Source organism: Arvicola amphibius, chromosome 4, assembly GCF_903992535.2.
Source record: "Arvicola amphibius chromosome 4, mArvAmp1.2, whole genome shotgun sequence".
NCBI lineage: Eukaryota > Metazoa > Chordata > Mammalia > Rodentia > Cricetidae > Arvicola > Arvicola amphibius.
In genome coordinates this window covers 146,605,028-146,749,206 of record NC_052050.1, presented here as the reverse complement: position 1 = coordinate 146,749,206, position 144,179 = coordinate 146,605,028, and the positions used below count along the sequence as shown (strand labels likewise).

General features: G+C 43.8%; 1 long non-coding RNA gene across 6 annotated transcripts; it reads right to left on the bottom strand.

Annotated features, from left to right (window-relative positions):
• Nucleotides 1-77,512: 77,512 nt before the first annotated feature.
• On the bottom strand, nucleotides 77,513-132,800 carry LOC119811660. 6 transcript variants are annotated; one of them, XR_005284995.1, is made up of 8 exons: nucleotides 132,174-132,800; nucleotides 103,698-103,796; nucleotides 101,711-101,772; nucleotides 86,141-86,488; nucleotides 82,121-84,886; nucleotides 80,140-80,310; nucleotides 78,696-78,898; nucleotides 77,513-77,964 (listed from the first exon to the last, which is right to left on the bottom strand). It is a non-coding gene; the product is annotated as an uncharacterized LOC119811660 (long non-coding RNA). The 6 variants fall into 6 exon arrangements; XR_005284993.1 differs by lacking the exon at nucleotides 77,513-77,964 and having other exon boundaries at nucleotides 78,671-78,898; XR_005284994.1 differs by lacking the exons at nucleotides 77,513-77,964; nucleotides 78,696-78,898; nucleotides 80,140-80,310; ... (2 more) ...; nucleotides 101,711-101,772; nucleotides 103,698-103,796 and adding exons at nucleotides 115,944-116,415; nucleotides 125,843-125,972; nucleotides 128,813-129,791 and having other exon boundaries at nucleotides 132,174-132,761.
• Nucleotides 132,801-144,179: the final 11,379 nt, after the last annotated feature.

The following is a 144,179-nucleotide window of genomic DNA, read 5'->3' as shown; positions in this document are numbered from 1 at the left end:
ACCCATATCCCCACTCCCTCCCTCTCCAAGCCAAAGAGCCATCAGGGTTCCCTTCACTATGTTAAGTCCAAGGTCCTCCCAACTCCCCCTAAGTCCAGGAAGGTGAGCAACCAAACTGACAAGGCTCACAGTGAGCCCATCCATGCTGTAGAGTTCAAGCTCATCGCTGTTGTCCTTGGTTTCTAAGTACTCCTCCACCATCAGCCACATTCAGAGAATCCGGTTTGGTCCCCTGTTCCATCAGTCCCATTGCAACTGGACTTGGTGGTCTCCCATTAGATCTGTCCCACCTTCTCAATGGGTGAACGCACCCCTCACGGTCCTGACTTCCTCCCTCCTTTTGCTCCTCATCAGGACCTTGGGAGCTCAGTCCAGTGCTCCTATGTGGGGCTCTGTCATTTTCTCCATCCAACGCCAGGTGAAGGTTCTATGGTGATATGCAAGATATTCATGAGTATGGCAATAGGATCTGGATATTTCTGGCACCCTCTACTCAGCTGCCCAAGGCAAAGATTGTGCCAGGGCTGGGGATGTGGCAGAGTTGGTAGAGTGCCTTGTTTACAAATGCCTTCAGCACCTGGCAGGTGAAGAGACCATCTGACTTCAGTATTTGGATTTAGGAAGAAATACTGCCCTTCTCCTAAGGACTTTCCAGGAGTGTATGACTTCCCAGGCAATGAATTGGAAGGCAGCTTTGGAGGGTAGCACCTTCCTCACACCAAGATGTTCTCGCTGTGCATGCTCAGTTCTTACCGGACAAAGCCCATACATTCTCTGGGGCACAGCAGAAGGCAGGCAGGCCCACCTCGTTTCCATCCCTAATGGTCCTCGTGCACACTGGGTGCTGTTATGGCATGGCTCACTCGCACTGCTGAGCATTGCTCTACTTGGTGTGTGCGCCTTCAGGGTAAAAATTGATTTACCTCCTCACCCACTGTTCACTTGGCTCTTCCTTCATGCCTGCCACTCTTTTCTTAGGGCTCCAACCACAGACCAACGCAAGCTCCATAGGATAAGGTTTACAGTGCATCTGATGTCCTGAGACCACTTCCTCATCAGGCCAACTTCCCCATGCTGAGAAAGACGTGGCTGCATCTGTGGCACACCAGCCTTCCTGTCCCAGGAGAGGGTTTTGTTGTGGTGTCACACCCAGTTAGCCTCCTGGTGGCCTGGTTTGGCAGCTCCTCGCATTCATGGGTTTTCTCTTTTTCAGCAAGCTTAGGCAATAGCGCTGGACAGCTTCATCCATTGCAGACACGGGATATGCTTAGAACACGGCATCTTTGCTATATAATAAGAGTCTTGGAACACTCCAAGGGTTTAATCAGAGATGGGTTTAAGGAAGGGAGCCTACACTGGTGCAACATAGAGAAGGGACTTATGAGGGACCCCAGAATGGCCTAGATAGAGCTGTATAAGCATTACTACACCTAAGCAGAGGGAGAAGAGGGGGAAGCATTCCCAGGACCCAGCAAGCACTGTGACAAGGGAATTGGTGGTCGGTTCTGCCTTCCTCCAGACAGGAGTGCACTCTGACAGAGGCGGAGGCACGATTCCAGGAAGTGTGGGTTTGGGGGATTTCTTGGACTCTCTTCCTCAGGGCTAATGGAGAAAAGGGTGAAGCAGAGCTGTGGACAGATGAGCAGTGACATCTTAGCCCGTGAGAGTTGCCGGACAGGATGCTTATAGGCTCCCTGAGAACCGTGAGTAGGAGACTGACGCTGGAGCTGAACAGATGATTCGAGCGTAAGAATGGGGACAAGGGCCGGAGAAGCCGGAAAGCAGCTTACAGCCGTGGCTCGGTTGTAGCCTTCTACCACCTGTCCTCTGGACCTGAGGAACGGCAGAAGGCTAGAGAACCAGCGAGAGCCCAAAGCAGACAAGGCACGGATGCTGACACAAAGTGGTGGGTGATAACCTGAGCTGGGCATCTGGGCGCGGAAGGACACATTTATTTCTCCACCATTTCAAAAAGTGCGGGCTTCCAGAACCTCTCCAGAAATGTTGTTCTTTTTTTCAAATAGAGAGAAAATGACTTAATCCCTAAGGCACAGCTGTGAGAAGGACCAGTGTACAGCACAGCTCTCTGGCCTGGAAGGTGCTCTTAACACCTGATTTTGGAGAGGACCTAAAGGATCAGCTGGTATAGAATTCTCCAGGTTTGCCAATGATGCTCGACACTTTAGTTCTTGGGTAGTCAAACACTAGGCAGACAGACACATCGGAAATTGTTTCTTAAGCCACGCTACCTTTGAGAGCTGAGGACTTTCTCGGGTGAGGCTGGGTGACTCTTTACCATTGCATCTCATCAGCAGGTCTTTAGCTTGAATCCATTGCCCCAAGAGTCCCAAACTCTATTGTCCTGGGGCAAAAGTGAGTCAGGGACCCTGACTCACAGGAACCAAATTGAAAGCACAGCATTTCAGGAGAGCAGTGTCGCTAGAATGCAAGGGAAAGTCTTTTTAGCCAATGAGAAGGCCTACCATGTCTCTGGCTGAGAACAGTGTCTTCTTGGAGAGGTCAAAGTCATTACTCTAAGCTAGGTGGCAAGTCCAGAATCAGATCAAAGGGAAATGGGGATAGGAGAGGATCCATCCCCACCCTGCATCCCCGCCCTGATGTGTGGTGTGCTGAATCATTCCCTGTCCTTGGTAAGGACACCTTCCTGGTAATTAAATTAAGACTGTCTTGCAGAATCAGTGTCTCCAGGCTTGGGCTGGAAGAGTGAAAAAAAAAAAAAAAAAACGAGCTGCCGTACTTTTGTGATTCAGCTTCTTTGTTTATGCCTCCCCCTCTCGGTACAGTTTTCCAGGGCAGGATGCTTAAACAGTATGCATTCCCCGCCCTGTCTGTCTGAGACGGGTCACCTTGTGCAGAATCGGAAGATGGTTTAGACCCTCTGTTCACTTGCTCAGCTCGTCACTAAACCCTACTAGCTGCATACTGGGGACCAAATTTGACTGTATCATCTCCAACTCTCTCACCCTCTTTTGCCACATGGATAACTGTGTATGTGTGCAAAGAGAGGTGCATTTTAGGGATGTGTGTGTGTGTGTGTGTGTGTGTGTGTGTGAGACCTATAATTTAACTGGGCTACAAGGCATAAATTTCGACCTAACAGAACAAAATGGTCTCCTTAAAGTTTGAAAGGGGCTTCATTTACAGAAACTTGTTAAATAAACTTGTTAAGGGGTTGGGCAAAGTAAGACAATAGCAGACATGCAAAAGCTTAAATAAATTCCCGCCATACCTTCCTGGGTTGCTGCAAAGAGCAAAGATGCCTGGAAGCCATCCTCCAGTGCACCTGTACCTGCGTCAGCACACCTGATGGCCAGTGGCTCCTGATGCACATCAGCCCAGGTGCCTTCTTTAAAGAGACGTCACCGAGTCATGCGGACCGTGACCTGAGAAGGACAACTCTTGTTTCATAGGCAGTTTGGTCTGGCTGTGATTTGTGGGCTGAAGAGTCGCCAGAGTGTCTGGCAGAGAAAAGGGGAGACTGTCCACCCCAGAGAAATGCTGGGTTGGGATGGAATTTCAAATGAGATCCAAGAGAGCCCTCCAAGCTAATCCAGAGCTGCGGGGTTCTTAAGGGTTGGGGATTCATTAAACATCAAACACTCTCTGAGAGACACATTCCTCCGAGCAGGCCTATATACGCTCACAATGCAGCATTCTTTGAATGAGGGCAACTTCTAGAGGGAAACTCTGGAGAGCACATTTAGCAATTCTCTCCCAGAAGCTGGGGACATATAAGTTCCTGCTCTGGACATTGCACTAGACTACATGACTAACCTTTGACAATGCCTCAAGTCATCACCTACAAAGGTCACATTTGAGAACCTTACAGTTAACTTACAACATGGCCCATATAAGTCAGTTTTAAATGAGCTCAGATTGTATAGCTGCGTTCAGAGCTAGCCAGAGTATACAGGATACACACATCTTGAAGGACTCACTCATGGGTGCTCACACACCAGGCCCTGTTACAGCATCCCAGCGTGCAGGCTGGACTCAAGGCTGTTGTTGCACCAGAAGTATTCCTGGTCTGGCATATTGATGCTCAGAGGTCCTGGCTTTATGAAGAGGACTAACTATAGAAGCAGAACAATCATTTCACCATGAAGACAGTAGGCTTCCTACTTCCTAGACAAAGCCACCTCTACCCACAAATGCAAAAATTAGTCAACCATGGCATTTCTCAGCCCAGTCCCAGAACAACCCAATTCTCAGTTCGTAGACGTAAACTGGAGCCAAAGCAACCTGGGCAGCTTCTCTGCCATGACTGACCTGCCAGAAAGCATCCTTCTTGCTGTGACCTTACAGAGTTTGCATCTGTGTCAAGCAGAAGCTAATCACCTACCATAACCCAGGCAGAAGTCCCAGACAAACCAGTGGAACTGTCTGCGGCCCTATTCTATTTACCTTATCTGATATCCTTGTGTAAACTCTCCTTTACCTCTGTCTCCAAATCCATTGTCAGGAAGTGACAAGATGTGTTGGCACTGAGGTGTCAGTGACTCATGACATTTCTTCCCTCCACCTTGCTTGGAACACTTAATCAAGTCCGCTGGGATCAGTTCCAGTGCATCTGGGGCACTGGTCTTGTTCTTGGGTGCACAGCTTGGGGCCAAAATGGAGAGAGAACAGAATTTCTGCTCCATTAGAAAAGATGGATAGTGGCCTCTTCTGTATTACTTTTCCTCTTCCTCTTTGCTAGCAGAAACCCAATCTTATTTTGTGAGGCCATGTGCTGATCTAAAAGACAGACTCAGACTTCTTTGCATTTAGATGTGCCCAAACTGACTTAAGTACTGGGGGAAGGAAGCCCAAAGAAAGGGCTGCAGCTCCAGCTGACTCAGCCAGCAGGCTCCGGGCCCCACCCCCACCCCCACTTTCTTCCTCCTCTTGGGATGTGAACAGGATAGCTGGAGAGTCAGCCAACATTTTGGACAGTGAGTCTGCCTTACAGGTGATGAAACAGAAGAGAAGGAGCATAGTCTCCCCTTGTCAATCCTAAATCCCCCGTTTCCCTCATGGGAGGAAGAAATGAACCCCCGTCATGGTTTTACTTCTCTATTATCTACAGCTAGAACGAAGCGGAGCACGACTAACATGGAATCCAGCCCCTGGAAATGGGTGCCAGAGACAACAGAGCCCCAGATACGGAACAGGTAGAAGGGAGGTGGTAGGACACGGGGGCCAGAGATGGCTGAGGGTCTAAAGACTCTGCTGTCCTTGAAAGGGCAGTAGGAAAACCCTGTGTCGGTCTGTAACTTCCAAAGCAGGCAGCATACTGACTACAGTTGAGGAATCAGGACAATGTGATCATACAGCATGCGCTGGCCTCCTTCTGCTGCACTCTGTAGAGTTTCCAAGACGAGAGATCATTACAGCAAAGCTAGCAATGCTGTTTCTCACCATTGGAGATAAATACCAGTTCCTCGAGGGAGAGGTGCCCACAGCTGACTGTAGAAAGGAGCTGTGGGGCTGCGTCCCGCCACCCGGCCGCCGGCTAGCTTTACACCCGAAATAATTACATGGAAACTGTATTCATTTAAATACTGCCTGGCCCCTGGCCCGTTATCTGTAGCTTCTTATTGGTTGATTCTCATATCTTGCTTTAACCCATATTTAGTAATTTATATAGCACCACGAGGGGTGGCTTACCAGGAGAGATCTTAACCTGCGTCCATCTCGGAGAGGAGAAGCATGGCGACTGCATATGGCGACTGCCTGAAGCGTCTCCCCACTCCTGCTACCCAGCATTCTGTTCTGTCTACTCCGCCTACCTAATTTTCTGTTTTCTTAAAGGGCCAAGGCAGTTTTTTTTATTAATAAAAGTAACACATAGACACTCCTCCATCAGCTGACCATCCATATGGAAGAGTTTCAGCATGAAACCTCTCACATCAGAGGTCAAATGGGTTTGCATTGCAGAGAAGCAGCGGTGAACTGTGCTCAGCACACTGCTGTTTTTCTTGGAGGTAAGACTGGTCCCTGAAAGGAAAGCTGGGACTTGGTCAAAAATGTGAGATTAAAGTTCTTCTGCTCCATCCAGGCATATTAATTCCTATGAGACAGGGAAGCGGACATTAATTTGAGAAGCAGTCCACAATTGAGTAAAGGCCAGTAGGTAAAAGATGAAGATCCTACTGCTTGAAAGTTCGTTCAAGCTTTAGTCAGTGAGTTCTCTCGATATGGCTGAATAGAAACAAGAAGACCAAGTGCTTCCAGCATAATGACTGACAACGAACTTGAACATGACCACTGGAGACTTGAGGCTTTCTACCTCAAAATAGTCCCCAAGCCCCCACACCCCACCGCAAATAGTATCAACCGAAAGTGGGGATATGGGGGTTGTACAAACCCCAGGCAGAGCCTCTGCACACTGACTTTAGTTTAGCTAGAGAGAGCGGTGAGCACAACAGCCTGCGAGCACGGCAGCACAGGGCCTGGTGTGATGAGGAGCAGAGACCTGAGTCCTCCCCATGCAAACCCAGGTGGCCAGGGACAGCAGAGACTCTGCTGGAAGCCTGCACAGATCAGGTAGGGATTTTTTTTCTGCTTTCTAGTTTTACCCAGCTGGATTTGTTCATTTCTGCGGACTCCCTTTCCAACGTTTTGAATTCCCAGAAAGAGGACTTTTAGTGGCTTCTGTTGTTATGATGAGAAGACTGCTTCTCCATCCTGTGACTCTGTTTGGAGACTTGCTGATGTGTTGCGGAAAGTTATTTTAAGATGTGTTGCTTTTGTTTGTGCTGCATTTGTCCAACTCTGTGAAGCTGTGATTCTCTGCCTGTCTAAAACACCTGATGTTTTAGAGCTGAATGGCCAATAGCAAGGCAGAAGAAAGGATAGGTGAGGCTGGCAGGCAGGCAGAGTATAAATAAGAGGAGAAATCTGGAGGAGAGAGGGAGGAGAAAGAACAAGGAGAGGAGGACAGTAGAGACCAGCCACCCAGCCACCCAGCTACTCAGCCACCAAGCCATCCAGCCATCCAGCCATCCAGCCACCCAGCCACCCAGCTACTCAGCCACCCAGCCATCCAGCCACCCAGCCACCCAGCCACCCAGCCACCCAGCCCAGCCCCAGCCACCCAGCCACCCAGCCATCCAGCCACCCAGCCACCCAGCCATCCAGCCACCCAGCCATCCAGCCACCCAGCCATCCAGCCACCCAGCCACCCAGCCACCCAGCCATCCAGCCACCCAGCCACCCAGCCACCCAGCCACCCAGCCATCCAGCCACCCAGCCACCCAGCCATCCAGCCACCCAGCCATCCAGCCACCCAGCCATCCAACCACCCAGCCATCCAGCCACCCAGCCATCCAGCCATCCACGAAGTAAGAGTGAAAGTAAGATAAACAGAAACAAGAAAAGAAAAAGCCCAGAGGCAAAAGGTGGATGGGATAATTTAAAATTAGGAAGAGCTGTCTAGAAATAAACCAAGGTAAGACAGGGCAATAATAAGTAAGAATAAGCGTCCATATGTATATTTATTTGGTTTCTGGGTGGTGGGCCCCCAAAAGAATCAAAAGAGAAAAGAACAAAACAACCGACAACATTTTGGTATTCCACATGGGACTAGAGTAAAAGACAATCCAGCTACATGGTTGAGCGGCCGCTAGACCCCCAGAGTGAGTGCTCAGATGTGGTAGGGAAGACTGTGAAGGGACAAGTTAACTTAGGTTTAGTCTACTCTCTTCTCCTTCTAACAGAAAGCCTGGCCTTCTTCAACAAATTGAGAAAGGACTAGTTTTCATACTCCCCAAGACAAGTATGGCTAGGGAGCAGTAAGCATCTGTGGGGTCCTCGGGAAAGGACCCTCAAAGCATGCGTAAGATGTGTGTGTTGGGGGCATGTATTCCTCCTTGGCATTACCCGTTCTTTTCTTGTCCTGCTGAAAATATGGACACAATGACTGGAGCTCTGCCAGTAACCCTGGAATAAAAGGCCACCTCCAGCCTGCAGCTTCCGCAAGATGGTGGACGAGAAGGGGCAGAGGCTAGCTCCCTCTCCCTCCCTGTCTCTGCGCGTTCCTTGCCACCCGGTGTTGGTCATTTTGTTTCTCTCACTTAAGAAGCCCTTTTGTCACATAATGTGACTGATTTAGAGACAAGGATGTGGAACCCTTCGGGTTGTTTTTGTTCACCCCACACTTACTAAAGTCAGATGACTGCCCCCCACCATGCTCATCGTTTTGTATTTCCCAGGCTCCTAAATAACTCTCCAGGGCTTGATGCATTTGTGTCACTAAAGCTCTTGTTAGAGGCCTCAGTCACAAGAAGTCTACCACTCAGTGTGTTGCTGGCAAGGCTTTTAGCTGTTCCTAGAGTCTCTGTCCCCCTGCAACTGTCCTAGAGAGGTGAGAGGAGGAGACATGGCTGTGGGCCCATTAAATATTGTTAAAGGAGTTGATTGTTTTCAGTGTGATCTCATACTGTAGAGGCTCTCAGCTGGGTGGGGGCATTAGCCATCCATCACATCTGCTCCCTAGCCAGGAATTTGGGGATAATGCCTTTTGCAATCTGATCATGTTATGTTGTCGTTGTATGCTACAATGCTATAGGTCCTGATAATTCCCACTCAAGTCCTTGAAGGTGGCCCCATGATATTGCCATGCCTCGCAAAGGGACAGAGTTTGTTTCCTTGGTCCCTGAACGTGTCTTTTTTGGCTTACCTTAAGTCACAGCATGAGAAAGAGTTTGTCTTCTTTGATGTCTGTTGTTTAATGTCAACTTGATCCAAGCTAAAGTCATTTGAAATGAGGAAGCCCCAGTTGAGAAAAGGCCTTCAGAAGATGCAGCTCTGGGGCATTTTCTTAATTAGTGATGGAGAGAGGAAAGCCCAGGCCATGGTGGGTGGTGCTATCTCTGGGCTGGTGGTCCTGGGTTCTATAAGAAAGCAGGCTGAGCAAGCCATGAAGAGCAAGCCAGTAAGTAGCACTCCTCCATGGTCTCCGCATCAGCACTTGCCTCTGGTTCTTGCCCTATTGGAGTTCCTGTCCTGACTTTTTTTTAATGACGGACTATGATGTGGAAGTGTAAGCCAAATAAACCTTTTCCTCCCCAACTTGCTTTTGGTCATGGTATTTTACTGTAGCACTGAAACCCTAACTAAGACAAGTTGGCACCAGGACACTGGGGTGTTGCTGTGATAGACCTGTCTATTTTGTCTTGGGAAGGATTATGGAAGGACTTTGGAACTTCGGGCTAGAAAAGCCATTGAATATTCAAAGGTTAGTGTTTCTGTAGGAGACTAAAAGATAAGAATGTAGAGGAGACTGGAGAAGATGGAGGCCTGGCTTGTTTCAGAGGGAAATTTAGAGACTCTGTCGGGGCCATTTGTTATTTTGAATTAGATTCTTTGGTTATGGTTACCTGGGGCTGAAGAATTATCTGTGAATAACAAGACTCCAGGACTACTAAAGCTTTGCTTTGCAGAGATACTGGATGCTAGGACTGAGACCTTAGCAGTAATTAAAAAGAGACCAACATCACTGAAGTGAAATCTTCTGGGAAGTGTTTTCTGAGAGCACAGAAAAGTTATGTTCCAGAGGTAATCAATGTTATGCCTCATGCTGGCAGCTGAAATTGGGAATGAGTAAGAGTCACCCAGAAGTACTGGTTTTGAAGGCATGAAGAGGTCATAGAAAGCAGCAAAGGCTTGGAACTCTGAGAGGTCAAGGGAGACTATAGGTGAAGTGTCAGCCTCACTGGCAGTTGAAGGCCCAGTATTGAAGGGGTCATGCAATGTGGGTTTTTCCCTCTGTATGCTGTGAATATGTTTTACTACCATTGATTAACAAAGAATCTGCTGTGGCCTATGGCAGGGCAGAATATAGCTAGGTGGGAAAACTAAACTGAATGCAGGGAGAAAGAAGGTGGAATTAGGTAGTTACCACCCAGACACAGAGAAAGCAAAGTGAAACTATTGCAATAATAAAAGGTACTAAGCCGGGTGGCTAAACACAGACAAAAATTATAGGTTAATTTAAGTTGTAAGAGCTAGTCAATAATCAGCATGAGCTAATAGGCCAACAAGTTTATAGTTAATGTAGGCCTCTGTATGTTTCTTTGGGACTGAACAGCTGTGGGACAAGGCTGGAAAAAACTTCTTCTTACAGTCATAAGGAGATTTTGAGACTTGGCATTATGAAGAGTTAGGATAGAGCAATAAGGTAAAGATTACTGTATCTACTTGTAAATTAAAATAGCAACTATCAGTTTTAGATAATTTGCAATAATATGGATTCTTGTATATTGATACAAATGTAAAATTATTTTCCTATTTCTATTTAAGATAGATTGTATATTATTACAAATTCAAAATATATTTGTCATATTGTATATATGTTTTACTTCTATCTAAAGTATTTTTGTAAGATTATTTTTGCCATATTTTATGTATATGCATACATATATATTTCTGCTTCTGTTTAAGATATTTATATATTGAAGCAAATTAAGGATATTTTTGTTATATTGCACTATATATTTCTACCTCTAATTAAGATATTCTTATATGTTGTCACAGTTCCAAGGTCATTGTCCTTATATCGTATATTGGTTTATAGACTATTTTTATAATGTGAAGCTTTAGTCTTTAAACTGTGTAGGTTATTAAGAATTACAGGTTAATAGTCACCCTGGTCTGGAATACTTATGTTAGTTATGTTCTCTAGATACTCAGAGATACATACTGTAAAGCTACATAATCTTTAAACACTTCAAAGACCTGTCAAATATGGCATTTAAATGTTTTAGCAACTTAGAATACTGTTGATATGAGACATTCCTGCTCCTGACAGCACTGATCTACTCTGAGAGAGTGATGGGCACTGAAGACACTCTATATGGAACTTTTTTCTTCTTGGTAAAACTGGCCTATTGGGCAAAGAATTGTCCTTGCCTTCACTTCTGACGATAAGCATGCTGTCCAATCCAGACAAGCAGGATACAAGGAAAAGCAACTGCTGAACATTGTCAAGACAGGGTAGGGCAGTCTTTCAAAATTTCTTGCTTCTGAAAATGGTCTTGTCAGATATTCTAGGCCTATAACCAAGGTTGGTTGCCCCAATGTTACAGAGAAAGATTGAGTGATCATCCAGGCAGCCAGCTGTTTCTGTCATTTCTTGCATCTTTTGGAGGTTGTTTGCTTGCACTTCCTGCTTACTCAGGTAATATTATTTTCATTCTCAGGTCATTGATGGGTTGAATATTAGATAGTTATAGATACCATCCTCTCATATCTTAGCTAAGGCATATTAGGTACAAGATGTAGACTTTCCAGGATAGGACAGCTATTGGAATAATCTCTGTAATTTGCCTATTACCTATGGCCTGGACATTTAGTATGTATTTCTTGCTTGATGTTGTCCTTATTGTTTGTAGTTTCATTTTTGTTTATGTTATTATCTTTTCTTTCTTCTGTACATACTTAATAGTTTTTCTTATAGATAATTTTATGTTAGGATTACAACCTTCTTATTTAGAAAAATAAAGGAGAAATGTTGTGGAATTTCGATCCATTTAGCCAATGACTTTTAGAGTAGTAAGCTCTAGGGTGTGATCTTGTCTGCATATGTGACTGCTTAAGAGCTGAGGAAGAGGGGCCACATGCTTTTGCTCTCACACTCTCTCTGGAGTGATTGGAGTCAGTGATTGGTTGGTTGGTCTCTGGGCAGAACAGCAAGACAAAGCAGTACAAAGGATCACAGTGGCATCTAATCTATTCTGTATGGATGAATGTTTATCCCTATCTTCTACCCATATAAATTTTTGAGACCGTTTAACAGACTCTCATGGGTTTACATAACAGGACTTGGCAATGAGTAAGAGTCACCCAGAGGTGCGAGTTTTGAAGGCATGCAGGGGCCATGGAAAACAGCTGAGGCTTGATGTTGTGAGAGGTCAGGAGAGGCTATTGATAAAGTGGCAGCCTCACTGGCAGCTGAAGGCCCAGGATTGAAGGGTCATGCAGAGATTTCAAGACTTGGCACCATGAAGAGAGTGTAGGGAAAGTTATTGGTGCAGCCCAATTGCAGTAGAAGACCCTGGAATTTTGGAGATGGTAGTACCATGGGATGACCTCCAAGAATAGCAGCAGCAGTAGAGTGGAGCCATCATAGAAGAAGCTTGGGGGGGGGGAGAGCAGAGGAAGATCTGGAGAAGTGATCCAAGCCCTTTGGAGGAGCCCTGAGAATTATGAATAAGTCCAAGATGTTAGACGTTGAGTTATTTACACTGTTGCAGCTTGATTTTGCTTTGTGAAGAGTGTGACTGTGCCCTGGTTCTTCCCTCTTGAAATAAGAAAATATTTAGTTTATTTCTGATTTATCGAGGCAGAGCTTCTCTGTGTATTATGGACTGACCTGGAACTCTCTCTGTAGACCAGCTGACCTCAAACTTATAGATGTCTACCTGCCTCTGCCTCCCTAGTGCTGGGATTAAAAGTATGCACCAACACTGCTTGCCTGAGACTGGATATTTTTAAAGAGACAATTTTTTAAAGTGTTTGTAAGGCTGTGGGGTTTTTTAAGTTTGTGAATTTTTTATATTGTTTTGTCTTTATTAATGTGTAATATTGGGGACAAACAAGAAATGAAAAGTTGTGGCTTAGCAACATGTGATTGTGTGCCAAGTAGACAAGGGGTCAACGATCCTGGCTAGTTTTATGTCAACTTGACACAAGCTAAAGTTGTCTGAAAGGAGAGAAGCTCAATTGAGAAAATGCCTTCATAATCCAGCTGTAAGGCATTTTCTTAGTGATTGGTGGAGGAGGGCCCAGTCCTTTATGGGTGGGTCATCCCTGGGCTGGTAGTCTTGGGTGCTGTAAGAATCCAGGCTGTGCAAGCCATGATGAGCAAGCCAGTAAGCACCATTCTTCCATGGCTCCTGTATCAGCCCCTGCCTCCAGGTTCCTGCCCTACCTGAGTTCCTGTCCTGACTTCCTTCAATGATGGACAGTGGTATGGAACTGTAAGCAAAAGAAACCCTTTCCTCCCCAGCTTGCTATTGGTCATGGTATTTCATTGCAGCAATAGAAACCATAGCAGGTAGGAATAGAGGGACACTGTCCTCTATCCCAGTGTCCAGAGGAGAGTGAGAAGACTGGCACTTGTGCCATGTCCATGCCAACTGAATATAGGGTACCCTCAGTTGATTAGCAAACCTGAAGAATAAACCCTTCTTATTTCACACAAAAAAAAGATTCCTGGAAATATTCGCATGATGTTTTGCTTGTTTGTGGGCCACTCAGGATGGACCAAATGTTTCCTGTGCTTTAATCTAAACCATACCTTTATCCTATCAAGTGTGTATAATTCACTCTTTTTTGCAGATAAAGAAAATGAGGTGCTGAGCTATTGAGAAAAAGCTGTAGGCCGTGCGATCCAAGAAGCTGGAGCCACCGTGGAATCAGGTCGTGTGTCTGCTTACCTCCCAACTTCTGCTGGCCTAAGGCCACAGCTAAAGGTATGAGTTTCCTTTCTCTCCTCTCCTTGTGACTCATTTCAGCCTGTCCTAAAGACTGGAGGTTACGTCTTTGTTTTAAGTGTGTAAGATCAGGAGCCCAGGACCCTTTGGATCATCTATAAACTATGAGATTGTCTGAATAGATGCAACTATTCAGCAGTCAAAATATATGTTGTTGAACCTTTACTTGGGGCTTACCTGTGTGTCTTGTTTAGCAAATAATATGGCACAAAAACAAAGACACTTGTCTAGAAGCCAACCAGCATAGAGCTCAGCTGATAACATGGGAAAACCATTAGACAATTATCCACAGTTATGATTTTTTTTAATGAATAACATTTCTTTCTTTGCTTCAAAATCCTGAAGAATGTAGGTGTGGTTCTTTCTAGAAACTTTAGAAAGCTGAATTTATAGGAAAATGATATACCTGAGAGGTAAAACACCCAGTTGTTAATAGGTGAGACTTAAGGAACCCAAAAAAACAAAACTGAACACAACACAGGTCTTGGGGATAGGGGACACATAAGATAGAGACATGATGGGGGCAAGAGAGTCAAAGCTGTTTGATGCTTCCAGATGAAAGAGTGGTGGTGACACAATCTACTCACACCCAAATGAAATAAAAGATTTAAGAATGGCTAAGGATAAAGGTGGAGGACGATGGGGACCAGAGGCTATATGACAAGTGACACCTGCTTATAGGCAGACTTTTTTTCCTGCCTACAAGTCAACACAGAGACTCATATTAATTATAAATTCTCGGCCAATAGCTCAGGCCTATTACCAGCTAACTCTTACATTTTTAAATTAACCTTTATTTCCTATATACCCTCTGCCATACATTGGGACCTTCCTTCAACATGGCACATTCATCTTCCTTCTCTGTATGTACCTGCTTGTGACTTCCCTGACTTTGTCCTTCTTCTTCTAAGTGTGCTTGGTCTAGTTCTCCCACATAACCTTAACCTTATTCTGTTCAGCTATTGACCAGTCAGCTTCTTTATTAAACCAATCACAGCGACATATATTTGCACAGTGTAAAAGTATATTCCACACCTGTTATTCTTTGTCTAGAAGGAAGTGGGCATAAAAATCTTTGAAACAAACTGATAATGCTGCTATAGGAAGTTTGAAGTGGGAAGGAAGGTAGGAAGATGATTTCTGATGCCCATCTTGGAAGACACTGATGATGGTAAACTGATGGTGGCCATCAGGATCCCCTAAGCACTGACTGTCTCAAGCTCTTCCTGGAACTGCCCCTTTTCATTGCAACCTTGTGTAGAAAGTGTCAAGCTCATGCCTTTAAACATAGACACAGAGTTTGGGACTTAGGGAAGATAGTTGTCTGAAGCCATGAGAATAGCTGATGATGAAATAATTAGTATCTGGGTAGGGGAAGTTTAACAAACTACTAAAGAAACATTTGAAACAGGGGACCTGGGCATGGATTGGGAAAAGGGTGGGATGGGGTGCCAGCTTCTCCTGATACTTCTAAACTGGATAAAGGCTTGCGTGCTGGAGACCAATGAGGAATCCTCCATACATGTGAATTGGATGGCATGTTAAGCCATTGACAGCTTTGTCACCTCACTGGACCCAAGAAAGATATATTAGGCTCCTCATATATCCCCACTCATGCAACTAGCCACCCAGCAAATCCTCTCTTTTCCTTCTGACATCCCTGCTTCTGTGCTTCTTGGATGTTCCTCCATGCGGGACTGGAGCCAGTGCAAGCCAGAGGAACTTTTTCCAAACCCAGAAGGAGCTGAGAACTTCTCTAAGTGGGGGGCACCAGGGCAGTGGTGGAAGCAGTACACAAACCCCAAAGCTGCTCAGAGCAGCAAGCCAGGTGAGCCAGAGGCAGAGATCAAAGCAGAGTCTTTGGAATCAGAAAAGCAAGGCAGAGCAAATGAGGATGGCAGCAACACAGGCAGGCAGCGTGTGTAGTTGTGCTTACACAGCCTGCTGGGTGGGATCGTCTCTGCCAGCCTTAGATGCCGTGATGCTTGAACATGTGGATTCTGTATAAAGGGCCAGATGTGGGCTGGCATTTCTGCTCTGTGATGGCAAGCTAGTTGTTGGGTTTACAGATTTCTAGACCTTTCTTTAGAAGGCCTTCCCCAGAAGGTGCTATCTGTTCATTTGGATCATTGTTTCATCTGGTACAAGAAAGAGCCAGCCAGCTGCAGATGTGGAGCAATCATTGTTTCTGATTCCAAGCATCTCCTGTGACTTACATTTTGGATGTAGCATCTTTCAACCAATGACCTAGATATCAGCACAGCCCATGTGGCCCTGGCTCTGTGCTCCACCCCACCACCCCTTGCTTAGACCAGTTGCTTCTTAGCTTCTTAAAGCTGTGACATTTAATACAGTTCCTCATGGTGTGGTGACTCCCAACCTCAAAATTATTTCATTGCTACTTCATAACTGTAATTTTGCTACTATTATGAATTGTATTGTAAATAACTGATATGCAGGACATCTGGGATGTGACCCTTGTGAAAGCGATTGAGGACTTCTGGCTTGGACCCGGTTTTATCTTCTCTTCACTGGGCTCCATTTTTATCATCTGTGGAGGTTGCTGCACTTGTAGGAGGTTATCCTCTCAGGGCAATGGATGCTGGATTTAGCATCAGTTTGAGAGAAGGGACTGTTACTCAAAGTTAGCTTTATTTGTTTGAGTATTCATCATTTATCTTTCCTTTGGGTTCGGGTTGGGCTTTGCCTGTTGTCTCTTAAATTCAGATGTACCCTTTCTACTCTGTCTGTGTTTCATGATGGCCCATAAAAGCCAAGCCTTCTAGTTTCTTGGTTGTTTGCTGAGTCAAGCTATTGGGAGTCATTGATTAGAGAATGGACCAGAGAAGGAGGGAATGGGGATGAAGGGACCTCTCTTCGCTCATCTAGGGGAGTCTATGGAAATGTCAGCATTGGCCCACTCCAAGCAACCCTGCTTCTGATGCATTGCCTACAGGAAGTCTTAGCATGAACCAGCTTCCACTGGTAAAACCATCTGCAGTCCTAGGGCTGGGGGCCACTTCCTGCTCTTGCTGTCTCTGGATTGCTAAACAACCCCCTCTCAGAGTTTCAGTTCCCCCAATTAATTTTATCACTATATATCTAGTATGCACACGTGAGACAAAAGACCACAGAGAAACTGGGTCAGACATTCTGGTTGCAAGCTTCTCCTGACAGTTATGCCAGTGTAGCTGGTTGGCTTGATTTGAGTGGACACCTCTAGGCTCCATGTGTGACAGCCACTAGCCTCACTGCCATGGAGACCAGACCTAGTATAGACCAAGTTACTGGATAAGAGGTTGTTCCGGGTCACCTTCCTTTTATGCAAGTCATCTAGAAATGCCTTGTTTTCGGGCATTTTTGTTATAATTCAAATGCTGTCATAAAATATCTTCATCACAATAAAAATGCAAAGTATAGAGCTATGGTTCTGCACCATGTCACAAAGGGATGCAGAGACATCATTCAAAATACGTTTGGGCCAGTTACTGCACATGTGCTCACAGGCTGATGGGAAGTTAAAAATAGCACATTCTATTAGCAGGGAGAAAAAGAAAAGTCTTCCCTAACCAAATAAGTGCATTCTCCTTGTCCTTATTTTATAGACAGGAGCCCCCTCACCAAACTCGGGGCAAACTTGCATTTCCCCAGCAAGTGCAGGACCTAGCAGTAACTAGCTGCAATGTGAGGGGACCCAGCAACCTGCAAAGACCCAAAGCTAGGGACAGCATGCCACAGCCTTCCCTCCCCTACAGCCTGCTGTCTCCATATGACCCCTGCACACTTGCATGTCTTTAAGTGGGCATAGTACAGGGCTTTGTGAGTCACAGAGGACTTCTAATACAAGGAAATATGGCAGTATTGGAAGCTTTGGTCACTGAGACACTTTGTAGAAAGTTCAAGTTTTTCATGACTTGGATCCTGTTTTCTTTTAAATGAAAAACAGCTTGTTTTTTTTTTTTTTTTCGTATTACAAATGGGGAGCTCAGATGCTCCAGAAGCAAGAGACTTGCCTCAGCTGGAGGTCTTTAACGTGGGCTTGGGGCAGTACTAGAGTGGCAGAGGCAAGTTGTCTACCTTGCACTGAAATGGAAAGGCAAGTGCTGGGGAAATCGTGTTCCAGCCCATCCTGGACTGATCCAGGTGATGGAAAGGCTCAGTGATATATGTATGAAACTCTACAAAGCAGTTTCCCTCATTGGACAACTGGGCATGAGATATAAACTACATCATAGGATGTTAAAATGAGTCAATGCACACACACACACACACACACACACACACACACACACACACAAACACATCAGGAAAAGGCAAAGAGAGATAAACAGACTCAATAGGTTGGGTTATACAGTAAAACTTCAGAATTTTAGGTCAAATACAGCATGGCCCTGCAGCCATGCCTGCTACCCAAAGCCACCTCAGAGGCTCGGCAAATGACACGCATGGCTGTACTATGACAGAACTGTGGGGAAGGCGGGATCCAGCCTGCAGCGCCCAGCTGCCATGCCTGGGTCAAGCACCCCACTGTGTTTAGCTTCTCCCCACCTCCCACCTCCCAACTTCTCAGCCACCTCTTTTCTGGGCCCAGGACTTGTGACTCAGCCCAAGCCTTAATTTTGGAACACCAGCTTTTTAAGGCCAAAAATAGCTTGCTGGAGGGGTTTAAAATACATAGTCATCTGCACAGTAAGCGGGGATGGGGGGGAGGGGCTCACAGAACATTTGTAAGCAGAGTCACAGTCATTTTCTTGGTGAGTGCATGTGTGCATGCGTTGCTGTGTGTGTGTGTGTGTGTGTGTGTGTGTGTGTGTGGTGTATGTGGATTTAGATTCACAACCCCATATAGAAAATGACACAGAAAAGAGAACATAGCTGTGGATTTCACTGAGCCGGGATAGAAGCATAAACCACATGTTTGCATCCCACCCCTAACTTCTTCCAAACACTCATATTTCTTTGCTCTCCTCACGCTAAGTTTCTGAGGGAGTTTTGAGGGATCATGGTGGAAACAGCTCCTGCCCATCCCTTATAAACCTGGCTGGTTGCAGACTTCAGCTTTGCCCTAGTTTAGATCTTACATGTCTCCCCAAACCCTACATGTTTAAGGCTTAGTCCCTATGCGGGTAGGGTTGGACTGTGATGGACTTATTAAGATTTAGTGACAGGTGAAATGTCCTTGGACGTGTGACCTTGAGGGGAATAGTGGACCCTGACACTCTCTTCATGGTTTCTTTTTTTTTTTTTCTGGCCGTGAGATGAGAGGTTTTACTCCAGTGTGTGCCCCTCCCCTGATCAACCACCCCTCCACAGTCCCAAAGTGTGGGCTACTCATAGGGTGAACCTGACAGCAAGTTATTTTGATCATTCCTTATAGTAGAAGCTAACTCACACTGGCCCATGTAAGCTTACCTGTTCTGTTTTACAAAATCAACTGATGTCCTCAGCCTGAGGAAAGGTAGCACCCAGAATACCTGGGCTTGGCCTCAGAGTATACCATGGCTGTGCCTATTGCTTCACCAGGTCCCTGCAGAGTGTCATATAGTCAGGCTGCTCTGAGGATAGTAGCTGCTAGATGTCTCTGTCAGTTTGAGCTGAGGATCAAGTTGAATGCTCTGGGATGGGGGACACATCAAACATCTTCTTTGTGGTCTGAAGTTGGATGGTGGAGAATGGATCATCTTTCAGGCCATTGTGAGGTTAATCCATGAGGAAGATAGAATTAGTTTTCCTCGGGGAAAAAAAAATCATATGATTTTGTATGTTCTCCAATGTAGTCTGCAGAGGGGTCACCTTGAGACAGATGAGTCAAAGTCTGTAACGGGTCTGTGCAGAGTAGGGCACATGGCCAGATGGCAGCTTCATCTCGGAATTGTGAAGATAGTTGCACCCTGAGATTAGAGCAACTGAGTTGAAATGCTGAAAATCGTGGATCACAGAATAAAAGGCAAAAATGTAGACTGCACTCTCCTATGGGTCACACGATCTTTCTAGATGAAAGTCAGCAGCTATAGGATGGTCTTGACCCCTGGAGAAAAGTTCAGGGCCGCTGAAGAAAATGCTTTCCTTTGCCAAAGAGTCAAGCAGTGAGAGTCATCCTGGGTATCAAACCGAAGACTGCAAAGGTTGCTGAGGAGCCAGAAAGTCATCTGCACTCTTTGGATCAAAGGCTTTACTCTTCCAAAAGTGGTTAACAACACCATGGCAACAGTAAGAAACAGATCCTGATTCAAAGTGTCTGCAGACAGCCCACAACCAAGGCCACTGGCACCGAGAACAGCTTCTTACAAAGTAGTTCAGTCTCTTTGCTCTCTGCTCTGCCCCTCTGTCAAGAGTGGACATGATAAGATGTAGAACCAGTCCCTAGGAGAAAGCTCATTCTTAGACTAGCTGGTCTCCAGAGCTGTGCACCAAGTCAACTTTTATTCTCCCTAAGTTACCAAAGTCTGTGGCAGTCTGTCAATGGCAACTGGAAACGAACTAAGGTCCGCGTGGCTAGCATAAAACCTGTAATTGCATTAGGCTATAGCCTGATACCTGTTTCTGGCACCCAGCTGCACCCAGCCTGAGTAGAAGTGTAAGCCATGAGTCATGGAGAGGCAGGAATAGCCTGAACTCAATTATATAAATATTTGGTCAACAGCGTTTGTTGAAACAAGCAGTTGAAGCACAAACCCTGCGAAGCACCACTTATGTTAAAATGTCTAATGACTATGCCATTATCAGCCCTTTAGCCCATAATGTGCAACAGATGCTAATTCATTTCTCTCATCTAACTGTGATTTTTGTGCCCATTAACCAACCTTCCTCCAGCCCCCTCATTCCAGCTGTGCCATTCTTCAGGAATGACTATTACACTCTCGACATCTAAGATCCATTTTTCATAAGCTTCTGTCCCTGAGTGAGAGCATGAGGTGTCTTAGGTAGGTTACTGATGCTGTGATAAACCCCCATGTCCAAAAGCAACTTGGGAAAGAAATGGTTTATTTTCATTTATTACTCTTGGGTCACACTCTGTCACCGAGGGAAGTCAGGGAAGGAACTCAAGGCTGGAAGTGAAGCAGAAGAGGCCATGGAGGAGTGTGCTGTTTAGTGCTGTAGTCCTCGTGGCCTGCTCAGCCTGCTTTCTTACACACCGGGGATCACCTATCCAAGCCTGGCATCAACCTCAAGTGAGTTGAGCCCTCCATGGGCTTGCTTACGGGCCAATCATAGGGAGTTGTTTTCCCAATTAAGATACCCTCTTCCCAGAGGACTCTTGGTTCATGTCAAGTTAACAAAAAACAATCAGCCCATGTGGTGACTGTGTCTCGCTCATAATAACGCCCCCCAAGGCATTTCTACACCCTCACAAAGGACAAAATTTTATCGTATTTGGAGACGACTATTGTTGCACACATACCTAATGGTCTTTATATATCATACTCTCATGGCCTCATAAGCTGAGTCTATATTCTGGCTATTGTAAGATAATAATGTGATGTGATAGAAACGCTTACCAAAGGGTAGCTATTGCTGACTCATGTGGTATTCTGAGGTTCCTCCACACTGTATGGAGGCCCATCACCAATGAGTAAGATTTTCTCATTTTCTACATTCCGACTTTCAGTTAGAAGGCTGAGGCTCTTGGTCTATTCACAGAGGTGTGTATGGTGTGTGGTGTGCTTTGTATACACGTGTTCATGCAATGCCTCCCAACACCCTCCTCGTCCCACAGAACACTCTTTGGGAAGTTTGAGCCACAAATATTTGCAATTGTTTTGCTTTAAAACCGCTCATATGAATATATTCACAGATTCCCCTGGCTCACCTTCCCTGTCAAATTTAAAATCGTTTGCCAGAAACAAATGCTTCCAGCAGCACCTTCTCCTTTTGGCCGGTTATGCTCCATGCAGATCTACAGTGCCTTCCCTGGGGCTGATCTCTACTGTGAGGAGTACATAAAGTCAGTAGAGCTATATTTGTTTTCTATTTTAAGCCGCAGCAAAAAGAAGTGGGAGAGAGGAGGGCCCTAGCCATTTCTTATCCAGATTACACTCCTGATGGGATCATAGAGCCCTCCACAGTGAGGTGAGGGAGGGAGGAAGTTCAATGTGGGTTCATACACACCCTCTGGATCTGAGAGGCAGAACTGGCCTTAGCAGGCCTGAGGAAGGTCTGACCTGCAGGATCCCCATTCCTCATCTCTGCATCTTTGTTTCTCATGCAAGGGGAAGTAGGGGAGGGTCTTAGAAAATGTTTCTCAACAGCATACCCAAACCCTAAAATACACATTAAATAAAGAAAAGACTTAGAGAAGAGAGTTACCCTCTCTTCTGATTATGTGTTTCTTTAGGAAATAAAGGTCATGATGAAAGTGATATTTGCTGCCCAGTTTGGATGTGTCAAGTCCCTTGGGTTCTTGCTCCTCTCTTTAGGACAAGCAGGGATGGTGCTCATTCCAGGACCTGGGCTAAGCTGCTTTCCCACACAAGACCCTTTAGAATACAGAATGCACCATGCCAGATGCTAGGAGCTTCTCGCCCATCGGTGGGGATGCAATTTGTACAGGCATCCCAGCTGTAACAAGGCACGGGTGATGGAGGGAATCTCTCCCTGGAGCAAAATGAGCTGGAGCCTTGGGCAGACTGCTAAGAGGGAGAAAGGCTGCCTGCCTGGGATGCTATGGCTGGGCGGGGTGGCCAACAGTCAATGCTTCCCTTCCACCAACTCCACAGCACCCTGGGGGAGGGGGTGACAGAAGAGGGACCTTGGGAAATCCAAATGTGTGCCCAGCTGTACCACTAGCAAATGATAGTTCTGCTACTTGAGAGCCTTCCCATGCGTTATTCACTCTCTCCACTCACGCACGCACCGTGGATAATGGTGCCGAGGTAGACTCGTATTTTAGGATAATCAAGTGAGAAAAGTACGCTAAAACACACAGCGAAAACTGCAATGTGTAATGCACATAAAAAGCTCATATACATTTTAATGCCATTTACAAGGGGCTTAAGCAAGCTAGGTACTACTATCAGAGCACCAATTTCCAGTCTTTCCGAGAACGAATTCTGAATAAGATTATTATTAAGACTTCACTAATATATAGGTAGCTGCGTTTTTCCACACAACCGGCCATTATTGTGGCCCATTTCTGTTCATTAGTTACATTGTGCAGCGTAGCTATTTGGATACTTAGCATCCGAACTGACAAATGAACCATTGTTTTAATTTAATTAGATTTGGAACAATATTTTTAGCACATAATGGCTTTCTAATTGGTGAATTTACATTTGGGGTTTTTGAACCGCTATGGGTACATACTAAAAATCCTTCATAGTTCTCCAGCGTTCCATAGTTTACTGAGCACGACTACATATTTTAACTCATTCTCTAGAAAAAAGAAAGAAAGAAAACACGTGGAGCAGAGATTATTACAGCAATATTTCAGGTAATAAAGCCAAGCTCAAGAGTGTATGACTTCCCCAGCATCACCCAGCAACTGACCAGAGTTGCACCCCATCAGATCCAAGTAAAAATGTCTTATTCTATGACCTTAATGTCACAACACTGACCTTACACACCTAAGCTCCATCTATGCTCCTAGCCAGTACTCTGCTTAAGGGCTTCCTGGGCTCCTGCATTTGCCGTATGACAGTTGTTCAAAATGGCAGTCACCATCTCTCTTCTTTATAAAGTATGCGGACTTCAAAATGGCAGACAGCAACCTGAACTCCCTCTAAGTCAGCCAACATCAGTGTTTGTTCCTCAAAGGGATTGTCTCAGTATCTGATTCCCATGAACGAGAAGATATTTTTCTTTAAAAAATAGTTTCTTTTGTTTTCTGAAACAAGGTCTTACTATGTAGCACAGGCAGATTTGGATTTTTGTAAAAAGGTTTTATTTAAAAATTATAATATTACATTATTTTTCTCCTTCCCTTTATTTCTTCCAACCCTGTTCATGCACCTATCACATCTCTCTCAAATTCATGGTTGCTTTTTCCTTAATTGTTTATATAACATACTTTTATATATACACACATTTATTACTAAGTACATAAATACAGCATCCCTAGTCTATATAATCTGTATGTGTATGACCTCAAGAATGATAATTTGATATTAGATAACCAAATAGGGATCTCTTCTTCTGTTCACTGCATCTATTGAGATGATCACATAATTTTCACCATTAAGTCCTTTTTATATGATTTATTATATCAATTTACTTGTGTTTATAGAACCATCCCTGCCTTTCCATAATAAAGAAACATAATTGTGGTTGGATGATGTTTTGATATATGTTTGTATGCTGTTTGCAGGTATGTTATTGAGCATGTTAAAATCTATGTTCATCAGGCACACTGGCCTGTAGGTTTATTTTGTTGTTGTTGTTTTGTTTTGTTTTATCTTTACCTGGTTTAGATATTAGCACAATACTGACTTCATAGAATGAATTTGGGAGTGATCTATATCTATCTACAGCCAATCCTTATATATGTAAATCTTTATATATAGTGAAACATTTAAAAAAGCTTGACTGTAGATCTTTGGGTCTCGTAGAATTCTCTGATAATTCATCCAGACCTAGTTTTTTTAAAGCTGGGAAGCTTCTTTTATTATAATTTCAATATTCTCATTTATTATGTGTCTATTTAAGATGTTGGTTCTTCTTGGTTTAATTTTAGTGGTTTGATTGAATAAAGAAATTTGTCTATTTTTTATCCTTTCCAACTTAATGAAGTACAGGTTTTTTTTTTTTTGAGCATTCCTTTATAATATTCCCAATTTCTCTCACGTCTGCCATAATGCTTCCCTGGTCACCTGTGATTCTGTTAATGTGGACCCTCTCTTTCTTTTACTTGGTTGGGTCAAGGGTCTGTTGACCCTGTTTATCTTCTAAAAAAACACCTCTTAGGTTTGTTGATTTTTTGTTTTTTGATTCTATTTCACTAATTTCATCTCTAGTTTTTATTTTTACCTTGCTATCTACTGGGTTGGGATTTGCTTTGTTCTTGGTTTTCTAAATTTTTGAATTGAGTTATTAAATCATTTATTTGCGCTCTTATTTTTCTCAGTGTAGACATGTAGTGTTATAAATTTCCCTCCTCTGACTGCTTTTAATGAGTCCCAGAAGCTTTGTTATGTTATTCTTTCATTTTAATTTATTTATGGAATATTAGTTATTTCTTTCATGATTTCTTTTTTTTTTTCGTTCCTCATCATACAGTAATAAGTATTGCAATCAGCACAAGAATGTGTACTTCCTAGAGATTTACTGCCAATTTTAAGTTTCATTGCATCATGGTCAGATAGGATATGTGAAATTATGTCAATCTTTCTGAATTTGTTAGGATTAATTTTGTATCTTAGGATATTGTCTATTTTAGAAAAATTTCCATGAGCTCCTAAGTAGAGTGTATGTACTCTGGTGTTTGGGTGGAATCGTCTATAGATATCTGCCAAGATCACTTGATACATAATTTCATTCAGCTCTGACGTCTCTCTATGCTTAGATTTTGTCCAGATTACCTGTCTGTTGAAGTAGTAAGGTATTGAATTAACCTACTATTAATGGGTATAAATCACTCTATGTTTTTAATTCCAATAAGTGCACTTTCTATGAAATTTGGTGCACGAAAGTTTGGTGCATATATATTCAGGATTGGAACATCTTCTTGGTTAATTGTTCCTCTTTAGAGGATTAGAATGAAGTGGGCCCTCTTTGTCTCTTCTGATTAGTTTTAGTTTGAAGCCTATTTTGCTAGATGTTAGGAGAGAAATGTATCTTACTTCCTGGTTCTACTTGATTGGAGTACCCTTGCCTGCCCTTTCTCTCTAACATGGTACCTATCTTTAAAGTTGTGTTTCTTGTAGATAACAAAGAGATGGATTTTGTTTTTCTATACAGTCTTCCAGGCTGTACTTTTCTATTGGCAAATTTAACCCATTAATATTTAAAGTCATTATCAAAAGGTGTTTGTTGATTGTCATCATTGTGTTGTTAAATTTTGGTATTGTTCATGTTCACAGCGGCACTTGATGTTTTAGTAACTATGGATGTGTAGTTTTTTCTGTGGTCTCTTGGAAAGAGTCACTATGCTAACTCTTCTTGTTAGCCTAGAATATTGTTTCCTGTGTTTTCCTTATGAATGGTCTGCTGCATATAGATTTTTAAGGATGTTTAGATCATGAAAAATTATTCTTCCTCCTTCAAATATGGCAGACAGTTTTTCTGGGTACGTTAGTTAAGATTGGCCTTCCTGGACCTTTAGAACTTAGAATGCATTGTTCCAGGTTTGTCAGGTTTTCAAAATGTCTGCTGGGACACTAGCTATTGTTCTGATGGGTTTTCTTTATTATGTGACCTGTGGATTTTTTTTCCTTACAGCTTCTGATTCACTTTCCTTGTTCTGTATGCTTAGTGTTTTATCTATAATATGCTATGGGATTTCCTTTCTTGTCTTGTCTAGTTCCCTGTGTGCATGTATCTACATGTATATCTTTCCATAGTTTGGGAAAGATTTCTTCTATGATATTGATGAAGATCTCATCTGTGCCATTGACCAGGAATTTTATTTCTTAATACAGAATTCTTCTCCCTCATCTATTTATGTATATCAAAAGTTGGGTCTTTTCATCTTGTCCAATATTTCCTATATGTTTCTTTCTTATATTTTTCCACATTCCTTGCTTATTTTGTTAGACTCTCTATCTCCTGTTCCTGATATTCTGTCTTCTGCTTGATTTGTTCCACTTATAAGGCTTCCCCTTGAGTTTTCTAGCTGGGTTATTGGATTTTTCAATTCCATCTTCATTTTGGTTTGGGTCTTCCTTAATGTTTCTATCTCTTTATTGAATTCTGTTTCCAAATCCTGGATTGTCTTCCCCATTTCATTCAGTCTTGCTTTCTTGGGCATGACTCAGGTATTTATTTCCTGGAGCACTGGACTGAGCTCCCAAGGTCCAAATGAGGAGCAGAAGGGAGGAGAACATGAGCAAGGAAGTCAGGACCACTAGGGGTGTGCCCATTCACCGAGACAATGGGACTGATCTAATGGGAGCTCACCAAGGCCAACTGGACTGGGACGGATGGAGCATGTGATCAAATCGGACTCTCTGAATGTGGCTGACGAGGAGGGCTGACTGAGAAGCCAAGGACAATGGCACTGGGTTTTGATTCTACTGCATGTACTGGCTTTGTGGGAACCTAGTCTGTTTGGATCCTCACCTTCCTAGACCTGGATGGATGGGGGAGGAACTTGGACTTCCCACAGGGCAGGGAACCCTGACTGCTCCTTGGACTGGAGAGGGAGTGGGAGGGAAGATGGGGGAAGAGGAAGGGAAATGGGAGGAGGGGAGAAGGTGAAAATTTGTAAAATTATATAATTTAATAAAAAAATTAAATTAATAAAAAAAATCATCAATAGTGCTGCAGTTTTGCTACAAGGTTATGATCATGAGAAGTCTCATATGTAGCTCCCCATATTCAGGCATTAATAAACAAACATTAGTTGACAAATCAACATAGAATAGTCCATGTATCTTCTGCTGTGAGGTGACGGGTTCCAGCCTTCTGCCTTATTTAAAGACCCTCACCTAGTTCTGCACAGAATCAGCCTGAGACTGGGAGGCAATGTTCTATGATTGCTAATCCAGAGTAGAAACTTTAGCCTCTGTTTGATAGGATGTGAAGAGCAGCTGGCCACTCCAGGATCAACCCTCAAGTGCTGTCTCTGGAGAGAAGGTTAAACACGATCAGATGTTCAACCAGAAGTGAGATCACCCCCCCCCCCCAACGTGGTAATATAGTCATGCCTCACGTTTTAATATCAGTCATTTTATCTAATGAAAATGCATATTTAATATTCATCACGCTAATTTCTAAAGCCTCTGATGTTGTGGGGGATAAAGACAGCTGAATCGCTTGTATTATTCATGTATTAATATGACTGTGTACTTTCAAGGCAGTTAGCCCCGTGCCTGGCAGAAAGTAAACAACACATGTTTGTTCAACTTAAACCGAAAGTGCAGCTGCCTCTGAAGCCAGCCAGACCAGGAGTGACTTCCAGAGCAACAGAACAGAAAGCCCTAGAATATATGTTCGCTCGCTCACAGGTGATATCACACTGCGTAGCCTGGCACGATTTCAGATGAATCACACGCAGTCCATGGAGGTCCAAACAGTGTTGACAAGGTGCCAAAGACCAGAGAAGGTGAGATGCATTTCAGCAAAGGCCAGCAGAGAGAGGGCGGGTGCAGCCCTCCTTCACCACGTGAACTGTCCTGGGGGGGGGGGGGGCAGGACACATGAGGAAGACTGGAGGAAAGTAACGAATGGAAGTTCTCTTATGCTCTGGATTCAGGGGGAAATGCAGTCATTTCTCATGACGTAAATGTTATTCTCCAGATCACAAAGTGTTAGCAGCATTGTCTGAGTGGCATGCTTAACTCCATCCTCTGAATGCCACAGTCTAAAGCCCCTATTCCAAGGCTATGTGCTTTATCATATTTATTTATCATATTTATTCCCATGCCCCAATTCCCAAACTTACACTATCATCTGTTTATGAAGCTTAAACTGAAAGGTGACAGGTTACCTTCCTCCATGCCCTTAAACCGTGTTCCCTGACAAATGTCCATTGATTGCCCCATCGCTATGATGTCTGGCATGTCTCCTCCACCCAGCGACAGCAGCTGTGTCTAAACCACCCATCTGCTGGCTTCCTGGGGCGCTGCCATATTCTGCTTCGTGCCCGCTTGCAAGTGTGTGGTGCTTCTATTTAGAAACATTATTCTGCCTACGCTGGTTTTCCTTGGCTACTTATCAGCACGAACTCCATGGGCTTTCGGGGGAACTGAAGAACTGGCCTGCTCTGAGCAAGCCGTAGTCCGTGCTGTGCAAGAGTGGAGGCCCTGACATGTGCTGCAGTCTCCAGTTGGGGTGGGCTATTGAGCTTGTGGGGGGATCAGGATAGAGGGGGGAAGCAGCCAGCAGAACGAGACTATAAGCACATTCAGACAACTACTAAATTAAGGTAAGATTCACACAACATAGAAGCTACAATTTCAGTGCATTTTCTTCTAGATGAGCAGTGTGCTTGCAGGGCTGGGCTACTCTCTCTAGGTGTGGACTCTTCCAAAGGCTCTAAATAAAGCCCCACACTCCAGCGGCCTTTCTCAGAGTTTGCCTCTTCCCAGGACCTAGCAGCTACTACCCTGCCATGTGTCTATGAATTTGTCTAATGTGGATATTTGATGTAAGTGCAGCTATCTGGTTTGTGGCTTCTGCATCTGATGTCCTTTAGTGAACATTACATCTTAAAAATTCATTCCTATTGCAGTACACATGAAAGGGCCATTTCTTTTTAATTGACTTTGTATTTGCATTTTCCTCGGTGCTGTATTAGGATCCAATACATGTACGAAACATATAATGATTAAATTGAAGTAATTGGCATTTATATAGCTCCTTACTGCGAACCTTCAAACTATTCCCCATGAAGTTATCTTGAAACAAATAATAAGTTTTTGCAGGTGAGAGTTACCCCTTCCTGTGCCATGAACAGTACAGCTAAGCCCCTATCCAATTGTATTTTGCTACCTGCTACGCAAATTCTAGTATCCTTTTGGTATAATGTCTGTGTTTCTTTGGAATGTATAATCAGTGCCTGGTTACTGAATAATCCAGTAGCTTTATTCTTACTCTCTAAGGAACCTCTACATGGTTCTTGATAATGGCCATGCTAATTACATTTCACAACAGTGTGCAAAGGTCCCCTTTCCCTCCTTTTCCTTTTGTCTTCTTAGTAACCATCATCCTAACTGGGGTGAAGTAATATTTCACTACAGCTTTGATCTGCATTTCCTGATAATTAGTGATGTTAATTTTTCCATGCACTTGCTGGCCAGCAGCACGCCTTCTTTTAAGAAATGGTGAGCCAGGGAGCCAGCTCAGCAGGTTAATGTGCTTGCCACCAAGGCTGATGAGCTGAGTTCTACCATAGGACTCTCCGGATGGAAGGAGAGAACCCACTCCTACAAGCTGTCTGCTGATGTCCACGCATGCATTCGTGCACATTTGCTCACACATGCATGCCTTTGCATTTGCAACAAATAAATCATGTAAAAAGAATCATCTTCTACAACTTCCACGCAGTTTTAATTAGACTTTAAATTTGTTGAGCTGCTTGACTTGTTTCGTTTACCAACCCTTTGTCATGGGTATATTCTGCAAATGTTTTCTCCTGTTCTGTAGGCTGCCTCTCATCATTCTGTCTGGGCCTAGTTCCTTCTTCTGTAAGTGAATATCCAGTTTATGGCATCATTTGTTGAAGAGATTACCTTTTCTGCAATATAAATTTTTGATAGCTTTCTAGAAAATCAATTGCTTGCAAACACATTGATGAATTTATGTTAGCCACACGCTGCTTTATCACTTTCTTCATAATGTATTTGGGAAGTCAGATGTCATGATAACTATAGCTTTGTTATTTTTTTCTCTGAATTGTTTTGGGTTTTCCAAATCATTTGTGATTCAAAATAAATAACCCATTTCCCTCACCCCAAACACACACGCACATACACACACGCACACACACACGTTTTTGTTTCTTTCAGAAGAGTGTCATTGTCAGGATTTGTACTGAATCTACAGATCACTTCAGGTGGTATAGACATTTTAAAAATACTAAATCTTCCCATGCATGAGCACAGCATATACACTGTCATTCGTGTGTGTGTGTGTGTGTGTGTGTGTGTGTGTGTGTGTGCAAATGACTGAATGTAAGTACATGTATCCTCCATAGTTCCCTTCATCCTTGTGTGCTGTGTGAGAGACTTTTCCTGAGGAGAAGCAACATCACAACTACTCACCCCACAACAGAACAAAATAAAAATTGCACCAAAGTCCAAGTTGGTAAACCAATGAGTTATCAGGGTTTCTAGCAGGAGTGAGGATGAGCGGTACCTACAGGAGCAGGACAATTCCAAATAAACTGTATCACCCTAGGCCACTCCAACACAGGTGGCAACTCCTGAAATATCCAAACCAGAGCCCTCTACAGTTTGTGGGGGAGTCCTGCAGCTCTGAGAATCCCTTCTCACAGCCAGGCAGGTCGGTCTCCTCACCCAGCAGACATTTCCTCTTTTTATATACCCAAGGAGGGACTTCAGAGATACAAAATACAAGCTTCTGCTTTTGCAGATTTTGTTTGCGCCCTGAGTCCCATGCACATCCCCTCCTCCTGGGGGCAGCATTTCAATACAAAGGAGGCTCAATACAATAGTGTTTTACTGTTTCCTTTGCTGCAATCTTTTACTATAGTTAAGTCTCTTCCTCGCGTCTTACTTTTTCTGTTGCTATTATGAACGGCATTGATTTTATTTCCCTTTCAACTAGTTCATTGTTGGAATACAAATATATAGAAAGGTTATGGGTTTCCACATTGATCGTGCAAGCCTGCACCTTTACTGACATATGATAAACCTATAACCAGCGTTGCACTAAGCATGAAGAAACAGAGCATTTCTTCTATACTCTGGAATCAGACAAGGGTGGCCATGTGCTCAACTCTTACCCAATATAGTGCTTGATGTCTTGGCTATATAAATAAAAAATAAAAAGATACAAAATGAATATTGTTAAGATGAAGAAGTTACATTCTCCCTGTTTTTAGATGGCGTGATTCGAAATTCTATTTATCCCATGAAGTCCACCAAAAAAAAAAAAAGTTTGCATCTGATTACCACTTTCAGTAAAGTTTCAAGGCACACAAATAAATCAGCTCACCAAAATGAGTCATACACGTGTCTGTGTGCATAATAAACTTACTAAGAAAGAAATTAGAAATTTAAGAAATCTGTGAAATATGAAATATCTAATATAAATCTAATCAAGGAAGTGGAAGATCTCTACAAGGACACACACACACACACACACACACACATGCACACAGAGCTCTTGCAACTCAATAATAGAAGTAACAAATGGCCCAAATCTGGAAGAGTAGGAGACTTGCCATTGAAGTCGTCTGTCTGCCTTAGTGATGGGTAGGAAAGGGTTCTAATACGTGAGAATCAGGGATGCTGCTGCTGAGTCTTTCACGGTGCAGTGTTGTGAAAGCTGGGAAAGCTTTTAGGAAAAAAGTGAAAGGGGGTGACCAACAAAGACAAATCCTTCAATGAGACGGCAGACGCAGAGCCGGGCGGTGGTGGCGCACGCCTTTAATCCCAGCACTCGGGAGGCAGAGGCAGGAGGATCTCTGTGAGTTCGAGGCCAGCCTGGTCTACAAGAGCTAGTTCCAGGACAGGCTCTAAAAAAAAGCTGCAGAGAAACCCTGTCTCGAAAAACCAAAAAAAAAAAAAAAAAAAAAAAAAAAAAAAAAAAAAAAAAAAAAGAAGGCAGACGCAGTCAGCAAAGACCTAGGTCAGCAATGCGGCAAGCTTTGGTGGATTTTAGGTGGAAGAGTCTATGTCAATAATAATGAGGACAGGGATGATCTCTGAAACGTGACTTTAGCTGATATACTAACACAGGGACATCCACCCTCCCAGACCCTGCGTGTTTATGTATTTGGTCTCTGGCTGGATGATTTTGTCTCTGCTCTGGGGGAAACACACCTAGTAGGTGTGCCTGATTGGCCTCTGCCTGGCTTGCTTCTTGGCTCTTCTGAGTTATATTAACAGAGCACTGGCTCTTTTAGGGGTGGAGAGAGAAGTACAGCGATGTGGTTCAGCACTCTCGACATTTCTCGTGCTCTGGAAGAGGAGGTCTGGTATTTTGGTGGGCTTAGTAAGCTCTGGGCTCAGCTGAAGTTCTACTTCTTTCCAATGATAGCCCCAGAATAGCAGGATTCCAAGTTTCTTATTAGAACCAGGATGGCTGGAAAGGGTTGTTATTAGCGTTTCTTGTGTCTTGGGTTTGGAAGAAAAAAAAAAAAAACCAGAAGCGTAGAGAGAATGTCCCAGCAGTTGTCCCTAAACAACTCTCCCAAGGGATCCCATCTTCTTAAATCTGAGGTCTCTAGATAGGGGTTGCGTAAGACAACCACCCTGTCCTCCTTTGCTCCGTGGCTAATGTAGAGGAGGCTGTGCTGACAGTGGACAATATCCTGGGGGCTGTTCCTGCCTCTAAAGAGACGCCATGGGAGGAAGCCAAACCCGGGATGCATTTACACATCTTTCCAGTAGACTGAGACTAATGGCCGATTCTTCTTCCAAGAGTATAAACAGAAAGAAAACCCTGAAGGGCAGGAGAAAGGGTTAGATTGGGCACTGTGAAGTTATTATTCCACAATTTTATTCCATCCTCTTAAATGAGAGTGAGAAATCTGTTCATGTCTTGAAGCAAATTATTTGAGCTTTCAGGCTCCCAAAGGGTCTGGTTGCCTCTGTTGAAAAACAAACGTGAGGTATCTGGAAACCAGGCGAAGGCGGGGTCTTTCTGCAGGACAACAGGAAGCCCATCTGAAACGCAATGCTAATAGCCCTTGATGATCCCGAGTTACACAAGGGGGAAGAGGGGAGCCATTGCCCTTATTTTGAAGACTCCACATTATCTCCACTGCCCCCTGCTGCTGCTTGACCCTCTTCCTGCTGAATTCATCTGTCTGAGGCTCTTGAGCCATGAAATTCTTTGTCGTGTCTCTCCAGTGCGCTGTTAATGGAGAGCACCAAAATTCAAGTTAAGAGTGGGAGTCAACACTTAATACTGTTGTTGATGATGGATTATAGGATTTTAAGGAATGACCATGTAGTAACTTTTTCAGAGTTCTAAACTGACAAAAAGAAATGAGCTTAGTAACATGGTAATGCAGACGCCAAACGTGCTCTCGAGAAAACGGCTGCTTTAGGATTTCCTCGTCACTTCATGGACAAGAGTGGCTGAACATCTTTACACATTATTTCAGCGATGCCTCAGGACAGATCATTGGGTCCAGGTGGCTACAGAGTATTACTGCTTCCAGGATAGGCAACCGGCAGCCAATCCCCTATGGTAGAGGCTAGCACACCTGCTTTCTCTTCCTTTAGCAACAGAGCTAAATTGCTCTGTAGCCTCCTGCCTCGCCTTATGTGGTCTCCTGCTGTGGAACTGAAGACATTGCATATGATTAGAAGTGGTAAGGATGTACCATTTACAGATGCCTCTTTTGTGATCCTTCTTTGCTCTTTACTCCACACCCTTCTCGTTGGAAATCACATGGAAAAAGTAGCTGAACTGGAAGAAGAAAGTCACCAGGTGATGTGGGATTTCCCTCTGCATTAATGAATAAAGAGAACTGGCTTGGCCTGATAGGGTAGAATAGAGGTAGGCGGGGAAACCTAAACTGAGTGCTGGGAGAAAGAAGGGCAGAGTCAGAGAGAAGCCAAGTGGACAATGTATGACTATTATGGAGGCCAAGGATAACCCAAGAACCTTTGTCCCTAGACTTGTAAGAGTCCAACTTTCCACACCAGAGAAGTTTTAATCAGTGTAGAGTTTTTAACATAAATGAAGCTTTTTCCCCTGGGAGCTTCGGTTGACATCAGACATGGGTTGATTCTTAGCTTGACTGTTTTGCAGTGAACTGCAGGAGTGTCCTACAGTGAACACAGGAGTGTATGTGTCTTTTTAAATGTTTGGGTTCTTTAGACAAACATCCAGAGATTGGTCACACTGTGGAATGAGCCAATCAGTGAATACCGCATAGTGAAGTTTCACTAGAAGGGTTTATTTCAGATGCTTTGGTGGCAAAAATGCATAATTTTGATGAGTGTTAACTAGCTCATTAATAATTAGTCTTTCTATGTTGTATTAATGTCTATCTGCAGCATCACTTTGTGCCCCTAATGACTCATAAGGGACACTGTAAACATGACAAAAGATAGCCATTAGTTCTGGCACAGGAGAGACTTAGGCAGGAAGACTGGGAATTCAAAGCCAGCCTTTGTGACACAGAGACTTCTCCGTAAAAACAATAACAACAAAAGTGGACGCGTGATAGGCAGCTCCGACTAGGAACCTGCTTTGCCAACCCTGATTCAACTTGGGCAAACTGTTAGTTGGTCTGACTCTCAGGTTTTCCTCTCATGAAACCAGTATGGTTATCCCTCTCACAGCAAGGAGCGCAGCTGTCAAGTATTGGCCCGTGGTAGCTACTTGCTTTCCATTAGGCCAGAGACCTTCAGCTGCCTTTCTCGGGATTCAGGCCACCCCTCCCTGAACCTTACCATCTCCACATTTACAAGGGAAAATAGAGGCCGGAGGCTGAATGACGTTGCTGCTGCCAAGCAGTGAGTAATGCAGAGATGGGATCCAGCCTTGCAGGAAAGGTTCCAGCATTGCACTCTCAGAGGTGTCGTCACTCCATGCTGCATCTTAACAAACTGTGGTGCTATAATGATGTGCACAAGGAGTGTGTGTGTGTGTGTGTGTGTGTGTGTGAGAGAGAGAGAGAGAGAGAGAGAGAGAGAGAGAGAGAGAGAGAGAGAGAGTGAGAGAGAGACAGAGACACAGAGACACAGAGACAGAGACACAGAGAGAGACAGAAACAGAGACAGAGACACAAAGAGACACAGAGACAGAGATTCATGCTTATGCTCGTGAGCTTGCAAGAGCTCCCTACATGTTTTCAGGAAAAGCTACCTGGACATTCACTTATGAAATTAACTCTTAAGAGAACAGTGCAAAGGACCTCAAGCGACTTAGTAGATGGAGGTTAATCACCTATGACTTTAGTTGGGCAGAGAAGGGACCAAATGAAAGAGAGAGAAAACCAGATTCAGACAAAAGGAAGTGGCTGCCAGATGCCTTTTTCCCCCAGGCTCCACAGGGGGAAGAAAGTTAGCTGCATTGCAGGGCATACCCAGAATCCGTTATTGTTCTGTAAGAAAGCAGTTTCCGAACTAATTTATTTGTGCCCTCCACATTCCAGATGATGACCTTAGCTAAAAATCTCACAAAAAAGTGCCCAGTAGCCAGTCTTACTTGCTATGGGCATACCCTCAAGACTGCATGAGGCAGACAGTGTTAACCATCTCACACTGGAGTTGGGAACCCTGAGGTGCTGGAAGGTTAACCGGCTCTTCCAGGATCAGAATCATCCAGATGTCCTGGCTCCTGGCCAGAGTTCTGGCTCCATCTCTCTGAAATCCCAGCAATAATCACTCGATTATTATGCAGGCTGTGGGTTGTTTCTTTGGAGCTGAGAGACATTTTCCTTTGACTTTTAACTTATTTCTTTATTTAACCACTCTGGCATAAGGATAGCTAATTATCAGAGATGTTTATGAGAAGACCCAACTCTAAGAGACGTGATTAATCTCGGGGCTGTGGAAAGTAGAAGAAATATGGCATCATTACCTCTGGTCCCAGTTCTGGGGTGCGTCCTGATACATGAGCCTGTTGAGGCTCTCTCTCTTCCTAAGTTTCACAGGGCTCTGGACAAGGCAACTTTACCAGAAAGTAGTTCGATTCTGGAGGGAAGAAAATCCAGGAATCTAAAAGGATAAAGCTAGAGGAATAGGTCATCAGAAGCCAGTAAACCCAGATCCAAGCTGAAGCTCATAAAATGTGCAGGACCAGAGGAAAGTGTCAGGTGAGGGAGGGTATTCTGGACCAAAGCAAGACCCAAAGCCATCAGGTCTTGGTTTTAACCCTGGATCTTCCACAAAAGCAACAAATGCTCTTAATCCCCGAGCCATCTTTTCAACCCCCATTTCCATTTAAGGGCACTTCTGGAAATCTCCTATTGCCTCTTCAGCATTTGACTGCATGTTATTGGCCTGGGGTGTGTCACATGATCAGTCTTGGCTGAAAAGGAGCTAACTAATCTTGTTTAGCTTTAAATCATCCCAGGGCTATTCTTAGCTAGAATTCAGTTCTGTAGCCATTATGGGTCCACATCCTAACAGGGAGCAGACTTTCCCATTAAATGCAGTCATTGAGATGCTGAGCATCCTGCACACAATGATGCAGCCCTGTCAGTATCTCCAAGGGCTGGGACAGAAAAGTGGGACTGGTGACAGAACTCACCTTAGGCTCCATGGGATGAAAACACAGTGAACCAAGAGGAATCAAGAAGGCCATGAAGCAGGTAGAGAACACCACTTTGAACAATCAGTGATTTCTGGCAATGATCCCATATATACACAGTATGGGAAAGGGAAAAAAGATGAGCAGTTTCTCTCATGGCCTGCCTTCTATCTGATAATGTGTCAAACCTCCTTCCCTCTTTACCAAACCCAGCAGCAGCCAGAGGGCAAAGGAATCCTCTGATGGTGCTGGTATAGGCTAGCATCCTAAGGAATGCAGCAAGAAGCATCCAAGGGGTTAGTTAAAACCAATGAGGAAATGCTCTGGGAATGCTGGGGTTTTTAGCATCTTCCATTCTCTCTGTTCCCAACCACTCTTCCTGCTGTCCATTCCTCTCTCTCAGCTAAGCACTTCTCATTTCTCAGGTTAAGACTCATATGCACAGCAAGGTTCCCTTTGTACCCCAAGATTTTCTCAACATCCTGCCATATGTCCTCAAGGTGCCCCATGTAAGCCTCTCACTCGCCTTTAATTGCCCATTTAATGGCCACTTTCCCCAACTGCTCAGTGTAGATAGAGAACTGGGATATTAGACAGTTGGTAAGTGTCTGCTTGGATTTTTCACTGCAAAGCAGAAATTGCCCGTGACTTGGAAAGCATGCAATAAATGCAGAGATGGCGAGAATATTTCTTCTCAGCTTGGAAGATTATCTGTAACGCTCAGAACTGCTCCATGAAACACTGACTCTGCAGATCCCAGACCTCTGCCTTGGAAAACACAGGGGAGACAGAGAAACAGGCAGCTTCGTTGCGGCTTGACAGTCATATCCTTTTGCCAAGTATTTGGAGTACCTCTAACTCGTACGTAACTATTTAACTTCACAGTTGGGCTGATTTCTGTATGTACCTTGCACCAGCAGAGTGAAGGGCTTGGAAAGGGGTTAGCTATACAACAAGAATTTCTCTTTGTGCACCCAGATGGCATAGCATGAGCTGGTCAAATGGGGAATCCCTTTAGCCCTGGAAGCTCTGGGGAATGTGTGGGTAACTCAGGAAGGCTAGATCATTGCCAGAGTTCATGGTTGGCAGACTTGTGCTGTGTTTTGTCCAAGGCTGAACACCATTTGGTATCTTCTTAGAAAACAACAGGGGGTGTTTCCGGGTCACATGGTACAAAAGGGTAGTAGTTGTTCAGGTAACAGTTTTGTTCAGTCTATGCCAGTAGGTACCAGGGTTAGGGGTTGAGGGCTGGGTGGGGTTTTGTTGTTGTTTTTGGTTGGTTGGTTGGTTGGGTTTTTTTTTTTTTGCATATTTTCTTTTCATTCCGTTGTCATCCATTTAATCATGGGCTATAGATTAGGCAAGTAGGTTAGTCATGTGTTTCTAATTTGTTCTGGATCTTAATGACATAGTGTAGTCAGCCACTGAAGGTATCAAATATATATATATTTTCATGGTATTCATTCTGCTTTTTACCAGCACTCTGTGCCCTTTTATTCTGTATCAAAATCCTTGGGATATTATAATCATCTTAATCATCTTCCCAGAAGTCTTTGTCAATCTCATGTGTCCTTTTTTTCTGTTTATCATCAGAGATCTCTTTGCTAGACAATTAGCTCCAAACATACATGTGGTTATTAATAAATTAGAGTCTGCCTTAACTAATATTTTGATAAGCTTGGTTATGTTTGAGAATATTTAGATATATTTAAGGATGCACCTTAATTCATTAAAAATATATGTTTAGGGGGATTATACTTCCACTGTTCATATCTAAATTGTTGTGGAAGGTGTGGTTTTGAATGGATTACACACTACATACGCTAAAAACTGTGCTATTCCACCCAGGCTGCTGTGTCTGAATGCTTGGCCTCCAGCAGGTAGTCCTATTGTAGGAGACTAGATTAACTTTGAGATGAGATGTAGATGTAGCTGGAGGATGCAGATCACTGGGGACTGGTACTTGGAGGTCCTTTTCTTGGCCTTTCAGCCTCCCCATCAGCCACAAAGTGAACCGCTCTCCTCTACCACACGGTCCTGCCTCCACGATGTTCTGCCCTAGCTCATGGGACCAAAGGGTCATCGACTCAACCCTCTGAAATGATAAACCCAAATGTCCTTTTCCTTCTGTGAGTTGGTCCGGTGAGGTATCTCAATCACAGAAGCAATCAAGCCAAGTAAGATGTGTTCTCATGTGGTCATGTTCCCGACAGAAAGACAGGGCTGTTTCAAAACGTAACTTGTTTATTACCATTTCATTGACTAGCCTATATGTGGATTTCTGCATCATCTTTAAATTTGGGTTGAATTCCCAGAAGCTTCAGGTGCATAGTAAACAGATGAAGTTTCAGTCACAAAGAGCATGCTGTATTGCCACACCCTCTATCTGCCTATCCACTCCCCACTCATCCCAAGCTCCATCCAAGCCTGGACTCCAGCCTGCACTGATAATTCTCCTACTCCATTCTGCCCTTCTGTGTAGGCTGTTTCCCTCCAGGGAACATGATTTTTCATCTATTTCACCTATTTCCTAGTTAATTAATATGTGGAACTTATTATTTAATTTTAAGTTTGCACTTAGCATGCGTGCATATCCTGCAGGGTTTAGTAATTAATAACAGCATTTCTGAGCACTGTCTAGGTTCGCTTTGTCCCCAGGACAACACTGAGAAGTTATTAGTATTTCACTACGATTCTAACAGGAGAAGCACTCTATGTGCAGAGAGCTGTTGTCTTTTTCCTAACATGCACTGGACAATCCATCCTTCTTTCTGCAGTTACAAAATGTATTTTCTTGTGTGTGTATGTGTGTGCATGCGCACGCGTGAGCATGTGTGCCTGCCCACACACAGTACTTTTCTTAAGAGATAGCTTTTCCTTTCTTATTGAGAACTTAGCACGTGCATCCAATGAAATATGGTCACACCTACCACTCATTTTCCTCCATGTTCCCCCACGTTTCAACACATTCTCTTCCCAACTTTGTCATTGTCATCTTTTGATAATCTAAGAAGTCGAATGTCTTCTTTTGATAGCCCACTGAGTCCAATTATTGCTGCCCATATATACATAGGTGTGGGGCCACTCACTGGAGTGCAGGAAACCAACCAGTGGTCCCACACTTAAAGATAATTCCCTCGTCCAGCAGCTATCATCTGCCAATCACAAGTCAGGAAGTGGTAGGGTCTTGAGATCATCTATACTGTCTATGCCAGAACTCTGGCTGGATTGATGTGGTTGATTGATTGGCTATGAATTCATGAATGGATCAGCTATGTGTGCCCAAGACAGCATTTCCCTATACTCCTCACCCTCTTTCTCCTCTCCTATTTACAAAACATTTATGTGTGCCCATGCTGTGTAGATATTCTATGCTGGAACATTGGTTCCTGGGTAGGAGTAGGACATGATTATTTTGCAGATATGTGAACTGACTGAGGAATTGGAGAGATGTCTGTTAAGAACTAGTTAAGAGCACTGGCTGCTCTTCCAGAAGAGCTGAGTTCAGTTCCCAGCATCCTCATGGTGGTTTGCAACCATCTGTAACTTTGGTTCTGAGGAAACTGGCGCCCTCTTCTGGTCTCTATAGGCACAGGGCACACATATGATGCACAGGCACACAAACGGGCAAATCTTCCACGTGCATAAAACAAAATATGTTTTATAATACTGACTAAACTTGTTGTGGTGCCACATTCAAAGCTGGACAACCATGAGCTTATTGGTAGTTATTATGAATTATGTTATGCAGAATGTGTTGCCAGAAATTTCTGTCCCACCCAGTCCTGCAGCTGTTTAGTCCCAAAGGAAAAATAACAGAGGCTTACATTAATTATAAACCGGTTGACCTATTAACTCAAGCTCTTATCAACTTATATCTTATAGTAACCCATAATTCTTGTCTGTGTTAGTCATGTGGCTTGGGAGCTTTTATCAGTGAAGCATTCTTATCTTGCTTCCTCTGTCTCTGGCTTCCTATGTGTTGACTGCAGACTGACTCTTTCCTCTTCCCAGAATTCTCCTGTTCTCATCGTTACCCCACCTATACTTCCTGCCTGGCTACTGGCCAATCAGTGTTTTATTAAAACAATACAAGTGACAGGGTACAAGACCATTGCCCCACAGCAAGGGTGACTTGGGCCTTATGAAGCTTGAGCCTATAATGGTGGCTGCAAAGCCACAGGCAAGTGAATTTTTTTTTGAATTTGTGCCCTAAAGTTGAACGCCACATATAGTGTAAATTCTAATCGATCTTAATGATAAAAACCCAGAGTCAAATTTCGAGATAAATGCTGAAAGATCAGAGAGACAAAGTGGCAAGCCACATCCCCCTCCTACCTCACCAACTTCTCAGCCGAAAAAGGGCCAAGCTCCTGTCTCTACCCTGCCTTGTCACTTCCGTCTCTGCCCAGCCATATAATTTCTTGTTTCCTCCTCCCAGGTACTGGGATTAAAGGAGTGTACCACCACTGCCTGGTCTCCGTGGTTAACTAGTGACTAGCTCTGCACTCTGATCCCCAGACAAGCTTCATTTGTTAGAGCACAAATAAAATATCACCACATTCTTTCTACCATGGGCATCCCAAGGAGGATCAGTTAGGCTGTTGGCTTGGCACCAAGCACCTTTCCATGCTGAGCAATCTCACTGGTTCCACAGAATTTTGTTATCATACATAGATTTGACTTGGGTGTAATTACATGTGCTGAGACATTTCCTTTTGCCCTCAGTGACTCTGGTCAATCACTACTCCATAAAAAAAACAAATCTGCCTCCTAGGGCTCTGTTTGTTCAGAAAAAATAATAATAACTGGTTTGGGGGTTAAGGATGCATTTTTCAAAGGTTGGAGAAATGGTTTAGTGGTTAAGAGCACTGACTGCTCCTGAAGAGGACCTGGGTTCAGTGCACAGTACCCAGAAGTCTCCTCGCAATGGGATGTAACTCTAGTTGCAGGAGATCTCTTACCCTCTTCTGGGATGTGTGGGTACCATGTGCACAGCTTCTCAGATAGCCAGCCAAAACACTTGTATATATTACATAATGACGAAGCCTTAAAAGCAGAGTATGTTTTCAAAACAAACTATACGCTGTTTTGTCTTATAATCGTAGTTGACCTTTACACAGCTGCCTTTTTGCTGTTTCCAGACTCAGGCACACTAGGTACGTGTCAGCTTCTTTGATGGCATTTGCAGGACTGTATGAGTCTTGCTATTAATACTTCCTGCTTGATTGCTAATTAACTGGAGGTCTTCACAGCCACCGGCATCGGTGAAGCTCTGACGACATGGCTCGTGTCAGAGCAGACACTAGAACACACGCCTCATCATTTATGTCCAGAATTCTCTTCCTAGCTGATACTCTCGGCTGCTTAAGAATTTAATGCTCAAACTGTTGGAAATGCACCATAGTTTGGGAAGTCCTGATGTAGGCAAAATACCTCTGAAGCAACCTGTGAGGCCATGTAAGGTATGGCTCTGTCACAAACTGTTCAGATTGCCTAAGAGTTTAACGTTCACATCCTTGTCAGAGACTACTGGAAAAAGATAAGGGAAAATCAGAGAAGTGTTGAAATGCGGAGCTAGCATTAAAACGGCAGAACAGGACACATGCAGAGCCCCAGTTGAATTGCACTTGCTCCTGTCTGCCCTGCTCCATCTGCTGGAAGCAGCCTGCATGTTTGGGTAGAGGATGGAAAAAGTCCCAGACCTTTACCCAAAATGCAGGCCATAGGTGGGTAGCACAGAACATTCCTGGCTTCTGTCAAGTAAAGGTGAGGACGACACAAGGCAGAGGCAAGAGCTCTGCCTGCTCATACATCACCCGCACACCACACCCGGGTTAGGACTGGAATATCATAACTCCATCTGCGCGATGCCTGAAAAGGGCAGGCTGTGTGAGAGGAATTTTCTGTGACTTCCAAAACCAGAATAGAACAGAGGTCAAAATTCATCGCATTTCAAACATAGAGGGCTTCTTTAAAAGTGCTAAAAGGGATCTTTTTGCACATCCTGAAACTTGTAAGACTAACTACCTCCATAGGTCACACACATACAACAAAATTTCTTGAACAACTGACAAGATTTGGTGCGAAAAGGTTGTAAAAGGGCTGTCTTCCTTGGTCCGTTCATTCTGATTGGATTCTACATTTCTCCCTTGGTCCAGACCGCTTGGGGATGGAGCTCAGTAACACTGTAGAGATAATCAGCTACAGGCACATACAAAGCTGAGGACAAGAAGACTGGTCAGGAAGGAAGATGGCCCACACAGAAGCAAAGGCTGATGGGAGGCCAACTGTGGGGAGCCTTGGGTAAATGACAGCATACTAGATAGGAGTTGAGCAGTTCCCTAGACTCATGGCTTTACCTAATCATCATAGTAGTCCTCTGAGGAAGGGTTCTTCTATTCTCTATGCCTTGGAGGAAGGTGAGATGCAAACTTAAGCAACTGAAGAAAGTGAAGGGCTGTCAAGTAGAGAAGCTAGACCTGGTCCCCAGGAATTTCTGACGCCGCAGTCGCTTGAGCATCCACAGGACTTGGGAACAAACAATGCGCTTTAATGAACTTTAGGAAAGTACTGATATCCTAAGCCAGATGGCAACTGGTGGGTAATACAATGAGAGGGGAAGACAGCACAAACAGAATGGAATGTTCCGTGCAGTTTGGCACTAGATGTCAGAGAGGAGCAGGGGAAGTGTGGCTAGGGATTGCTTTCTGTCAAGATAGGAGAACTCTGCAAGCATCTGGGTGAGGTTAGATGAGCACGAGGCAGGAGCAGTGGCAGTGGCCAAGGGTCGTGAAGTCCTAAGGAGGTGAGAGGAATAGCCAGGTGAGTGAGCAAGTGTCTTTCTCTTCCTGTGTGCCTCCTCGATGAAGCAGAGAGTGAGGTTAGCATCCAAAGTGACATGAGGGGAGAGTGATGGGCTCTGGGAAGGCAACTGAGTCCTGGACCAGTCCCCAGTAAGACAGGGCTGACATCCTAGACCAGTCCCCAGTAAGACAGTGCTGAGAGGAAAGAGCACAGATGCCAGCTTGTGCACACCATCCAGCCTGAGTGTCCTTCCCTACAGAGACCTAGATGGGATCTACACTGTCCCAGCTTGTCCTTAGCTCATCTAGACCCTTCTCGTGGTGGACACATCTGCATTGCTGTGCTGTTGTGTTGCTGAAACCTCTACTTACTTCCATTTTCCCCCTGCTTTTGTTTTGTCTTTATGATGAGCCATTGATTTATAAAACATAGATAAAAATTCAAGAAGTATTGTGCCTAGTGGGGAGGAAGAGGAACTTCTGGCATGTTCATGATTAGAACAGCTTTGAAGTTGACCATGATGGTGCACACCTTTAATCCCAATACTTAGGTCACAGAGGCAGGCAGATCTCTATGAGTTTATGGCCAGCCTGGTCTATATAGCAAGTTCTAGAATAGCCAAGGCTACATAGAGAGAGAGCCTGTCTCATAAAATCAGAACAAAGCCATCACAATAGCTTTGGAATTGGCAGGTCATTTAAACATAAATGTGTGACAGGAAATAGTCAAGGAACTATGGTCCTCCAGTCACACAAGAGGACTCTATATTTCCCTGGACTCCAGTTGATGGTGTAGGGTGGTTGGGAAACCCGTTGAGGCCTCCACAGCCCTTCATACAGCCACCCCAGAACCTTTCACACCAAGCTAGCTTGGGAAGATGCTTCAGTCTGTGTTGAAAATCTGAGAAGTCTTTTGAGGAAAGGAGCCACCTGGGAGACCTCCAAACAAGTCTGGAGGTTTGAGGCTTGTGAATGAAGAAACTGCCTTCTGGTGGGGCCAAACGTGCGTCTCTGCCCCTGCCGGTGGGGCTCCAGTGAGCAGTGTGCAGTGAGTGTGGTGTAGAGTACTGTAGATATGCCTATTCATAAGCTGTGTTTCTGATGCTCAAGTACGTTAGCAAGAACAGGGTTCTAGAACTTTCAGCTACGTTATAGAAGTGTCCTTTTACCTTTTCTGTTCTATTGCTGCTCTCCATTTTGAGGGTCTAGTATTAGAGGTGTAAATGGCTCTGATTCTCTGTCTTCTTGCTTCCCTGAGCCTTTTGTGAGCATGCAGCTGCCTTCCATGTCTCCTGGAAGTGTTTTGATGCAGGCACTAAATGTTCTGGTTCCTGATTTCACAAACCCCCTCTCATCTTCCACTTCTACTTCTTGTATCTTGCTATATAAAGCTGAGAGGTTGTTGATAACATGGGTTGGGCAGCTTCAGTTATCCTTTTACATTTTAGACGACTCCTGTTAAGAAGAGTGTGTGTTGTTTACTCTTTTCTACTGCGCAGAGGCGTCCTTGTTCTGTTGAGTTTGGAGACTGAAATGTTTTAAATCCTTCCTCATTTTCTCTTGTGTTTATCCTTTAGATATTTCCTTATTCTTAGCATGAACATTTCCTGGAGCATCCTAAATTTATAACATTTTAATTTTCTTAGCTTCACTTCTACTAGATAGGAAAGCTCTATCATTTCCTTTTGCACTGCTGAACTGAAACCAGGAGTGGGGAGGAACAGATTGTACAATGGCTTTTCTGTCACACACACACACACACACACACACACACACACACACACAAAGTAGTGGAGCATCTATCCTGATGGGAGTTGCAGACTGTCTGTTCTTGCTATCCCAAACCCACACTGGAGCCTGAACCCAGATGCTGAAAGGGAAGTTGGGTAACAAGAAAACTCAGACAAGAGCTAGAAGAGGGTACCTAAATCTGAAGTCTGTATAGTTCCTCAATTCATAATGCCCTTCCCCGTCCACTGCCTGTATGAGTGAGTGATCTGGCCATGGCATCAACGAACCAGACTGTAGGAAGAACTCAAAGTTTGGCAGACACTGATCTCAACCTGCCTGAATATGATGTGGGAGAGTCTTCTGTTTGTGTTGATTTTATTCGTTAATAAAGAAACTGCCTGGCTCATCTAATGGGCCAGCCCTTAAGTGGGTGGAGTAGACAGAACAGGAAGAAGGAAGTGAGGTAGATGGCTCAGTCAGATGCCACGCCTCTCCTAAGTTAGCCAGACTGCCGTGCCTCTCCTCAGCGAGATGCGATGAAGCCTGCCACCAGGTCAGACACGCTGAATATTTCCCAGTAAGACACCGCTCGTGGTGTTACATAGATTATTAGATATGGGTTAATCAAGATTAAGTAAGAGGCTGAAATTAATGGGCCAGGCAGTGTTTAAAAGAATACAGTTTCCGTGTAATTATTTCAGGTAAAGCTAGCCGGGCGGCCAGGAGCCGGGCGGTGGGAAGCGGCCCACAGCCCCACACTACAAGCATAGGCAAAAGAAAGCAGCTCAACACCCTGCAGGTACAAATTTAGAGAAAGGGTAGGGATGCTAAGGGTTGGTACCACACAGCATCCCAATTGCTGCATCTCTGCCCTCTGGTGAAGAGATCTCCTGGAACCTGGAGAAAATGCATACAGATTGTGAAGTGTGATGCAGGCCGACCAGAACTGCAGAGACTGTGGTTGTAGCAGCAGAAGTGTGGCAAGCTGTCAGCGGCCCTGCAGCACAGCTGTGGCAGAGAGCACATAGGCAAATTGTAGTGCTGTGCCCCTGATCTAAACAACAAGAACAGAGCTCTCAAAATAAAAAGAAACACAATGACTAAGAACACAATACCTTTTATTTTATTTGACTGCTCATTTGTGTTTAAATGCTTTCTTAATCTTGAATTTTATTTTCAATTTATTTCCAATACACATCTTTTAAAATTTAAGAAAGTTATATTTCATTAGGATCTACACTTTTTACTTTAAATATTGAGTTGATTATGTTGAAGTGTGTTCTGTTAGATGAGGCGCTTGATGTCTGTCAGCTTTTTCTCAAGCATGATGTTCAATGTTTTCAATACTGCCGTTCATACCTCTAATTCATAAAAAATTCTTTTTGGTGTTTTACTCCACCATAACTGCTCTCCTTAAATATTGACACCACTAGCTCCTAAAACAAACAAACAAACAAACAAAGGGTAAATACATTTCCCCAGCCAGGACCCTAGTGCCAGTATCTGCAAACCTTTTAGGGGCTACGGTCTACATCTGAAGAATACTGTGTAAGTTAAAGCATGTCCTGTTAGATGAGACTCTTATGTCTGTCTTTTTTCAAATGTAATCTGCAGCTGATGCGGGGACTCTGGCTAATCCACACAGTTGTCACTGCATGGATTATCTAAGTGAAGACAACCAACTGGGAGGACTCCTATAAACAAGTGGTGGGCAGACACAGTGGAAGAATCGGAGGACACGTATATACCCCAACAGTGCACACAACGGTGCACAGCATACAAGGATGGAGAAAATATCAAACAGCACCTCAGCATCCCTACAAGCTGACAGCTGCTCGGTGCTGCAAAACAGAAATGAAAAAGCTAAGGTGCCAGAAAAATGCCTGCAGAGTTTCACTTTTTAAAGGGACCAATGATTAAGGCAAAAGCTCAAAGAGACAAAGAGTCAATAACTTGAAGGAAAATTTTATCGAGGTAATTAAGAAACAGAAAAAAAAAGAGCAACCAAACAGAAATTCTGGAAATGAAAGTATTAATCAAGGTCGGGGGGATGACAGAAGAAGGCATTATCAGCAGACAAGATGAGCATAAGAACTAATCTCAAGGATGGTGGACAAGGTTCTCAGCAGACAAGACCAAGTACAGAGCTAATTATCTCAAGGCCGGTAGATGAGGGTCATACAACAACACACATAGACACATGGAGAGGAAAGAAAGAAGCCTGGGGAATATTAAAAAGAACAAACCTAAAATTCCACGGAATTTGGGGAGATGAGATAAAATAAAACATCTTAAGCTGTTCATTCCATGAAATTATAGCTGAGAACTTCCCAAATGTAGATAGGCAAATAGACAGCCAAATAAAAGAAAACATTTCTAATTCCAAATAAAAATGGCCAGAGAAGAGCCTCTTCACAATATGTCATAGTCAAGACCTCAAGCAACTAAACAAAAGAATTCCTCCCCCAAAAAACCAAATGAACAAAAAAAAAAAGCAAGGAAACAATACTCAAAGCTATAGGGAAAATGCTAACACAAAAACAGAGACAGCAACATTATCGTACCAAGTGTGCCCTCAGGTTAAACACAGGGTAAATTTCAAGTTCGGAATATAAATTAATGTCAACCAAGATTGCTTTACCCAACAAAACCATCTATTAAAATTGATGAAGAAATATTTTATGACAAGCACAGGAGAGCACTGCAGAAAATTCTGACAGGAATAATATACACAGAGGGAAAAGGAAGATGGTTTCACTCACAAGAACGTGAAAGGCGGAATTTCATGAGAAGACCTAATAGCAGAGAACTCGGGAGAAATTAATTTTGTTCAGCACAGCAAATGAGCAAATGTTTGCCCAACATCACCAGAAGAGGAAGAAAAGAACTAACAGAAACCCAGGCAGAAGAATGAACAACAAAATAGCGAATGATAGCAAGCCCTCCTAGAAAATACGCTTGACTACCAATGGCCTTAACTCACCACTTAAAGGGTTCACATTGGTTTGTTTAAAAGCAATACCTACTATGGGGTAATAGAACACATGTAATAAGGAAGTGGATCGGGAAATACAGAGAGTGAGCATTGTAATGAGGGAAGGGCACAGAGGGAAAGGTTAGCCAAAATTAAAGGTGTGTTAAAGAATCATGGTGATAATTTGAATGAGGCTTATAGGTTTGGATACATGGTCCTTATTTAGTGAAACTGGGAAGGATTAGGAAGTGTGGCCTTGTTAGAAGAGGTGTGTCACTGGGCGGGGGAGGCTTTGAGGTTTCCCAAAACCCATGCCATTCCCAATTAGCCCTCTTTGCTTTGTGTTTATGGATGAAGATAGGAGCTCTCAGCTACTGCTCCGGTGTCTTGCCTATCTGCTTCCTGCTAGGCTCCACATTATGATGGCCATGGACTCTAACCATTTGAAACACAGAATAAATTCTTTCTTCTATAAGTTGCCTTGGTCATGATGTCTTACCTCAGCAGTAGAAGGGTAACTAAGATAGTCATATTCAGCGAGGCATAGTGGGACACACCTTAAATCCCAATTTGGGAGGCAGAGCAGGCAGATCTCTGAGCTTCAGGTGAGCCAAGGCTATATAGCGAGACCCTGTCTCAAAACAAACAAAAAGTCATATGGAGATCCTACAATGTATACATGTATATATCTGTGTGAATATAGTATAATATGACTAAAGGAGAACAAGAAAACCTAGTATTTGGATAAGGAGAAATGGCAGAATTCAAGTCTAGAACACATGGGTCCTAAAGTAGGGCATGAAGATAATTGTTTTATTAGTTTTAATTCTGTCATGGATTTTGGGTTTTTGTTTGTTTGCGTGCTTATTTGGTTTTAGTACCAAAAATATTAAAAAAAAAATCTAATTGTTAGCCAAAGTGTGAATTTCATTGTAGACCCCTTCAGCTTCAGAATGGTTGTTCTTACTGTATAGAAGTTCATCGAGATGTATTAGACTTGGGGTCTAGGCAAATACTTGTTTGAATTGCTGTCACTCTAGCTCTGTGGTGTTTTTTGTTTGTTTTTTATTTGAAAATTAAAGTTAAGGAAGAAGCTGAAGGGTTGTTTCAAAGTCATATAGAAACCTACTGTCTTGTAAAGTAACTAAACACAGAACCAAAAAAGAGTTTAACTGACAGCACCCCACATGGGGTGAATAATCTGATCCCAGAAGCTACCAATTTAAACATGAAAATCTTAGTGATTGGTATAGGTTACCTCCTTACGACATGTTGATCAGGGAAACCTCAGAGGTCCCCTAAATAATATTGTCTATTGCCTTTGCTTTTGGCTACCTACAATAATTAGGTGGTAAGAACCTTTTGCTGAAGACACAGAATACTTTGGTCTTAAGGAGTAAAAAAAAAAAAAAAATCAAGCTGCAGCTGAGTTAAAAGCTTCCTCCCTATGGACTATCTTATAGTAGAACAAGGTGTTTGCAGGTGCACATGGTAAAGAATTTAGCAATAGACTTTCCCAGCTGTGAATTATGCAAACTAAGCACCAACCTTCCAGGCAAGCTGTGCCTATTGCTGCAATAGTGGCGTGATCATTATGGGGATAACCAACTGGTTTTTTTTGTTATTGTTGTTGTTGTTTGGATTTAAAGCCTTCTCAATTAGAGGGAATTCATTCCTGGTTGTTTAAACCAGCTCAAAATTTCATGGTTAATGACATCATAAAAAGCCAGGAGAGACCTACAACTACTATTGTTTCACTAAATAGATATGGTGTCGAGCTACCTTATAAATGGTTATTGTGTATACTCGTTGATTATTTACAATATCAGCCTTGGCCAGGAAAGATTATTTTTGCGATGGGTCCGATTAATGCAGACTTGTAACAATTCCAAGTAAAGAGAACAAGTGACTGTTGAAAGGTTGGCATCCTCTGGGGCACAGGGAACATCATGGCGGAGCAAGGGACAGAAGAATGTTAAAGTCAGAAGACGTGCAGGAATACTGTGAACCCTGTCTTCTGCATGTGACAAAGCCCTTGCACTCGTGTATTCATAGTAACCATGGTTACCTGTACAAGACGGAGCCTCGGCTGTGGCCAGAGGCTCACGAGATACTTCCTATCCCTCCCTGAGAAGCGGCCAACAGGAGATGACTGCTGAAGAGTAGAAGTCATCTTCTTCGATGGTGTAGCCTTTGATAAGTTACCCTTGCTCTGAGAAGCGATCCTCCACTTGTGTTTGTGCATAAATAAACAAATAAATTCCATGGTTCACAAGAAAAACAAAACAGAAAGTAAGATTTGACAGTAGACGGTAAACTCAGTGGGGAGAAAAAAATAACTCAACCGGAATATAAGAAGGATAAGGGAGGGTGAAAATGACAAAAATACATTATATACATGTATGAGGTTGTCAAAAAAAGGATGAACTTTGAAAACAGAAAAAAACCACAAATACATTATCAGACTGTCTCTTGCCTGATGTCTCATCTCCTGTCTGAGGAACCCACATAAGTAGGAAAGCATCTAAAAGCTGAGAGTTAAAGGCTGGAAATACAACCCCTGAGCAAATGGAAGCTGCAAGCTTGCTCTATCAGAAATGGTGTGGACTTCAGGGAAAAACTTATCAGAGGAGACAGCAGCCACTACTTATTAGTGAAGACAATTACTAATCAAATAGGCTTACTCCTGTATGTGTTTTTGCACTGCATACATGGTGCCCAGTTTCACAAACACTGAAAGGCAGAAAAGACCACAGAGGTCCTGATATAAAATTAACAGGAGACTTCAATGCTCCACTCTGATAGTCTTTTAAACCAAAACCAGCAAAGAAATTTCAGAGTGAAATAAATTCAAATCAGCTGGATTTAACAGATATCTACAAAACATTCCACCCAACAGGGATACATATTCTTCTGAGCAATTCATGGAACCATCCCTAAAATTTAGCATATTATAGACAACAAAACGAACCTTAACAAATGCAAAACAAATTGAAACACTTCCCTGCATCTTACTAGACCCCAGTGGAATAAAGCTAGAAGTCAGTTCTAATAGTAACTTCAGAAAATACAGACTTGCTTGGAGTTTGAGTAATACACTCAGGAATGAACGGCGAGTTATTGAGGAAATTGGGGATAAAATTTGAAAATTCCTAAATTCAAATGAAAATGAGAGCTCATCAGAACACCTGGGATACGACCAAGGCAAGCGCAAGAGGAAAATTATACTTACAGAGAAAAACTAAGAGAATTTCTTCCAAAATCTGAAAAGAGTCAAGAGTGCATGCTCTTTTCCTTTACATCCTGTACAGTGCTCAAGGTCTCAATGAGAGCAGCTGGGACAAGGAAAAGATAGAATAGGGATAAAGTTAGTAAAGAAAGAAGCTAAACTTGCGGATGACGTGATGCTAATCCTCAAGACCTCAGGGACTCTCCCAGAACACTTGTGGATCTGGTACCATTTCCAGTAAGGTTCCCAGTGTGAAATCATGTTACAAAATTCCCACTTGTTTATACACCAATGAATGAAGATGCCATGGAAGATATTAGGGAAACATTGGCATTCATAATAGCTTAATAAATGTATCTAGGAATAAACCTAATAAATAGTACATGAAGGACCTCTTCTCTTGAGTGGACCCTAAGTCCAATTAGACAGCTGATGATTGTCCCCGCAACATAAAAAAACCACTATTGAACATTTAAAACAGCGAGAGTAGTTACTGAAGAATCTCTACGTAATGGAAAGTTGTTACTCTAGATTGTCAGAAATATCATTGTAAAGGTGACTTTATACCTATGGGAATCTCTGAAAAGAGTCAGTAGGGGCCTCATCATATTGCTGAGATCCTATTGGGGCAGCTCTTTGTCAAGTATAGAAGACACTATCTCACCTGGCCATCTGTCCCTTGCAGTCTTGATTGTCCCCCCCAGCAGAAAAGTGCCACTATTGAATTCTTGGGGTATCTTGGCATACTTGTGCTTTTGAAGGTTTTACAGTTAGCATAGTTCTATTCCAAGTGTGTAGCTTTTCTCAAGAATCTACTAAATGCAAGCCAGAATATTCCATCAACTCCTCCTGGGCTGGGCTTAGAGTTTTACAATAGTTACATTTGTCCTAGCATATGATATCATCTCTCTCTCTCTCTCTCCCTCTCTCTCTCTCTCTCTCTCTCCCCCCCTCTCTATCTCTCTATGTGTGTGTGTGTGTGTGTGTGTGTGTGTGTGTGTGCGTGCGTGCGTGCATGTCTATAATCCAGGGCATATACTCTGAGCTATGTATTCAGGACAGCATACAAGATTTGGACCCTGCATTAAAGCAACTTATTTCCTAAACCCAAGAAGACTTTTATCAAGTTTTCAGAGTCCTATCTCTGAGAAGTTGGCCCACCAAACCTGATAATTCGAGTTCAGTCCCTGGGCTGCAAGAATTATAAAGGTGTCTTGCCACTAGTTAGCTTCCTACCACCTTTTATTCCATTGTCCCTTTCTTCTCTCTCTTTCCCTCCCCACCCTCCCTTCCCATAACTATTCTTCCCATTCCTTTCCCTTCCCTTCCCTTCCCTTCCCTTCCCTTCCCCTCCCCTCCTCTCCCCTCCCCTTCCCCTCCCCTCCCCTCCCCTTCCCTTCCTTTTTCTTCTCTTCCTTCTCCCTCCCTCCCTCCTTTGAGAAGAACATTCTGCAAAACTGTCTCCTTCTTCAGTGTTCTAGAACCTGTGCTTAGGTCACTGCCCCTGTCAGCCCTACTGTGCACAGCATCGCTGAGTCTTGCATAGGATTTCTCTGACAGGGGAGCCCCTTCACGGGTTTCTCTTACATGCTTGTTTCCATTCTCCCCACCAGAATATAAGACCATAAATACTGTCTCGCTTTATTCTGGTCACCTCCAATTGTGCCTAGTACTACTAACAGTGCAATTCTTGTTGACTTTGATTCGTAAAATTTTTAAGGGTTTGGAGACAATACTATCTAATTTATAATGATAGAGAAAAATACATATTTGAGCATTCTATTATAGAGAATGTAGTAAGAAGCCAGACAGAAATGAGGGAGAGAACTGTGAAAAATCATTGATTTGCAACGGGTTCAATTGATGGAGCCAAATCCTTGTGGTTTTCTCCAACAAGATAGCCGTATAGTGGTATGAGACTGAACTGGTCAAATGGAAAGAATTATTGACCCTGATAAGATAGAAGGACGAAGTGAAATCGGAGCAGCCTTAGGAAGGCTGATTCAATTGTTCAGGACAAAAAGTTGGGGTGGGGGTGGAGCTACTTGAGACACTACGGAAGTTGGTGTGGAAACTTCTCAAAGACTAAAAGTAGATCTTCCATGTGACTCATTTGTGTCTCTCCCAGACATTTTCCCAAAGGACTCCCAACTCAGCAAAGGGCAGAGATGCTTGCACATTAATGTTTAATGCAGCGCCAGTCACAATAGCTGAATCATGCAACCAGCCTTTGCATCCAGCAATAGAGGAGAGGAGGAGAAAAATGCACGTGCGCAATGGAATATTTTTCATCTATAAAAAAAGAATGAAGCTTTTTTACACTCGTGGCCCAGGAACACAGATTTAGATTGCCCCGAATGCCATGCTTCAACATAGTGCCAGTTGCATGAAGTTTGTATAATAACAGAACAAAGAATGTCATCAATTAGTCCCTTTGCGAATACATTGATAGGTAAATCAGATTACGGCAAGGCAGAGAAATCTCTGCACAGGCCTCGGATGCTCACTGACAACATTCTTTGAAGATCTCAACATTTTGAAAGTTCAAAGTCTGATAACTGTGAGCTGTAAAATGAAAATAATTCATATGCTTCCAGCTTATGATGTCACAAAGTGACATTCTTATTCCGGAGGCGAAGAAGCATGTATCACAATGCACAATTCAATCAAAACGAAACCAAAGCCATTAGGAAAGATACTGAATTTGTTGCTCCTATGTCTAACATTTCAGCCCATGATGTACTCTTGTCCCCAAAGGGCCCACCCCTCCAGCTCTGCCTCCTGCAGCACTCAGAGCTCTTCTCTTGGGCTTGAGCTAGTTCCACGCTACACCTAGAACATTTCTTGACAGAAATTTTATGGTCCTGACACCTCTAATATGATATCCTGGGGTCTCCACCACAACCAAGGTTTTCCCTTTACCAGTGTCCTCTCAAAACTTCTTTGTAGGAATCTCAGCCATGTGACAGAGTCCCAGGCCTCAGCTGATCTCCATAAAACCCCTCAATCTCACATCTTAATGTCTCACAACCAGTCCTGCATAGACGATGCTTATGTTGCCATATTCTGCTGCCAGCTCAAGATGTAGCCCACTTCCCTGAACCATCGTTGCATTAACCCCTGCATGCTGACACTGGGGTAGCACACTCCTATTGTCCCCAGGAGGGCAGGTATCACTTGAGTAGCACTCATATCTTTGACAATCACAACTGCTTCTTAAGCCCCAGCTTGATCAGCACACATATTTTTGGTAAATTCTTCCCATGAACAGCTGTCACCCCTGTGACGGAATTGCTGTTTCTATCTAGAAACCCCACAAACCAAGCCTCAGCTGTCCACTGTCGAAGCATTCTTATCCTCTAAGTTCCACTTAACTGTCCCTTCAAGCTCTGCTTCCAGGGTGCCCTGTCTTTCCTAACCCATCATACCCATTGTTTCTGCATTCCAACAAAGCAATCCCAGTAGGCCTAAAAGTCACTGTTGGGTTAATCACAGCTAGAGTCCCAATTTCTGTATTAGTCAGGGTTTTCCCAGGGGAACGCCAACAATTGAATGTTTATGTATCAGAAGAGGATTTCTTAAATTGGCTTACATAATATGGTTGAGGTGGTCTAACAATGACTATTTCTTATTAAAGAAACCAGGAACCCATGGTTGTTCAGCCCATGAGGTCGTAGGCCTCACCAATCCCGATTTGACTCAGGAAGCCTGGAAGATTCCGGCAGAGCTGATGGTCTTCAGTCCATGAGGGAAGCTGAAAGAAACTGTGGGAAGCTGGGAGAGGCTGATTCCGATATCCGTGACAGAATCATCACGATCTTCAGTCCACATGGAAACCCAGAGAAGCTGCTTCTAATAGCAGAGACAGAATCAGCAGGGGCAGAAGCAGGGTGGGCGAACTTGCCCCTGAGAATGGAGGTCAAATGAGCAACGGAAGAACAACACAAAGCTTTGTCTTCAACCATTCCCTTTTCTCTAGACTAGTGGGTGCTATTCACAGTTAGAATGGGTCTTCCCACATCCAGTAAGGCATCCAAGTCGATCGCTCCCCCAACACACACACAGAGACGTGCCCAGCAGGACAACCCAATGTGGCAACTTTTCATTGACACTCTTATCTAAGGTGACTCTCTCTGTTGTGTTAGGTTGATCTTTAAAGCTGCCCCCCCCCCCCAGTGGTACTCATCTCTACTCATCATGGAAGAGAATGCTTACCCTTCGAGCTCAATTTAGCATGTCCACTCCTTCTGCCCCATTTTCTGTTAACTTTTAGACTTTTGATGACAGAAGAGGGGCACCGTCTCAACCAGAGCCCCACACTCTTGGCTCTGTGGTTCAATATGTTTTTGACATTGTGGCTTTTGGAAATTTGTTTTCAGACAAGATAAAATGTGACAGCCTCTCAGCGTTTAGATTGCCAGCAGGATGCCTGTCTCCAGCCAGCGGGATGGTTGCCTTGTGCTGTTTGGGTTTCTAAGCAGCCTGGCTGACAGCAAGCAGTGTTGGTCAATGTGAGCAAAGACAGCAGGCTTTAAATCAACCTTCGTCATTAGCCAGAGGCTTCACTGCAGCGATAAAATCTTACATCTGTGTTGGCTGATGGTTCAACTGGAGTGGGGAAGAGCTGAAACTAACCACTTGCTGCTCTGGTGCCTTGTTGCCTTCATGATGTTTGAAAGAGGCCTTAATGGTGACTCAGGAGACCTGCCCTCCAGTGGTGCTCTATTATCTAAGCAGTAAGGCTCACAGCTTTGGTTAACTTCGGAAAGAGAAGCACGATGAAGTCAGTTTAGTCATTTTATTAGAGTATATTACTGTTTAAAGTCAGCAATTACATGGAATTAAGGAGCGTGTATGTGTGCATGTGTATGAATGTGTTTGCCTGTATGTTGTGTGTCTGTGTGCATGTGTATGCATGTGTTTGTATGTGTGTTGTATGTATGTGTGTGTCTGTGTGCATGTGTATGCATGCATTTGTGTGTTGTGCATATATTTGTATGTCTGTATGTTGTGTGCATGTGTTTGTATGTGTTGTGTATACGTCTTTATGCATGTGTGTGTGCACGTATTAGTATGTGTGTTGTGTGTATGTCTGTGTGCATGTGTGTATACTGTGTATGTGAGTATAAGTGTGTTTGCGCATGTGTGTACAACCATGAGATGAAATGACTGAAGTGAGCAGAAGCTGCCTAAGTAATTCCTGCTAGTTCTGGGCACCATCCATTATGAAAAATGCATTATGAATAGGCCAATGATGACACCAGCCCATGACGATCCTTCTGAAAGCTCCTAAGCAGCCTGTCCAGGATTAGCTTAGCATCCTCCCCTGAGGGAGGGGTAAGGAGCTTTGGGTAATGACCAGAGCAGAGATGCTTTGATTCCAGGGAAGAAGCACTTGCTGGTTGCTGATTTATCTTGGAGATGAGCTGCCTTGGCCTCAGAAATGTTGATTACAGACAGAAAACGGGCAGGACACTGAAAGAGAGTGCTACATCAGGAAGAACATACGGTTTGGAATTAAGCAGTCCTGAAGACAGCTCCAGCTCGGGCAGCAGCTAGACATTCCTTCTGCAGCGAATTCTGCTGTTCGTAACATGGGAATCACTAGCTCTTGCCTGGATTTTAAAAGGATTAGAGATAATATATGCCAAATACTGGGCACATGATAACACATGCTAAATGTTATCCATTTTATCAATGAGACGTGGGATGGGGACACAAATTGTGACCCAATTTGTAGCACAGATACACTGAGATTTTGCCAATTTCCACACATGTGGAGGCACTTCCTGACCCTTGTATGATTCTGCAGGGAGATTTTTGATACAGCACTGTGTGGGGTGCGTTGCTGTCTGTTATCCAAGGTAGCTAGTCCAGCAAAGAATAACACTTCCATAACCTTCTGCTTTGCCCTGAGTAGACAATCATGTCTCTAGTCAAATTTTCTTTTCTGCCACCAGTCCCAAATAATGACGTGAGGACTTATTAATTATGAAAGCTTGGCCTTTATCTTAGGCTTGTTCCCAACTAGCTCTTATAACTCAAATTAACCTGTCTCTATTAACCTATATTCTGCCACATGGCTTTTTAACCTTTCTTCCATTCTGTATCTCCAACTCCTTCCATCTCTTGCTGCCATCTCTCTCATGCCTAGATTCATCCCAAGTTCCTTTTTCTGCCCTGAAGTCCTACCTGCTCTCTTCTGTTTAACTGTTGGCCATTCTGCTATGATTTATTAATTTATTAATAAATTTATGAAACCAACCAGGGTGACACATCTTCACAGAATGTCAACAAACATTCCTGCAGCACCTGTCAGAGTGAGAAGTCACACTCCTGCCAGTGGAATGAAGTCACACTCTCACCAGTGGGATGAAATGAAGTCACCACCTACTCCAGGGATAAAAGACAGGAGCCACCTTGCTACAGAAAATTATGACTCCTCAATCTCCGAAGAGGTGCCCTTAGGATGGCAACTAAGTTGGAAATGAACAGGGTCTTTGGTTTATGTTTGCACATAGGTTTACAAATAAAAAAATGTGCCAATTCTCTGAGTCAAACAGAGGAGGACTTAGGGTGATATGGGAAAAGTCCTCCTTTGCACCATCTAGCATGGGTATAAAAGCAAGATGGTGATACATAGAAATTCCTGTGAGCTGGCATACCAGGGACCAGCCAACTTCCTCCTTTTATACTCAAAAACAGTAGTAAGATGGAAAAAGAAAGAAAACTATTGGTCAAATGTTAGGGTGAGAATGGACATAAATATAGTATCTACTTTTAAATCTAACTTCTCTCTACCCCAGGGTGAAGCTGACATCCACAAATGTACCCATTAGAAATTGGTCTAAAACCATAAGCAATGCGGTTTTTCCTGGTTCTCCATTAATATGCTAATTATTTAGGAAATATGAGCATATAAGAGCTGCACTCAACTTCATGGCAGGGATGGGCAAAGTATGGAAAGTAACCTCTATAATTTCAGGTAACTATAGAGCTCATTGTGAAAAAATATATGATACATATTAAATAAACATTGGTTAGCTGTTTACATGGGTGTTGAGAGATAAATCATAGCATCCTCATTCCCAAGCTCTCTGGTCCCAACATGTAGGGTCTCACACCATTAACCTACAGAAAGAGTAGGAGGAATGTAGAATATGGGTTTGCTGGCCAATCTGTTTAGGAGACTAATGACCTTGAACAAGTCACAAGGTACTTTGAGCCTTGGTATTATTATCATGGCAAGGCAATAATGTCTGTCTCACTGGGCTATAATTTAATGGGATTTAATGTTAGCAAAGAAGCCTAATAAATGCTTAGACGTCTATACGAATGTTAATTGGTATTAACTGTCTTCTCCCTTGAAAGTGTACTTGGCTTTCCTGATAACGCCTTCATGAGCAAGGCAGGGCTGATCCTCAGCTGCAAAAAAGAAATCCTCTTTCAGGTAAAATACAGGAATCATGACGATGTGAAATAAAGAATAGGGGCTGGTGACTTTCAAAGACACTCCACTTTGAAGCGCTCCTTTTGTTCTTGTGTTTCTCACTGTCCTTTCATAGTTTCCTTTAGCCTTTTCTCTCTACTCATCCTCTTGGTGACAATCCTCTACTTTCCCTGTTGCCTGTCTCAAGAAAAATATGCAATCGAAGTTCAGGCTACCTCACATCCTCAGTAGAAGTCTTAACCTGACCGTTAGGAAACTCCTCTAAGAAACAATGTTATGATGCCCATGTTATGGCTGAGCACCTTCCGGCACTATGAGAGCTAATAATGTCCGTATCAGTGATTCTCAACATTTGGGTCATGACCCTTTCTGGGGTCGTTGCATTCAGATATCCTGCATATTAGATAATTATATTACAGTTCATAACAGTAGCAAAATTGCAGCTATGAAGTAGCAATGAAATAATTTTATGGTTGGGGCATCGCCACAATATGAGGGACTGTATTAAAAGTTGCAGTATCAGGAAGGTTGAGGACCACTAATCTATATCAGCACCCCCCCCTCCCCCGTACACACACACACACACACACACACACACACACACGCAAACAAATCTCAAGAAACATCATATAAAATGGGGCGGAAATATATGAGCCTGCTGGAAGTGGGCAGTTATATGAGATGGGATGGCAGGGAAAGACATGGATATTGCACTCTTGAATTCATGGAAGCTGTGGTTGCTTGCATGGGAATGGGCTTTCCACCATGCAACACACACACACACACACACACACACACACACACACACCACACATTCTGTTGTGGGAGAGGGGGATGCATGACTTCCCACCTCTCCTTGAGTATATTTATCCACAGTTAATACTTGCTAGAGGAGGGAGAGAGATGTTTCTCAGTGATGTAGCTGCAGGTAAGGTACACACACTCCTACAAATGACCCTTATCTTAGTTTCTTTTCTGTTGCTATAACAAAACTATAACAAAATACCACAGAAAATGAAATCGAGGAGAGAAAAGGTTTGTTTGGGCTCCTAATCCCAGGATACTGTTATTGCGGCTGGTAAGGGTTAGTGTCTGAGCCCTGACAGCTCTGATGACCTGGGCTTAGATACTCACCCATCCTCACTCATCCCCTTGCCAACTAAATGGATAAATAGTAGCAAAAAGCTGAGGAAGGGGACTTATCTATGTGTCCATACTGGGAAGAAGAACAAAGAGGTCCAATGAGCCTGTCCCCCCAATTTCATCTTCGGGATACCAATATGAAGTTTAAGTTTAGACAGAGGTCAAAAGGTATCCATAACTATACAGTCCTTGTCAATGTATGGTCCCACATATCATTGACCTGTCTCTGTCTGAGCTCCAGTCTCTCCTGAAAGTTGGCCTAATAAATTGTGATACCATGTCTCATTTTTCCTGAGTGACAAGTTCTGGTGACTGGACCAGAATTCAGTCTATCCTTTCTTCCAGTGTGAGATTCCAGAAGAAACCAATTCTCTAGGGTTCATTGTTTCAAGAGCCTGGGAGACAATGAGGGACTGGTCTCTGTAGAACATCATCTGTTCCCTCCAGGACAGCTCACTCACCTTCCCAGCACCACCCTGTTGGTCACGAGACTACAACATTCAGGGCAACTGGTCTGGTCTTCTGTGCAAGGTCCTGATGTTTACATAGATATTAGGAAAAGCATAATATACAACTACCTTGAGGCCTCTGAAACACACTTAAAAGATAGAATGAGCATTATATTTTGACATAGGAAACTGAAGAAAGGGTATAAAAACTCATCACCCCAGATCAGGCTCACCATGTGACATTAAAAAAAAATTAATATATCCCCTTGTGAACAGCACAGCTGTGGATCCTAGTGCTGTGTCAACACTCAAGTTGATTATTTACTCATAAATTATATGTGTATATTTATATTTATAAAATATGTGTTATAAATAAATGTGGTGATATATGATAGCCATTGTAATCTCTGATTAGATTACTGGGTGTAGTGTAGAAGAGACAATGCCTGGATTCTGCCCCCACAAAGCTAGTAAAGTAGATATTGTTGCCTTTACATGCTAAGGAATGCATGGTCTAAACAGTAAACTCAGGCAGGTACAAACGGACACAAATTATAATAACTAAGTGGGCTGGAAGAATTCTGTAATTCTGGCATTTTGGAGACTGTGAAAGGAGGATTATGAGTTTGAAGCCAGCTTGAACTTCAAAGCAAGAATCTGTCAAAAGAAAAAAAAAACAAGAATTATGACTTGGCATATTGCTTGGTTGTAAAATGGCTTAGCTAGCGTTCATGATGCCCTGGACTCAATTGTCAGAACTCAAAGCAAAAAGAATTAAAATAAGTCCACATGGGTATAACTTTGAACATCTAGGATTAGATCTGACTAATTATTTGTCTTCAGTCTCTCACCTGTACTTCCCTACCTTGTGGGGCCTCCTTCATGGGACTATCTCACGTGGCCTCTCCGTGGAGTGCTGGAAGCGCTGGATGAATTGCTCCACATAGAATCCATCCTCAGCCTAGTGTCTAGACTACCATAACGACACATGCGTGAGCTACTGTCATGATTGCAAGGGGATGGAAAGTGGCTCAGCAGCAGAGAACACTTGATGGTATTGAAAAGGACCCACACTTGGTTCCTGGTACCCACATAGTCGTTCCAAACTATCCAGACTGACAGCAATGATGATGGCATCAGTAGTGATACCAGAAATAACATTATTAAATGTCACAAGGCTGAGTCATGTGGTAATAGGGAATTGTTCCTTCAGGTGGGGCACATCAAAGCTGGAGTACCATCTTCAGGGGGCCCTGATAGAAAGTCAGAAATACATATATGTGAGCATGTACACATGTGCACCACACACACATGTACAAACACGCATGCACATGCAACACTCACAGATGCATATACATTCACAACACACACACACACGTACATGAGCACATATGCCTGCACATGCAAAACACATACACTTCGTCAATATTTTTGTTTTAGCCATTTCCCCAGTCATCTGCACGTACAGTAAAACTGGAAAGCATGGAACTAGGCAAAAACCAAAAGAGAAGTGACCAGTTTTTTGTACTGGAAGTAAACAAAAGCTTCCAGATAGGACAGGATTCGACCAGATTGTAGCCATAGCAACACCTCATATGTTAGTGAGGACCCCAACATACAAGTTTGTTTGTTTGTTTGTTTCTCATTAGAAGAAATCTGGATCCTGATGTCTACTTTAGCATCAGTCACTCATAGTCCATTGTACAATCTGATGTGCACAAGGGAAAACAAGGCTGTACGCAGATGAGGCTGTACACGGATGAGGCTGTACACGGACGAGGCTGTACACAGATGAGGCTGGACACAGAGGCCTTCACAGAAAACTGTGGACCCTCTAGGAAGACTTGTCTACTCTGGGAACCATTATCTTTTAAGTGAGCAGAGTTTCCAGATGACTGCCGTTACGAGAAGCAGAACAAGAGGAAAAGAGCCTCTGGAAGGAGACTAACGGATGCTCATGGACCTGTGAAGGCAGACTAATACCTTTCCGGATGCTGAGACTTTCCGGATGCTGAGACAGCCATTGCTTTGGTGTGCAGCTGAAGGACCTCCTGTGCACTTTCAGTTTCTCACATGGCATAGTAAAAAGAATCCTTCTTAATGTAAACATTCATAAAATTAATAATTCGTCCTGTTTCAACCAAAACTTAGGTGCAGACACAGCAGTGGCTTTGCTGCAGGAGAGCACACACGGGGAATGGTTTGGGGTCACAGCCTTGTTTTACAACAGGTACCAGCTCTGCGAACACACAGGAAGCAAATATGATCTTGGCTCTATTATAACAGCAGTTTTGAGTTCTTGAATATTTGCGGAAGGATCATGCTAGAAAAACCCTGGTACCGAACCTTGGAAGCAAATCTTTGATAGGAACACACAACCTCCTTTCCCACTGATTCCCAAGCCCTGTAAAACTCTCACACGACTGCTTGACTTTTTAGCTTTTCTACAGGATTGTTCAGGACAGTCCAGGTTCCTGGTTGCTCCTGGGACGGTGCCCATGGAGACAGAGCAGAGCAGGGAATCTCCTGCTCTTGCAAACCTCAGTGGCTCAGGACCTGCAGCGCTCTCGTTTCCCAACTTTTTAAAATTTCCCTGAGACAGGGTTTCTCTGTGTAGCTTTGGAGCCTGTCCTGGAACTAGCTCTTGTAGACCAGGCTGGTCTTGAACTCACAGAGATCTGCCTGCCTCTGCCTCCCGAGTACTGGGATTAAAGGTGTGCGCCACCACCACCCGGCTTTCCCCACCTTTGAAGGGACAGTTGGCTGCCTGGACCACTAAAGAGAAGAGCTCAAAAGAGGGCCCTGAGCTAACATGCCTAACACACATCAGTGTTCCATCCCAAATTCCGCTCCTCTGCTCCTTCTTCTAGCCTGACTTAGGTTTTCGCTCCCATTTTCAGAAGGGTGTAAAAAGTATTCATTTTTAGATTTAACTTGTAGCCGGGCGGTGGTGGCGCACGCCTTTAATCCCAGCACTCGGGGGGCAGAGGCAGGCGGATCTCTGTGAGTTCGAGGCCAGCCTGGTCTACAAGAGCTAGTTCCAGGACAGGCTTTAAAAAAGCTACAGAGAAATCCTGTCTCGAAAAACAAAAACAAAAAAAAAAATAGATTTAACTTGTACTTGCATGTATGGCCAAAATTGAAATTAAAATGATACATTCATGTCAAGGAGAATTGAAAACCTAGAAATGAGCCAAATGGGTCGTGAATTCTACCTCAGAGCCCTCGGAAGTGGTTCATCCTTACTCCTGCACACGGTTTTGCTTCTCTGAATGCCTGCAGGGGCTTCTGATGCCATTGCCATAGCACGCTGTCCCCTGAAGCTTCTCCCAGCATTGTCATTACCCAGTCCACAAAAGCCTGGTTTCGGGCTCCTTGGGAAGGCTTGCTCGAAAGTTGATAACTTTGCTTTCCCTTTCAATATGGTTCCACCTGACTCTGATTTTAGTGACTAAAATCCCTCCAAGCTGTGGGAAGGAGTTTTTCTTTGCACCTGATTAGGAACCTGGAGACTGCGCATTGGATAAAGTGTTTGCGAGTGTTTGATTGACCAGCTTCCTGTCATGTTAACAAAAGAGTTCTTTGTTTCTAGTTTGCTGATTTTGAAAGAATCTGGAATGAAATTGGAACTCCCTCGGTGAGTGCTTTGTTTATCTACCAATAGAGCACACCCACATAGCTTCTCGTATTTAATTGCCTGGGGTCTCTAGGATAAGGCTGACTTGACGGACTGTGTCATTCCTCAGAACATCTCCATCCTGTTGGTTCATTTGATCAGTGCATTTCCCTCCCTTTGTGTCCTTTGGGTCATTTAAGGGGCACAGCAACTGTGGGCCGTTAAGCATCTGAGATGGTTTCTCAAAAGCCCACTGCCATCGTCCCTAGAAGCGACTCCTTCTTCACGTTTGTTTGTTTGTTGGCTATTTTTTTTTTTTTTGTACGCTTGCTTCTGCAGTGCTAGTGTGAGAACCCAGCATGCTTCAGGCTCTGAGCGGCAGCTCAGCCTGTGAGGACGGGTTTTAATTATCACCCCGGCACAGCCCAGAATCACAATCAAAAAGAGAGTCTCAGTGAGGAACTGTCTACATTAAACAGTCCCTTGTCTTAATTAAGTTGATGCGGGAAGACCCAGTTTGTGGTGGGCAGCACCATTCCCTAGGCAGGGGGTCCTGAAGTGCATAAGGATGGAGAAACCCAGCTGCATGCCATCAGGCAAGCAGGTGCGTGTGTATTTGTATTTCTCTGCCCGTGACTGTGGCTATGATGGGACCTGCTGTCTGAATTCCCTGCCTTGACTTCCCCACGAGGATGGGCCATGCTGGGACTATGGGCTGGAATAGCACTTTCTCTCCAGGATGCTTTTGGTTGAAGCACATTATCACAGCAGCGGGAGTCAAACTACAACCCAACCTGCCTTCCATGTGCTGTTAAAATTTCTAATTTTTCTCGACTCTGATTTTCTTCCCATGCATCAAGCATTAAAATTCCATTATGTATATACCACGTGTCTTGGTTGTATTTATACCTCCTTCTCCCCTGCCCGTTACCCCCATCCACTAATATATCTCCCTCCTAACTTTATGTTTTCATTTTCTTCTTCTCTCATACATTACATCCCTACTGAAGTATCCCTCCACTACTCTCAGAACCCTCCCCACCTCCCTTCTCCCCCAGACCCATTTCTCCTTCATTTCCCTGAGAGAGAGAGAGAGAGAGAGAGAGAGAGAGAGAGAGAGAGAGAGAGAGAGAGAGAAGGCCTCCCAGGAATATCAACCAAACAAGTTACAATAAGACTGTGCACAAACCCTCATATCAAGGCTGGTTGAGGCAACTCAATAGGACAAAAGGGGTCCAAAGAGCAGTCAAAAGAGTCAGAGACACCCCTACTTCTACTGTTAGGAGTCCCACAAGAACACCCAGCTACACAGCCATGAAGCATATGCATAGGACTTAGCTTAGACCCATGCAGAGTCCATGACAGTCACTTCCGTCTCTGTGATCCCTAGGAGCCCTGCTTAGTTGATTCTATGGGCTGTGTTCTCATGATATCTTTAACCCCTATGACTCCTACAATCCTTTCTCCCTCTTTTCCACAGGGTTCCCCTGGCTCTGCCTAGTGTTTGTTTGGCTGAGGGTCTCTGCATCTGTTTCCAACAGTTGCTGGATAACGTCTTTCTGATGACAATTGGGATAGGTACCTATCTTTGAGTTTAGCTGAATATCATTAGCAATCAATTCATTGATTTTTTTCCATAGTCATGTTTGGTTCTATCATAGCTCTCTGGGATATCCAGCCTCTGGTTCCAGGCCATCCAGGCAGTGTCAGACATGGGCTCTTTCTTGTGGCAAGGGTCTCAGGAAGGACCAGTCATTGGTGGGCTACTCCACAAGTTTTGTGCCACCATTGCCCCAGTATGTTTTGGAGGCAGGACAGATCGTAGATTGAAGGTTTTGTGGCTGGGTTTGTGTTCCAGTTCTGGAAGCCTTGCTTGTTTGTAGAAGATGCCTGTTCAGGCTCCACATCCCCTGTTACCAGGACTCTTTAATAGGGCCACCGTCATAGATTTTAGGGAATTTCCACTGTACTAGATTTCTACATTGCTTCCCAATTCCCCCTAATTCCAGTTATCTCTCCTAGTACTGGTTCCCTCCATCCCCCAACCTAATTGCTCATGTTCCCATCCCCATACCCCCAGTCTACCCATAAAATCTATCCTATTTCCCCTTCCCAGGGCAATCTCTTGAGCCCTCCTTGTTTACTTAGCCTCTCTTGGTCTATCTCAAAGTAGTTTTGCTTTGCATTTTCCTCATAGCTAAGGATGTTGAACATTGCTTAAGTGTTTCTCGGGCATTTGAGATTCTTCTGTTGAGAACTCATTTTTAATTGGATTATTTGGTTTGTGGATGTTGCTTCTTGAGTTCTTTATATATTTTGGGTATTAGCCCACTGTCAGATGTGGAGCTGGTAAAAATCCTGTTCTATTCTTTCAGCTGCCATTTTGTCCTAATGACAGTGTCCTTTGCCTTGCAGAAACTTTTCAGTTTCATGAGGTTCCATTTAACAATCTTTGAAAACTAATCCTTCTAGGTCCGATTAGTGCTGCCTATATGTGCATGTATGAATGTTAATTTTTCCAACATACTATTTTTATTGATTATTTTGGAGTTTCACATAATGCACCCTAATCACATTCACTACCTATCTTCCTGGGTCCACACCCATGCTTGTGACTTCTCCCCACTAAAAAATCAGCAATAAATAAATAGAAATACCAAGTCCAATATTTGTGCTGTTCATATACTCATCAGAGTATAGTCAAACTCCCAGTGGTCAGCCCATCGAAGAAAACTGAGTCCTTCCTTGTCCCAAACCTTAAAATGTGATCAGTTTTCATCAGGAACTATTAGTACAAAGATTACAATAATATGTATAAATGTAAACCTGCATGCAGCTATATGTATACAAATGTTATCTATATAAACCTTTTTAATTATTCTATATTTGTAGATTTGAGTTTTTCTTAATTGAACAGGGCTTACCAGTTTTACTTGCTAAGTGCATCGACTTCCTATTGATTTAGAAGTTTTCTCTTATTTCATCCCTTTGATTCCTTTTCCCTCTGAGGACAGTAGCTAACCACTGAAGATTAAACAGGGATGTAGGCTGAGGACCTCTGAGAAATCAGCATGCAAAAGGTGGCTGCAACCTCCAGGCTCCAGGTAAGCAGCCAGGGAGTTTCAGGACCTGGATGGAGAACCATACAGATGACAGATTCAGCTAGAGTTTAATCCTGGCCCTGGTGAGCAAGGAGACACATTCCTGGCTTAGGTTCATCCATGCATGGATGAACCTTTCTAAGAGGGAGAACGAACAGCTGACACATTTCTGAATGAAGACAGGACAGACACATGATCTGTGAGACCAGAACCTCGGGGTTTCCATTGCTGTGACAAAACACCATGACCAAAATCAAGCTGGGGAGGAAGGGTTTATCTGGCTTACACTTCCACATCACTGTCCATCACTGAAGGAAGCCAGGGCAGGAACCTGGACGTAGGAACTAATGGAGAGGCTATGAAGGGGAGCTGCTCATTGGCTGTTCCCTATGGCTTGCTCAGCCTCCTTCCTTATAGAACTCAGGACCACCAGCCAAGGCATGGCACCACCCACTAAGGGTTGGGCCCTCCCCCATCAGTCACTAATGCCCCACAGGCTTGCCTACAGCTCCATCTTATGGAAATAATTTCTTAATTGTAGTTCCCTCCTTTCAGATGACTTCAGGCTGTGTCAGGTTGACATAAAACTACCCAGAACACAAGCCAAGACCTGAGATGAAGACATAATCTCTACGTAAAGATTGGCAGCAGGTCTTCTCAAAGCCAACATCTGTGCATGCCCAACTCCCAGGGTATCTGGGTGCCCTGGGAATTACTGGCACCCTCAGTGAGACTCCAGTCTGTGAAGGACAGGGAAGACAGATGGCAAGTGGAGATCTAGACATAGAAATGGGGACAACTTGAGGAGGTCAGGAGGGAGGCCACGGTTCAGAAAGTATACAGGAGCCCTAGGATTCCCCTAGCAACGCAGTCCTACACTGCAGACTAGTTTGACCTTGGCTACAGTGATGATGGTCTATGCCCTGGCCTGAGTCCAGAGAGGTGGCCTGGGCTAAAAGACACTGAACTAAATCTGCTTTACAGTTGAAGAGATATTACAGGCCAAAGGGACATTCAAAAGACTCTCCTCCTGCCTTCTTTTCCTTCCTCCTTTCCTCCCTCCTTCCTTCCCTCCTTCTCTTCTTCCTTCCCTCCATTTCTCCCTCCCAACTTCTCTCCTGCCCTTCCTCCATTGATTCCTTCCTTCCTCCCTTCCCTTGCCTACCCTTATTCTCTGCTCTTGCCATCAGAGAGATTGGCTGCCCAGCTCTAAGTTGGCTCTCAATGCAAAGGAAATGATCAAGCGCTGGTTAGCACCCACTGGGACGGAATGCCTAGCCATGCCCACGATTGCTACAGGGCAAGGATATACAGAGATTCGCATGGAGCCACGAACCTACTTCTGAAATAGTGGAGGTGCTTTCAGGAAGACATGAGAGACACCGCCCACGCTAGCAGCACCGCACCAGCATCACAGCCCGTTGCAGGGCGGGGTGCAAAGTTGGGGCTGATGAGGTCGTTGCCTTCATCACCTGTGATAGCAGAGCAGCTGGCTCAGCAGCTGCAGATAGGCCTGGCGCTCCACATCCTGGCGTTGAGCAGCTCATCCCGGTACTGAGGGAAACTCACCAGGACAAGCTCTCTGCATCTTCAAGCGGCTGCAGAAGGGAAATCTGGGATGGACAGCATGAGGGCAGGGGAGTTGCCGAGCTACATCTGCTTCAGCGAGGCCAGAAAGAATATGAACAGATGTGACAGTGTTTCCCATTAAAGCAGGCCCCTTGTCAAGTGCAGAAGCCCTCAAGAGTTGGTTGCACATGCTCTTGTGGAGTCAGCTCCCTGAGTGTTCACATGGCAGTCACGGACGCTGCAGACTAGTGCCAATTAAACTCTAAAAGAAGAAAGAAGCGCTGCAGCATCAAACGTGACCGTTTCTCTGAGGCACATGTTCCTGTTGTTGTTTTCCATGCCATGACCTCAGGGTGACACACGGCTGAGCTCCTGGGGTAGAAGAATACCAGGAGATTCAGACCTGGTGTCGCCCTCTCCCTCCAGGCCTCTAGGAAGACTGGGTGAGCACGTGAAGTTCTCCAGCACTGACCCAACCATGGCTTACGGAAAATAAGGGACACCCTGAGACTGACGGTCACTGGCCCCACACAGCACATGGTGCCTGGTGCCGTAGATACCAGGAGATGCCTTTGGCTCACTCAAAAGTAACATTTCTGTGAATGCACCCAAATCTGTGCCTGGGTTTATTTCATGGGATAAGAAAATCAGAATCCCTTTCGTCTTCCCAATAAAAAGCTACTGCATCCCCAGACACAGCATAGCCCTCGATGGATGTGGACTCAGTTCATGGATGTATAGCTAATCTTCGGGACACTATAGTATGTTCATTTCTGAGTATGTTTATGTTTAATTTAGTCAGTTAGGAAAATGGGAGGTCGCAGTTCATTTATTTATTCACTCAAAAAATCCATTAATGGTCTATTTGTATGACATCATCACAGGCCTCGAAGCACAGTGGTAGAGGAGGTAAGCGTGGTATTACCTAAATGCTCAGGATTCTCTGATCACGCGTGACAGAGAGCACAGAGGAAAGTGACTCAAGTAATCAATATGTCATGACCATAAAAGCCAAAGAAGTCCCCTGGAGTGGACTACAGGAAGAGAGGGGTGTGGAACGGGAAAGACAGGAATACAATAGCCTCTCTCAGATTCTCACGAACTTGTAGTCAAGTCTGGCAACTTGAGAAAGCAGGCTTTAAAAAAATTAAAATGCATTTTTCCTGCTTTTTTTGAGAAAAAATGTGTATCTAGGAAGAATGTGTGGGACTTCCCATCTCACAACGCTGTCACTTAACACATGGAACAGCTAATCTCATCAGTAAGTGCTGGTCACAGAAGGACAAAGAGAAAACTGAAAAATTAGTGTCACCTTGCTTATGAGCCAGCAGCACAATGCATACACTATGCTATTCACTTACAATGACAAATGGTGGCCTGATTCACACACAAGGCAGGAGGCTGGTCCACAGAGGGGGCAGGCGTCTGGGTCATACATTTTGTTGTGCCTAAGCATCGCTTGGAGTACAGTGGTTCTGACTCAGGGATCGAGATGGGGCCCAAAGAGTTCATTCCTTCTCCTCCTCTTCCTTCTCCTCCTCATTCTTTAAAAACCAAAGATGTAGCCATCAAGGTGGCCACAGAAAGTCTGTTGTTGAAGAGGCTCAATGGACAAGTCAACAACCGTCACGGAGTAGTTCTATGGAGAAGGGCAATAGTTTCTCGGACTTCCCAAGGAGTGTGCCAGTCTTGACCACCCTTCACTCCAGCTTGCCCACCAGGACCACATTGCCTTGTCTAGGAGGGAGAGATCTATGCAATGGAATTGAAGGGGAGAGTCTAGTGAGGGTACTTTGAAGATAGGATGCCTTGGAGACATGCCGGAAATAATTAACTCATTGTGATGGACTCTCTGTGAGGCATGGATAGATATAGCCTAGAAGGCAAAGAAAGAAAGAACCGCTGTTCCTAAGCCCTTTAGTAATGACCACTTTGTACAGAAAGATTGACAGGATATTATTCTTTAATCAAAAGAAAGCCTGAGTGGATAAGAAAGCCAAGCCCATAGAGATCTCTCGCGTGGACTGTTAGCCCATTCTCCCTGCATGGATATGAAATAAGGCATGAGAAGCTGTGGGTCCATCACCGTCTTCCTTCTTAGGATCTGGGATGACCTTGGATAAAAATCCCATCCCTTCTTCCCAGCAACCTTCTCATTGGTAAGATGAAGAAGTTAAAGTAGAAAGTCTCCTGTGTCCTTTGTTCTCGCTACAGAACATCTCTGTACATACCGCTAGGAAAACTGTACATAAATTTACTCTTTGAACTGTCAGAACAAGTATGGCTGAAAACAGAATGCATATGTATTCCACGTCAGAGTGATGGTACTGGCTGCTTCCTAATTATCTACTCAACCAGTGTAATCCAACAGCCATGGTTAAATTTATGTTGAGAGCAGCGCATGCATTGGGCTGATCAGGGTGTAGTAAATTAAAATTTAGAAATGCCCTTTATATTAATTTAAAGGCATCCCTCTGACACTTGCAACAGAAATGTTATCAGCATCTGAATGAGGCCATTAACACAACAAAAGTTGTGTTACATAATGTCAAAGTGCCGTGCCGTGCGCCTGACCTTGTAAACACTGCACTTGTATCTAAGCAGAAATTCATGGTTATTGCCTCTGGCTCTAGGCCAGATCAAAAGACACAGAGTGGGAGGCCGGACTGTCTCTCCCTTCGCTTTCATGAGGACCACAGGCAGCCAGTCCCAACACAGTTGAGTTACACCCCACTAGAGCCCATCCATTGGTCATTTAAAGGTCATCACTCCACTATAGAACGATTGTTATTTTTGAAATAAAAGCTAGCAAGGAATACACAAGACAAGAATTCCCTAAAGTGCATTTTAAATAATGTTCTACCTCGAACTTAACATACACCAAAATGTTCAGAGATTTTTGTTGTCTCATACATAACAATAAGGCTAACATTTAATCCCTATACAATGGTGAAATGGTGGTATAGTAGTAACATTACTGTAATTCTTTCTTAGTTTTATAATTATCCTGAAAAACAGGTCTCACCTATGTGGCTGAAGTTTGAGGAGTCAAGTTATCTGTTCACCGTCCAGCCAAAAGTCTGGACCTGTCCCCCCTTTACGGAGACTTGCATGTCAATCAGCTGCAGAAACAAACATTGCAGTATCCTGTTTAACAGTGTGGAACACACCGGAATCGCTCTGAACTGTATGGGAGAGATTCATAGCCTTCCGTATCTAGGCTGCATTGTCTTCCCTTGCTCTTTGAGGAGAAACGGTTAGCAGTCAATACTGTGAGACTGTAATTACAAGAGTGATCACATGGATGTTTTCAAATAAAGAGCCCTAGTTTTTCCAAGGAACTTTCAAAAACAATTGATTACTTCTAGATAAAGGATGCTTTATAATACCAATGGAACTATTTAAGAACCATATGATACTTTGTGTATTATATCGATATAATCAATACAATACATTGTAACTTCTGTGGACTTATTACACACCAAACTCTATTGCTTATCCTGAATTAGAAATGTTTTCTAAGCAACTTGGATTAAAGTAATTAGGTTCATAACTCATCGAGAAGCTACGTGTAAGTGCAAGGGGAGGAAGTGTGGATTGTACAAACCTGCAGGGCCTAGGCCACAATCTCAGGGAACAGATTTCTAAAGACATGAACTTTCAAAAGTAAGTTTATGGTAAATTCTTTGCATAAACAGATAAACAAGCTGGCATGTAGCTCGGGGGTAACACATTTGCCTGGTAGCACATTTGTGTGTGTGTGTGTGTGTGTGTGTGTGTGTGTATGTGTGTGTATATGTGTGTGTATGTGTGTGTGTTTGCGTGTGCTAAAGTGTGACTGAAATCAGAATATATATTTTTTATTTTATTTATTTATTATGTATACAACATTCTGCCTCCATGTATGCCCGCACGCCAGAGGAGGGTGCCAGATCTCAGTACAGAATATTGTGAGCCACCATGTGGTTGCTGGGAATTGAACTCAGGACCTCTGGAAGATCAGCCAGTGCTCTTAACCTCTGAGCCATCTCTCCAGCCCCCAGAATATATTTTTGCATCAGAACCTGGGATGACTGAGGATGAATGATACTGTCAAGTTTTGGGGGGTTATTGGGCAATCCAGGGGGTACATACTTGTCTATTGCAAGAAACAACCCGCACAGCCAGTAGAATACTGCAGAAGTGAGAGGTTTTATTCTATTCAGCTTTTCTATTTAGCTCCCATGACTGGGTGACTTGGACTACTGAGCTGTCATTGACTTGTGCATGGAAACCACCAAGCCTCTCTCTTCCTGGTTTTCCTTTGAGTCCGTCCTCCATTGCTTCCATCCTGGGATTCTATTCCGGGAACCCAGTTCACTGACTCAGCGGTGAGAACTTTTGTTCCAGCGATGGCAGGAGGAAAAGATGAGACCAGAGATGGAGAGCAGAGATGAGGTTATATAAAAGGTCACATGCCTCTATAGGTGACATTCATTTCCGAAACTCAGTGTCTTCCACAGACAACCTTTTTAGGAACCTTCTAAATGTGGATCTAGACTCGGCTGTCCCGCAGAAGTCTTGCCTGCTTTGAGACACATTCAACCTACCACCCTTCTACCTTTGTCTAAGTATTTGGATGTGGGGTATGATGAGATTGGTGGTTGCAGGACGGAAGTAGGTGGGGGAGGGAGGAGTTTGCTGAGAGCTCTGAGTCAGGGTCCCAGTAGACAAGCTTTAAGGTATTCAGCAGAAGCTGTTTTCTTTCCCACAGTGAGAACACGCTGCCATAAATCTCTAGCAAGAGCTCTGTTAAAATACTCAAGGAATTTAGAAGGCGGGAGTGGATTTTCATGCTTCATCTGGCTAATAAGGAGGTTGGAAGGTCCCTGGCATGCCTTCTTCTGGACCAGTTTGTCATAGCATGCTAAGGTTCACGGTGGTCTGAAAGATACCAGCTCAGTGATTAAATATGGATGGAAAGCCCCTGTACTCCATCATTTCTGAATATCGAGAGGTAGGCATCTGGAGGAAAGACTATGTGGCTAGCAACTCTCCAGGCTGTGCGCACAGTCCTAGATGTCCTTGTGAAGGAGAATTTCCAACGTTAGAGATAGAGCAGAAAGCTAAGAAGCAAGGCCATCCCACAACACACGGGACTCTAACGACCAGAGATCTAAGGAGTCCTTGGCAGAGTCCCCATCCGCTCAGAGTAGCCATTGCATCTTCTCTGCTGGTTAAGAAGTTAATTCGCATGAGCCCCTTTCATTTCATTATTCATGCAACACAAATTAAATGGCTTAGCTGTTTCAATAGAGATTAATTACATTAGGCAGAAAGCACATTTCCAGTTCAGGCCATGCTTTCTACTTCATTTAATTCGTTATCCCGTGTGCTATCCAGTGGCATCCTGAAGATAACCGCTAATTTCAATCACACGTGTCTAGTCAGCCCCATATCTTTCAGGCCCCCGCTAAGAAAACAATTACCTACAACGAAAAGAAAGAGAGGGTGTATATACTTAGGACAATGGGCTTTTCTCCTATCAACTGTCTTTGCCTACTGTGTCATTGTGTTTGCTTTCTTGTGTGAATGACAAGTGGAGGCATGCAGGCCTCAGCCAAGACTCTTCTCTTGGGCAGCAGCAGATACTGGAAGGCACAGAATGATGGGAGGAAGGGACCAAATTTGGGCCACCACACATACAGTTGGAGGCCATTACAAATAAGAGGTTGACCAAGTTGTTTCTCCTTATTATTGCCAGAAGAACTGAAGGGGAACACCAAAGGACCCAAGGCAGAGGAGCAGTGGAGTACAGTTTGCACAACAAGGCATATTTTTATTATTATACCCCCCTCCATTGATAACAGAGTGATGAGTTCGCAGTTCAGCAGAGAAGCCCGATTCCCAGGCCAGGATGTTCCAGGTCATATAAGGCACAAAAATGCTATCTGTCTTCAGAAAAATGTCCGAGGTGTGGGAACATTATAGTTACCCAGAAATTGAGGAAGACACTGGCATTCATTCCTGTGTTCCTGCTCACAAGTGTTGACATTCTAAATTCCTTCCTGAGAAATAACATCATTTGCTCCATGCCAATGTCCCAAATTCATTATGCCTTCATATAACCTTAACTCAAACCTAAAACATGCCCCTTTTATTTTGTTTTATTTTTATTTTTTGTTTTTTCGAGACAGGGTTTCTCTGTATAGCCCTGACTGTCTTAGAACTCACTCCGTAGACTAGGCTGGCTTTAAACTCACAGAAACCTCCATGCCTCTGTCTCCTAAGTGCTGGGATTCAAGGTGTGCACCACCACTACCTGGCCCCTTTTTATTTTTTAATGCCCTCAAAAGCATGTGATTATGTATCGGGGTAACATGGCTGGCAACAGAATGCTGGACACAGGAAGAACTGGAAATCAATAAAGAATCACAGTTATTAGCATTAGAGTTCTAAAGGATGAAGAGATCCATCCGAACCAGGGTAGCCACGGTTGCAATTATGAAAGATGTCCAACAGTGTCTCATAATTGTTCTAGTTGAATGTTAAGTAGTCGACAGTAGTCAGATAAATCCAAACAAGATGAGCCAGAGAGTTGTTGGGATCCCTGATACTCTTTTAATAAAGGATACCCCAGGGCCAGCCCATTTTGTAATAAAGCTGTTCTAACTTCTCTCAGTGTTTTATCTAATGCTCCTAGGATTTGAGCTGAAGGTTAGTGGCTTTATTAACAGCATAGGCCAGTTTTATAGTCTGCTGAAGGTTTACAATGAGGCCAGGTACAGGCAGAAGAAAAGTGGCTGTTGTAGCTGTCGTAGAGATGAACATAGACTGGAATGGTCATTACAACCCGCTAGGAGGTCTCTGAGTTTCCGCACATAATGCATTCGGATGCCAAGCGATAGCGAAAGCTTGTATGAGTAGCACACAAACCAGAAAACTTGGCTCAAAGAGAAGGACAAGGATGGCCCCTGCAGAAAAGGGGCCAGCCCTCAGTTATGTTTTTCCCTGTGTGAAGCATTGCCAAAGTCTAACATTTCTAAGAACATCTTTCTGAGAACAGGTTGAGAAACAGTCCTTTTGTGTCCTGAAAGAGGGAATTTCTATCCAGGTTTTAAACAAGTCTTGGCCACCTTGTCCCAGGCATGGGATCTTAGGCTCCCAGTTTTCAGCTCTTCCTCTCAACAGTCCCATAGCATATGGAGATGTAATTCGGAAGAGGGGATGGTTTGTTTGAAATCCCTGCATATCTTAGAAAATAGGCTCACATTTTCCATGTGTTCCTTACTCGGGAAACTTATCATCAATTCTGGGCAAAGGAATGCACTGGGCCCACAAAGAAGCACAGTTAAATATGCCTCAGTTCCCTCCCTTGAGAACTCACCAAGCCCCCTGGGCTAACGCAGAAGCACCAACTTGTCAGATACAGAGGAATGGGTAGCAGAGAATGTCATCTTCTGAGTCATCAAGAGAGTCAGGGGACTGGGGACAGGAGTACCCAAAACTCGAGGCTCCTTTATAACTTCTTGCTTCCCTTCTGAAGGGGCTGTTTGCCCCTGTAGTTCCTCCTTGGTACCACCAGGGAAGGTGTTCTTTATAATTACTAAATATTAAGGTGGAAAATTACAGAGAGAGATCTTTATAGGTAATGCTCCCCCTTGCAGATGCAACCTACCAAAGGCTTCCAATGCCTCCTGCCACTCCCTAGCTCTCAGGATACTAGGGAGGGACCCAGTAATAGTGTTTCTTTATATGTTTGTGTAATATCTTAAAATCTTGCTTAGATGTGCATACTCTGAACCTACAGAGCATACATAGCCTGAAGTAAACATAAATATTCTGACTACTTGTTTCATTTTGTTCCATATTTATGTCCCTGGCATCTTGGAGATATTCTGCATAAGATTTTCTGGGTTACTTACACCCCTGGCATTCTCTGGGGGATCTCCACCCTGTGAGGGCGAGGGCTCCCCGTTTGGCACTAGCCGTGAGAGGCTAGCCAAGTTGCCTCTCGTTATGAATGCTGTAAGAACTGGAGGAAGAGCCAGGGGACTCAAGACAGCAGGGCACTCGGGCACCAACAAGGCTCAGTTTTATTGCCATACCTTCTGCAGAGAAGCCTGCTCCACGGGACTGCATGCTCAAGGTTATATAAAGCACAGCAATATTGTTTGTCTACAGAAAATCATCTGAGGTGTGGGAAACATCATTTACCCTAACTATTCTCTAGAAATTGAGGAAGGTTCCAGGCATTTCTGTGTTCCCCCTCACCCTTGCTAGCATTCCAAATTCCCTTCTTGAGAAATATCCACATCGGGTGTTCCCATGCCCGAGTCACAGATTCATTATATCTCCACGTGACCTTAATTCAGACCCTGAAACTTCATAACATTTATAGGGGAAGACACTGAAGGCAGTTGTGCCCATGGGCCCTGTGAGGATCTTTCGGGTAGACACATTCCTTACCAGGTATTTTTCTTGTGTCTGTATGCACCTTTTCCAGAGTTCTTTGCTGAGGTGGGTTTTAGCGGACCAACCAGGAGCACCAAAGAGATAAAGCATCTTTCCCTGAGCTATGAACACAGTTTCCAGAAAGGAATGGTCTCAAATATAGGGCTGAAAAATATTCATAATACCAAATTTTTAGGGGTTTGTTGTTGTTGTTTCTGAGACTGTCATTTAATTACATTTTTCCCTGCTCTTTTCTTTCTCCAAACCCTCCCACACCCCTCCAGTCTTTTCTTCATGGCATTATTTTTCATCAGTGGTTATTGCATGCATATATGTATTTGTATATACATATCTATTCCTAAATATAACATATACACACACACATATATATATATATATAATACAACATATTATACAACGTATAATATAGTGTGTGTATGTATAAAGAGGATTTATTAGAATGGCTTATAGACTGTAATCCAGATGATCCAACAATGGCTATCTACTAACAGAAGGTCCAAGAATCCAGTAGTTGCGGCTGGATGTCTTAGCTGGTCTTCAATATATGTCAGAATCCCAAAGAAATAGACTCTAACGCCAGGGAAGGAATGAAGTTGTGAGTCTGAGTGAGGACAAGCAGGCAAAGAGAGAGAGCTTCCTTCTTCCGTGCCCTTTCCAGAGGCTGCCAGCTGAAGGCATGGCTCAGATTAAATGTGGATCTTCTCGCCTCAAAAGATCTGGATTAAAACTGGGTCTCCCCACTTCAGATGATTTAAGAGAAAATTCCTCACAGTTATACCCAGCTACTTGGATTTTAGTTAACTTCAGATGTAGTTAAGTTGACAACCAAGAACACTCATTACAACAGGCAACTGAGGAAAGCTGGGAGAAAGAGCGGTGTCCTTCCTGGGAAACAGTATACCATCTATTTAAGACGTTTCTTCGATGCGGGTTGAGAGGGACATTGATCTGTGGGTATAACAATAAGTTATTAGAAGTCATCGTACTACTATATCCATTTAGCAAAAGAATAGCGATAAGTTCTCTTCTAGGGCCTATGAGCTGTCTAACCACAGGTTCTTGACCCAATGAACATTAATAGGTATGGGTTCTACTCATAGAGTAGGTTTTAGATCCAATCAGAGAGGGTTGGTACTTACATAATATTCATGCCACTATTGCACCGGTGGGCATTATTTTACCAGACAGTTAGTATTGTAGCATGTAGGGATCATATCTTGCTGGGTGAGATAGATTTAAATAATAATAATAATAGAGATAATTTTCTTTTTTGTTTCCAAATTTAAAAAAATCCCTGAGACTTGTGGTTTAGTCCAAAAAGTTTTTATTTTCTCAGCTCGATTTCAGTCTGTTTCTGGTGAGCGTGTTTGACCTGGGAACACCAGGTTGAGGCTGTGCCTCTCTATACATGATTCTGGAGATTGGAGTGATAGAGTTTCCTGTCTAAGCAGCATAGCAGGACTCCTGTCTTTTAAAACAATGCACAGGCCTGGAGACATAGCTCAGCGTCAGAATGCTTTGCCTGTCTTACATGAGGTACACACATGTATACACACACACACACACAGAGTGAGAGAGAGAAAGAGAGAGAGAGAGAGAGTAAAAATCTAAAAATAAAAATAAATATAATTTAAAAAACATTTGGAAAGCAGAGTTGACACCACTTGAGAATTTATTACCAGGTTTCTGGAAAACCATTGCTTGCTGAATGCGGGGATGGGCCTTCAGTGAGTAGATAGATTTTCGCTGCTTCTAAATGTTATGTCATATATTCCTAGGGTGCTGTAAGAATGCTCTACATCCCAATGCTGCTTTGATTTCAGATCCTGAGATTCTTGGATGTTTATATTTCTGCTCTTGTGCCTTTGTGTACTTGTAGTTACTGCAAAAAAAAAAGTCACAAGAGAAAAGAAAAAAATAACAGGAAACCATCTGAAGACAATCAAACAACCATTAATCTGTACTCTTCCCACACAAAGTAAGCATTAGCTGCAACTCAATTAAACTCCACAGTTCACGGATGTTCACAATATGGCAGCCCACAGTTGTGTTCTTCTCATTAAGGTGCTTCCGAACTGTGCCTACAGCTAGCTCCCAGTGGGGAGTGCGCAGAGTAGGTAGCAGACATGCCTGGAATTGGAAGAAGGCAGCCACACACTCATCCCAGAAAAGATGCATCAGCGGAATTTATCACCACACGCTTGTGCTAGTAACTCAGCCTCTCCCCCCTTCTGGGCTCTTAACAGCAAAATACTGAACTTGACAGAGGCAGAGACCAAAAATGCATCCCTGGGGTCTGAGCCATCTGGAAGAAACACAAGTTTGCCCCGTGTCTACTCACTGCAGAGGGAAACCCCAGGGCCTTGCATAGGATACGCTTGCTTCTTTCAGACACACTTGGGATAGCTCAACCTGGCTTCTTTTTAGGGGAACGATGTGTCAACGGATATGAAAGCACTAAAGATTGGTTTTTGTTGTATTACATTTTTATCTACTTGTCATACACTGAGGTCAGAGGACTGACCATTTGTGGAAGTCAGTTCTCTCCTTCTGCCTTATGGGTCCCGTGGATATAACTCAGAGAGGCTCCGCAGCAAGCGCCTTAGCTGCTGATCCACGATCCACGTTTCAGGCTCATAGAGATGGGTTTTAAATTGTTGGCCGGCACAGGAGGGGCCCAGAGAAGTAGCACTTCCTTTGAAAGGCAAAGGAATAAGGGAGGCCATGAGGAGGTTTTGAGCCTTAGAGAAGAAATGGCCTGCTTTGCCACTCGTCAGGATGAGGCTGAGGTGCAACAGCCTTGGTCCTCCTGATACCTTAAGTCAGGTGCTGTGTTAATGGCACCCCAACCCCACCTACCCCACCATCCCCCACACCATCCCCCAAGCTTCTGAGCTCTTCCAGGAAATGCCGTTCACACTCTTCTTCCTAGCCTTGATTCCGTGCTAAGAAGTCTCTATTTTAGCAGCCTCTGACAAAGAGCATCACTTCCCTCAGGAAACCATCTCTCTTTACAGAGACAGGAGGGTCGTTTCTGAGCAGAAGACTCAGGTTGTAAAAACCCAGGGACCCCCTCCTGGGCAAAACAGATCCATGTTGGAAGGGCTGACAGCTTGGACTGACCTGAGGGGACAGGTTTGGAGCAGGGCCCTAGAGAGAGCTGGTGTCTGTCTGTCAGCTGCTACTGTCTGGTGAGGGCCAACAATGCATGTTTCTCCCAAAGTCTGTGCATCAGATGTCTTGGGGCTGAGATCTTGCTGCAGCTGCTGTGACTTTCTCACACTGCCTCACTGACTGTAAGCAAGAGAATCATCATGAGAGAGCAACTTACTCTAGCTAGATCTGAGGTCTGAATGTCTCCTCGGAGCTGACCTTGCTTCTGCCTGTGGGATAAGGAGAGGAACCCCGCAGGGGGAAGTAAAGTTACTGGAGCTGCTCCTAATGGAAATTGTGGGGATCATACTCCTTTCCTTCCTTTTCTTTTTCCTTCTGGTCACAAAGAAAATGGGGGTCTTCCATCACCCACTCCTGCCTTGCTGTGCTGCCAGGCCAGAGGCCCAAACACAAAGGGCCAACTGAGCATAGTCAGAAACCATCAAATACTATGAACAAAGATAGCCTCTCTCTCTCTCTCTCTCTCTCTCTCTCTCTCTCTCTCTCTCTCTCTCTCTCTCTCTTTTTAAAGACAGGATCTCTCTGTGTAACAACTCTAGCTGTCCTGGAACTAGCTCTACAGATCAGGCTGGCCTCGAACTCTCAGAGATCCACCTGCTCCTGCCTCCCAAGTGCTAGGATTAAAGGAGTCAGCTGGAGCAAACCCCTAACCAGCAGCAACTTATCTGTGCTCTATTTTGCTCAGGCTAGCCTTTCTGCCTCAACATTCCCAGTGCTAGGGTTCCATGTGTCTACCACCACAGGCAGCCAGAAGCTTACTTTTGTTTCCAATATAATAGTCACCAAGAGGAAAATCCGAAAGCATCTTCAGAATTGTTCTAAAGGTCTATTTTTACTATTATATGTTAATGCCAGGCTAAATTTTCTTCACTCAAAGCAATCTAGTCTAGCAGATTAGAAGTAAAGGAATGAAGATATCTGCTGTCCTCTGTCAACATAGACATTGACAGATTCCTAAAACTGTGACCAATACTCACCTTGGAAACTGTAATTTATCATTAACATTTATGTTAATGTATAGTGAACTTACTACTGTCAAGTAAAATGAATTAGGAAAACATAGACCTTAGTGTTTTCATTCCTAATATGATAATTCCTTAGTTTTCATTCCTAATATGATAAACATTGATGGACATAGACCATGTAATGCAAAACTTTTTTGGGGCTTTCAATCATTTTTAAAATGTGTGCAGTCCCATAACTTGCATGCTTGAGGAGCAGAGTTCAAGAAGGATCTCCAGACAGTGTACCCCATACTCAAAACACTGGGCCCCAGATTTCCCAGAGTGGTCTGTGTCGCCCGTGACTTTGGAGCAGTGCATAGGATGACCTCAGTTCTGTTTGCAAGCCTACCTGCAACTTATTAATAGGAGGGAGCCTCAGTCTCCGCTCTCCAGTTTCCCTGACGTTGCTTTAAGGAAAGTCTGAAACAATCTGAGTGCATGCATTACGGGGAGATTTTCCTGCATCTCCTGAGCCCACAGGCTTAGTGAGCCTTCAGCGTAAAGAGCCATAGCTACCGTTGGAGAACAGCACGCTGTCCTCTTCAGCCTCACAGGGCTCACTCCTCAGGAGGGCCGCTTCTGAACTCACTGGCAGCTGTTTTCCGTCAAAGTGCATTTGACATGGTTTCATAGGTTTTGAAGAGGAGAAAGAAGAAGAGATATGGAATTTTTCCAAATCTGTGTGTGGAATAACATAAGTCTCCCCAGAATAGAGGCTGAAATTGAACGTGGAAGAGAAAGGAATAAACAGGTTTGTGGAGTCCGGGAAATTACAATATATATACATACATACATATATATACACATTACATTACATACATCATGTCACACACATATATACATATATACATATTATATATACATATATGTGTGTGTGTTTATGTGTGTATATATATATATATAATGGGTTTATTAGAATGGCTTACAGTCTGTGGTCCAGCTAGTCCCATGATGGTTGTCTACCAATGGAAGATTCAAGAATCCACTAGTCGAGGCTGAATGTCTCAGCTGGTCTTCGGTGTGTGCCAGAATTCTGAAGAAGCAGAGAAGAGAGAAGCCTTCCTTCTTCCGTATCCTCTAGTTAGGCTGCCAGAAGAAGGCGTGCCCAGAATTAGAGGTGGATCTTCTCACTTCAAACATCCGGATTAGAAGTGGGTCTTCCGACTTCAAACTACTTAATTAAGCAGAAGTCCCTCACAGGTGGGTGTGCCTGGCCATGGGGGAGGGTAGTTATTTCCAGAGAGAGTGACACTGCCAGCCAAAAACAGCCATCGTGGAACTGGAGAGGAGGGGTTAGGGGCTAGATTTGGTCAAAACTCATGTGCACATATGAAATTCTCAATCAAAAGGATTTTTAAATGTTACATTAATTTTATGTGTATGAGTGCTCCTTACACACATGTATTGCACTGAATACATGTTGGTGCCCGCAGAGATAGGAAGTTGTTGGGTGCCCTGGGAGTAGAGGTAGGGATGCTGAGGAGCCACCACCTGGGTGCTAGACATGACCTGAATCCTCTGCAAGAGCAATAAGTGTTCTTAACTGCAAAGGCATCTCTCCAGCTCTCCAAAAGCATTTCTAGTAAGAGAGAAAATTACATTGCTATTCTATTAAAAAATTATTACATGGTGATTCAGATTTGGTGATGCAAGCCCAAAGCTGAGTGCATAGGGGTAGGAGGCAGAAGGATCATAAATTAAAGCCTGGTCTTGATTATACACTGAGTTCAAGGCCAGTCTGGGCTAGATCATGAGACCTTGTCTCCATAAACAAAACCCAAACCAAAACAAAATGTGGGGTGGTACAGAGGATGAGCTTCTTCCTAACATACACGAGGCTCTGGGTTGCATACCCAGAACAGCAGCAACAAAACAAAGCAATTACAAGGGCTGGAGAGATGATTCAGTGATTGACAGCTCTTGTTGTTCTTACAGAAGACCCAGGTTCACGTCCCAGTACTGACAACAGTCTGTAGCTCTACTTCCTGGTAACCAGCACCATCTTCTGGTCTCCATGAATACTGCATGTGTTATACACACACACACACACACACACACACACACACAGAGAGAGAGAGAGAGAGAGAGAGAGAGAGAGAGAGAGAGATTAAGAGAGAGAGGGAGAGACAGAGAAAGAGAAAGAGAAAGAAAAAGAGAGAGCGAGAGAGAACATACAGATAAAAGAAAACTTAATCTCTTTTTAAAGTAACTTATCTAGTCTTCTTCTCTGATATATTACATCCCAACCACAGTTTGCCCTCTCCCTCTCCCTCCCCTCTGCCCCAGGTCCACTTCTCTATTTCCCTTCAGAAAAGAGCAGGCCTCCCAGGGATATCAACCGAACACGGTACACCAAGTTGCAATAAGACAGGGCACATGCCCTCATAACAAGGCTGGACTAGGTGATCCAGTAGGAGGAAAAGTTTCCAAAAGCAGGCCAAAGAGTCAGCGATAGCCCCTGCTCCCACTGTCAGGAGTCCCATAAAAACACCAGGCAACACAACTGTAGCGTATGCAGAGGACATAGGTCAGACTTACATTTGATTCTCCGTTGTCTCTTCAATCTCTGTGAGCCCCTATGAACACGGGTTAGTTGATTCTGTGGGCTGTGTTCTTGTGGTGTCCCTGACCCAACTGGGTCCTGCAATCCTTCCTCCTCCTCTTCTGCAGGATTCCAAACGCTCTGCCTAATGTCTGCCTGTGGACCTCTGCATCTGCTCTTTTTACTAGCTGGGCAGAGCCGCTGTGATGATGGCTATGGTAGGCTCCAGCCTATGAGGGTAGCAGAATACCATTAGGAATCATTTCGTTGGCATTTCTTCCTCACAAATTCCCAGTCCTGCTGGGTTCTCTCCTAGGTCTCTGAACTACCCAGGCCATGTCAGGTGTGGGCTCCCTCTTGTGGTGTAGGTCTAAAATTAGACGGGGCATGGGTTGGCCACTTGCACAGTTCTGTGCCCCAGCACACCTTAAAAAGGCACATATGTGAGAAATGCTGAGTGTGACCATTGTGGGTCCTTCTAAGCCCCTTAGTAAGCTTATGACATTTAATATTCGGCCACAGCGACTCTGGTGACTTCCATGGTTGTTTTCATTGTAAAAAGTCCATTGTAGTTTTGCACACTTTCTTTATCAGTCACCCGGGATTCCTCTCAAAAACAAACTTTTCAGACAAATCTGACGGATTCCTTAACGCATGGTTTGTGTGAAGATGAGATGCTGAGATGGGACAGCCCCGCTGCCACTGGCAGAGCTTCCTGTGACAAGGGCACATCACCAGGCAGGCGCCTCGGCGATGAGAAAGATAATGGGCAGGCGATGCAAACGAGAGGCTGGAGCACCGTCTGCTTCTCTGTGTCTCTTTGCAAGCGTCTTTCTCATCCATCACGTTTCCTTACGTAAACCGGAACAAGGAGGATAACAGCAATGGCCTTGAAACTCTTGGAAGTTCAAAATATTTTACGGAAATGCACTTGTGTTTCTCCTTTGGAACGGGAGTTGCTCATCCAGGACACAGCCTAGGCAAGGGCGAGACCTCCTAACACAGGGGCATTTAGAAGCTTTTCAGGTGGTCTGCGTCCTCGGGGCTTGGGGGAAGAGTCCAGGGAGGCTCTGGCCCTTCCGTGGTGGTTCCTCTCTCGCTAAGGCAGAGGCACTGGGAGATTCAGATGCTCTCTCAACACACTTCTGTGCTGTGCCAGGAAATAAACAATAGCTGAAAATATTTACATTTGAAGCCCAAACATTTTGACAACAATTGCAGCTGCTAAGTGAATTATGAAACTTGTGAAATCGAACGGTGACAGACAGAAGCCAAGCAGATTGCATCTCAGAAGGAAGGTTCCTGACTCCAGCTGACGGGCTAGCGCAGGTTTTCCAGAAGGTAATTAGATGTAAAGATATTTCTTAGGACACTTTGGTTTTCTCTTTAAAGATACATTTACTTTCTCTCTGGTCATTTGTGTTTGGCTGTCATTTTTCTTTAACTGGCAAATTACCAACCTAGACATGGACCTCAAGGTAACTACCGGGAGATTATGCACTGTGTATTTGGGTCAGTATCCCAAGTCCATGCAAAGAACTTTGGGGTTCATGGAAGGAAACATCTCAGTGAGCTTCCACCATTTTTAGGTGTGTGTATATTTCTCCAGTACTTTAGCCAGATCATCAATAATACATCATACATCTCTTCATCTCTTCAGGGGAGTTCGAACATTCTAGTCAAAGGACACATAACCAGGGAGCTTTGGCCCAGTGTTGAGACTCTTTCTTATGGAGTTGAACTGCGATGGCTAGGCATGGCGGCCCATGCCTTTAATTCTCACTCTGGGGAGGTAGAGACAGATGGATCTTGGAGTTTGAGGCCAGCCTGATCTACATAGAGAGTTCCAGGACAGCCAGGGCTACATAGAGAGACTCTGTCTAAAAAAGAAAAAAAAAGAAAGAAGAAGAAAAAAAAAGAAGGAAGGAAGGAAATTGGAAATTTTCTTTACTATTTAGCCCCCTGGGGACTTTGCTCTTCATTGGTAAACAACTGTGTCCTGACTATAGCACTGAGCCATGCCTGAGTCTCCTTCAGTCTTGCTAATTGACTGGCTTGGGGGAAGGTACTTCATTTCTCTCAGTACAGTAACTTGCTGCATAGCAATGTGAAACCCATAATGTAATTTTAATAATGCAAGGAAAGAAATTGGCTGCTTAATAGAAATAGGAGGTCTAATGACCACGAGAGATTTGAGGAGAGTTTCTAAATAATTGACTTGAAAGAGGTCCCCAGACCTAGAGACTTGCAGGGAAGAAAGTGGCAGAAGCAGCAGATGTGACACATAGTTTTCCACGGTAAGCGATGTTTCAAACCAAGCCCTGAGGAGAGGCGGATTTAGATTGAAAACCAAATAATTCAGGTAAGGAAACACAAAGGAAACTAGCCATGGCCTGGAACTTACCCTCTACTGTCAGAAGTCAGAGCTGGAGTTGGAAAAGTCAGCGAATGTGTGGGAAAGGAGGCTGTAAACACGCACACCATGGAGACACAGGCTCAGCGCCTGATCCACAGCCAGGCCAGCAGTCAACACTGCCTTTTCCGCTGCACCAAACTCCACGAGATCCAAGACCGCTTCCTAAGTAGAGGGGCTGTGCTGTCTCCGCTGGCTTTCTAAGTCAGCAGATCTTCACTGTTCCAAAGAAAGACTCATTGTGAAAACCTTGCTCTATCGAGACTGCCGAATCCTCCGGAAAAGCCAGGGAGCCGGCGAAGAGATGTTGCCGACTCTGGGTGCTCCTGTCGCCGTCACCTTGGTGCAATAGAGTGAACACAGTCGTTAATGGCAGTTTAATCAGGTTTTCCATGGGGGCAATGTCACAGACTAGATGAGATGCTTCTGTATTTAGAAACCTGCAGGACGTCATGAATAAAATAAAAATAAAATAAAATAAAAAATAATAAAACGCTCAGCCAGGGAAATGCTGTGAAAAGCACAGCAGTTGTTTCTCCCCCATGTCTGTAGTCTAAATGTGGCTTAAGCACACTTGCAGAAAGGCCAGCCGAAGCATGGGTGGGGGTGGAGGGGTGGGGGTGGAGGGTGGGGGAGGGGGATCCTGTACAACCTAGAGAGTTCATTTCTGAGGCAATGAACTTCTAAACTCTTTAGACCCCAACACATAAAAATGCTGAGATCAAATCCAGCAACAATCTGGTAAGTTTTACAAGCAAGACTTGAGTCCCTACAGTGAGGCGGCTCAGCTTTTCTAATCTGGGCCCGTGCCACCTGCGGTAGTGCCGCCTGCGATAGACCTCCGTCACAGGAAGGGTGCCAACAGCGCAGTGAAATGGGCTGCACCTCGTGTCTTGAAAAACTAATCTCCCAAGTATGAAAGGCGCTGTATCCTGGTGACTTTTCACCTCGCCTGAAAGTACCCCAGAAAGTGGGGTCTTACTAAGGAAACCACAGAGAAGGGAATGACAAGTAGCTTCCACGTGTCACGACCTCTGCTTCCCATTTTTACCTGTCACTTCAAACCCACTGCAGGTGCGATGACAGACTTGGGCTGGCAACCCATTGCTGGCCTGTAAAGAGTTCTCTCTGTCCCATGGCTGACTAAACTCTTTCTCACACGTTAGTTTACCCAATCCTTATAAACGCTCCAGACTGGAAGTGAATGTTTTCATTGCCCCCAATCTGCAAGTAGAAAATCCTTATAGGAGATTTCCTCAGATGGTCCCTGCCTGTGCCAAAGACAGGGAAAGACAAATCAGAGAGATTTTGACATCTGTGACTAACAGACCTGGCCCCTAACAAAAAAGAAAATCAGCGTGTCCTTTAAGCCCTGGACACAGGTAACAATTCTTTTTAGCCCTAATGGAGTCCTGTTAGCCCGAGTCTCTGTCTTCCATTAATTCGGGGGGATTTAGACTTGTGAGACGCTGTGAGGTGGCTGGTTTCTGGTTTCTACATATAGGATAAAACACCGGACATAAAACATGTGGTAACTCCCCTCTGTGGATTTATTAAGCAGACCCTACAGGCGAGTCATAAAACCTGATCGAGTCACAGCTCCAGCTGAGTAATTGATAGCTGATGTTTTCAATTGACTGCTGTGCAGAGCTTCAACTCAGTCACATAAACAGAACCCCTGTTTCTTCTGCCGGAAGAGGCCATAGGGTGCAGCTAAAATAAGGCCCATCAAAAGAACTGCTCTGTGAACGCCCTGAGACTCTTGGGAGCGCCCCTGGTGACGGCGTCCTGTAGACACCCTTTTTCTTTTTCTTCTTCTTCTTCTTCTTCTTCTTCTTCTTCTTCTTCTTCTTCTTCTTCTTCTTCTTCTTCTTCTTCCTCTTCTTCTTCTTCTTCTTCCTCTTCTTCTTCTTCTTCTTCTTTGGTTTTTCGAGACAGGGTTTCTCTGCAGCTTTAGAGCCTGTCCTGGAGCTAGCTCTTGTAGACCAGGCTGGTCTCGAACTCACAGAGGATCCGCCTGCCTCTGCCTCCCGAGTGCTGGGATTAAAGGTGTGTGCCACCACCGCCCGGCGACACCCTTCTTCTTAAGTCACTTTTCTATCCAGCCCTTGCACTTGCTCCACCCCAGTGGATCTCAACCTTCCCAAAGCTTCAACCCTTTAGTACATTTCCTCATGTTGTGGTGACCCCCAACCATAACATCATTTTCCCTGCTACTTCCTAATTGTAATTTTGCTGCTGTTGTGAATTGTGATATAAACGTAGGTGTTTTCTGATGGTCTTAGGCAGCTCTCTGGTTTGGCCCCCAAGGGGGTCGCGACCCACAGGTTGAGAACTACTGTTCTACATGTCTCCTGTGTACGACACAGCATATACAATAAAGCTTCAATGGGACTAAAGAACAAATAAAAGGTGTTGGCAAATATAGGATTCTCTGATTTTTCTCCCATCCTTCATGAGTTCCTGAATGAGAGAGGAGAGCTCCTTCTGTGCAAAGAACAAATAAGCCGTCCGCTCCGTGATTCGCTGGCACCGTTTCCCCAAGACACACAATATGCCTGCAGGTTTTAAACTTCAGAAGGGGAGGTGTGAGAAAACACCTTGAGATTTGCCAGTTCCCTGGCTGAGCTGCAAAAGACAAAAAGGAGCCTCCGTGGACTCGGGAAGACAGCGTCTACAAAGACTCGCCTTAGCCCAGGACGATACACCTCAAAAGCCGTTCATTCGCTGCGCTACCAGCTTCAAGCTCTACAGAGGCGATAATGATAAAAAGCCTTAGCACCGTGGTTTTTTACCCTCGGCTACAGCAGAGACCGCCGATGCTTGCATTCCCAGTGCTCCAGACTGAGCTGGGTTTGGCACCTCAGCTCTCTGGTTCTCCCTTCCCTTCTCTTGTGCTTTCTTTCCCTGTCGGTAGCCATTTGCCTGCTGTAACATGACCGTTCTTGGTGGAGTGAGTGGTGGTCAAATAGTTCTAAAAGCCCTTTTGGCAGATGGCGGAATAGCGTGAAGTCAGAAGGATTTCCGTTAACGTGTGTTTCAGGCTCTTGGCAGTGCAGGGCTTGCTTCTTCCAGGATGTGTTTGTCCTTGGTGATTCCTTCCTCACCTAACCACCCTCACCAGCATGGGCACTGCCTTTTGGGCAAGGGCACAGGGACAATGGCCTTGCTTTCCGTTGTTGGTGTGCATACATCTCTTGCTTAAAGAAACTGCAGGTATTTGGGGGTTTAGTCCTAACTACCTCCATGGTAAGATGGGAAAGGCCAGCATTTGCATACTGTTGGGTACTTCCCAGGTTTCCTATCTTGCCCTGCTGTACTCTTCTACTCTTCCTCCTCTCTCTCTAGGTCCCTGCCTCCTTTCTCTCCCTCCTTCCCTCTTTGCTGTTGAATTGCACCCCTTTCCGTAGGGACCTGAGACTGTCCACTAACACATCCACATGGGTTACTATTCAACAACTCATTATGTCTCTATCCTACAGCCCTTGCCCCATTCTTTCTAGCCCACATATGCCGATGCAAATGGTTCTGTTTCAAGCTTGCTTTCTACCTAATCCTGTCTTTCCCCCTCTTTATCCCCCTTCATATTCTTCATATTCGAGAGTCTTCCCTCCTCATATCCCCTACCCAGCTCAACGCTTGAGAACACATCTTCATCACACACGGCATGATTAGATACAGCTCTTAACATGGCTCCTGATCCATTGTGGTGATACTTTGTTTGCGGTCTAACAAATAAAGCTTGCCTGAAGATCAGAGGGCGGAGCTAAGCCACAAATTAGCCTTAGAGGCCAGGCAGTGGTGGCACACACCTTTAATCCCAGCACTCGAGAGGCAGAGGCAGACAGATCTCTGTGAGTTCAAGGCCACCCTGGGCTATGTGAGATTGATCCAGTCTAAAAGAGAAACAGAGCCAGGCGGTGGTGGCTCACACATGTAATCCCAGTGCTTGGGAGTCACACACCTTTAATCCCAGCACTAGCGTGGTGGGGATAGGAAGGGATATGGTTGGGCAGAGTGAGGAATGTAAGGTGGGGGGAGACGGGAGTTCAAGGTATTCAGTCTGAGGACTTCTAGGGACAGGATAACCCAATTAAGTCTGAGGATTCGTTGAGACAGCATTCAGTCAGAGGTTTCGTCGAGACAGAATCTTGCCCATCTGCTCTGGGGATTCAATAGAGGTAAAAAGTCTCTCTAGTGACTGACTGGCTCCTTTACTTCTCTGATCTTTCAGCATTTACCCCAATATCTGACTCCAGGTTTTTATTAAAACAAATTATAATGCATACATACTACAATTATAGGACTTCTGTAAGTGTTAGCAGCATTTCCTCTAGTTTTCTCTCCCACTTTTCCAAGGGTCTTTGGATCTGGACAGAGAATGCACTCAGTAGGCAACGACTAAAAAATTAGTAAGCTAGTCAATGAACTCAACGGTTTCGTTTAAGTCATGGGAAACCTAGGGATTTGAGGACAGAGGGAATCACAAGTTTGTGACTTAAAAACAAAGATCTTGTCAAAAGAATGTGGAGAAAATGGGAACTTATACACGACTCCTTGTCTTTCAGTAGACTGGCTCCTGCCTGTAGAAGGAAGGGGACAGTCAAAACATCGTGTCCTTGAAACCAGCCAAACCATTTCACACAGAGGTTACTGCTGATTATTCCGTGGTCTAAAAATGCCACTGTGGGGATGAGAAGCCAGCAGCCATCTGTAGGGAGGGTGTCCTGCTCTATCTAAAATCTTAGTTCAAAATTATTATTTGACTGTTTCTGGAGGGCCCCATCTTGACTCTTTCCATGCCCTTCCCCAATCTTGACTGTTTCTGCACCCAAAAACATACACACCTTGACTGTTTCTGTACCCCCCACATACACACCTTGACTGTTTCTGTACCCCCCCACATACACACCTTGACTGTTTCTGTACCCCCCACATACACACCTTGACTGTTTCTGTACCCCCCACATACACACCTTGACTGTTTCTGTACCCCCCACATACACACCTTGACTGTTTCTGCAGCTCCCCCACACATACACCTTGACTGTTACTATAGCCCCCACATACACACCTTGCCTGTTTCTGCAAGGCCCCGTCTTTCCTGACGCATGTGATGAGCACTTGATTTGATGAGTTTTACTAATGTCTGTGATTTGCCGTGTGTTCTTTCATTTCACCTGTTACATGCTTAATAAACTCGCTCGAGCCGGGCGGTGGTGGCTCACGCCTTTAATCCCAGCACTCAGGAGGCAGAGGCAGGTGGATCTCTGTGAGTTCGAGGCCAGCCTGGTCTACAAGAGCTAGTTCCAGGACAGGCTCTAAAAAAGCTGCAGAGAAACCCTGTCTCGAAAAACCAAAAAAAGAAAAAAGAAAAAAAAATAAACTCGCTCGCTCACAGCTATGGTAGCTCATTCTCTAGACAGAACACACCCCATCACTTGGAACCAAACATCTGTGTCCCTTCTGGGAGCCTGACTGTCCTCAAAGCTGTTCTATTTGAGGTCAGGGATCTGACAAAATGCCTTTTTTTTTAATAGCTGGTGTTTGTTTTCATTCACCCCACATTCCTCATACAGTTGGCCCTAAGAGATATATATGTGGGGGGAAGATAGATAGATAGATAGATAGATAGATAGAGATTGAGAGATAGATATGTAGGTAGGTAGATAGATAGATAGATAGATAGATAGATAGATAGATAGATATTTCCATAAGATCTTCTTCCCCATGGGGCTTCCAGCCTTACAGCACAAGAGCCTCTCTTCGGTCTGGTAATGGCTGTTAACGATCTTCTGCTGCTGCTAGAGGCTTTCAGAGGCTCCTCTAAGGGGCTAAGAAAGAAGAGTGATGGTTTTCTCCGGCCAGACTCCAACTACAGTTAGAAGAAATCACACAAGCCTCAGCCACCGCCAGTCACTTATTTATTCCATTCTCTGGTGACAGGCTCCTGAAGGGAGCAGGGACATTCAGGTCGGTGACGCATCGAGTAAACTTTGTCAAGCACAGGAAGAAGCAGCAAGGACACTACCTGAGACAGCATACTCTGCATTTCCCTGTCTTCTGCATTCCGTGTCTGGCTCCTGGTTATTTCAATCACCTTGGTTGAAACGTCCCTGCTATCTGCCCTGTCTTAAACGAGTGGGGATGCATGTTTTTTCCTTCTCAGACAGCCCTGAAGGGGTTTATATACAGGTGATAATAGACAGCAAGGCTCACCCTGGTTTCATGTCTCCTGCTTTATCTGGAGAATCAGCCTTCTCCTCTGAACAGATAAAGTTGGCTTCCTCCTCAGACAACACACCTACATTTAGGGCAGGAAGAAGAGCCGGTAGGATACTAAGTCACTTCATACGTTCTCGGCGCTTCTTTGTTTCATTGGTTACAACAACAGTGCCCCTTGCTCATACCTCTCTTTAGAGCAGGAGGGCACGGTGGTGATGAGCTGATTTCCCCCCGCCCGGGTTGTGGTGGGGGACAGTGGCTGCTACCCTGCCACGTTAGGCTCAAGCAGCCTGTATGAGCTGGCTCCGCCTGTATGCTCAGGCAGCCTGTATGCTCAGGCAGCCTGTATGAGCTGGGCTCTGCAGTCCTGATCTTGCTCCTCTCATAGCAGCTTTGCCTGGTGACTCAGCACCCTTAATTCAGAACTGTACCCAGCATAGCTCACCCAAATGAATGGCAGTTCTGACAAACCACGTTATATGATTAAAATAAATAGCTATATAGAGCTTCAATTTAAAACGTGTCTGGGTGAAGGCGTCAAAGACTCAAGGTCACCTCTCCCCATTCATCGTGTATTATTATTTCTTCCCTCTTGTAGACAGTGGAGTGTCTGTGGACAGACGAGCAAAATGAGTAGTCACTTGTCACTAGTGTAATGAATCCCGGACTCGGCTCAGTCCTGTGCATTCCTGATTTTGCCCCCTGCATTGCTCATTTGAATGCTTGTCTGGTTCTGCCTGTCTTTGGTTGCCCATGGGGCATTGTCGGGGACCCACGCAGGAGGCACTACTGCTTCCCACATCTTTGGTTACAGGTTCCCACCCACAGCTAGAGCTAAGTCCCTTCGGGAAACAAATTCCTGACAATTATCTGCAGGTAATTGTTCATCTGCAGCCTTTACTCTTCTGGGTACAGAGAGCACTGTCTTCAGGAAGGCTTTCCGGTGTTGGGCTGCTTAAGGAACAGATTATTCCAAAGTCATTATAGGCAAGAAATGGAAGCACAAGTGAAATTTATGCCTCTGTTTCAAGGTGGGGGAAAGGTAATTTCCTTTAAATATATTAGCCTCTGCTTCTATAAAATCAATCATAACCCAAGGTCACAAAGGGAAGGCCTAGATTTCCAGACTCCCGCCTCTCCCCCGTCGTGTAGGTCAGGAAGGGTTTTTCAGACTTTAATCGTAGAACACTTCAGAACTCACTGTGACTCAGATGCTATGGATCAGCGTGGAAACTGTGACTCGGTCCTCAGAGAGCTGGCACGAAGGAAAACCTGAGGGTCCTGAGGGTGGTAGTGTGTTCTTCCTGCCCTTCTCAACGAAGGTGCAATGTGCGGCTTGCCACTGGGAATTCTCCACCGCAGTCAGTGCTAACCATGGTCACTATGGAGCGGGTGAGAGGTTGTGTTGGAGGGAAGGGATTTAGAGCAACACGTGGGACACGGGACAATACACAGACACCAAGTTAACAGACACTCACACCATTCTGTTGTTACTGTGACTGAGAGAGAGAGTTCCCACGGAGACAGGTGATCAGGTCAGCTGCCAACCCTCCACATGACGTGAAGCAAATTGTTGGATGTCGTAGCCCTGGTCTCCACATCCAAGACATAAGTGGGTGCTTTTGGTTAATTCTAAGACACCTCTTAGCTCAGAGAAAACATCTGTCGCTTGGAAGTTTGTTCCAGGAACATTTGGAACCTCTGAGAACTGAAACTGAAGATTGTTCAGCCATAAGCCACTCATTTTGCATTTCACAAAAATGGAAACCCAAGGATGCGGACAAGGAAGTGAAGAAAGGTATCGTTCAGCTCCTCACCTCCCAACGGGGCCTTCGTTTGGCCTTGGCTTCACTTCTGCTGAGCTACAAATGCGGGTGCGGTGAGGCCTTCGCTCCCTGCAATACCTGCTTCCCTCTCTTCCCGCCGTCATGGGGCTGAGCTCTGAAACAGGATGCTTGACCTGCTTCCCTCTCTTCCTGCCATTACCGGGCCGAGCTCTGAAGCTGGATGCTTGAGCGCCGACTGCTTTATCTCCAACATTTATTAATTTCTCCCGGCTCCATTTCTCATGTCCCCAATGGGGACAGATTTAGAAATACGGAGCTATCAGTCCCCGCTGGCACGTTTGAATATACCAGGAGACAGATGCCCGAGGACATGTGCAGAGTCAGAAGTTACAAAAATTGTCAGAGATCTTCTTTGAGCTTTTCAAAAAAGAAAAAAAAAATCAAAGCTTCTGTGTAAAACCTCACACCTGAGCCCAAACGTCTGCACATTGTTTCCCTCCTTCTTTTTTATTTCCCTCATCCCAAAGGTAAGCAGAAATCACTTGATTTGATGGGAAAATGCAATGAGTGAGAAGCCTGATTGCCAACAGTCCCCCTTTGGGACCCTGGGTTCTTCCCAATCAGCCCATGAGCTTCGCTAAGTGATGAGGAAGCGGCACCCGAGACCCACATGGGATTGCAACCGCGCTCTTACACTGCTTAGTAGGGGAAGCAAACTTGAGTCCCAGGGCAGGGAGGGAGAACGTATTCTCTCCACTTCAGAGATAAGCACTTCAGGGGAGAATGAAGATGTGTTCAGGGAAGCTTTCCACAGCTAAATAAGAATTTGATGGGCAGACACAATGGTTGATTACTGATGTCTGCTATGGCTCTGGCTAAGAAGAAAAAATAAAGAATGCCGCAAGTATTCCCTGGCCGCGCAGACTTCAAGTGGATGCCCTTAAACAGATTAAGCTTAACCTACAAAGCGGAATGAAATAAACCTCGATAACACACAAGTCTGCCTTATCTGTTGCTGACTCAGATTTAGCTCTTTGAACCCTAGAAGTTATTTATGTAAAGAGAACCTTTGAATAAATATCCATCTACCGGTCAAAATGAATGGACAGTGGCTTTTGAAGTCCCTTCAGGCCTACGGACTTCATTATCAGTAACCTTTATTTATTTATTTTTTTATCTGCCTGCCTCACTCCTTACTTCACAGTTTTCCCTCAGCCAGAGAGAAGTGCATGGATGAGAACATCATCCATTCTCGAAGAGCATCTTGATGGAGGAGTGTCTATGTGTTACTTTCATTATTAATAAAGATACTGCTTTGGCCCTTTAAGAGACAGAAAATTAGGTAGGCGGAGTAGAGAGAACAGAATTGTGGGAAAAAGGAAGCAGAGTTGGGGAGAGCTTCAGGCAGTCGCCATAGTGAGTCTCCATGCTTCTCCTCTCCGAGATGGACGCAGGTTAAGATCTCTCCTGGTAAGCCACACCTCGTGGTGCTACACAGATTACTAAATATGGGTTAAAGGAAGATGTGAGAATTAGCCAATAAGAGGCTGAAACTAATGGGCCAGGCAGTGTTTTAAAAGAATACAGTTTCCGTGTAATTATTTTGGGTAAAGCTAGCCTGGTGGCGGGACACAGCCCGCCGCTCCTTCTACAGCATCTCACGTACAGGGGGCAGGACATGATTAAGATGCCAGAGGGAAACAAGCAGAAGCCCCACTAAGCAAGGTCCCTGTGCCTAATCACGCTCTCTTTCAATGATGCAGGGGATATTGAACATTCCCAGAATTCAAAAAGAAGGTGACTGTAGCAGGTAGGCTTGCTTGACAAAAATAAGGCTAAGCAGAGTTTTTAGCCTGCTTAGTAAGTCCTTAGCCCTTCATGTGGGAAAGTAGCAAGCATGAGACAAAGACCCGAGCATCAGGAAGGATCCCTCAGAGATTGCTGTCACGTTCAGAAGTGATGGACACAGGATGAGAAGGAACTCCTTTGAGATTCCATCTCATCCCGGTCAGGATGAAGATCATCAAGAAACTAGGCAAAGGTGCTTGGTGTAGATGCAGGGAAAGAGTGAAACTTACTTGCTGCTGGCTGGGGTGTAATGTAGTACAGTCATTAGGAAAATCAGTTTGTGGCGCACGCCTTTAATTCCAGCACTCGGGAGGCAGAGCAGGCGGATCTCTGAGTCTGAGGCCAGCCTGGTCTACAGAGCAAGTTCCAAACAGCCAAGCCGGGACTACACAAAGAAACCCTGTCTTAACAAACCAAAAAAGATGGATGGATGGATAGATAGATAGATAGATAGATAGATAGATAGATAGATAGATAGATAGATGTAAGATAGATAGAGAATAAGTAACATTTGACTGAGCTATACCACTCCTGTGCATACACTACAATAGAATACTTGGTAACCCATGTTTATTGCTCCACTAGTCACAATACAAAGGAATGGAATCAACTTAAATGGCTATCAGCAGATCAATGGAATTTTAATCGACTCTAAAAACATCATAAACCTTGCAAGAAAATGGAACGATGGGGAATAAAATTGTGTTAGGTAGTCCAAACTCAGAAAGATAAAAACAACATGTTCTCATGTGTGAATGCTAGTTTATGATGGATGCATGTATGTAAGCCAGGAAACTGGAAAGGTGAACAGTTGTGGAAGGAGGTAAGGACAATGGAATATATATATATATATATATATATATATATATATATATATGTGTGTGTGTGTATATATATATATATATATATATATATATATATTCCAGGAGTGAGCAGGCACCATGGGGACAGGAGGATTAGTGGAAAAAAAGAGGCATCAACAGAAACCAGTGTGTGCCATCATAAGACCACATACTTTATATGACGAATAAATAAATAAATTTAGTAAACTATGACTGGGGTAAATCCGTAACCTACTTCTTCAATTTTGATAGATGGTTGAGTGGAATATTCTACACTTTCAAAAATCAGCAAATGATCTGATATTTTAAACAATTCTTTGCCATAAAGAGTGTGGTGTTTCATAGGCAAAATTAACAGTGGAGTGCTGTGTGGCCACCACCGGAGGCCCTGTTTGCCGCATGACTCTCTCCTTCATTTTGTGGAGCATTGTTAGGTAACGGTTCAGTCTGTGCTTTCTGAGAAACCTCTGACCATGCACTGAACATTGCTACTCTTTCTTTAAAGTGCAAAAAACCTTGGCTCTCCCACCAGAGGACAGCAGAGAGTAGTCATCAAGCAAGGGATATCAGCTAAGGTCCCTTAGCTCATGCCGCCAATAAGGGGGTTTGATGTGGGCTCAGCATTTCTGAATAAGCACACCGTCTCTCTTGTGTGATGGTGGCCTCAGTCATGTTATATGGCTTGTCAACATCCTCTGTGATAGGATGTTGTCAATTTAACCTGGCAATCTACACACTTATCCTAGGAGTCCAAAGGGCTCCCCTCCCCTGCATCTTCTCTTGTCATTTGCCATCCATTATTTTTCCAATCTTAGTCATGTTCATTGGGGTAAAATGAAAACTCAAAGTAGGTTTAATTTGCCTTTTTCTAGGTGCTAAGGGTGAACACTTTTGGAGAATGCATTTAGATGCTTTTATTTCTTTTTTTTTAGAACACTGTTTGTTCAGATCCATGGCCCATTTTTTAATTGAGTCATGTTTTTCATTGATTTTTGAGTTATTTATATAGTGTGGATATTAATCCTGTATTGAATGTATAGCTAGCAACATCATCCTTCAACTTTTTTTCTCATTCTGTGGGCTCCTTCCTCACTCAATTGATGGTTTCGTTTGCTGTTAGGAAGTAGTTTAGTTTTATGAGTTTCAACTTGCCAATTATTTGACATTAACTTCTGGGCAAATAAAGTCCCATTCTTGAAGTTCTTTCTTACACCTATATCTTGTAGGGTACCACCTACTATTTCTTAGAAATTTCAGTGTTCCGGGTTTCACGCTGAGATGCTTAGCTCAACATTGCCACAAACACAAGGACATCAGACAGAAATCACTCTCAAGAAATTCATTGTCTTGTTGAAGGGAACCTGCAACTGACAGATTAGACAAATCCACAAGCCCTAGATTTGCCCCCGTGCAATAACACTCTCCCATTTGGTGTGTGTTAAACAAGAGCAGATTTCCTTTTTGGTGTCAATGTAGCCTGGATTTAGAGTTGGGATTTCTTGTGTTCCTTGGGTTACTCACGCTAAAAGGGGCCAGCAATGCTCTCTTTGGAGAATTGTGCAAAGGAATCACACTGCGTCCATGCACTGTTGGGCTGCTGAAGCAATGCTGCCCAGCAAGTGACTCTCAAATGTTTCCTTTCTACACACAGTCTGCTGGAGACTGCTGGCTCACTTCAATTGAGTGGACATTGGTTTCTAGTGTTCCACGGGCCTCTAGTTTTGCGTCCAGGCTGAAAGGACTCATGTCTTAATCAGGGTTTCTATTGTTGTAATAAAACACCATGACCAGAAACCATTTGGGGAGGAAAGGGTTTATTTGGCTTAAGCTTTCACATCACTGTTCATCATTAAAGGAAGTCGGGACAGGAACTCAAACGGGGCAGGAACCTAGAAGCATGAGGTGAGGCAGAGGCCATGGAGGGGTGCTGCTTACTGGCTTGCTCCTCATGAATTGTTCAGCCTATTTTCTTATAGCACCCAGAACCATAGCCTAGGGATATCTGTACCCATTGCAGTTTGGGTCCCTGCACATAAACCACTAATTAAGAAAATATCCTACAGGCTTGCCTACAGCTGCAGCTTATGGAGGCATTTTCTCTGTTGAGGTTTTCTCCTCTCCAATGACTCTAGCTGATGTCAAGTAGACAGAAGACTAGCCAGCATAGCAGATACTACCTGTTCATCTCATGTGGCTTTCAAGTCACTCAAAGAACAATTAATATAAGGTAATGCCTTTTAAAGCTCAAGGCTGATCACACAACCAAACCTAAAGTCAAAGGGATAATCAAGTTCACACCAACCTCTGAGAACTGTGTAAAACCGTAAAGTATTGAACACAATAAGCCACTGCTGTCACTAATATTCTCTCATTATCCTTTTTCCTCTGCCAATCTTTGCTCAACTCCAAATACCAATTATAAGATTTATATTACAGGGAAACTGGAGAAATGGCTCACTGACTGGGTCCTCATTTCTAGAGGACCCAGGTTCAATTCCCGGCACCCACATGGCAGCTCACAACTGTCTGTAACTCCAGGATCCAACACCATCACACAGACATATATACCAACAAAACACCAATAAAATAAAAATAAGTAAATAAAATAAAAAAATTTCTATTACAAGGCAAGGAGGATCACTTTGAGAAGCCATGTGTCTCCATTTGCTTGCATGTATTTTTCCAAAGCAGCAAAGTGTCCTGAGAAATAAGACTTTTCTCTCCGCATCCTAGGTACCTACAACATCATCCTTCAACTTTTTTTCTATTAATTTTTCTTCCATCATGATGGTTGGAAAACTATGTCTTTCTTCTTCACTACGGTAGCCCTGTCCTGTAGTGATAAAAATTTAGCTGTACAAGTGATAGGTCTTTATGAGCCACATAAAAATTATTTTAAAATATCCAACAAGATTATCCAAAATGATATTAAATGTTACATATTAAATGTTATACAAAATGTTACAAATATGTTTAGATTTCTTCTTCACACAGCTTCAAATTTGATTGCATTTCACGCCATGGTAGTTCTTAATTAGAATTACCCACATTTCACAAGCTCATGGCCATGCATGGTTAATAGCTACCACACCAGAGAGCAGAATTCTCCATTGCATTCTTTCTTTGCCATGTGTTTCTGTGTCCTCTCTCCTTCATGGTGCAATGAATGCATGTACTTTCACCTCTCCCACAGTACCTGTGACATTTGGTTACACCACTATTTTATTACCGTTTTGTGTGTTTGGACTAAGCACATTTTAATTAAACACTGAATTACACACCTAGCTCGTGATTGCTTACCTTCATCTATATTTAAACAGGCATTCTAAACAGCCTCTCCCCGAAAAATATCCACCATTCGGAGTAAGAGTTAAAGAAGTCAAACTTATTTTTGAGGTACAAATCAATTAATTTGCAGAGTAAAGTTTACACTGCCTACAAGTGTGTAACCTTACCCTGGGCTTCCTTAGAACACTCTAGATAAAATTTAAGGGGCAGCATAACTTACAAGGTAACTCACACTCAAATGATTTTAAGTCATTAATTTGGCCAACTTACGGAGACAAAAGTTCTCTTCATCACAAGGTAGTGAGGCTTATTGAAGCAATTCAGTACAACTTAGTTTTTATGGCTACTACTTAGCTGAAATGACTCAAGGACGTTATGTGGCTATAAATAAACCCATAAGAAGCAACTGTGCATGGAAGGCAGTATGTTGAGAGAGGAAGGAGTGAGGTTACCCAGTGAGATGAGCTGCCGAATAGATGGGACAGCTCCTGAGCCCAGGTGAGGATGCAGAAGGTGTGCATGGCGGGTGGAGGGCTACAGCCGTTTGGGTTCCTAATGGCCCTGCAGTCCTTTCCATACCGAAGGTCCTGCAAGTGTTTTGTGAAAGACTGATTTAAATGTGCTCAAGTGAGGAATCTGTTATGCATTTATCTTAACTATAAGGCACAATAATTTCATATGAGATATCAAGAATGATGCTAAGGCTGTTTCAAAATCACATAAAACAGCTCATCAACAAAACGATTATCTCAACCTTAAGATTTATATGATCATAAAATTAAACAGTGTCCTACACACATGTAAGAGGCACTGGGTGTCCATATTCAGAAGAAAGAAATTAGATCACCTTGCAAAAAAAATAACTCCAAATGGATCAACCACCTAAACATGCAATCTGAAACATTGAAGATGATAGAAGAAAACATAGGCTCTACCCTACATGATACAGGTGTAGGAAAGGGCTTTCTGGCTAGCATTCCATTTGACCAAGAATTAAGACAACAATTGACAAGTGGAACTTTATCATAAAACTAAAAAGCTCTGCACAGCCAAAGAAACAGTCAACCTGGTGAAGAGGAAGCCATGGAATGAAAGAGAATCTCTTCCAGTTATACATCTGATCATGGATTACTATCTAGTATATATAAAGAACTCAAAAAAGAAAGAGAATGAAAAAGAGATTAATCATTCAAAACATGGGCATAAGATCTCAGCAGAGAGTTCTCAAAAGAAGAAAAAAATTGGCTAAGATATAGCTCAACAAATGTTCACTATCCCTCCAATTAGGCAAATGCAAATCAAAACAAGATTTGAGAGTTCATCTTACCCCAATCAGAATGGCAGAGACCAACAAGACAAAGGACAACAGATGCTTGGGGCAACGTCAGAGAAAAAGGAAGCCTCATTCGCGGTTGGGAAGATTGCAAACTGGCAGAGCCACTCTGGAAATCAGTGTGGAAAATTCTCAGAAAGCTAAAAATAAACCCAGCTACATGAACCCCTATGACCCAGCTATAACGTTACTTGACATACGCACAAAGGACTGGACATCCTACTCCATAGATGCTTACTCAGCCATGTTCATTGCTGTACCGTCATCAACATCAAGGAAACGAAAACGTTGTAAATGGTCCTGCAAACAAAGAATGGATAATGAAATTATAGAACGTGGAGACTACGGAATACTATTCCTCTCCAGAGAAAAATTAAATCATTAGTTTTCCAGGTTAACGTATAGAACTAGAAAAAGATCATAAGAAGACAACAGTGAGTGAAGTAACCAAGACCCAGAAAGACAAACATCACATGTTCTGTTTCATCAGAGGCTCCTGGCTCCAAATCTTCAGATGTTGAGCACGTATCCTGCAGGAACTGCAGAAACCAGGAACATTAAAATGGGACACTTGCCAGAACACAGGTGTTCGGGAACAATAGAGAGGGGAATCGCAGGGTGTAAGTAATCTGATCATGGAAATGGGAAAGGGGAGGCTCTTTCCCAAAAGAGAGGAAAGAAAATTCAGATGAAAGAGGGAGAAGGATGCAGAAGGAAGAGGGATCAGGGTGAAATAAGGATAAGAATGTCTACAGAATCATAAACAATCATACTTTTAGCTATCTAAAAATCCTATAATACATGTAATTATTTGTATAAATATACATACATAGATTAAATGAACATTTCACATCTGAGACAATTCTCACCCCAAGAACAAAAGACCATCCAACAAAAATCTCAGTACCAGCTGTAAGAAGACCCCTTTTAAGTTCTTGGTCAGGACTTTCTGAGACACCCCCAAACATACAGCCTATTGATACTGCCTGTGGTTACCGCCCTAGAGATGGAAGTTAAGACCCTATTGCTGAAGACATCATGCACTTCAGAGACAGAGTCCAAAGACCCCTGAGCAAAACATTACCTGGACACCCCACTCCTGGGATTCCAGAAGGTGTCACGAAAGCTTACAAAGGAGGGAGGCAACCAACAGGGGTACCCAGCTATGACACCTATGAACTATGACAAAGATCAGTGTGGCACCATCTCTCAGGGTACAGTAGTGGAACGCATAACTAGTAGTAATCAAAAGTTCTCTAAGTGGACTTAAGACTCACTCGACAAGAGGAAAATCACACTTGGTACTGAAAATTTAGTTGATTACTCAGTGCCAATGAAATCACAAATTTACTAAGCCAGCATAATTCCTAACTGCATTCTAAATGCTTGTCCTTATACCCGCAGATAAGTGTAATACTCATCAAAGAAATTTCTCTTTGCAACAGACAGAGACTATTAAAGAAAACCACAACCAATGAACATGCAGAGTTATGGACCCGTGCCAATAGATATATCTTATCCTGCAGATAAGGCTCTGGACATTGTAAGGAGGGTGTAGAATGATTCTAAGAGCTAAAAGATCTGGGAGTCTCTTGTGGGTCACAACTGCTCCCATAAAGTCTCATCAATATGATTGCCTAAACAGGAGCTCAAAAAGGACAACATTAATCGACGTGTCAAAGTGGATGGGAGAAACAACGCAAGACCTCAATCCTACCAGAGATCTATAAACAACTACAGAACGCTGAGTGGGAGAAATGGTCTTCCCCACGGAAGAGCACACCTATTTGTTATCCAATACCAAAGGCTCAGCCCTGAAAATATACAAGAAGCATTATACAAACTGAGCATGACATATATGTATATATGTATGTATGCATATATATTATATATATGTAAAAACAGTTAATGATCAATAAAAAAGCTATGAAGTTGACAGAGAACAAGGAGGGGTGTATTGGAGGGTTTAGAGAGAATAAAAGGAAGAAATAAATGATGTAACTATATTATAATCTCAAAAAGAAGGGGGAAGACATACCTCCATGCCTCATTTTACCTTAGTTTCTAATCATTCTCCTTAAATTTATTGATCCGTAAAGAAATTAGGGCCAGCTAGATACATATCAGGTTCCCTTTTAAGTGTTTTGGAATGGGAGAATTATTTATCTTTGACCTTTTGATTTAAAAACTTTAAGAAGCAGGAAAAACAAAACAGGTGAGCTCACTTTTCAGTCGCTGCTGCCTGGATTCCAGGTGCCTGATCAGAAAGCTGTGACACACCAGGTCCCAATGCAATCCCCGCCTCCAAAACAAGATGGCAGCTTCTGGGGAATGACAATCAAGGTTAATCGCCGGCCTTCATGTGTGCACACAGTTCTCCCACATGAACATACACCTACCTCGCGCACACACACAAATCATGCTAGAGGTTTTAGGGGGCTGACTCTGTGAACTGTATTAATGACGCAAAGAAAGATTCGTCATCCATTATTTATATTCCCCAGATGTGTCTCAAGTAAGAAGAAACCAAGAAAGTTGGTCCTATGAGGTAATTAAGCACTTTGTCCTTCATGAATTGAATTAACTACCTATTCCTCAACACAGACAGTTTAGTTGATTGTTCCCCCTGCAGCCTGATATTTTTTTCTCAGAAAGCTGTATAGGAAAGGATAATTAGAGCCATTTACACTTATCGAGCCGGCAAGAACATTGCTTCTGCTTCTTAGGAAATATTCTAATCCAACATGATTTATATTTGCATAATATCCTGTTGCAATATCAAAACACCCATTGCTAAAAATCAGAGGAAGTCATTGAAACTGGAGTTTATAGACAGGAACGTGAGATTAAAAATAATCACTGTCAAAGAAAACAGCTTATTTAATCAGATTGTTCTCTCAAAAAAAATAAAACCAGCCTATTTTTTTCTTATAAGTGGTTAACCCGTAATGGAAGTGTGTGGCATGCTTTAGACTCCCCACTGGCTCCTTAATCTGACATTCTGCTTTTCAGACAGTTGGACACAATGACAAAGAAAAACAGCATTTTAAGGTGCAATATTACCTTTCTACTTCCTGTGAATCAAAAGTCAAACAAAAGAAGCCATTAAAATGCTGCTTTTACAAAGAAAACCAACATTCCACAGGACAGTAAAATAAAATTTACAATCATTGTTCATTCATTGCGTAAATTTTGAATTCGTACGTTCCTTTTGGTGATGCAATTGTAACCATTATATTATTCCAGGGGGACTTTAGATTCATAACTTGAAGTCTTCTAAGGTGTAAGGCTACCAGTCATCTGTTTGCCCATGGCCAAGAGGTGGATTTCTATGGTGGGAAGACTTTCAATATTGATACAAAGACAGACTGGAATGGGTTACATCATGATATGAAGCTCAACGCACCTAAGAAGGCCCAGTACTGAAGCTGAAAGCCCTCTGCAAGTCATCTGGAATGTGGGTTTGCTGTTTTTATGCATGTCACTGAACTCCGAACCCCCTGCAAGGCTGAGCTGGCACTGTGCTGAGCGCACTGCCAGCCCCGCGTTATGTTTTATCCACACCTTTAGGGAGCCCATTGTTACTCTTGACCCGGAGACTGAGGCACAGTTCATGATTGATAGAGAGGAGAAACAGCAAACAGGTCACTGGAAATGGAGATGTGTATGAGGCGGAACGGAAGCGGCACAGGTGTATGGATATCATGGCTGGAGTGTTTCCTGGGTCCACTTTCTAAATTTGGATTTTGACATTTGTAACTCTTAACTGGTATACTTTAACTGTATTAGTGGACTAAGCTTTCAGCAATTCTCAAAATGCTGTCATAATCACAAATTTATTCACTATGGCATATACGAGACTAATCTAGAAAACTCAGTTTGGGGGAAGGTCAGCATATAATTGATTTCATCTAAGAAACAGCCAGAATTAAGCATTTATGAATCTTATAGTATTTTTAGCAAAAGGTTCAGGTCACCAACAGACCTGCCAAGTCAAGTCTCAGTTTACAGAACTGAAAACGGTTTCAAAATAAATGAAGCAAAAGTAGAATTGAAAAGCAAAAATGAGTTGACAGTCACGGTCAGAAAACTCCACACTCCTCTATCACTAATGGAATTAAAACACAGACAAGATTTCAAATCAGTGTAAAAAGAACCCAGACACACCGAGCACCAACCAGACAGGAATGGTTTTGATAGATCATTCCACAATCTCCCAACAAGCGTAGCATCGACATCGGGAGGTCACTAAGGTGGATAATCTTCCGCTCCTTAAAATGAGCCTTAATACATTGGTCAAAACTGGCTCTCTGAGCATAGCAGAACTCTACTGAAAATCGATGGCCAAAAGAACACTTCAGAACCAACAAGTGTTGGCGAACAAGGCAATGGGTTTCTACCAGCAGCATCTGTATCAGGAGAAACTTCAGGTGAAGAGGTGCAGAATAGAATAAAAGAAATCCCAGTGCCAATCACATCAAAGCAGGACTTCACCTCCAGCGGTGCTCGTGTATGATGTACACCTTGAAGTGTTTGTGCTAGAACACACGAAGCTTTCAAAACAAACTCAAAAGCCCCCACCTTACTAAATCGCAGGCTAGGACGGGAGGGGGGCAAATTAAGAGTAAGGCAAATCATGCAAATGAAAAAATAATTTTTAATAAAACAATTATCCTTTTCCAGGTAAGGTAGGGAAGAGTGGAACAGAATATTCACAAAGTGAAGGGTAGCTAAAAATAAAGATATAGAAATAAAAAATGAGAAGAAAGGAACAGAAGAAATATTAATAATGACTGAGAATTTCTCCCCCCAAATTAGTGTTGGTAACAGTCACAGATTATGGAAGCATAGAGAACAGCATATTAAATGCTAAAAAAACACCCATTTTTAAAGCCTGACACACAAGCATGTCACACTCAAATGACAGAAAATCAAAAACAAAGAAAAAAATCTGATATAATTCCAAAGAAAGCAGCAGCTTCCTGCAGTGAGGCAAATACAGGAACACATCCAATTTCTCAGAAATCTCAAGCAAGAAGGCAGCGGGATGCAGTACTTTAAATGTGTATAGAGCAAAACCCCACCAACCTCCAGCTCTGCACCTAAAAAAATTCAACAGGGAAAGAACAGTTTTCCCAAGTGAGAAAGAGTAAGAGAATTTGCTGAGGCAGTTCGTCTATAAGGACATGTTTAAAGAAGTCCTTCAAAGAAGAGAAATGGAACAGAGCAGATTCTCTGACCTTCATAACAAACAGCGATGCATTAAAAATAAAAGGGTTCATATGAAAGCTCTACTTCCCTTGCCCTTTATCTAATGATGTCAGCAATGCATTCTAATATGAACATGTCTGCGTGTACGTTTGCTTGCACATAAGGTGATGTAGCCAATAGTGAGGACAGTCTGGAGAGAATAGAATACAAGAGGCCTCGTTATCCTGAGGTACAGTATTAATTATGTGACAGTGGAGTCACGTTAGTTATAAGTGTGTATTGTAAGTGTGTATTGGTTGTGTCGTAAGTGGCACAGGTTTAAAAGCCCTGATTGCTGTTCTAGAGGACATGAGTTCAATTCCCCAGCATCCCCACAGTAGCTCACGACTAATTCTAAATATGTTTGTTGGAGTGATCTGATGCCCTCTTCTGGCTTCCCTGGTCACCGGGCATGAAAACAGGGCACCAACATACATGCAGGCAGAAATCCAGACACGTGGCTTTTCTTAAAGTGACAGTGCACGTGTAATTAATATCGCAAGAAGGGAGAAAAAGTAGAGTCAAAAATGAACATACGAAAATCACAATAGAAAGGTAGAGAGAGAATGGGGACAAAACTTGACAAAGGAAAAGGGTTGAAGAAACAGAAAACGAACAGCTGCAGGGGTCAGTGCAGCCGGAGGAAGAGCCACTTTAATGTCTATAATCTTAATGTTGCAACTTAAAAAGCAGAACCTGATGGTAGGTTAAATAAAAACCAAAAAACAAATACAAAACAAACCAAAAAAAAAAAACCAAAATGCTGCCTGTAAGTCAAACTGACAACTAAAGATACATACATAAAGACTGACTAAATGAATCGAGAAAGACATACCGTACTCACTAAAATGAAGAGAAACTATGGGCAGCTGCATTAATTTCAAACAAAGTTGGCTTCCAAGCAAAGTATCAAGGGGCTAGAAGACTGTTGCATATTGATAGAGAAGTACGAGGTAGCGAGGTGCTCGGCAGGCAAACTACATACAGACCCCTGCAACTCACGTGGTGGAGGAGGGAACTGACCCCCATGGGTGTCTCCTGACCTCCTGACCTACCATGGCACATGTTCACCGAAACACACACACACACACACACACACACACACACACAGAGAGAGAGAGAGAGAGAGAGAGAGAGAGAGAGAGAGAGAGAGAGAGAGAGAGAGAGAGAGAGAGAGAGGTATAATGAGTTAATTCTCCACGCAGATTATCAGCCTTTCGTGTGTGTACACCTAACAGCATAATATCACAGTGCACAAGACAAAAGCATACAGAATACAGGGAGGAAGCAGCGTAACTCAACAGCACCAATGAGGACGATGTAATGAACGTTTATAGCCCACTTCATCCAAGGCGGCAGAGTGTGTGCTCCGCAGGCTCACATACGACATTTCCCATGGCAGACCAGAAGGAGCCATAATGCACAACAGAGACAAAGAATGGAAACTAGAGCCTTTGCTCTCAGATTACAACCAAATCCCATTCTCATTCAGTATCTGGGAATCCTGGGAGAATAAACAACAAGCCTGAAATAATGCATGAGCCAAAGGAAAAATATCTGAGAAGAAATTATGCGGCATGTTTAGTGAATGAAGTTGAAAGTACAGTTTATCAAAATATTTGCGGTATAGCAAAGTCCATGCTTAGGGAATTTTTAATGCAAGGAAGAGTGAAACTTCACAATAATGATCTCCATTTTAAGAAAAAGAGGAATACCAAGTTAAATTGAGCAGAGTAAATGAAATAATAAAAATCCATAAGGAATCATTATTATTTACTTATCTAAAATTTCACACATATTACACATATATCTGTATGTGTACATGTATATCTATATAATTTAAAGGATATTTTCCCACCTGGGATGCCAATGCAACAAAAAACCCCAGCAACCAGGCATGAGAAGCCTCCTCTTTTGAGTTGTTGGTAAGGGTTGTCCAAGAGACTCCCAAAGCATTATAGGCTATTGCTATGTCATTATTTATCTCCCAAAAGCAGAAAGTCAGTCCCTATTCTGAAGACAATAAGACCCAGAAGCCCTGAGCTGGATCTGACCTGTAAACTATGCAAGACTGGGTTTCAAAGTTCCAAAGGGTGCCATCCATGCAAGTTCACAAAACTGGGAAGCAACCAATACTCCTACCTAGTTATGATGCCGATGAGCCAGGTGTATTAGTGGTGCACACATCTTGGCAGTAGCCAGCAGCTGTATAATTGGTCTTATGGCCCACTCAACAAGAGGAAAATCATGCCTGATACTGGAAACCTAGCCAACTATCCTGGGATACTGAGTTCATGGATTTTAGAGGAGAAACCACTACTAGCACTTTGCTAAATAGTATAATTTCTAACTACATTCTGAATACTTACCTTAATATTTACCACACTGTAGTGGTTTGAGTGAGAGTAGCCCCATAGATTCATATATTTGAAGGTTTTATACTCAGTTGGTGGACCGTGTAGGAAGGATTAGGAGGTGTGACATTGTTGGAGGTGTGCCACTGGAGTGGGCTTTGAGGCTTTAAAAGCCCATGTCAAGCCCTTGCTCCCTCTCTCTCCCCTTCTTTCTTGTCTCTCTTCCTCCTTCCCTCCCTCCCTCCTTGCATCTGGCCTGCAAATCAAGATGCAAACTTTCAATGACTGCTCCCATTCCATACCTGCCTGACACCCTGCTACCTTTCATGATTTTGGACTCACCCTCTAAAACTGTAAGCATGCCCCAGTTAACTGTTTCCTTCTATCTGTTGCCTTGCTCACGGTTTTTCCTCACAGCAACAGAACAGTAACTAAGACAAACACAGATAAGTGTACTTCCCACCTTTCACCAAAGAAGCTTCTCTTTGCAACAGATGGAGATCATTACAAAAAACTACCACTGATCAAAATGCAGAGATCAAGTGATCACACTCAGCCCCAACTCAGACATCAACAACACAACTCCTGCAGCTTATTCTAGGGGAGCGTCAAGAAAGAGATGAAAAGATTGTCAAAGCCAGAGTAACAGGAGATCTGTTGTGAGGTTGCATCTTCTAGAAATGTCAGAGAAGCTGCATCCATGGCGTCTCATCAACATGGCTGACCAAACAAGACATGAAAAAGGAGGATGCCTATGGAAAAACTAATGTGGAAGGGGGATCTCGTGAGGCCCAAATCTTAGACACCTAGACAAACAACTGCAGGAAACCAACAAATATTGAGAGCTTCCCCAGGAAAAAGCCCCTTGATTTTTGATCCATGACCATGTGGTCAGTCGTGAAATCATATATGAACAGTTTATATTTACATATGTAGGAACATATAAAGATATATGATTGTATATACATATATATATGTATAGATGCAATTTTAAAAAGAGGCCATTCAATTGAAAGTGAGAGAAAAAGGTTCAATACATCAGGGGGTTTGGAGGAAAGAAAAGAAAGGGGGAAATGATGATTTATTTATACTTAGATTAAAAAGTGATAAAAAGTAGAAATAAATGAAATTAAAAACAATAAGTGAATTGGAACAAAAACAATAGAAAGAGCAATTGATAAACCTCTAGTCAGACTAAGTGAGGGGAAAAAAGACTCAAATGGGATCTTTAAACTAAAGGAGAGAAATCAGTGATAGTGGACCATCATGTCTGTAAGCTGGGTAACCCAGATAAAAAAAAAATTCCTTAAAAGTCTACCAGCAAATCTCACTTAAGGAGAGATAGGAAATTTGAGTAGGCCCATCTCCAGGCATTTGGAAAAGTCAAACTATGAAGAAAGTGAACAGGCAGTGATTCATCATTGAAAGGGATAAATGGAACACAGAGGATCCCCAGGGTAGTAAAATCACCCTCAATAAATTTGTGCCACAAAGATGAACACAATTTTTTCAAAATATATAACCAATAGTGAAACCCAGTGTGAATTATGGGCATTGGTTGATAATATTTGTCAATGTGTGTTCATATGTTCTGACTGATTCCTACTTATGTGCAAGATACTGATAACCAGAGAAGCTGTATGTGGCTGTGGAGTCCACATGTGAAATCTCTGCAGCCCCCCGTTATCATTTATAAAGAAGTAGGAGCTGAGGCTGGTCCCCCGAGGGGCAGAGGTGGGCCACCTGAGGCCTGGAGATGAAGTAGGGAGTCCCCTTGGTGGGTGGAAGACAGACAGATACGCCATGCAGAGAGTTTATTTAGTGGGTTATGGAGGGGGAAGGGAAGGGGAGAAGTAAGGAAGGGGAAAGTGGGGAGAAGAGAGAAAGAAAACTAAGGAAGAACTAATGTGTAGATCAGAACAAGTGAACTCATCAGTACTATAAATGAAAAATGAAGCATCACCAGAGGTTCAACAAACACTCCAGGGTAGCCATGGAGCATCACTAGAGGTCCAGCAGACACTCCAGGGTAGCCATGGAGCATCACTGAGGTCCAGACACTCCAGGGTAGCCATGGAGCATCACTGAGGTCCAGACACTCCAGGGTAGCCATGGAGCATCACTGAGGTCCAGACACTCCAGGGTAGCCATGGAGCATCACTAGAGGTCCAGCAGACACTCCAGGGTAGCCATGGAGCATCACTGAGGTCCAGCAGACACTCCAGGGTAGCCACAGAAACCTTATGAACAAACAGCCAATACTTTTGATTCACAAAGTGGACACATCCCTTAAAATTCTTGCCAAGTTTGCTGAAAAAAAAAAAAAAAACGGACAACTGAAAAAATCTTGTGGGTTTTTAAATTTTGAATTTATAGTTAAATGCCTTCTAATAAAGAACAGTTCAGGCCCGGATGGCTTTACCTGGCCAACTTTATGGAGCATCGAAGGATGAAATGATACCAATTCTATGTGAATTCTTGTAGAATACATAAGGATAAAGCACTTCCCAAACTCTTCTCAGGCACTTATTACCTATGGACCAAGATGAAACAAAGGTATCGAAGAGAAGAAAATGGCATATCTTTGCAGTAAGGCTGCCGACAGCCACAGCTGCATCTTGTGCATTTGAATGCCCAACCTAGCACATGCTGTGGTTCAAACCACACAAACACACCAGATGTCAAAGACTTCTGCTGACAAAACATATTCAAAGTATCTTATCAATATTTTGAGTATAGAATAATGATCTTATACACTGCCAAAAATTAGTTTGGAGGATATCCTTTTAAGGTTTTTTTTTTTTTAGTGTGGGTATAGAAAATTTAGAAATATATGGGATTTTCAATAAACTCCTATTTTATAATGCCATAAAGTAGTATAACCTATAAAGGTTAAACTAAGGACTAAAACCATTTTATTGTACAGTCACCGTCCTTATGGTTTTCTAGAGAGAGTTATGACTTTTGTGAGTAAAGATGATTTCTTCTTCTCCTCTAACTTTGCCTATGATTTCTTTCTCTTGTCTCATGGCATTGGTAAAGTTTGTCATTGTATTAAAGGGCACCCTTACCCAGTATCTGATGTAGGGGACCAGTCTTTCACCATTAAGCATGGACTGTGTCTACAGAATTTTCGGAGCTGTCTTTTTTAAGTGTTGAGACGATCCCCTAGACTCCAGCTGTGACTATGGGTTTCTGCATGGTGCTTAATTAAACTGAGACATGAAATTTTGTCAAACGCCGCATATGCCTGTACTGAGCTGATCACATGGTTCCTCCATTAGTCTATTAATAATACACAACGAATATTACAACTGATGCTCAAATATTAACTAACCTAATACAGCTCAGGTAAATCCTACCTTATCAGATTCTATTATAATTATTTTTCTTGTTTGCTTGTTTACTTTGATCAATTAAGATAATGTCTCATGTAACCCAGGCTGGCCTCAAACTTGCTGGGTAGCTGAGGTTGACCTGATCTTCCTGCCCCAAATTTCCTGAATGCTAGGATCATAGTTATAGTCCACTGTGTCACTCTTATTCATTTTTATATTCCTGAATCAATTTGAAAACCTAATTTAGTTCTCAGTTCAAGTTTTCAAAATACTAAGACAATATTCAAAACTCAATTTCATTCCATGTACTTTCAGCAACATTTATAAATTGAACATTGTACAATACTATGAAATAAAGATAAATCCAATAAATATTTATAAGCTTCATTAAACACCACACATTGATGAAAGAAGTGCAGGTTCAGTTCGAGAACCCAAGCCACAAGATCCTAAGAGTAATGTCTGACATAATTTGCTTGCTCATTTTACACAACTCCCAAGCTCCATTAGACATTTCCCCCCTTAAACTGAACCTAAAATTTACATGAATGTCCCATGAACTAGAATAATTAAAATAATTCTGAGGAAAAAATAGAGTTTTAAGGCTCACACTGGCTGACTTATTTTACAGCTGTAGTCAATACAATGTTTTTAAGAAATAGACACTTAGATCAATAGGAAAGAATAACGAATCCAAAGGCACACCCACACATGGTAAAGCCCATTGATTTTTTTTTTAAAGAAAGATACCAAAGCAATTCAGAAGAGAAAGATTTATCCTTTGAAAATCACATCTTGACACAGTTGGATATCCAAACCCAAAATGACTTTGGCCATTACCCCGCACAACTTTAAGAAACTACTAAAAATGGGCTATAGACCCAAACACAGCATCTGAAGTGAAGGCCTCGTGGGAGGTAAACTCACAGCCATGAGTGAGGCCGGTGTGTTTTAGAGGAAAGACAGAAATCATAGAGTACAAAAGAAAGCTGACAAGCAAACCGGAATGAGCTAGAATCAGATGTGTCTTCAAGCTTAGCATTGCAGCACGCTCTGCAACCCCTCATTCGGGCCATGGAGGCAGGGGGCTATGAATTCAGGCTTTCCTGGGCTTGTTTCAAGTTCTGTACTGCAAAAAGGAAAACTTTAAATTTCACTTTTGAAAGACATCTTACAAAGACATGACATCCAAAACACACATACAGAATGTTCGCAACTTAGTAGTAAGAATAAAAGATCCAACAAAAAAATGGGCAAAGAACGTGTACAAGCATTTCCCCAGAAGATACAGGAGCACTGAGTCACTAGAGAAACGCAAATCACAGCCCCGGTGTGCTGCAAACAGGCCCCTGTGTGGGTGTCAGTCAAGCAAAAACCTTGACAATGTTGTCTACAAGGACACAAAACAGCTGAAGCTCTGATGTTGCCAGTTAGAGGCACAAAACTGGTGTGACCACTTTAGAAAATACCTTGACTATGTTTTACAGAAGCAGATCTCCAGTTATCATTTGACCCACAAACTCACTCCCACATGTTTACCTCAGCAAACAGAACTATACATTCCCAGAAAAAAAGGAAAAAATAAAACCTAGACACATTTTGTCCTAACAGATTTGTAGTCAAAACCTGTAATCCTCCAGACTTTCATCAAATGGAAGGTAAATTAATTGTGGTATATTTATATTTCCTATAGTGAAATACCAAAACACATACACTTCTAAGAAAAAGTATAGGTTCCATGTAGGTGAATCTCAAAACTAGAACCAAACAGATACTTTTATGATTCCATTTAAGTGGCATTCTAAAATCTAAACAATGGGGATGGAAGTGGGTCTACATCCTACTTGTCTGTAGCCACCTACAAACAGGGACAGAGAGGACACCAAGGGCAGTACAAGTATTCTGTATGTTTATATAAATCTGTGCCAGTCACCATGGTCACGTGATTAACCTAAACTATCACCATAGAACATGTTTTAAGGTGAAGAACTAAAATAGAATTAAAGCCCACGGGTTTTAAACTCGAAAAGAAACGCTCTAATTATTTTTATAGAGTGCTTCTCCACCTGTTCATTGTGGCCCCTTTAGAAGTTGAACAACCTTTCCATGGGGGTCTCGTGTCAGATATCCTGCATATCAGATGCTTACATTATGATTTCTAACAGTAACAAAATCACAGTTATGAAACATAAACAACAATAATTTTACGGTTGTTGGTTACCACAACATAAGGAGATGTGTTAAAGGTTACAGCATTAGGAATGCTGAGAACCACTGGCCTGATAGGAAGTGAAGATCTGAGCTGGGATTATATTTCCCACTGCAAAGAGATATTTAAAGATATATAAGCTTTTCAAAGTCTACTAGACTACACCCTAGAAAGGTAAATTTTGCTATTGTACATTAAAATCCAATGAGTCTCACTTTAGCTAGAAAAATGAATGCATATATTAGAAACAGTATTGCTGTCTGGGCACAGTGGTAAATATCTGTTACCCTATCACTTGGTAGACTGAGGCAGAAGGATTGCTTGAGTTTGAAGTCAGCCTGGGCTACATAGTGAGTCCCAGGTTAAGCCGAACTACAGCGAGAGATGTCTCAAAATACCAAAGAGAAAAACAAATGGAAGAAAGAGAATTTTATACGTGATGTTCCAAATGGCGTTGTATTACATAACAGAACTTCCTTCAGATTGGCAAAAATTACATCACACATTTTAGTCTCATAAAAATGCAGTCTTGGCTAACATTGTGAAGTGTATTCTTTTATAGATATCAAACCTGCTTACATAACCCTCTTTATATGGGTGTAGAGGTAGACACATGACTGTTTAATTATAAGCACTGGACTGATTGAATCAATAAATGCACAGCTGAATTAATCAACAATAAGTAAATTAATGAACTAAGATGAGCACTCTGCAGTCTTGTCTCCGCTGTATGTGCTAGAGATGTCTGCTTCCCTAATTAACTCCATATGAGATCTATGTTTAAACAGATAAATGACTGCAATATGAAAAACTGCATTTGTCTTAAAAGCATAGGGCTATATTTGGGTGGACTTTTAAAAGATATTCATATGTGACCTAAATCCCCAAATGTGGGACTGGGATGTTCTATTGGTTGAGTTTTCATAACATGGTCCCCAGAACCCCACAACACTGGCTTTTGGTGAAGGCCTGAGATCCCATTGTCACACTAATTCCTCAAAGTTACTTTTTGCAAACCCCAATGCAGGAATATTTGATGTATCAATGACATTTATGTTCACTGAGGATGTGGTGTTCCTGAAAGTGTTCCCATGGAGTGATACACTGTTGGAGGAGGGGCCGCTTAGCCCTGAAATAATCACACAGAAACTGTATTATTTAAATCACTGCCTGGCCCATTAGCTCTAGCTTCTTAATGGCTAACTCTTACATATTAATTTAATGCTGCATATCTCCATTAATCTGTGTAACGGCACATGCAGCGGCTTACTGGCAAAGTTTCAGCCTGTCTGATTCTGGCAGCAGCTCCATGGTGTCTCTCTAACTCCATCTTCCTCCTCCCATGCTATAGACCAAGCCAGCTCTTTATTCATTAACTGATAAAAGCAACACATAGACAGGAGGACCTCCCACACCAATGCATGCCTTTGGTACAGTCCTCTCTTTCATGGAGAGAGTTTGTCATTGTGCTGTCTTCACCTGGGGCTGAGGAGGTTCAGCCAGCTCTTGGAGAGCACAGTTCTATTTAGAGGGGTATCAGAATTCAAGCTCAAGGAGCCTGGCTTCTTGATCAACTAATCATAATTAAACTGCATCTTCATGAACGTAAGAGAGCAAAACTTTCCATCGAGTTCCTTATAGTCCATAGAAGATGTTACAGAGTAGACGTGTGGGCAAGAGGAGCATAGTGCCTTGGGTGTGGCCCTCCAGTGTCAGGATGCTCAACTGAAGGTAGTTCTCTCTCTGACATGGTTGTAGCATTAAGGAGCAACAGGTGTCTGACTTCCCAGAGCTTCAAAAGAATGAAACAAGAATCAAAGTTTTGAATTCTCTATGACTTTCACAAATTCTTCACCTTTGTAAGACAATGTCTTTCCCCAACAGGACCAGTATGACCGGAGCAAGGAAGATCACTTCCTACTACCACTTCAGGAGTGCAGGACCCCTCTGACCCCTGCCCTGTAAGTGCCAAACAACCCCTCCTTTGGATTGATTCTCAGTCTTGCTTTCATTAAGGAGTCTCATTGTGAGATCTGTTTTCAAATTTTTTAAGATCTGCTTTATAGGCCCATGGGTGTCTATATGTCTGCGTGAGTGTATACACACATATGTTGGGGATTATGCATGCCTGTATAGGTACAGAGGCCAGGAAAACACGTCAGATCCCTCAGAGCTGGAGTTACAGGTATTTGCTGGAATTCTGGCTTGTTGTTCTCTAGGATCTGAACCCTGGTCCTTAAGCTTATGCAGCAAATGTTCTAACCACTAGCTGTCCAGCATGAGGTCTGCTTTTGTCATATCTTCCTGTCACTGGGACATGATCTCAGTGTGATTCTGCAACATTCACTATCCTCTTGCCCCCCATTTTTCCTGAAATCCTGCAGATGGCAGCTTCTCTCCACCCAATGACACCAGTCCTCCTCGGCTAACATCCAATGGTATTTTTTTTTTTTTTTTAAGAAAAAGCCTTCATTCAGCCTCATGGCTCCCTCTACCAGATAAGCACCAGCAATGTCTCCTGTACCATTCCAACTTCCAGCTTCCTTCCCTGCAACTCAGGGGACCATGCACTTTAAGACACCTGCCATCCATTAATTCAATAAGGCAATTTAGGTAAACAAAGCAAAGTTTCTTCCCTTTTTTTCAAAAGTCAGTGGCAAAACTTTGAAATCAGTGAAGATTGTTTGTTATTACCACATGCACCCTCGGCCAGTTGAGCTTGCTTAAATTTCCTGTGCTTAGTTTTGGGGTGCTTTTTGTTCTTGTTTTGGTGGTGGTACTGCTGCTGCTGCTGTTTTTTTCTCTTTCAAAATCTTACCCTGTAGCCCTGGCTAGTCTGTGATTTGCAACAATCCTCCTGCCTCAGCCTTCCAAGTACCAGGATTACAGTTGGGGACTATAAGGTCTGGTACAGACATCTTGTGGCCTGCTGAGCAATATAGTCCTTTGACTTTTCATACTTGGATTCTGGTTTCTGTAACTCTGCTCTACTCCCCAGTTGCCCCAGCCATTGCCACTAATGGCTTGACCATGTTATTTCAGCCAACCTTCCCCAGTATCAAGAGGTGACTATGTGCTTGAGCTTGGTAAGTACTTCAGGAGAAGCAGAGCAGGCTAAGAAACTGTGGAGCATAGAGATTCATCTTGGCCAGGTCAGAAGGCTTACCAAACCTGAGACATTGACAAAATTGTTAGTGTTTCATTGATATAAAAATACTTTATCATTGTTATCTTATCTGGTCAAGTTCATTTTTGAAATATTTTCCAATTAATCACCCAACCTTATTCATCTTGAGATTCTGATAACGACGTCCCCTTCCTCATAGCATGGACGCTATATGCTGCCATGTTGAACCGCTCGGCATGTGTGTGGCATCTCTGAGCAGGAAGAATGAGTCGGGGTCTTTTCAATGCCCTCACAGCCCTCACTGTGCTTTGGATGAGTTTTGTCCCTCAAAGGTTCGTGTTTTTAAACCTGGCTCTGAGAGTGGAACTGTTAAGAAGCAGGGCCCATCGGGGAGATTTTAGGCCATGGGATGTATGCCTTCAGAAGGGATTATGGACCTCCAAACTGTTGGGTTTCCTGTGTATTGACCCAATTGCCCATTTTCACAAACACCTACCATCCACCCTTAGACACTGACCTAAAGTCAGCATCGTGCCTGTGAGCCTCCAGGACTGTGAGTTAAACCTCTTTTCTTTATAAAGATACTGCCTTTGACATCTTATTATAGCAACAGAAAACACATCAGTGCAGAGCCTAGCACAGCCTTTGGCACTAAGTGCTTAGAAAACAATGCAGGAATGCAAATGTCAGGCTCATGACAGCTTGATTAAACATCTGTTTACAGTAGAGGAGTGTTATCACTAGGTAGTGAACGTGCGTTCTCCTGTTATTGTCAAGTGAGAAAACCTGATGGAATATTTCTCTTCTGTGGAAATAGTCCAAGCATGCAAAAGAAATGTAGATTAAACTGTGTTTGGCTGGCAGTTCTGAGCTGAAACTACTTCTCCTATTTCAACCTCTACATTTTTAACTGAAATTTGGGGATTAATGTCATCAAATCGCTTGTCTTGTTGGGAGGGTAAAATATTTGGAAAGACGATGCAAACAGAAGTAAAAGACACAACTCTGAAGTGGAATGTGAACTAAAATAACCCTGCAATGGGCAAGACATGGGGAATTGCTTTATAAGGGGACAATGACAGGTCAACGCTCTTCAAGTACGGGAGTGTGTGGCCCAAGACTTACAAACCTGCCTTAGGGAGAGCTCAGGGCTGCCATGATTGCATCCTTGGGATGAAGCCTGTGAAGTGTGGCACTCTCCATGCGAAAGGGACCAAGAACCAGGGGGCTAGTAAGCCAACAGCAACAACTTCACAAATCTGATTACTTTGTAAACATAGGCCATCCCCTGCAATGACTGAGCTGTTATCGAAGGAAAATAGATGGGGAAGTATGTGATATCTAAATGCTCATGTTAATATGAAGATCCTGGTTGTTACAGGGCCTGAAGTTATAAAATCTAGGGGCTGCTTTGTGAGTTCCAGCCTGACGTAAACACTGGGTTTGAGGACAGTCTGGATTATATAGTGAGGCACTGTCTCAAGGAACCCAAACCAAAGCGAAAGACTGCATTGTGAATGCAAAGCGTGATACATAGCTCTTGGTGGGAAAACAGACCCCTATTTTGGTACAAACTTAACAAAGTCCATTCAGGGAGGAGCACAGCATTTAATGCCCTGGCATATCTATACACTGGCTCTATGATTTTGTTTGTTTCTGCTTTTAAGAGGGCCTTGGGCTAGCAGGAATGGTCCTTGAACTTGTGACAATTCTGCCTCAGCCTCCTGGATGCTGCAATTACAGGGAGGAACCACCACACCTGATTTAAGTTTCCTCTAGTTTCTTCTTCTTCTTCTTCTTCTTCTTCTTCTTCTTCTTCTTCTTCTTCTTCTTCTTCTTCTTCTTCTTCTTCTTCTTCTTCTTCTTCTTCTCTTCTTCCTCCTCCTCCTCCTCTTCCTCCTCCTCCTCTTCTTCTTCTTCCTCCTCTTCCTCTTCCTCCTCTTCCTCTTCCTCCTCTTCCTCCTTCTTCCTCCTCTTTCTTCTTTTCCTCCTCCTCCTTTTCCTCTTTCTCCTCTCCTTGTTCTTCATCTTCTCATCCTTTTTCTGTTTGTCAGGGGTGGAGGGTTGTTGGCATAATTTTGGCCATATAAATTTTGGTTGGCTTTGCATATGACAGATTTTTAACTTTATTATGGGTATTGTGTAACAGTTTCCTCTGGGAATGAAGTATTCCATCCTGCAGGGAAACTCTATAAGGGGGAAGGTAAACAACTCAGAATAGCTTCAGGAAGTCCATAAAACTGACCAGATTCACTAGGTCCCTCCCTTCCAGAGTAAACATTAAAAACTGTGGAGAGTTACTCTCAGATGAGCCAAACTGCGTCTCAGACTCAGAGATCAGTCCAACTTCCTCAAAGAAGCAGAAGCCTGCTGGGATGCCTGGAAGAGGTTTAGACCAACGGAGGCACCTGGAAAGAACACTCTCCAGCCAGTTGAACCGTCTGTGAGCTGTGCAGTGTGCTCCAGGTTCCCATCTGTCTTTGAACATTTCTACTCAGCCATATTCCTGTAAATAACTCCAATAAAATTCATTGGCTCAGCAAGTTGACTGAGACACTGGACAGTGTTCTGAGCATAGGAAACCTCAGAACCCACCTCCACAGTGACACCCTTCCTCCAACAAGGCCATACCCACTCCAGCTAAGCTACACCTCCCAATAGTGACACTCCTTATGAGCTTATGGGGGCCAACTCCATTCAAACCATCACACATAGATACACTAAAAAGAAAGTCTCCTTTTCCTTGTTGTTCTGTGCTTTTACCAAACTGTCTTTAGATACGGAATTTAAAATATAAATACTAGCTGCTCATTTTTTTTCTTTTCCTTTTCTTCCTCTTTTTCTTTCTTTCCTCTTTTGAAAGGGTCTCAGTGATTCACCCATGCTGGCTTCACACTTGTGACCCTCCCCCTGGTGGGTAAGCTCTCTGGAATGTTTGACTAGCTTTCATTGTGTTTAGGGAATTCTCTTTCATCACCTGCACACACTTACTCTGTGCCTTCAGAAATGCAGTTACATGTCTGCGCATGCACACTGATGCACACACACACAAACACACACACTCACTCACATGCACACACATGCCCATATACTCACATGCACACATACTCATGTGTGCACACACTCACTGATGCACACACTCACATGCACAGACACACCCTTACACTCACATGCACATACACTCATACACTCGTGTGTGCACATACATGCACACAACATGCACACACTCAACAAATACACTCAGACACACTCACTCATGTGTTCACACATTCATGGCCACACATATGCACACACACTCACACATACACTCACACACACGCACACACACACACTCGTGTGCGCACATGCAGGCACACACACACACACACACATCTCTTTTGCTCTTAGTTGTGTCTTAGTTTCCTTTCCACATTGCCTTATGTTTGTATCTCTAGCCTGCTTTATGTCTAATTTCCTCTGACTTATTTTCCAGTTCATTTATTAAATACATCTATTAAGTTACTGTATTTTGAAAACTGCAATCTGATCTTCATTTCCTGGGTTTCCACTTGGCAGTTTTATTGGTGCACAGTTACCTTATCGTTCCTTTTTGGTAGACACTAAAAATTAGTCTCCTTTTTCGTTTCTGCCCCGTATAACCTATTTCAATCATCCAGACTTACAGTGGTCTGGGCATTGTAATACAAGAAGTGTTGATAGACCAGATCCATTGTTGCATTTGGTTTTGCTTTGATTCTTCTGTTCATGAGTTCACTTTTCCTTGTGTATTTCATTATTTTGGTTGTGGAGTCTCTTGAATGGTTGCACTCTGAGAGAATGAAAGCTGACACCATGTGACAAGAGAGCTATTCCTTTCCCCTTTAAATACAGGATGGAAAGGCTTTGGCAGGAAGAGGGGTTGGGGGTTGAGTCTTCCAGGTCTGATGTTTTTGTTTGTTTGTCTTTTGTTTGCACCCATCAAATGATAAAATTTTTGGTTTCAAATCTGCCAAAGAGCAGATTCAATTTTCAGCTTCTCAAAGAGTGTCCCCCAGTCTTACAGATAGTTGAAATAAATACCTCCCCATCCCCACAAGTCCCTCTGAGGCTGGAGGCTGGTTTACACTTATCTGCCAGTTACTTCAGCAACCTGGCTCTGCTCCCACCCTGTGTGACTCTCCCTAGAGGCACCACCCCTAAGCCTTTGTCTTTCCCTGACAGTGCACAGGCCCTCTAGAGGAGAGACCCCCAAACGTTACCTCCCAACTTCTCACTTCCTTCCTCGATTCTATGATTTTATGCTAGAAATTATTTTCTATGTATCTTCAAATTCATAACAATATTTTGAGAATTGAAATCTATCATCTAGTCATTCTCAAAGAAATAGGTTGCATTACTAGAAAGGATGGCTTCAAGAAGCCTCAAGGGAGGTAGGTTTTGTATCTTCTCTTTCCCCTTATTTTGTATTTCTAGTATTTCAGTACAAATGATTCTTGATTTTTTTCTCCCGTGTAATCAGTTAGTATTCCATTGGGAATTGAGACTGCAAATACTTAAACTGGAACCTTACCTGCTAGAGATCTAGTCCTAGAATCCAACCCTGGCACTGACAGCTAAAACACAGGATCCGTTATAGTGTCTGTGCTGGCTTTAACTGGCAATACTGAACGGGAGCTCACGTGGTAGTGATGGGCACAGTAAGTGCCTTTGGCAGCCAGCAGGACCAAAGTCTTGCTCGTATTTGTTCGCATCTATGCTTGTCTCTCACACTGTGTCACCTGCAAGCTTTCTCCATCCTCCCGTCACACACAGCAATCTAGTTCTGAATCCTGAGGAACAAACTGGTCCTTTGTGTTCATCCGGACTCCGATAGATCTGCCTATCTGGTACCAAGACGAGAGAACTGAAGGTCTGTGGGGTTTCCACCAGCTAGTACTTACAAATGCAATAATTAAAATGTACTGTATGAACTATAATTCTAGACCTCTGCTTTCCAGCACAGAAACCAACAGTTTAGCTACATCTGAGAGTTTCCTGCATGCCAAGGAGAATGCCTTTCGTGTCTTCTCTTTGGCTTCTGCCACTATTGCAATGCATTAAATCAGGAAGTCAGATGACGGCTGCACTGGGTACTGCCAGCTTGCATCGAGCCAGGCACTATTTGAGGCTCTGCCGCTCCATCGCAAGCACACAAGGGACCATCATGATCATTTCTCCATGCATAAGCATAATCATCCTGCAAGCGCTGAGAGATCTTTATGGGAAGGTCAAGAATATGAGAAGGAAAGCATTGCCATTAATAAGCTTGAAGTGCTGCTTCTAGAGGAAGCTGTTTTCACAGATCACAGGGGCCCACTAGCTCTAGGGCCTCACGTTCTTGCCTCTCCATCTCTGGGTGTCACTAGCAATTTGTCCTTCTTCCCTGTCAAGCCCTTCAGATTCTTCACTCTTTAGCGCCAATGTTTCCCTCTTGGTCCTCTCTGTCCTTCCCACTATGGCTCTCACGTTAGCATCCAGGGGCACAATTTAATCAGAAGAAGTCAGCCAGCCATCATCAGCAGGCTCTGGGTTGTTGTTTCTAATTACCCTGGCAGAGCATTCCAGGCTGACTACCACAAATCCCAGGAAATCTGAATAAACTCTAGCTTTCCTATCTCTTAGCTCTTGGCTTCTGTCACAATCTTCCAGGGGCTGGAGTTCATCAATGCACCCTCTTGAACCGTGCTATGTGATACCTGCAGAGGGCAGGCAACTGTGCTGATGATCTTCCAGCTGTTTTGCAGGAGTTTGGGAGTAGCTCAAATGAGTCAGAACCAGCAACCCTACATCTGAACTCAGACAAGCGTCTGATAGGTAAACTTGCCAACTGAGAGAGGTTCAGACTCCACCCTCCAGTCCTGCTAATGCCGCTGTTTCCTGGGTGTTTCCTGCCAGGAGCCATGAAATTGGCTCACAAATGCACAGACCCGACCCCCCCCCCCAACACTGGACTTTTCCTCACGTACAGCCACTCCCCTCCCTCAACCACCCTCCTCTTTCTCCCGCCAACACCCCAAAGCCTATCAGCAAGGAGGCAGATTTGAGATGTACTTTTCTGTTCCTTCGAGTTTTACTACCTTGAGAACAAATGTTTTCTTCTGAAAATCTTGCTTCCGGATAATCACACTGCATGGAAGTCAGACCTGGCTCAGTGGCACAGCTAGATTGATGCCCACTGCCTGGTGGGTTGGAGTGTCACCATAGCAACAAGGCCTGTTAAGGGGAAACTATTTCCTTCTCATGAAGAAAATGCAATCTCTGGCGTGGGTAGGGGACTGGCATGCCAGTTACGTAGGTCAGTGGCGGAGGGGCCACTCCTCAGCATGGTGGGACTGTACTTCAAAAGATGGGATCACCATCAGCCTAAAGAGATTAGAGGACTGATTGTCCCCTCAATGACATAACGTACCTGCCTTTCCCAGAAGTTCTTACCCCAATACAGTCACCCCAGACCTGGTCTGAGTTTCTGTTGGGTCGGCTTCCTTTTTCTTCTCTTCTGTCTTTGTTTTGGATTCTGCAAGAGCCTAAGGATGATTTTCCTGACACTTTAGACTTCGTTATCTTTTCTTGAAATCCCCCCTTCCTGCCATAGAGCTGCTTGTCGCCTCCCTGATTTCATGATGGCTCAACTCAAAGGGCATGGCTTTTTCTTGATCTCTGTTCCCCTTGTCTCCTCCAGGCAGCTGTCAAGGTTTGTAGATTGCCTATCCTGGAATTTTTCTTTAAATTCTAATAAATTGTCCTCATATTTCCCTTTGAATCTGTTAAATGTGTTTATTGAGACTAAAAACCCCAAGACGGGACCCTAATTTCCCCAGCATCATCTTATAACAACAAAATGAGTCCCCAAAATTTTCAGTAACAAGCAGTGGTGGGTGATGATTTTCCAGGGGTATTTGCAGTTTCTAGGTCATATTTGGCCCCACCCTAATCTCACTCCCCATTCTCGCAAGCTACTTGAATAAAAGCATTCAAAAAAAAAAAAAAAAAAAAACAGCAGGACTGCAAAGTGCTTAAAAGCAATCTTGAATCTGGGGTGATTGTTGTATAGTACAAAGGACTCCATTTTGAATAGACTAGGGAAAGGTGGGGATATATCATCCAGAAGCAAACAGAGGGGGTGGCAGGTGGAAAATTAGGGAGTAGGAGACTCTTGCCAACAGGATTAGCAAAGGCAGCCCATGATGACCAGATATCAAGCCTGAAGCACTGGCATACCCTAGAGATAGGACCCAGACCACCATTGTTTAGTTGGGTGGTGGTGGGTCTCCATCGCCCATGCATGCAGAAGCCCGCTGCAAATGCCAATGTGGGAAACGACATGTTTTAAAATCGTAGATTGCAGTCCAGCGGAATGCAGGCAGTCAGTACCGTAGATAGCCACCAACACTTTCTAACGAATTCAGTTTGAATCAGGGCTTCTCAAAGACCTCTGTGCAATGGGGAAAATGGTGTTTTCTGAAATAAAGGCATGCTTGTGTGGTTGGTGGCCATGCAAAAATGTTTCTCCTGTATGCTGTTTGGGGGACAGAGCTTTAAGGAAATAGCTCATTTTAAGCATGCAACGAAGGTGTCCTATATTGTCATTCTTCATGTGGGCCACTGCTTCAAACCCCTGCTTCTCCAGCACCTTCACCTCTCTGTGCAATCTTCTTTGCGTGACCTTTGAGTAACCGAAAGTCTCCTCCAAATGACTCTCCTAAAATAATGGGATTCCCAAAAGAGAACGAGTCTGGATATCTAGCAGGAATCCACTTTAAATAGTTTTCCCTTCCTTCTAACTTCTGCCTGTCAATATTTCTGTAAATTCTGGCTCCAATTTCAATCAGGGAGTCCCTTAATACACCAACTTGCCCTGCCTTTTTCAGACACAATCTAACGTGTTCATATCTGAATCTCTACCAAATACGAACCTTGAGAATATATCCCCTACTGGTGTTTATTTTAATTTATCAGTAGGAGTGTGTGTGTGTGTGTGTGTGTGTGTGTGTGTGTGTGTGTGTGTGCAATAAAGCAATTACATGATGAGAAGAATCCAGTTCTTAAAATTCAGGCTGGTATGAAGGGTGTTTACCAGCCATTAAGCAGCTGTGGCATCCCAATGTTAGCCTATCATGCAAATCATCATGTCGAAAGCAGTGTTTGGTGCCATCCGGTGGCTGTCCTCTGCTCACTGGGAATGCAGCTGGAGTGAAGTCCAGATCCTGTGGGTCAGAAGAGGTGTTAGACGAGTCCCCAGGGTGGTAGGTGTATGCTCTCCTGACTGCTTCTTATTAAGTGGAGGAGAGCAACAGACTCAGCCCGCACCTCCTGGCTATGTTCTCAGCTCTGCCACCTGACTCTGCCCAGCATTCTCAGCTCTCACACCTGACTCTACTACCCGCGGAACTTTTTCCTTTTACCCTGCTAGAATCCTTTCTATTGGGGTCCATGTAGATTTCACTGATGGGGCACGCTTCGCTTGACAATGTAATATGTGGCTCTCCTTGTTGCAAGTCTCGCTTGACAACGGAATCTTGCTGGCCTAGTAAATGAATGAACCTGGGTGTTTGTACGCCACATTTGGCACAGATTGGAAATTCCTGTGGGGAAAAGATAGGACAAGAGGCCTGAGCTAAAAAGCAGTGAACTGGGGAAGCTCAGCAAAGCCCCCCGTCACTCAAATTCCTCCCACACCCCTTCTCCTTTCCTCAAGACCAGGGGGGCACTGCTGTCGGGGGACCTTCTGACCTGCACCCATGCTCAGTGGGAACTCGCAGACACTCTTGCTTTTGCCATCTCAAAATTCTTTCAGCCTCAAACATTCAACACACTAAGTGCTGATGTAGGATTCCCCTCTGTAGGCTGTGAATATGTTTTATTACCATTGGTTAATAAAGAAGCTGTTTGGCTTATGGCAGGGCAAAATATAGCTAGGTAGGAAAATGTAGGGAGAAAGAAGGCGGAGTCAGGCAGATGCCATGTAGCTGCCCAAGAAGCAAGATGTGAGGAAACAAACCATGAGCCTTGTGGTAAAATATAAAATAAAAAAATGGGTTAATTTAAGATGTAAGAGCCAGCTGAAGTGCCATATTTTTAAGTGCCATATTTGGGACACTGTATTCAGACCCCTGTCATAATACATGACTTCAAATATGTGGGGCTGATGGGGTGGCTCAGGGAGTAAAGGTGCTTGCTCCCAAGCCTCGTAGCTTGAGTTCTATCCCCAGGACCTACCTAATGGAAGCAGGGAACCAACTCACACAACTTCTCTGATCTTTACGTATGTGCATGTATGTGTGCTCACACATTTAATAAAATTTAAATAAACCAGTGTGATGTTGCTTTAAATGCCAAGTATGGATTTGATAAGGAGAGACTCGAAATCCAACAAGGGGAGGGGAAGGTGCATTTTCAGTGGGCAAGAACAACAAGTGAAATGGGGAAAACGCCGTGACGTGGGGTCTACAGTGGACTCAAAGGGCAGGGGAAAAGATTTCTTGTCTGAGGGAAGAGAGTAAGCCGGGTGAGGGACTCCTGAGGGCAGCTGCAGCCAGACCAGCAGAGCAGAGCACATTCCATCTGAAGCCTGCTGAGTTTCTAGTGAGGGCCGCTTAAACTGAGAGCGACCCAGTTCCCCAGGCCCGTGGAAAGCCAGTTCTACGTTTTGCTTCACCCACCACGAGGACCTGTTTCAGTTTCTCTTTCAGGAGGCCAAGAATGGTGCTTTGAAGGGTCTATGTCTAGCCTTAGGTAAACAAGGGATACATCTGTGGATCTCAGCCCTTTGGGGGAAGCGTGGAGCTTTGCAGCAAAGCTTTCAGGGCAGATGGGGTGAGAGGGCTTTGCTTCACTGCCGCGCAGGGAGATAAAACTGTGTTGAGTGACGACGCCTGCGCAGAAGGGGTAGGTGCCCTGGGCGAAGTGCACGGAGTGTAGGTAGTCTAAGGCAAGGCGGTCAATGGAGGCAGCACACCTGAGGTGTCTCCTGCTCCCTACCTCTACTGCTTCCTTCTAACAACTGGGGATTTCTCAAGGTGGTGTCCTCACCACAGCTCACCGAAGGGAAAAGTGAGGATCTCACTGTGGTTCCTGAGCGGATTATGAAATGAATTGCAGACTACCTGCCGGCGACAACCTGAAGACCCTACAAGATGTGCTAATACAGCCTTTCATGTCAAAGCAAGTCCCGTTGGGGCTCAGAGCTCTGCTGCCTCCCACAAGAGTCACAGGCTGGTGACCAAGTCTTGGACACATGGGTCTTAAGGACATATTGCAGGTCTAAACTATAGCACGGAGTACAGAAATGGACAGTTCGCCCCGGGTCTATGGGTCTTGGGTCAGAAGACCCCTGTCTTACATAAAACTGTGATCAAAAAACTGTGTTAGGCATCCCTCTTGTTACCCTGCCTTTTGATGTGAGGGTGTCAGCTGTGACCCTTTTTGATTGGATAAGGAAAGGGGTGCACACTTTGTTTCCACAGCCTAAAGCAATAGGTTTTTTTTAGGAACTTATTAACATGATTTATATAATTGAATATAACGTTTTAAGATTATTTTCAAATGTGTGTTCTCATAAATTACAGACAGTATAATTTCCCCTAAAATGCATTCTGATAAACCACATGGCCTGCTCATAAGAAATATGAACCAGTGGGGTAAGGGAAATGAGAAAAATACTGGCTAAGAACAAAGTTATTTTTAAAACACAGGGGTATACGATTGGTAAATATTTTTAAATGCTGTCACATTCTGTGGGAAAATATTTTGAGAGTAAATTTGTTAACACTCACATAACATATGCTACCTGTGTTACCACCAAGCAAGGAATCCAGCAGTCACAGTGTAGGAAAATGTCCTCCTGGACTGCAGATTGCCGCAGCAGCACAGACGTGGACCGAGCAGATCAATAGGAAAAGGAGGCACCGGGATTCCATTCGAATGAGTTTAATCCTGAACTAAGGATCATGATCTGAGGCAGAGAAAGGGACCCTTTACCACCTTTCTTTAGGTATATGGGAAATGTGGAATGGTCTTTCCATAAATCTACAATATAAAGTTATACCTTTGCAGCTGGGAGAGTTCCACACAGTGGGGGATGAAATGACCTTTTGCTGGGGAAGGGCTTGCAGGCGTTTTGTTTGCTGTTTATTAGTCTTTCTTCACAAAGTCCTTGGAGTAAGATAAGTAAACCGGTTTCTTAAGGTCATCCTGGAGGCACCTGAGGCAAAATTCCTGCCAGGAAGATGGCCTGGCAAAGGCCACACAAGACACACTCCTTGGCTGCCTCGGTTAGGCTGTGTGAGGCAGTGGTTCAGGGTCTTCGAAGGCACCATATGTATCATCCTGCCATTTAAGGGTAAATGTGGGATCTGTTTAAGCGTGTGCATTTCCTGTTTCAAGATGTTTGTTCCACCAGCAACTCCAAAAGTAGGCCAAGTTCACAGTCAGCAGTCCCAAGGTGCTAATAGAACAGATACGCTGTCCAGCTGATGGAGGTGGCTGGAGCGTGCCTGCCCGTCGTGACTAATTCACGGGCCTTTATGCAACATGCCTGAGAGCTGAGGAATAAAACCCAGCGAGATGGAGAAAAGAACTGCTCGCCTTCACAACATCAGTAGAGCATTTGGTCGGCTTCAAATGCACAGGGTGTGGGGAGGGTTGGGGAAACTGGTCCCTAGTGCTTGTTCATAACTAAGAAGAGAGTCCATGGAGATGTGAGAAATTTCTGTACAGAACTGATGGGAAGACATGGATGGAAGTCACTTGGGGCTGACTTGAGTCCCCTCTGTGAAGCCAATGCCATGGAATGGGAGGCATGCAAAAAGAGTCTTTGGGGAAAGAACCCCTGAAATCCTTTGATCTTTGGGGCAGAAGGGGGATCATCAAATCCTTTGATTTAAAGAGCTTGGGTCTAGAGGTAAGGACTGGCCAAGAGAATGTCAACAAATATGTTTGCTAGATGTTGATTTCCTGGCACAGAGTACCAGCATGAGGGAATCTGTGCTCAGATTTAACCCCTTGGTGCAGGCAAAGCCCAAGCTCTGAAAGAGACAGTCAGAAAACAAAAGGGAAGAGTCAAGACCAATAAAACGTAACATTGCATATAAACACAAAGATACATGCAACAACATGGGAGGCAAATAGAACATAACTTCTACATAGAATATACGAGTCATAATGACTGATGGGCCCACATTGTGGGGGAAATTGGGAGATCAGGGGCATGACGATCAAGCAACGATGACTGAAGGGCCCAAATCTGTTGCGAGATATTTGATCACTCTGTGTGAAGATGTGTCTCTGCCCTTCCTTGCCTGCCTAAGACAGATTGGTTTAATAAAGAGCTGAAGGACCAATAACTAGGCAGAAGAGGATAGATGGGACTTCTTGGCAGAGATAGGAACTCTGGGAAAGAATCTGGCCCAAGGGATTTGCCAGGGAGACTCAAAGGAAGTCAGACATATGGAGGAGAGATAACTAGCCACGAGAACATAGATTAATATAAATTAATATTAATATATAATATTATATATATAAATATAAATAATATTAATTTAGGTTTTAAGGGCTAGTTGGGAATAAGACTAAGCTAAGGCCAAGCTTTCATACTTCATAAGAAGTCTCCTTGTCATTATTTGGGAGCTGGAGGTCCAAAGAAAGTTCAACTACACAGTTGTGGGGGAAATTGGGAGCTCAAGGCTAGAAAGCCAGCACTTGCCAGTTTCCTTGTGTACTATGCTCCTTGAGATAATGTTCACATAATGAAGCATTAGATTAGTACTTTGAATGCAGGACAAGGGCTACTCTTTGGTTGCCTTCTCCTTCAAAGAAAAATTCAGCCAAGACAAAGAAGGTATTCAGAGGTTTATTCAGGAAAGGGATAGCACACTCCAAAGGGCACAGATAGAGCCGGCCAGGAGGTGTGTGAGTTGGGTTCTGTGTTGCGGTTGTGTTGGATTTTCAAGGCTTTGGTGCGGTTTGGTTTCTTCTGGATGAGGGTGACGTCACTGGCAAGACAACCCCCTCGGACGCTGCCCCCTCATTTTGTCTAGTTAAACTGTGTGTGCTCCAGAGTCTTAGTAAAACCCACCCCGAGGAGGAAAGCAAACCGCTAACAATAGATAGGATGATAAGATAATAATATGGTCGTGCTGGGACGGTGCTGTTCCTGGGTCAGCTTGAGGCCATGCCTTTCCTTACTGGACTGGTTCTGGGAAGGAAGTTCCCTACAGTTTTCCCTGTTACGCACCTGCTTCTCCGGAAGTGCTTAATGGAGGAAGGGAACCTGGGCGGAGACTGATGGATACTGGGTTTGTGCTCTTAATTCTAGTTCCCGGTAACTGCGCAATACCAGTCGTATATGATGTTAGTTAAGAATTATTTTAAATAACATAAAATGTCCCCACAGAGACCTAAAGAAGCTTGACTCTTTTTTGATTTGGGTTATTTTTTCCCCCTCACACAACAATAAGTTCAGGTGAAAGAAATCATTAATGCTAGCTCAATCTCTAAGAAATGATAGATTCTTCTGCCATGTACTTGACCCTTTCCATCAGGATCTGTGATGGCGGCGTTGTTCTCTCGCATTGGGGGCAAAGTGATAATATTAGGGAAGATTTATAAATAAAAGAGGAGCAGAGGTGGGTGGGTGGAATAAGTCTTCTCAGAAAAGAAAAATCTTTACCAGGAAACAGAGCAGACAGCTGCTTTGGAAGCACATTCCCTGCAGCAAGGGAAAGGCACAGAATGCTGGGACAGCTAACCAGTGTTGCGTTCTGACCAGAGATAAGAATATGACCTCATTCCGTGTTAGAAAGCCGAAGTCATCGAACACACGCTTGCCACACAGGGTCACCCAAGCAGATGTCAATATAACATGTAAAAAGAGGAAAGAGTCCTATCTCTTGACAGACAAAAAACGCTTAGTTAACTATTTGTCCAAGAGAGAATCAACTCTCCAATCACAGACTCTAAACTTGTTATCATTGTAAGCCAAGTAGTGACTCACAGCCAAGCAGCCATGCTAGGCAGTGACAAACATCCCCTCAGCGTCCACATAGCACTCCATATCTACCATCCAGCCAGGGCCTCAGCTCTGCTCCACCAGCCCCTCTGAGGCAGTCTGAATGAGAAGCAACTCCCTTCGGCTCATGTGTTTGAACATTTGATCCCGGTCGATAGTGCTGACTGAAGCTTTAAGAGGTGCAGCCTGTCGCTGGGGGTGGGCTTTGAGCGTTCATAGCCTTCCTGCACTTCCGGCTGCTCTCTCCCTTCTGTGGGCGGATGAAAATGTGACCAGCAAGCTTCCTGCTCCTACCTTCCCGCTCTGTCTTTCTGTCCTGTGAACTCCACCCCCCCCCCTATAATTACAAGCTAAGATAAACTCTCTCTTCCTCAAGTTGATTTGGGTCAGGGTGTCTTACCTAAGCAAGAGAAGAGTAGTCCGTGTATCCTCCAACTCCTTTTGAAAACAAAGAGTCACTTCCTCCAAGACCCTTTTCTGACCCAGTCAGGAAGGGGAACCTTGTTCTGTCCACACCTGCAAGGTCATTATGCTTGTTGCAATACCGCCAGTGCGCATGCTCTCACTTGCCTCCAAGACCAAGGGCTCTTTGGTTTCAGCAAATTCAAAGGTCAAGTCTCCAGCAGCAAAACTAACCCACAGTGCCCAAATCAAAGTTCTCAGCAGCAGAGCAGAATTTCAGAGTTAAGATTCCTCCACAGAGGGTCCCTGCGGACTTTACAGCAGGCAGACATGTGAGCCCGGAGAAACAAGAGTGAAACTCAGCTCGGCTTGAAGCTTAGGCACCGAGGCTGGGCCAGGACTTCAAGAGTCTGACATCAGCTCATTTATTTTTGCCATAGCTAAGCCCAGCGTGACTTTGGAAAAAGAGTTTTCAGATAGCAATTAACCCAGCCCTGTAAGTATAGCAAAGCTTAAGACATGTTTACAGGGAACCTCCTTACAGAGTCCGTACAGCTTCATCTATTGCATGGGTTCTTGCTGAGTTAGAAACAACGCTCAAGAGAAGGGCCCAGGGAGAAAGACTGAGGTGCAGAAGGCCTGACCCTAAGATAACACAGAAGTCACTTAGGCGGCTGTAAAGTACACATGACATCTCTCACAGGGACGAGTTTTATGGCCTAGAAGTAGTGCGCAAGGTATTAGGCTCTAGGAGAAGTAAAACATAAATTTCAGGAGATGTGGGCAGAGCCTGGCTCATCCAACAGCAAAGGATCACCACGCGGGCTCTAAAGTATGTCCGTTCCCAGCATTCCGGGAGGAGGACAGGTTGAGCATTTCCTTCTTTGAAGGATGCCTGTGTGTTTAACTTTCCTGGCTCCCCCTGTGCTTACCTGTGTGCAGAGGACATTTTGAACTCTACATTCCTCATCCCCTCTTCGAGCATCTTTCTGGAGATAGCAGCTTCCAGAGAGGGGTCAGGAATACATTTTCTCTGTTCCTCAAGAGGTCTTAGGTTCCCCTCACCTGACAGTTACAACTCTGACATTTTCTTCTACTTAGAAGGTGGGGGCTTCTAGAGGAGTTGACAGGACAGAAGTGCCACAGCAAATGGGAATATCAGGTCCTAATAGAAACAACTGGGGGCAGTTTAAATTTTCCAAAGAAAAATGTATGAGGGTCAGTGGTCCAGGAAAAGGAGTCATGGGCAAATCAGGGGGTTTTCTCAGTGGGAACCATTAGCAAGTCTCTATAAACACAGTGCGCATTCCCGGCTCCTTGTGAGCTGTAAGAAATCATTGTTTCTCTCTGCTCCAGGACTCGATTCTTAGGATCTGAAAGCAGAAGGGAAGTTTCCGCGGCTGTCAACAGTAAGGACTTGGTTCTAGAAAGGTTTGAGTGTAGAGTTTCTTTCTGAGACTGTAGTTTACAGTAAAGAAAAATGTTTATTGCTCTCTTTAAATGCAAACCAAATTCTCAAACACGGGTCTACCTGCCAGGGACTTACAAACCAGCAGGAGGGAATTTATTCTCTCTGCCAATTAAAGAATTCAAGAGCAGAAAGGACGCGTTGTTGGAAATCTTGGGGGAGTTCTAGCAGAGCCATTATATGATAGCTTGGAAATTTTGAGTCCCCCTTGGGGTTCTTGGTCTCATTAATATAAGAATTTAAGGATGGACACAAACAGAAGCTCAAGGACAAAGAACAGACTCCAGCAGAAGCTTGAAGGTACAGTTTATTAGAGCTTAAAAGGAAAACCTCGGGGCGGGCAAGCTGTAAATCTCCTGGGTACTTCGAAGGAAGGAGGGAAATGGAGAAGGAACAACAGTTACCGCTGCCTCAGATGAGGGGTATAGAGGTCAGCCTCCTGGCAGCAGGCGGCCATACTGGGGGGAGGGGACATCAGAAAGAGAGCTAGGCATCCCAAAGCATTGGTTGTGATGCTTAAAAGAATACGTAGACTCTGGCCAGCATCTGAAGTAAAATACAGGAGAAAAGAAATAGTGATATCTTCGTGAGGAAAAGCGGGGAGATGCAGGGGAATCTCCAGAGGACTCACAGGGAGCGCACTAGGCTGTGGGAATTCTGGAAAGGAAAAGCATGTTCCCTTGAGGTGAACCCACCTTCTGGGGCAGATCTCCTGCCCAGCCCCTGAACCACCCGACTAGTCTAAGGAAGGAGAGTAAGGCCTGTCTCCACGTAGATGCAGATTCCATTCTTTGCACACTTACTTCTTTGTGTGTGGTGTAAAAGCAATAAAGAACTGGACTCCTGCGAAGGCACCCACAGCCTTTCCTGGGATCATTACATTTCTCCTTAAGACAGACCCAGGAAACAAAAGACCCTTCCCTGAGAACAAGATCGCAGAAAGGATGGAACATGGAAAGAAGATCACTTGGGACCTGGCCCATTCAATAGACAGTTCACATTTCCAGCTGGCTGGACCATCAGGTAGGCTGGTCACTTCATCCGAGGCAAGCGCCAACACTGTAGAGTGATGGACACAGAAGAAGAACAGTCCCCACTCCCGGCTCCATACTCACACCCGTTACTAAGCTAATCCCAGAAGACAGAAAAGAGGAGTCAAGAGAAGACTTCTGTTATCACCTTCCTACTTATTGCAAAAAGCGGATGCTAATGGTACCTGGAATGAATTCCCAAATCCAAAGAGCTAAGTTCATTTTTGTTTGATTTTATATTTTATCATGATCCCTTAGAAGCCTGCTTGTTTTCTAATGACGTAGAAAGGGGGTGGATTTGAAAGGGAGAACAACGTGGGGAGGAACTAGGAATAGTAGTGGAGGGAAACTGTTAACTGAATATATGGGATGAAAAAAGAGTCTATTTTTAATTTTAAAAGGGGGGGGGGAATTCGCAAGCTTAAAAAATAAAATACAAAAAAAAAAAACTAAACAAGCGTTGCCAGTTTATGGAAAATCAGTCTGCAGTTACCACAGATATAAAAATGAAGTACCCTAAGTTACATCAACACAGACACACTTACAGAACCACACACACACACACGGGGTGGGGGGGTTGTTTGAAGTGAAGGAGATGAATGAGGAGCATATGCGACAGGAAGCATAGGACATGAGCAAAGTACAAATTTGTGTGTATGTTTGTGTATACCGGTATCTATGTGCATGTATGTATATGTGTGTGTGTCTGTATAGGTATGTTTGTGTGTGCATGTGTGTGTGTGTCTGTGTAGGAATGTTTGTGTGTGTATGTGTGTACATAATATGTGTGTGTAGGTGTGTCTCTGTGTTTGTGTGTGTGTCTGTGTCTGTCTGCATGTCTGTATATGTGTGTGTGTCTGTGTAGGAATGTTTGTGTGTGTGTGTGTAATATGTGTGTAGGTGTGTCACTGTGTTTGTGTGTGTGTATCTGTGTCTGTCTGCATGTCTGTGTGTGTGTGTGTGTGTGTGTGTGTACATGTGTATGTAATGGTTACTTTCCTCAGCTTAGTTTAAGGAGGGACCCAGTCCATCACTGTGGGAAAACGTGGTGTCAGGAGCATGAGGTGACCACACACACCGCATCCCCAGTTAGGAACAGAGAGAAGAATGGATGATGGAGCTTGAATTATCCTATTTCTCACTTACTCAGTCCCAGCCCAAGACATCCATCATGGCCTCCCCTCCTTAGTTGAGCCTTTCTGGACACTGCCTCTCAGATGCGCCCAGAGTCTGCCTCTGTAAGCTTTTGTTTTTTCTCATTTCAATTAGTTGGCCATTGAAATGAACTATTACAGTAATACAAAAATGCCATAACAAAAAATAGAATTAATAAAATGTGACATTTGGAGTTTGGGACACTCTTCTGTGCTCTTAAAGGGAGTAAACAGAGACTCGTTGTTTCTCTCCTGTAATGTTTAACTGTGCCTGCAGGGATAGGGCTGCCACCGGAGTGCAGCAGGGTTTATTACTAATAAAATGAGGCTGTTCTTATTTTTTAAAAAATTGGGATATGATTAACTCGGGAATATTTTTAATCATTGGACGGTCATCTGGGAGGTCAGTTAGTGACTCAGATTATTGACTGGAAAGAGACTTCCCTGAAGCTAATCATTGGAAAGTCATAAGCTTGAAAAACTGTCACTTTCCAGGCAAATGCTGAAGGCTAGAACAAAATAATATAATCCCTGTAAAATTCTAGAAGCCACTGGTTTTATTCTGTTTTATTTTAGGATTGTATACCAGCTGATCTAACAGTCAGCCATAAAGATGGAATGAAAACCATTGCAGGCATTGAATCCTGGGGAGAGGAGGAGAAGATGAGGGGAAGGAAGAGCAGAGCGGAGAGGGGAGGAGTAGAAAGGAGTGGGATTCCATGTCTTCCTCAGACAGGTGGTAGCAGACTCAGAGCGACTGCAGAGGGGACAGAGGACACGGACAATCAGAGAGCCTCCGCTCGGGGGCCAGGACAGAGCACAGGCCTGAGGAGAGTGACTGCAGAGGGGACAGAGGACACGGACAATCAGAGAGCCTCCGCTCGGGGGCCAGGACAGAGCACAGGCCTGAGGAGAGCAAGAGAGAGAGGCCAGCCTTGTGATGGAAGCCTTCTTAGGAGGGATAGAAAGGAAGGAAGGAACAGGCAAAAATGGGAGAGAGGGAGGACCGGAAGAGAGGACCCTGTCTCCATGGCTGAATTATCGAGACTGAAAATGGAGACCTTCTCTGTTTATTTAACTGTTCCTTCTCCCCAGGAAGACAAGGCAGGAGACTGATAAACAATGTCACTGTCTACTTTAGGAAACTCCTGGAAACCAATTTGTCTGTGGAAATCATTTTTCATTTTGACAAATAGCTCTTCAATTAAAAAGAAGAAAGCAGTGGGCCACTCATTCATCAAACAACGCTAGACTGGCCCAGTCTTACTTTGTCCCTGTTTCTGAGAGAGTAATTTCTCTAGCCTTGTCCGATTCCAGTAAATTCACGTTATGCCACGAGAGGCAAAATTTCAATGTCTTGTACCTATCCCTGTGACTGTCAACTTGACTGGATTAAGAAATGCCAAGCGGATTAGTGGAGCCAGCCTTTGCCTTTCCAGAATGGAGTCTCTAGAAGTAGCTGGGTCAGAGGTCTCAGATGTACTCAGTAAATCAGTCTCTTGGATTCATGATAGGGTGGCATTGCAGGAGGTGATGAGAGCTCAGAGATGAGACGCTGGGGACGAGGCTTTGGCAGCTGCTTCCTCTCTGTATCTCCCACCCCTACTTCCTGGCTGCCATGCGAAGTGCTCTGCTTCCCCGTGACCTCTTGGGTATGACTGACATGGGAGAACACATCAGAAGGATAATTCCTTCCTGGAGCGTCACAGTAGAACAGGATAAATTTAACCATCCCTTTAAGTTTTCTTCTCTGAGATACTTACGATTATCTCTCCCTAGAAGATTGTGTGTGCGCATGTGCATGTGTGTGCGTGCGTGTGTGTAACTTTTTCCACACTCACGAGTAAAAGTGCAAGAAATAAAAGTGTAGTCTTGATGCCTTAATTGGGTTAGAAGTAAATGCTAGGAGCATTCTATTGTAAAGACTGACTTGGGGTTTTACTGGAAGCTGTGACGTAGGTGCTGGAAAGGGTGGAGGAATAAGTGGGGGTGACAGGCAGCTACAGGAAGGAATGTGAGCAGGCCATGCGCCCCAGTGGGCAGGTGTGCTGACAAGAGGCAAGAGTTGAAAATGGCGGCAATCAATGGGCTCGAGCTTGTGGAGGAGTGAACCAAACTTCCAGCTGAAACAGTACACGCGACGAAGGGTGAGAGGGAGCCGGTGATGGAGTATGAGGGGGTGACCTCTCCTCATCCTCCCTCTGTCCCTGTCCCTTTCTCCTCCTCCTCTCCCTCATGACCTCCTCTTCCTCCACTTCCCAAAGACGGTTGGAAACATATTTCCCAAACACTAACAATAGTCGTTTCTGAGGACAATTTAACATTTTACCTCTTCTCTTTTGGCCGATTACATTTCTATAATGAGCACACACATTTTAAAATTAAAAAAAAAAAACTTCTTTTGCGTGCTAGAGAGGAATGAAAGTTTGCCTCGGATTTCAACAGTAACAAGAAAGCAACCCACTGCATATAAAATAAATCCTACGTGTCATTGTCTACAGCGCGGCTCTGTACCAAGCTCTGAACGGGCTGTAGTGAAGGCTGAGTGGCTTGGTAAACAGCCACTCAGTTCCCAGTGAGAGCGCCCATCTGTGACGAGATGCTTTGGGCTTGCATCTATGGTCGTAGCATGGCTCCCTCATGCCCACGGCACTGATATTTTAACACAACAGGGTTCATTCAAGTGTCAACCTTTCCAGCAGCATCTATAAGATTGTGAGAAACTCACAGAGTCATTAGAATCCCAACAGAAGAGTGGCGAGCCATCATTCCATAGGTGCTTCCAGGCCCACATCCCCCTTTCCCTTTTTCATATCTAGAAGTTCCTCTGCTCAGTGATTTCAGACATTGCACAGTCAAGATCGAGCTTCCGACTTCTTCAGTGCTCTGCTGCTGCCTTTACGAGACATCAGAGCCTCCTTAGAAGAAATAAATTAGAGGCCTTCAGGTCCTGTGGCCACAGGCAAGGCTTCTTCGGGTGAAACAGCTTGTAATTCCCACCTGGTGCCGAACACGACCAGTGAAACATTTCAGAGATTGATTTGCTATTGCACCCGGGGAAATTCTCCCTCTTGACAGACCATCCTTACCAGATGCCGGCAGAGCGTGATGGATGATCTGCCTTGTCGGAGACTCACTGTGGGTGACATCACGAAAAACACGAGCTTCCACTGGGCACGAAGCAAAGATGAGCAGGGAATTGCCTGGCTCGAGGATGTTCCAGATGGTCTCTCTGGTTACTGTCACTCAAATGACAACATTTCTCAGCTTTCCAGCCCAGGCTCAGGCACAGAGCTATGAGGTGGAGTCACAGGGGCTCTGCTCACTAACTCTGTCTCTTCTCTTAGTATCACTTCCTAAAGTGAAGCAATTCACTGAAAGCTACTGAATGTTAACATGGGTGCACAGCTTAACCATTAGTCCCCGGACCACTCTACTGCCCCAGGACATGAGGATTCTATTTACACAAAATTCTCACCAGGGAAGCATATCAAATTATAAGAAGCCTAGCGTATCTTTACTGAAGCATGACTAGATAAACCCTCAAAGCGCGTCGTTCAGGAAATTCAGGCTTGCAACATTCTGACACAGCAACCGTCTTTAGCACGCTGTTTGGTGCATGTGTGTTTTGCGCTGCCTTTGCAGTTACCTGGTGATGTTTTCAAAGAGTGCGATTTTCAAGAACACGCACTTAGTTAGCAGAATAGTTGGGTTTGCTTCTGCTGGGAGTTCTGAGTTTTGGCAGGACGTGAAACCTTTCACTTTCTGAAGTCTCTGCTGAAAGTAAGTAAAAGAACACACACACAAGTATGTGCCGAACCCTAATGTCAGCAGCTGATGCTAGTGACATCCTTATTTCAACTCAGACACAAGCTTGGTCTTCCTGGTGTCTTCAACCACTGCCTTCTGCATGCCCACCACTGCCCTCTGCATGCCCACCACTGCCCTCTGCATGCCCACCACTGCCCTCTGCATGCCCACCACTGCCCTCTGCATGCCCACCACTGCCCTCATAACAGAGCCTAGAGTATAACCCTTCTGTCCCCAGGGCTATGGTACCCGAAGAAGAAACATCTCACTTCCTTCCAACCAGGTCCTGTTTCTAGTGTATTGGTTTTCTAGTGGCCATATTCAGTGCCAATAACACAGTGCTTGTCAACCCGTGGGTCAAAAACCCTGTGAAGGATGAACAACCCTTTCATAGGATCACCCGAGACCATTGGAAAACAGATTTTTACATTATGTTTAGTAACAGTAGCCAAATTACTATGCCAAATTGCTATTCATAGCCAAATTGCTATGAAGTAGCAACAGAAATAACTTTGTGGTTGGGGCATCACAATATGAGGAACTGTATTAAAGGACCTCAGCCTTAGGAAGGTTGAGAACCACCTCAATAAGAGAAGGATGAAGAAGTGTTTTGTATAGTAATCATTATGCTAACATTTGAGAGACTTAAGAGTCATGGTAGATGTTGGGGGACCTTCATTGCCAGCTCCATTGTTGGTATAATCTGACTTGTAACTTAGGAAATGATTTAGGAGCATTTATTATTTATGTAGGAGGCAAAAATAATTTACTGTCTACCCTGAGTTCTTAACCAAAACCTCTGTAACAAAAGACAGATTAAAATGAATACACACACACACACACACACACACACACACACACACACACTTATATATCCAGAAGCTTGGCAACATGATACCTCATGTGAGGCCTCTCCCCCCCAAGGTTGACATTAACAGAACTCTGAGAGAAAGACTTTCCGTACAGGTGCCCACTCAGTCCAACTCAGTGCCACAGAGCTCCCAGCCAACCCAGCTCACTGACCCACTTCCTGTCTCCTCTCACTACTCATATTCCTTGTTTCCGAACACAAGACCCTGAAAATCCCAGTGGCTGGGCCCCATAGCCCATTCTTGTTCATAACACTAGAAAATGGGCACCAAAAAGAGAAATTTCCAAGACGTGACTTGGAATTCAGGTTTGGATATCGTCAGCTGAAGCCAAAGCCAAAGCAATTCAAGGTTATCCATTATAGGGTGAGAAGAGGGGAAAGCCCAGAGATGAAGGGTCGGGTTGTTGTGGAGATTGATACCATGCACTAAGTCCTTCTCCTCTTCCGAGTCATAGTCTCTTCTAATACAGGAAAGACTATTTCCTTTATGTGCTGACAAAAGAGAGCTCCTGTCCTATCCTTAAACTTTCCCTGTGCTTGCTTTTTATTAAAACAATCAGTTTTGACTGGGGGTATAGCTGGATCGTACATTGCTTGCTTAGCAAGTCTAAGGCTCTGGATTTAACTCCCAGCCTTGCAAAACCATCTACCAACTAGTCAAGCAGACACAGAGAATTAACTCAAAGTCATTTTGTGAGTCAGGAAAAATGGGTTGACAGACAGAGGCTGTCTAGCTTCAGAGGGGTAAGAGTCCTGGAAAAGCGACAGCCTCTAAAGTCACCAGAGGGTCAGTAGTCTCCCGGTTCTTGTCTCACAAGGTTGAAGAAGAGTGAGCGTAAAGGGGAATTATTCTATAACTGCAGAGAAAAGACAGAGCTGCTGTACAGTAGGAGTGGAGCTGCAGAAACAGGATACCATGGAAACCAACAGCCTAAATAAGAGATAGAAACAGAACACCCAGTGTATTAACGGAGAGATGCAGTCTATATCCACATATGAAATTCAAAGGGAGGCCAGGTGTCGAAGCTTAAATACCTTTCTTCACAGGAGAGAGGGAAGTGAGTACAGGTATATATCTTTCTTAGGGTGGATGGGTGGATGGACCAGGAGATGCAAAATAGCTTGTAAAATGAGGCTCTTCGAGATGTGAATGAGTCCAAGGTACAGACATTGTCTTCTATGGTCAGCTGCCCCTTTGTGAGCCCTGATCAGACTTCTTTTTCAGGGGAGGGGGGAGAAAACGAGATGACAAGCAATGGGTTCTCTTGTAGTTTGGGCTTCACCATGGAAGGTGATTTCCTGAGGGTGTTTGTGTGACTCTGCTTGGTGGAGAAGAAGAAGGACAAGGGAACAGAAACCCTGAGTCTGAGAGCTTCGTACTAGTCCTGGCCCTCTTAGTACATAAACACACCAGGCTACTCTCTTGCTGGTGTGTGTGTGTGTGTGTGTGTGTGTGTGTGTGTGTGTGTGTGTGTGTTGTGCATATGTACCTGTTTCTGTGTGCATCTGTGTGGGTGTCTGTGTATGCTTGTGTGTGCTTGTGTGTGTGTGTGTGTATTATACATATGTACATAGATCCATGTGCATCTGTGTAGATGTCTGAGTGTGCTTGTGTGTGTGTGTGTGTGTGTGTGTGTGTGTAGGCCAGAGGTTGATGTCTCCTATCGCTTTTCCACTATTTTTGTTTTAAAGTCTCAAAGTTGCAGACTTCATTGGAGTTGATGATTTCAAAGGAGGGTGAGACTTTTAGATGTGGAGGGCACAGAACATATTCAAGTTCAAATTTCCATGACTAGAAACGAAAGAGAATCAGGAGTTTTCAGTAAAGAGAATTTAAGACAAATGTCTTCCAGGTGGAACCAAACAGATACACAGACAACAGCATGGACTGCTGGGAAGATGCAGCAAGGCAGAAGGAATGACATGACCTTCCTCCAGAGGACGTCTTCAGGCTCGGGGACATGCAGGAAAGGAGAGGTAGCATTGCTGGCAGAGGTATTTGCTGTACCTGGTTCTCAAAGGGAAGCTAGAAAGTGTCATCCTTGGGAACATCATCAAACACTGGCCCACTGTTTCCCCTTCTGTCTCTGAAAGGCTGTTGTCCATGTGCAACTCTCAGGAGGCGGTGCCACCCGCATGCTAGTGACTCAAGAAAGTGTTTGCCTGAAGAAACTAAACCTTGGCATTCCCCTGGATGTTTCAGGGGCTCTCAGGATGCAGCGATTCAAAGGGATGCCCCAGCTCAAGCCCAGAGAACTCGCTAAACTCTTTGCATTTAATTTCTCCATCCAGGAAGGGTCTATGTGACTGATTTAAAAAAAAAAAAAAACTGTCATCAAATGCTTTGTCTTCTTTATGAGTTGGGGCCATTTTTCATTTGTATCTGTGCTGGACTGGGCTAGGGGAGCCGTAAATGACATTGCCAGGGGGCTGGAGAGATGGCTCAGAGGTTACAGAGGTCCTGAGTTCAATTCCCAGCAACCACAAGGTGACCCACAGCCATCAATAATATGTTTCCAGGTGTGCTCTTTGGCCTGCAGTGCAGGCAGGCATACATGCAGGAAGAATATTGTATACATAATAAATAAATAAATCAGAGAGAGAGAGAGAGAGAGAGAGAGAGAGAGAGAGAGAGAAAGAGAAAGAGAGAGAGAAATATTGCCAGGAAAAGTGAGGCTCTATCAATTCTGGGCCAGACTTCTCAAAGTATTAGCAATATCTGCTTTGCCTTCTAAGCCCTGTGCCAGAGACCATGTGGAGAAACAATTCCAGCCACCCCACTGAGGCATCAACAATGTGATGGTGCCATTGTGTACCACTCCAGGAGGATGCCAGACAGGCTACCAAGGAAACACACTAAGTGAGTCAGTCTGCATGATTCAGAAATAGATTCCCGCAGAGCCCTGCCTGAATTTCTCTCTCTCAAGATTCTGACATTCATGAAATGGTGTTGTCTGGTGTCAGTGTGTTTGGGCACAGCTTGCTTCAGAGCGATAGTTAAGTGGACACTCCTGGGTGACAGACGAGGACAGATGACTCGCTCCATCACCGGATGTTCGTGGACCGCATCCTTTACCTCCCCTCGGCCTGCCTGTGAGTCCCACCAAGACAGCCTGTGAAAGAGTGGGCATGCAGGGAGTGGAGGACACAGGCTGAAGACACTCGTCACAGCCTGCTGCGTGGGCCTGAGCTGTCATCCCAGCCTAGTCTCTGACTGTGAGGCTCTGTAAATCTGCTCTGAACCTAACCGTACCCGAGCTTAATTGAGATGTTAACACAAGTGGACAACAGTGTAGAGAAGTATATTCTCTTGGTGAACCTTGTCTCCCTTAAAAAAGACAAATAAATAAATAAACTCCAGGAAACTAAAGCCATCCAATTCAAACTCCTGTCAGCTGGCCTATCACAGAGCAACCATCTAGTTAAAAAAAAAAAAAAATGCTAAGGCTCAGTTATGGGCTGTTGATGTCTGTGAAGTTTTAGTTTTAATGGGCCAAATATACATACACACACAAACACACACACACACACACACACACACACACACACACACACACCATTTCCCAGGACAGTGGCCCAGCCCACACCAGCCGGCGAATGCTGACTAGCTCTTTCTGGAGAGAACCATCTCAAGGGCACTGTCGACATGTTGTTTACATTTGCAGCGGCT